General features: G+C 49.9%; 1 long non-coding RNA gene across 7 annotated transcripts; it reads left to right on the forward strand.

The window, feature by feature from the left end:
* Positions 1-12430: 12430 nt before the first annotated feature.
* LOC128101156 (uncharacterized) lies at positions 12431-69732 on the forward strand. 7 transcript variants are annotated; one of them, XR_008215006.1, is made up of 7 exons: positions 12431-12968; positions 18752-18933; positions 57683-57789; positions 59199-59253; positions 62405-62530; positions 63521-66213; positions 67938-69732. It is a non-coding gene; the product is annotated as an uncharacterized LOC128101156 (long non-coding RNA). The 7 variants fall into 7 exon arrangements; XR_008215005.1 differs by lacking the exon at positions 57683-57789 and having other exon boundaries at positions 12448-12968; XR_008215007.1 differs by lacking the exon at positions 57683-57789 and having other exon boundaries at positions 12513-12968; positions 63521-63706.
* The last annotated feature ends 74447 nt before the right edge of the window (positions 69733-144179 follow it).

Below are 144179 nucleotides of genomic sequence, written 5' to 3' on the forward strand. Positions count from 1 at the left end.
TCGCTCCCAGTGGGCTGCTGCTTTGGGAGGTTTTCGAACCTTTGGAACTGTGGCCCGGTGAGCAGAAATGGTTTGTTGACAGTGATAGCTGCCTCAACCTCTGGGATGGTAGGAACCCTCGCCATACACCCCTACCACCAGGAACTCCACCACACATTCATGAAAGTGATGGACATGCTCCTCGAAACCGTGAGCCAGAATAAATCCTTCCTCTCTGAAGTTCCTTGTCAGGCATTGGGTCACAGCCAGGAGAAAGTAATTAAAATAGAAGACTGGTACTCAGAAGTAGGGCCATTGTCCCGGACACCCCCTGTGATGTGGTTCTTAAGTCCTTTGACTGTTAGTGTTAGCCGTTAACTCACCTGGGAGATGGGCCTCTGTGCATGCCGGTGGAAGGTTGCTTTCATTGTATCCATGTGGGAGACGCATTTTAATTGTGGGTGGCACAATTCCCCTAGCAGGGGATCTTGATTGTCTCAAGGCACAGGGGCACTACCACGCTTTCCATCTTTCTCTGTTTCCTGACTGTGGATGCCACGTGACCAGAGCGTGAAGCTCCTGTCTTCTTGACTCCCCATCATGATGGACTGTATCTTGAACTGGGGGCTAAAACCAACTCTTTCTTCCTGAAGTTGCTTTTGTCAGGGGTTTTTATTAATCACAGAAGCAGAAAAGAAAATGAAGACAGGGCCTTTAGAAGTGGTTTGTGTGAGCGATGTGGAAGAATTAAAATGTTGATACTAACACAGCAGGTGGAGATGGTGCTCATGACCTTTCAGAAGGAAAGAAGGACCTTGAGAATTGAAGGAAGTGGGTCACTAGGGGGCAGGCCTGCGAGAGTAATCGTGTGGCCCCCCACTTCCAGTTCCAATCTTTGTCTCCCGTCCTCCAAGAACATGGTGGCCTTCCCCGCCATGGTGGGCTATTCTCTCTAAGTCACAATAAGCTCTTCCAACCGTCCTTCAGTTGCTTCCGGTGGGGGTTTTGCCACAATGAGGAGAAAGTAACAAAGACAGTCTGGGCTGTGTGTGGGTGAAGCTGCTTGGAGCTTGGTGCTTTGGTACAACTCAGGGCATCAGACACCTGCCCACAGGGTTTCTCTGCCTTTTGGAGAGTCAGCTTCATCAGGAGTGAGGGTGGGAAGGCCAATGGCCTTCTGGGACTCAGATCTTGTGCTGGCCAGTTTTACGTCAACTTGACACAAACTAGAGTCACTGGAAAGGAGGGAACGTCAATTGAGAAAATATCTCCATAAGATCAGGCTGTAAGGCGTTTTCTAAGCTAGTAATTGATGGGGAGGGCCCAGCCCATGGTGGGTGGGGTCATCCTTGGGCTAAGGGTCACAGGTTCTGTGAGAAAGCTGGCTGAGCAAGCCAAGGGAAGCAAGCCAGTAAGCAGTACTTCCCCATCAGCTCCTGCCTCCAAGTTCCTGCCTTGTTTTGAGTTCCTGTCCTGACTTCCTTCAATGATGGACTACGATGTGGAAGTCTAAGCCAAATAAACCTTTTTCTCCTCAGTTTGCTTTTTGGTCATGGTGTATCATCACAGCAGTAGAAACCCTGACTAAGACAGATGTGATGGTCCGTTTTCATTGCCAACTTTGGGGGATTTAGAATTCCCTAGGAGACACACCTCTGGGGGAGTCCATGAGGAGTTTCCAGAGAGGCTTAACAGTGGAGAAGATCCTGATTGTGACAGCCACCTACTCACAGAATGGCTGCTGGGTGCCCACTGTGCCCTTCCTCAATAGGGTTCTGGGACTTCAGAGGGGCTCACTATTCTAGCACGGAGACCTTCCATCTCCAGCCAGCTGGCAGCTCTGCTCTCCTGTGTCCTGGGGACTCAGGTACTGAGTGACAATGTTGGCCCTCCTGAGGACTCTGTAGAGAATGTGAGGAGATGCTGACCTTGTCTGGAAGTCCCCAAGCAGTCCTAGAAATGCCCCCATAGCCTTCTCAGTGAGGGTGTGGCCACACAGAATTTAAGATGAGTCCAGGTGAGGTCCAAGGTGCCTCAGGAGAAGTGGAAAGCGCTCCTCACGTCATTGTAGCCAGAGTACAGACATGTGTGGGGTGGCTGGAGGAGCATGGGTTTCTAGCCCCCTTACAGACTCCTGGCTCCAAGTCTGCCTGTTCAGAATTTGGAAGCTGCAGTTCAGGAAGGACAACGGAGTTGTCAAAAGACACACAACACGTCAGCTGCAAACCTGGGACTGAATCAGGCCTTTGAAAACACTGCAGGCCGTGTCTTCTGTCAGTCCAGCGAAGAGAAGCATGAAGGGCAGAGTCCTGGAGCTGGGGGGTGGGGGGTGGGAGCACCTTCTGAGGTCTCTGGATTTACACCCCTGGCCTCTATTATTTAGGGCTACAAATATGGAAAGCCAGACTCCAATCCCTTCAGCCAGCCATAACCAGGAACCACACCATGGCGCTTCAAAACCAATTCACAACTAAAAGGTTCTCCCTGCTCCCTGTCCCCTGCAGTTCATGCCTGTGTGACTCACTTAGAGATGTCCCAGGTGGAGCTATCTGCGAAAGCACAAAGCCCTGGTGCAGGGCAGGAGAGAGGGCTACCGTGCTGGGTACAATGGGCAGGGGCTACGGGGCAGGCCTGTGTTGAAGGCTGGGTGAGTGTTCTCATTTACATATTACATAAACATGTGAGGCTGGCATTGTTTAATCCCCAAAGGACAAGGGAGCCAGCTGAAGCCCAGAGAGATGGATCCACTTGCTCCAAGACATATAGTAGGCACCTAAGCTGGACTCACACACAAGGCTGTCTTACTCGGGACCATGAGAATTCCATCACATCAAGGTGTCCCTGTGGGGAAAAGAGAGCTGGGGGATTGTCTTCTTGGGTGCAAAGACTTGAAAGAGGGGAGCAGAGGGAATGGAGAAAAGCAGCTACTCCTTGGTACCTTCGTGCTTTGGATTTCACCCCAAGTCCCCCACTGAGCTGAACCCCATTTGGAGGTTGGAATGGTGCTCATTTAGGTGAGTCCATGGGGCTAAAGGTCTAAATGGGAAACTGAGGCTCAGATAGGCGTCAGCAACCCCTTAGGCTGCTGTGGTGAGGCTGTAGCCTAGAGCTGTGTTCTGTCCCCGCTATCTCAGAAACTACTGTGGTTTGGATAAAATGCCTGTGAGTCCCTTCCTTCCAGAACTCTGAGACTGGAGTGTGGTCCCCCCCACTGCAAGCTGTTAACTCAGGACTGAATCTGATTGAGGTGTTTAGTGGTAGGGACTTTGAATAGTGATTAGGTAAGGCAGGCTTACCAGGGCAAAGCCCACACACGATTGGATGCTGGTGGTTTTTTTAAGGGGAGAACAATCTCTGTCCCTTTGTGGTCCCCTGCGCCATCTCAGGACTCTACCAACAAGAAGGCCACCAGACACGGTGCCTTGACCTTGGGCCAGAACCCTGAGCCAAAATAAGCCTCTTTCTAATGTTCCCAGTCTGTAGCATTGTTATTTGAAGCAGAAAATGCTGTAATTTAGCGATTTTAGCATGTAGATGGAGTCTTGGTTTGGGGCCCAGCTGCTCCCACAGATAGGCAGTTCTTCTCCATTAGTGAGTGACAAGGGTCAGTGGAAATTTCCAGCAGAGTTGCTGTGCTATGAGGGTGCACACACGCATGGGCACACTTCAGCTCATCTCTCTCCTCCCTCTAGCTTTCCTTTCCTCTCGCCTCTGCGTCCTCACTGCTCCCTCCCCCCCCCATCCCAACCCTTCATCCAGCCTCCCCAGGATGGGGTGGGGAGGGAGCTGGCAGGGGCATTCCAGGTTCCCTTCTCCAATCAGGTGGAGAAGCAAAAAGCTGCCTTGTCTCCTAGCCCTGCACCCTACCTTCCATCTCAAATAAGCTCCTTTCCCACGGCTTGCCATGGAAGAGGAGAAGGGGGGGGGGTGATTATTTCTGTTTTGCTCCTAGAAAACTTTAAAATGCTATCACCATGGAAACTGCTCTGAGCAGCCATCCAGCCTGCTTGGGGGAAGGAGAGAGGCAAGGGGAGGGGGAAGGAGGAAGAGATGCTCATAGCTCTCCCAGCTGCCGAGGCTCCACTCCATCCTTCAGTTTAGGATCCCCAGCAGGACCAGGCTTCCCTCCTTTGAGGTGACCTGGCAGATCTGAGGTCACTGGGCTCTCCTGCTTCCTGATGGGCCCCCTCCAGCGGCCTCACTGACTATGTGAGCAGCAGGCTCAGTGTGAGTGTGAGAAGAGCACAAAGCTGAAACACAACCGGCCTTTTCCTTCCTTCTTTCCTTTCTGGCCAGAGGAGGAGGAACGCACAGTCCTTCAGAACCCACTAGTAACACGTGCCTTTAGTTACACTGCCTTTCTACAGCCTTCCATCTATCCTGTCAAAAAAGACAGCCATCTTTCCATTTTATAGAGGAGGAAAGTGAGGTTGGGAATGCCAGTGAATACCCTTCCCCAGGCCCTGGACGACAGGGAGCAGATCTTACCTGGGCCTAGAGGTAGAGAGGATGCCTAGAAGGAAAGGGTTAAACACAAGAGGAAAAGCTTCTTGCCACTTAACTGCCCTGTGCTTCCTCTCAGAGAGAAAGGGAAAGGAAATAGTGTATTACTCAACATGGGCTAGGATATGCCGCAATAACATACAAAAAAGCCAGTGACTTGCTCAAAGATGCTCTACAAGTTGATGGAGGAACTGTACCTGCAGAATTCAGTCTACGGCATGCCAGGCACTTCAAGAGACATTTTGTAAATGCAGAATTCTCACGGCCTTGTTTTAACTCTGAGTTCACATAGGAGGAAGCTGAGGTCAGTGGGGTTACAGAATTTCCCCAAGGTCCCACAATCAGGAGCTGACAAAATGTTCTGGAACAGCATGGTCCTACTGTGTGAGAACTAGCATCCAGGTGCCATGAGATTAGGTGTAGTTTATAGGGGAATTTGGGACCTGGAGTGTGGGCCCTGATGGCAGCAAGACCAGTGCAGTGGATGCCAGAGACAAGGATCAGAAAGGAGTACAAGACAGGACAAAAGTGACTTTATCCAAGCCAGGATGCAGTTGGTTTGTCTGGAGCCAGCATCTAAGGCTTGTGGCACATGCCTGGAGCCAGTGAAGTTCCCTAGCACTGGGATGGTTTGTTCTATTACTAGTTTGCAGGGAAAGTGTTGGGTAAACAGACCAGAGATACCGACAGCCAGCTATGGTGAACACAACACAAGATGGCCACCGTCAGGCTAAACCAGAGTAAGAGGTGAAGGGTAAGGCTGGGATTTCAACCCATGAGGGTCTGGTGTTGAAGCTGGTGCCTTGTTTCCACTAGTGTAGACTGAGGCTGCTCCCCTCATCTTGAGGATCCAGTGTGAAGACCCAAGTCACATCCTGGCTGCCTTTTCATGCTGTCTCAAAGTCCTAGACAACATGGAAGATCTTGGCCAGGAGAGGAAATGGCTCATAACCAGCCCAGTGAATACCCTTCCCAAGGAAGTGACAGTGAGAGGGTCCTCCCTGGACCCAGAGGTAGGAGAGAGGCTACCTGGAAGGAAAGGGTTAAACAAGAGGGAAAAGCTTCTTGAGTCTTAGCTGCTGTGTGCTTCCTTTCTCAGGGAGAAAGAGAAAGAAAAGAGGGTATTATTCAACATGGGCTAGGTTATGCTGTAGTAACAAACACCACTAGATATCTGGGGCTCAGTATTCTGACGTCTATTTCTCATTCATGCTACATTGTATCAGCTAGTTACCTCTGTGAAGTACAACCGCTTGAAACTTAGTGACTCAAAAACAACCATTTAATATGAAGTAATACAAGGGTATCTGACCTTTCTACATTGTCATCTAAAAATGTATTGGGTGCATTTTCAGCTAAACTGGGACACATATGGTCCAAAAGATGGCTGGTTAATAGCTCTTACTCTCTGTGTTAGTTGAGGGGTGACTCTTGACTGCTCCAGTGCAGAGGGGGTCTTGGTGGTTTAGAGTGGCTCTGTTCACATGTCTGGTACTGCTAATGGGACAGCTGAGACCCCTCCCTCTGTGGGCTCCCTTTTTTCCAAGAAGCTATTGGAGGCTTGCTCAGAGTGGCATTAGCATTCCCAGCTGGGAGGAAAGACCAGATCCAATGAGCATGCTTCTGCTTCCTCCTTTTCTGTTATCGTATTGGCCGTATTGACCAAAGGGGCAGAGCAGAGAATGATCAAGGGTCATGGGAAGGAACTCCCTAGCCTCACAGAGGAGAGTAGTAGGGGGCCAAGCATCGCGATAGCCATCTTCCAACCTTCCAATGCATCCCCATTTCTGCTCCTCTAAAAAGTCTAGCCTACCTCTGCCTCATTCTGGAAGGGGAGGGGGTGAGTGTGGTGTAGTGGTATTGTGTTCCCCAAAATATTGTGCACCCTAAGAAACTTTTCTGGGGTCAGAGACAGAACAGCCACAATATTAAACATAAAGGATAGGCAGTGGTAGCACACGCCTTTAATCCTAGCATTCCAGAGGCAGAAATCCATCTGCTCAAGGATACAGCCAAGCATGGTGACTCACGCCTTTAATCCCAGAAAGCGAACCTTTAATCCCAGGGAGTGATGGCAAAAACAGAAAGATATATAAGGCGTGGAGACCAGAAACTAGAAGCATTAGGCTGGTTAAGCATTTGGCTGGTTAAGCATTTGGCTGGTTAAGCTTTCAGGCTTTCGAGCAGCAGTTCAGCTGAGACCCATTCTGGATGAGGACTCAGAGGCTTCCAGTCTGAGGAAACAGGACCAGCTGAGGAACTGGCGAGGTGAGGAAGCTGTGGCTTGTTCTGCTTCTCTGATCTTCCAGCGGTCACCCCAATAACTGGCCTCAGGTTTGATTTTATTGATAACTACCTTTAAGATTCATGCTACAGTGCGGCTCCATTTTATCACTGTATTTGGTGAAGGCCAAAGAGGAGATGCTGAATGTCACATGGGCTCTTAGAGCCCCATCAAAGAGTGACACGTGACCCTGGGCATTGGCTGGAGCAGATCATGAGGCCACATTCAGTTTCATCGGGATGAAGAAGTAAGACGACAGACATCTGGAGAACAGTGGTAAGGACTAGGCAGGTGTCATTCATGGAATACTTTCTATATGCTGGACCGAAGTGTGAGCCTCACGGTGTGTTTGCAGAGGAGGGATAATCTCTTAGCTACTAGAGAAGAGTGACCAAGAAGCCCACCCAAGGCCATCCACTTGACAGGAGGCACAGCTAGCCCTGGGACCTAGGAAGTTTGACCTCAGGGTGGCATGCTGTCTATTGCCTCCCACCTCTTCAGAGAACATAGAGCAGTGCTGTGGGGTGACTTGTTCACTTAGCCATTCACCCCTTTGATCCTAGTTGTTTAAATACCACCATGGACAAGAGGTGTGAAGATAGGCTGAATGAACTCTCTGCCCTCGTGGGGCTGTGATTTGGGGCATCCTCTCTGATCTCAAAGGTCAAGGGACCTTTAAAGCTTTGCTCCTGACAAGTGGGGAGTTTGGAAACTGAAGAGGCTCACAGGGCTCCCCAAGGATCAAAGGATCTGGGAGAGACGATCCCAGCTCCTGGGTTTCTCAGAAGGTCTCATGGGCCTGCAAGCCTCTCAGGCGTCCCTGAAGGAGCCACACAAGTGCTCAGTGGGGAGCAGTGAAAGAGAGGTGCCATAGCTCTAGAGGAGGAGCACCTCTTGGCTGTTCCTGCTCCACAGGGCTGGGGGCCCAGCCATGAGGTCAAGGACTCCGGGAATCACACAGTGGAGCTTCTACATATAGGAGAGCTGGAGGGGAGGCCACAGTTGTTCTAAGTCACCCATGACCCTTATAGTGCCCAGTTTGTGTCACTGCAGATGGACACTGGGATCCAAACAACTAGGTGATACGGCCCAGGCTTCTTTCTCCGCTCTCATCACTTTGCAGAGACCCTACTGCATGTCTGTCCCATGGTCCCAGCTCTCCCAGGCTACCTCCAAAGGACAAGGATCTCACTACCTTCAGCAAGTGTCTGTCCCCAAGTCCTTTCTTATTATTGAGCTCACAAAACTCATATATCACCAACCACATGGGGTTAGCATATGCTGGGCTGCTGCATCCTGGGTGTGATGACATCCTGGTGGCCTTGGGCTGCTGGGCAGGAAGGCAGGACTATATGAGCAGATGGATAAGGCTCAGCTTGTCAGTCAGAGATGCTGGGCCTGCCCTTGCACTGGCTCCCAGAAAGTACAACTATTTATAAAAGATGAAGTGTGCCAGCCTGGGACATCTGCTCCTTCTGCTGGAGTGGTCTGTGTTCACCATAGGGCCCCAGCTTGAACTCCCATCAGCCCCCATCTCTGCCCCACCCTAATCTCCCAATGGGCCATCTTTGGGGATGGTGGAGAATGTTCTGTTTTCTCTATCTTTGTCTTTCAGATGCAGCTTCTAGGGAAGGAGGATGTTTCCTTGGGGAAGGCGACATGAAGCCTTGCTGCCCCTTCGGAACTGTACTGGCTTCATCTTCTCTCTCCGAGCTGCTCTCTGGCCACGGACATCTACATCCCCTCTGACTGGCACTGTCCTGGTGGCAGTGATTAGGATCCATCAGCACAGGGCCATGCAGTCTAGGTATAGCACACAGGCCTGGAGCTGGCTGTGGAACATTCTGGAACAGATGCAGAGAGAGGGCTTAGCATCCTGTCCCAGGGGTTTTTCTGAACTAGTCTGTTCTCACTCTGCAAATGGGTGGGGAGGAAATTTGTTCTTCAAGGTGGTGAAACATTCCATGTCATCCAGGGTGATGTGAGTCACTGTGATGTGAGTGATGGAGCTCTGAGCCTATGAGGAAACGGGTAAAACAGAACCGTGTGTCTGAAGACCTGGGCTCTCCCATTGCGTGGCCAAGTGGCAGGAGCTTGGAGTGGCACTGGAGTCCTCTGTAAGGTCCACTTTGTCACGTGTGCCCCTCTTCGTTGTGACAGTGCTATCTGTTGGCCTCCTTCGGGGCTGCTGAGGGGTCTGGGTGGATTGGTGAAGAGGGAACTGTCCTGTTCCTTTGAATTTTATGCAAGTACAGCCATGCCTGGACCAGGTAAGTGACACTCCTGTGTAAAAGGAACAAGGACAGAGAGGACCAAGTGAACAGATGTCAAAATATGAGCTAGAGGCCGGTGGGTGACTCAGTGGGCAGAGGCACCTGCCTCCAAGCCCAACAACCGACGTCAGATCCCTAGGACCCACATGGTGGATGGAGAGAACTGACTCCCGGAGGTTGACCGCTCACCTCCCTCTGTGGGCCATGGCATTCACACCTCCCCCAACATCAATAAATGCAATAAGGGATTTTTAAGCTGAAACGGCTTTGTGCCTAGGAGCTTAATTCTGCTCCCTGCTTTCAGGGGGCTCCCCACCATGGAGCGTACTGCTCTCCAATGTGCGTGTTTCCTTCTCTGTAAAATGGGAACAACAGCATTGCATTTAGGAGGTGTGATGAGGAAGCCAGGTTTTCTAGGGATGCCTTGTGAGGTCACCGAGGTCATAAGGTACACTCACAGCCACGTGTTTGGGAGGACCTAGGACAGCCCTGCCAAGCACTTGTGCTTTCCATCTCCTGTGTGTGCTGACCAGAGGTCAACATCTGGCGTCTTCCTTGATCACTTTCTACCTTACTGTTTTTGAAGCTGAGTCTCCCGGTGACCCTGGAGTTCATCAACTGGCTCTACAACCTGTAAATGTGGCCTTATTTGAAAAAGGAGTCTTGACATAATGTCCAGGGTGTCACAATGTGTGTAGGCTGGGCCTCAGATCCAACCACTGGCGCCTCTATAAGAGAAAAGAAATGGAAGTCTGAAAAACACAGTCTCTTAGGAAAACATTCCTCAAAGGCAGTGTGATGCCTCGGTAGCCACAAGTCAAGGATGCCTGGAGTCACCGGCAGTTGAACTGGCAAGGGAGATCTTCCCCTACAGCCCTCAGGGACAGTGTAGCCTGTTTGCACTTCTGGCCTCTAGAATAGGGAGAGAATGTTGTTCTGACCCCCCCTTGCCCCCCAGACTTATAGAGCATTGGAAACTGCCAGAACAAGGTGGGGCTGGTGCCAACCTACCAGATCTCCACAGGGCCCTGAGGACAAATGAGGAGGCCTAGGAGAGGTAGAGCCAGAGACAACCTCTGGGAGACGAAGGGGTTGTGGGGCTAGTGTAGCTATAGTTGGGAAGAAGGGAGGCAGACACCTGACCGTACCCCTAAATGCCATCGCAGGTTCTTACTTATTTCCTTCAGAAACACATCTGTGTCTCGGGTCCCCTGAGGAGGTGAATTACCTGTGTCTGCTTCCAGGGCCACCAGCTCACCTGTGACCTCAGATGGATCTTGGGCAGGCAGGTTTCTCCCTCTGGGACCCACATTCACTGCTGAGCACAAGTCTGGAAGCAGGAGCTGAGCCCGAGGAGGCTTCCCTCCTGAGTGTCTCCTCTCAGCCTGCTGTGGTTCTGGATTAGATGGAGCAGAATGTTCTTGGCAAGAAAAACGGGTTTCTGGGCTCTCAGAAGAACTGTGCCTGTAGACACACAGGGGAAGGCTCTGCTGAAGACAGACTCGGTCTCACAGGGAGGGTGGAAAGGACAGAGGCTTCCCCAATGTGGTGGGTAGTGGCATTGGCAGGGGCCACCGAAGGTCGGCTGCTGGAGCTGTGACCTGGTCACCCTGTTTTCTTCCTTATCATTAGGCAAGAAAAGTGGCTCTACCTCTTAGGGCAGGATTATTCCAGAACAGGAGATTCTGTGTTGTTATCGCAAATGGACGCAAGCCCGGGAGGGAACAGTTGGAGATGGTCCTGGAAGGGGACAGGGTGACAAGGTGCTAGGCAGGACACAGTGTAACACATGTTTCTAGAGAAGGAAGACTCCTAGCTGGAGGACAGTGGAGCAAAGTTCCAATCCTGCAAGACATCCGGCTAAGTGGGGAGGGGGTGGGGAGCCACAGTGCGGGTGGGACCAGACACTGGCACCTCCTAAGTCCTTGGCAGAGTCTTGAGAAGATGGGATTGCTGTGTCCACTTTAAAACTGAGTCCATGTGCCAAGGGCAGTGTGTGGGTTGGACAAGATGCCTGACCCCCAGGGGTCAAGTTGGGAAGATCTTGGGAATTAGAAAGTGGAGTCTGGACTTGAGACTCCAGGTAATAGAGAGCCATGGTGGGTGCCTGAACATAGCACAGCACAATGAAGGAGGTGCCCACACTGGGTGGTGGGAGAAAGACCAGCAATAATGCAGTAAGGACAACCTGCTTCCCGCTTGCCTTGTATGAGGTGTGCGTATGGGTGTGTGTGGTGTGGTCTGGTCAGGCTGGCTTGGAATTCACAAAGCTCTGCTTGCTGAAATCAAAGATGAGCCATTATGCCTGACCCCTGCCTTTATTTTTATTATTATTTTAAGATTTAGTGTGTGTGTGTGTGTGTGTGTGTGTGTGTGTGTGTGTGTGTGTGTGTGAATGAGTACAGGTGCTTGCAGAATCCAGAAGAGGGCATTGAGGGCATTCAATCTTCCTGGTTTTGGAATTATAGGTGGCTGTGAGCTGCCCCACATGGGTACTGGGAACCAAACTCTGGTCCTCTGTGAGAGCAATACAGGGAAGTACATTCTCTTAGCCACAGGGCCATCTCTCCAGGCCAGAGCAGCGATTCGACAGTAACACAAAGTAACATCACGTTAGAGGTACGGGCAGCAGGGTATCTTTCCTACCTTAGCATCCCGCTTTTTTTTGTTTTTTTTTTTTGTTTTTCGAGACAGAGTTTCTCTGTGTAGCTTTGCGCCTTTCCTGGAACTCGCTTTGGAGACCAGGCTGGCCTCGAACTCACAGAGATCCGCCTGGCTCTGCCTCCCGAGTGCTGGGATTAAAGGCGTGCGCCACCACCGCCCGGCAGCATCCCGCTTTTTAAAGATGATATGAATCTGAAGATCAGGCTGGAGCAGGGGCATGCCCAGGATGGAGAGAAGTGAGGAGTCCAGGGTGAGGTCAAATGAAGGAGAGTGTGTGAACTAAGCAGGCTGGAGGGTAACCCCTAGGACTGCTTGACTGGGACAGTGAGGAAGCTGGAGGCGGGGCCTTACTTGGGTTGTGGGGCATCATGTTATTTCCTTGCTATGATGGAACACCCAACAAAAGCAACTTCAGGGTTTATTTGAGCTCCTAGACTGGAGGTGCAGTCCATCACGGTTGTGAAGTCATGGCAACAGGAGCTGGAGATGGCTAATCACATGGTTTCCATAGTCAGGAGTAATACGAGGTGCATGTCTGTGCTCAGTTCACTTTCTCATTTCTTTGGGACATTGTCTCACATAGCCCAGGCTAGCCTTGATTGTTGAGGATGACCTTCATTTCTGAACCTCCAGTCTCAACCTCTCTACATGTTGGAATTGCAGGTAAGTGCCACCATACCTGGCTTGTTGGCAGTGTTGGGAATCGAACCCAGGGCCTGTGAATGTTAAGCAAGTACTCTACCAGCTGAGCTGCATCCCCAGCCCCAACTTTCTCCTTTTTATTCAGTTTAAGGCCCCAGACTGTGGGCTACTGCTGCCTACAGTCAGGGTGGTTTTTCCCTCTTTAGTTAAGCCTTTCTGGGAAGGCCCTTGTAGACATGCTCAGAGGCGTGTTTCCATGGTGATTCTAAATCTGTCATGTTGATAATGAAGATTAACCACTATGAGCACCAGCACCCAGCTAAGGACAGGAAGGCACCGGTGCACAGCTTGACTGCTACCCAGCTGTGCTGTCTTGGGCAAAGCGCTGCACCTCTCTGGTCTCTGTTTCCTTTTCTTTAATTATACATAACACACATCTCAAAAAGCCCAGTTGGTTACAATACAGTCCTCACCTCTGGCTTAGGGTGATGACATCCATGGACAGTATCTCGGTTCCTTCAGGCCTCTTCTAGAGACGGGCACGGCTCCCTGCCAAAAGCCTAGCAGCCAGCTGCACATGGAACCTCTCCTGGGCCTGATGCTGGTCTTTCTGCAAATGCCAGGTGTGCTTCGGGGACTAAGGGACACTTGCTGGTGGTGCCATGCGGAGGCAGAGACCACGTCACGGGTGGGAGGGTGGGGCTTCAAGGCCCTGGCGGTGGTGGTGGTGGTGGTGGTGGTGGCGGCGGTGGTGGTGGTGGGCAGCCACTGGGAACAGGCTGTGAGGAGCAGCTGGCTTTTCTATTCTCATGCTGAAGGGGAAGGCCATTTCTGCTCCAGATGCAGGAGACGCCAGGCTTCATTACTTCCAGGGATTCTGTCCATGTTCTTGCTCTCGATTCAATTAAAGCAATCTGAGGTAATTAATTGAATTTGTTATTTGATTAATAAAGATAGAAATTTGGCTAAGTTGCCGTGAAGAAAAGAGCCATGTTGAGATCTGAGGACAGAGGATCCTGGAAGCCTCATTCTGTTCGCACCTCCCTTTTGGCCTGATCCCCCTCATTCCTCTTGTATACCCACTGTGTCATCTCTGAATCCCCCATCATTCCAGCTGGGACCAGGAGACAGGACCTCAAAGTCAGGGATATGGACTAGAAGGAGTGAGGAGGTGGCTAGGGAGCAATGTGATCTGTGGGGGTGGGGGAGTGGAAGCTGGGGAGGAGCCTTCATGCATCTACAAGGGCTTCATGCTGAGAGGACAGAGGCTGAGGCAGGCCAGAAGAGTCTGACTGTGTGCAGGAAGACTTAGGCCAAATGCAGAGCATTGAGGAGTAGGAGGGGTAAGCCCAGGGTGGGTGCCACTGTCTGTCCAGAGAAGGCTGTGCACAGTGGGAGCTGCCAGCATCGGCTATGGGTCAAACCAGAGAGGAAGGGCCAGGCCAGACCCCAGTGTGGGGAGTCACTGGGGATCAAGGGTTAAGACTGAGGGTTTCCTAATATGGCCCAAACCTAGCAACTCCACAAAATTCAGATCTGCAAATTTGATGAAAGTGCATAGATTCAAATGGCAAATGAAAAGCTAGGGGAGATATTTGAAGCTCACATCACATATGAAGGTTGAATTCCTTCAATATGTAAAGAGCCCTTCTGAGTCAATGAAAGAAAAATTCCCACTTATAAAAGGTAGAGAAAGGTTGGAAGGGACAACTTGTAGGAATGGAACCACAAATGATATTTGCTTATTTATTCATTTATTTGTTTGGTTGGTATTATGGGAGAGAGGATCTCATGTAGCCCAGGATGACCCTGAATACTTGGTTTGACTGCCTCTACCTCTGAGTTCTGGGATTATAGACATGTACCATCTCACCCAGGCTACAAACGGCTTTTAAACATATGCAAAGTTGCTCATTCTCTTTCTGTAATGAGGGAAATGCAAATTAAAAGTGGGCAGAGATTCCATTTTTATACTTAAGATTGAGCTTGGCGTTGTGTGACACTATTCCTGGGGAGATGTGAACAAACGTCTACTCACCCCAGATAGAGAACCAGGGACAGACAGGTACAGATAACACCAAAGTCCGCTGTGGTGAACCAGTGAGTCTGCTGGGGTTACTTCAACTCCAGGAGTATAGATTATGGGTTACTTGCAGAGTGAGCTGCATCACAGAATGTCCGTCCCAAAACAGACAAGGACTTAGAAAAGCTGGAACCCTGGATCTTTCTGCACACCTTGCAGGCAGCTCCACAGGTCAGAGAGTTTCCTCTCCTCAACGGTCTTTACAGCTCATAGAACCCAGGGAGAAGGAGGGGCCTGTGAGTCCAGTAAGCTTCAGAGACATGCTGGGACTTGAGGTATTTGCTTCCTGGGTTTTAATGAACTTTGCTTTAGAACTTCCTGAGTCTTAAGGAGCCTTCCTTAGGGATACAATGTTTCAGTTCAGAAGAAATTGCTACACAGCACTCCACCCCTTCCTCCAGCCATTCCATTCTTTTCGCCTCCTGTCTGTGGTGTTCTCCAAGCCTTGGAGGAGGTGATGTAGACGTCTAAGCCTTGGGCTACTTGCCACAGCAACAGCTGCTTATTCTCAGGAGTGTCTCTGTAGGCCGCCATTGTCTGTAAAGGAAACATCATGACCAATTGCTGTTGACAGTGGAGCTCTAGGACTGATCTTCCGCACAGATGTAGTTTGACAGACACACCACATCCATTTAACAAAGCAATGGCTGTTGCTTCCCTTCCACCAATTTTTTGTCCTGGTTCACAGAATCTGGAGTGATTTCCCTACTGTGGAATAGGCTTTAAATCCAAACGGAAAGTTGTTGGTTGTACCCTAAACAGTCTGTGCCACTAGTGGACCTGTAGATACATCTTTCTTGACATTAGATGGTGTTGCACGCAGCATCTTCAACCAAGTAGGACTATTGGTGAAACCCTCCCCCAGCAACCTTCGATACATCTTTCAACATTATGAAAGCCAGCCAGCAGGGAGAGAGCTTCCAGTTTAGTCCCAGCCTAACTTCTCTATGTCGTGTGACCAGCTCATGTATTGTCTTCAGCCACAGACTCTTACCTAGATCTGGTATGCAGCCAACAGCAGTGGCAGTTATCATCTGGGGAGCTTTGGGGACCTTCCATCCAACAGCTCATGGGGAGGTTACCCACTCCTGGCACTGCAACTTTTGCTTAACCACTTTATGGTTTGGGACACTTGTCTTTCTCCAGACATGTAGGATGTCCTCTGAAAAATTTTTACTGTTATTTTTACCCTTTTTCCCCCTAGATGTTTGTGTAAATCTGTAAGACACTCTGGGGCTGAAGTGCTGGCTCAGTGGTTAAGAGCACTTGTTCTTGCAAAGGACCTGGGTTTGATTCTCAGCACCCATATGGGGCTCACCACCTCCTTGGACACTAGGCATACATGTGATGCATAGACATACGTGAAGGCAAAACACACACACATGAAACAAAAGAAATCTAAAAACTCTGTAAGACACTCAAGCATTAGCATTACGTGACAAGACCTTTTTTGCAGAGAGTGTGCAGGATCTGTGAAGCCCTGTCATTGTCTATTTCAAATACGTGTAGTCAACTTTGAGGGTTAAGTGGATACTAAAAAAGACATGTTATCAAGGCCCAGTGTGGTGTGAAAGGGTCTCTTCACTTTTATCAATTCTTGAGTCAGAAGAGCAGTGTTGGGTATAGTCACAGACAGGAGACACCCCCCATTTAGCCTTCCATGATCCATACACATTGCCCCGCTGCTGATGGTCTCAGCAGGGCTGGCTTGTGTTGCTTCTGTCTTAGGTCTAAGAGCTTCACTATAACCTGCTGTGCCTGCTGCTGGAGCTGGCTCCCTCGTTCTGACAGGCTCCAGGCCAGCGCTGTGGCCCTTAACTTTCCACCAGCCACACCTGATTGCTGAAAGGGCCCCAATGTAGCTGGAGTTTTCTTGGTCCTACCTGGCCCACGGTCAGGACAAATCTCTCTCACCCACCAGTCCCGCAGCCGCTCAGACCCAACCAAGTGAACACACAGAGACATATTACTTATAAACTGTATGGCCGTGGCAGGCTTCTTGCTATCTGCTCTTATATCTTAAATTAACCCATTTCTATTAATCTACCCAGTTTCCACAATGAACTGCTAAAGGGAAATTTGGAACCTGTAAGGAGGAGCTCTGACTGGATGTCCTGAGGTTGTGGACAGTGAGAAAGCTGAAGGCCCGGAGCCATTCCTCCTGAGGAGTTGGCTCCCAGCAGAGCTCTGGGTACATGTGTACCTCCTTTGGGTGTCTAGTTTCCATCTCCAGGGTCGTAGGAGCATGATCACAGACATTTGGAATACCTGGGAGATGCTGCTGTATGAAACTTTTCCCATATTAGTCAGGCCCTTCTCACTGCCTAGGATCCCTGATCTTGGGCCTGAACCTGGGCCTTTCTTCTCCATGGCTACCTTTTCCCAGGAGCCTTTCCTGACTGTCCTAGGCTTGTTTCCAAACTCCTGGGGCACTATCTAAAAGAGACTGAAGGCAAGCAGAACCACTGGGCATGGTGGTGCGCATCTGTAACTCAACAGTTTCCAGGTGAAGACAGGAAAATCAGGAGTTCAAGGTCATCCTTGGCTACACAGCTGAGTTCAAGGTCAACCTGGGTAAACAAATAAGTATTTAATAACACCAGCCCTCAAGAGACTGCATTTCCAGTCAGCTTATACAAGTCTTTTCTTCATTTGTTTGTTATTGAGATGGAGTCTCACTATGTAGCCAGACTGACCTTGAACTCCTGATACTTCTGCCTCTGCCTCCCAAGTCCTGGGATCCCAGGGAAGCCCCTGCGAACCCTTTAGAGTTGCTGATGGAAATGAGTTCATTTACATTTAGGGACCCATGCCTGGCTCTTTGAAATGCTATCATCATTCTAGAAGCTCTATGTGCTTGGGCGATTGACTTACCTTCCCTGGAACCCAGTTCTCTTAGCTACAAAATACTAAACAAAAGATGGCAATGGATGCTATTTGATGTGTGTACCTCTTGGGATTGTGATAATTAGATGAGATAGTGTTGATAGAAGCATGGCGGTTTGTGAGCTTCGGATGTGACTACCACTATGTTACGAGGTGACTAGTCCGCACGTGAGGGGAAGAGAGCAAGCAGCCTTCCCTGGGCGGCGAGGGAAGTCTGAGGCCCACAGGGGTTAGCTGGCCATGGTTACTCCAGACAGAGCTCTCAATCTGAAGCACAGGAGACCAGACGTGTTTCCCATTTTAGATTTTGGAATGTTTGCATATACATAATAAATATCACAAGTGAGACTCAAGTCTAAACCTGAAATTCATGGTAGCTTCTTTCTATATGCCTCACACACAGTCTGCATATAATTATAGACAATTTTTAAATGACTTGGGCACAAAATGGAGTTTCGTGGTTCCTTTTTTGTCTCTGTGACGAAGTCCCTGACGAAAGCAGCTTAAGGAAGAGTTCACCGTGGCTCACAGCTGGAGGCTACTGTCCATCATTGTGGGGAAGACAGGGCGGCAGGGTGCCAGGAGGCAGCCGGTCATGTCTCCACAGGCGGGAAGCAGAGAGAGATGAGCTCAGCTTGCTCTCTCCTTCTTATTGAGTCCTGGACCACAGCCCACTAGACGGTGCTGCCCACATCCAGGGCGGGCTTCCCACCTTGACTAACCACTCTAGATAATCCCTCACAGACATGTCCAGGGGCTATCTCCTCGGGGATTCTTGATCCTGTCAAGTTGGCTATTGATAGTAAGCATCGCACGTGGTGTGGGATTTTCCATGTATGGTTTCATGTTAGTGCTCAGAATACTTTTGGATTTGAGGATGAGAGATGCTGAGCCTATGTTTACTGGGTACTTACCATGTGCTAAGTGCTTAGCCCAGGACATGATACGGCATTGTGCTTGAGATACCCTTCCCATCAGTCAGGCAGAGTGACTGTCATACCACCTCTGAATCAAATCCTTGGTACAGGTGACAGAACTGAGGCTCAGAGAGCCTGGATGGCATTCCAAGGTCACAAGGCTCCAATGGGACATTCTGGATGGCTCTTCTTTTCATTACCTCATCTTTGCCTCAGCTATAGGTCAGGACAGGACCCTCTGAACTGTCTGTGTTTCCTCCTCTTCCTCCCCACCACTACCCAATCCAATACTGCGGGGTTGGACCCAGAACGGAACCCTCTCTGCTTAGGCAGACATCACGTCCATGTTCCCCTCCCCTCCTGTGGCTGCAGCGTGTGGTGTTAACTGACAAGGAGAGATGGTTTGAGAAAGAAGCGAGCTCATTATCGGGCAGAAGACTTAGCACTTCCCGAGACTCCACAGCACCCTTGGATGTAGCTGGCTTGCCTCTAATTGCTGTCCCTGACACGTTTCTTCCAGAACTGGAAAACTGAGCCCGCACACAGGGCAGGAAAAATTGAAAGGTCCCAGGACCCGGTGGCCTGAGAGAGCCCTGCCTCCTCCATCTTGTGTCACCCTGCCACCCACCTGACATCATCCATCAGCCCTGCTTAACCAGGATGGTCCTAACCACGAAGGTCTCCTCATCCTTGCAACTCCAGGTAACAGGGGTACCTGGGGAGGGGGGAAGCCACCTTGATCCTGAGATGCCACCCTGGCCTCCATAGATGCCCAGAATCCAATTAAAGCCTCCATTAGAGCTGAGGAAAGAGATGTGACTGGAGGTGATGGAGAGGGACGCACTTCTAATTAGACACGCAGCCACACGCCCCTGTCCTTTCTAGATAAATGTGAAGGATCAAGAGGAGTAGTAATTAAAACTTACCAGTCCTACACAAGCTCTATCACCACGAGCTCTGCTTCCTCCCAGCTCCTGGGTCCTGACTGCTTCTCTCCACCAGCCAGTCTCTGGGCAGGAAGAATGCTGGAGGAAAGTCAGCAGAACTGGGTGCCCTGGTTCAAAGGCCTAGAGAGGGTGGACCCCAGCTGAGTTTGCCCAGGGAACACAGACTGGGGGAGGAGACAAGCTGGGGGCCCTGGATCTAGGTCAGATCCCCCTAGAAGTTTAAAAACACCTACATGAAGCCAGGGATCATGCCACAATCCAACAGTCTCAGCACTGGAGAGGCAGAGGCAAGATGAGAAGTTGAAAGTCATCCTTGGCTCCATAGCTAGTTTTGAGACCAATCTTGGCTACAAGAGACCTTAACTCAAAAAACTAACAAACAGCTGCAGTGTGTAGATAGTTCATTCAAACACCGGGACATTTGGTTTTCTTTAAAAACTCAAAGATCTGACAGCTCCTGGCTTGTTGTCTCACCCAGCAACAATCCTCACTGGTGGAAGTCAGGCAAGAGGCAGGTCCTCAGTGCACCGCCCTCCAACCGGGCTGTGTCATCTGTCAGTCACATGAGTTTCGGGAGTATCATCTGGGTCTTCAACCTGTAGGTGAAGGGCAGTGCCCAATGTTCATTCTGACCCCCTCCTTTCCTCCACACATGTGTTCCTTCTGGGCCCTCTGCCTGAGGAGACTTTCCTCATCTCCATTCAATGCCCTCTCTAACATGAAGCATCTCCATGGCAGGAACTGTCCTGTTCTCTGGCTGCTGGGATACTGACCATCACTCACAGTGCTTTTCCAATATGTGATGGTCAACCTACCCCCACCACAACCCCTGCTCCAAGGGGGTAGGGGGCTCCTTAGGAGCATGGCCCAGGTAGGTTGGCCTTGTCCTCCTCCTCGGGTGTTTAATAAAGGCAACTGGGAGCTTGTGGCCCCTTCTAGGCAGCCTGCTTGGGTCAACATAGAGCAAGTGGCTAGGGCCACATCAGCCGTTCTCTGGATCTGCCTTTGTAGCTTTATCTTTTTATCTGGGCCTTTCCCAGGCTTCAGGCTGGAAACCAGGTACGGAAGGGCATTTTGGGATTAATACATCACATTAAATAGACAGGAAGGGCCCCTGCAGTGGACAGAAACAGCCACAGGAGTAGAAAGATGTGTGGAGTTCAGGCACCTAACAGCAGGCAAAGTCTCCAGGAAGTTTTGGTTGTTGTTGTTTTATATTATTTTATTTATTTATTTATTTATTTATTTATTTATTTATTTATTTATTTATTTATTTTAGGCAGTCTCATGAAGTCTAGGCTGGCCTCAAACTCTATGTAATCAAGGATGACCAAAAAAAAAAGATATTTACTGATTTGTTTTACTTTATGTGTGCCTACATGAATTTTATGTACATCATATGGATGCAGAAAGCTACAGAGGCCAGAAGAAGGAACCAGAGCCCTTGCAACTGGAGTATAGGCAGCTATGAGCCACCATGTGGGAGCTTAGAATTGAACCTAGGTCCTCAGGAAGAGCAGTTGGTGCATTTAACCACTGAGCCGTCTCTCCAGCTCAGACATTGATCCCCTACTTCCACTTCTTGAGTGCTGGTTTTGCAAGCATGTACCACCACTCCTGGTTTGTACTGGGGATTGAACCCAGGGCTTGGTGCATGCTAAGCAAGCCCTCTAACAACTAAGCCACATCCCAGCCCTGAAAGTTTTTTTTTTTTCGAGACAGGGTTTCTCTGTGTAGCTTTGTGCCTTTTTCTGGAACTCACTTGGTAGCCCAGGCTGGCCTCGAACTCACAGAGATCCGCCTGGCTCTGCCTCCCGAGTGCTGGGATTAAAGGTGTGCGCCACCACCGCCCGGCTGTTTTTTTGAAAGATGTTTTAAAAGCAATGTCAGTGAAGGAATGGGTGGGCTCTGTGGTGACACGCACGGCTGAAATGATGTGTGTGACCATCAGTCAACTTCTCCGGCTTGGCTACATCTCAGCCTCATGGAGCCGCTCCCCAACCTGTATGCACACCAGTGTCCTCATATGACAAATGTGACAATAACATCTGCAATTTCTTTTCATTCCTTTCTTCTTCTTCTTCTTCTTCTTCTTCTTCTTCTTCTTCTTCTTCTTCTTCTTCTTCTTCTTCTTCTTCTTCTTCTTCTTCTTCTTCTTTTCTCTCTCTCTCTCTGTCTCTCTCTCTGTCTCTCTCTCTGTCTCTGTCTCTGTCTCTGTCTCTCTCTCTCTCTCTCTCTCTCTCTCTCTCTCTCTCTCTTCAGGTAGTCTCTGCACTGGTAGTCAACTCAGTCTCACTATGTAGATGAGGCTGGCCTGGAACTCACAGTGATTCACCTGCCTCTGTCTCCTGAGTGCTGGGATTAAAGATGTGCACCACTGTTTCTTAAATAGTTTGAGTGTGCTTCACATCATCCAGCAGCCTTGCCCCAGATACATACCTTCCAAGGGCAGAAAGCGCTCATGTTCACACTAAAACTCATTTCTGATTAGAGAAGCATTGATCACAATGGCCTCCAAGTTAAAAATCTGCAAAAACGTAAATTCCACTTTTGAGCATGTGAACAGACTTCCAATCAACTGCAAGACATGTATTCACGCATGCATGAATAAACAAGTGAGTAAATGAAGGAATGAATGTGGCAAATGTTTCTTTTCTAATGCTTGGTACCTAATTGGTAAAGAACCACCCCTTCATTTCTCCCTCCTGCTTTTTGCCTTCCTTTAGCTCACATTTCCTGGGGTCCTACTTTGTGTCACACAATGTCCCAGTGCTGGGGACACAAGAGAGTGCAGGACAAACTCTTCCTTCAGGCTGTTTTCTTTTGTGGGCAGAAAGATAAGCATCAGTCGTAACTAACTGGGGAAACAGCAAGCTGTGTGCACTGGTAGTCAACTCAAGAGGGAAGGAAGCTGGTGAGGGGTGGGCCTAACTGAGGAGGAAGAGGAGGGGCAGGTCTAGCTGCAGAAATGCCACTGGAGTGGGTGCCCAGAGGAGGACAGATGCTAACAGCTAAGGAAAGTGTCTTGGGTAGCAGAAGCCTAGCTGGGGTTTCTGAGTGGGAATGGCAGTGGTGGGGGGAGGCAGGGAGGTGACAGGGAATGTCAGAGGCCATAGTGAGGACTTGAGTGGGTGTTCTGTGTGATGAAGAGGCTTCGGGGTGGTGGTGGTATCTGAGCACCACCCCGAGCTCTCCCCACACTTAACTCATTACATCTTTAGCACAACAGTGCCAATCACCCTCTATTCTTGTTTCAGAGGGAGGATGAGCCGAGACTGAGTGGGGGGATTATCCACCCTCATAAAGAGAGATGGAGAAGCCAGACCAGGAGCTGACACAGGCCAGTCGTGGGTAGGGAAGAGGAGGCTGTGAACTCAGACAGACCTGGGTGCAAAGCTGTGTGACTTCCAGCAGGTTACTTAACCTGTAAACTGGGGATAATGGTGGCCTTGGAAGACATAAGGTCCTCTGGGCAAAGGCACTTTGGTGGCCGATGATTTTTCCTTTTGAACTGATGGCAGCTGTCCCGTCTGTCCTCTTCTCCTTGCAGGAATGGCCGTTGTGGCCTTAAAGAGAGAATCTTACTGCTGGTTCCTTTCTTCTTCTTGGGCCCAGTTAACCTTAGGAGAGCTGCAGGGGCCCACGTGGTGCAGGCCTGCTTCCCTCTAGCCCCACAGGTTCATGGCTGCCGTCAGTGGTGACTTCTCACTGCTCTGACCTACCTTCCCCTCCCATAGAGCTCCACTTCTTGGGGGGCCTTAGGCAGGCAGGGCCATGCTATGATGGTGGAGACCTGTGACACCAGCCTCATCCAGGGCCAACTGCAGAAGGCAGAGGAGATCTTGGCAGGTAGTCCGGTGCGGTGAGAGCTGCCAGCCAGGCTGAGGCTGGAGTCTTGCAGGAGACCCCAGGGGCTGCAGCAGATGGCTTCTTTCAGAGTCTAATTATCCACCCGCCTGGAACCGGCGGGGGCTAAGCACAACAGTGTCTGTGTCTCCTTTCCCCTGGAAAGGGAGGAGAGGGCTACAGGTATGCCAGCCTCACTTGTGTGCCCTGTTGTCTTCCTCCAGCCTGGGTGCTTGGGAGCCCTGCTTGTGTTTGGTTCGAGCTGAGTCTCGGGTGCCCTGCACATAATGTGGTACACAGTTGGTGCTCAATAGTTGGTTGCTAAAAAAAAAATGGATGAGGAATACGTTTGCCACTGTTTTGCTCTTCTGCCAGGCCTGCTTCTGGGCAAAATTGAGATGGCTAGTTAATCTCAGAGCCCTCCCCCTTGACTTCACACAGCCGTCTCTGTCCTTATTTGGCAGCCTATGACCTCTTTCATCATTGGCTAACTGAGAAAATGCCTAACGTATTCAATTTATACCAGACTGAAAATGACTGACCGCACTCATTCTTCACATATACATTGTGGATAAGGATGAGGCTTCACGGCCGAAGCCCGCCCCTTTACTGGGCCTCATCTCCTGGTGCTCCTGTTTTTGCTTACTGGTCCCGTGTGCCTTTCAGGTTTCACCACCACATAGATCCGTAGCTCATTGGAACTGCAGAGGTAATATCGGCACCCCACACAGCGAGGTCCTCCAGTCTCAACCTGAGGACCCAGGTGATGGGGGCTCCCTACCTCACATACAGACAGCCGTTGCTGGATTGAGACTTCCTGCCAAGTAGCCATCTTGCCCATGCCCGCCCTTTGGAGTCAGGTTCACAGGGTAGCATGCCCTCTAAATAAAGATGTCTGGACATGCATATGTCTGTCTGTCCTCATCCAGTCCCCTAAACAAGATGGGCAGCATGGTCAGCCCATCCTCTCAACAAGGCCTCTGAGGACTGGGTTGGTCATTGGCTGGAAAACACCACCAGCGTCTAGCGAGTGCTCACCGCTGGCCAGGCTCTGTCGGCAGGGGCTTTCTGGGACTGACTTGTACAGTCTTCACCCAGGGCCACACTCTGGACCCTGCCACCAGATCCACTCAGGAGAACACAAGGCAGAAGGGTGTGCAGTAATATTTCCGAGGTGAGAGAGTCCAAAGCAACAAAGGCAGGATTTGAAACCAGATTGTCTGATTTCGTAAATGTGACTGAGTTCTGCACCGTGATCATGTGGGGGGTGGGGTGCGGGGGGGATGGTGGTGGTCTTGGCTTTAAAATTATTCCTCTTCTTCCTCTTCTTTTCTTCCTTTTTCTGAAACAAATTCTCAAGCGGCCCAGGCTAGCCATGAATTTACCATGTTGCTGAGGATAACCTTGAACTCCTAATTTTCCAAGTGCTGGCATCATAGGCATGAGCCACCACACCCACCTTGTCCTTTCTAATCTTGACAGCTGCAGGCCATAGCTTTCCCACAGAGTGATTCTTGATGTCCGGATGGCCTCTCCTGTTGTGAACTTCCAGGGTCTGTCACCTCTCACCAGCAGCTCTTTCATCTCACCTGTAATTAAAAGTTCACTGTGCAGTTCTCATTTTAAAAATGGTTTCGTTGGCCCACACATGTTGAAGGTGTAGAAGGTGACAAACTTGGACACACACTTTCACTCAGGGAATCATCGCCACCTGGAGTGGGGAGGGACGAAGGGAGGGCAGCTGTTAACACCTGTTAGCACCTGACCCGCTTCCCCTTTGCAGCTGCACCACAGCTGTTCACCCCTTCCTTACAGAGAGGCTGCTGGGAAGGGGTGGCGGTGGAACATTCAAGAAGGTCTCCTGTCCCATGAGTCTTTGCTCTCTCCCCTAGGACATCTCTCCTGCAGGCAGTGGAAGCTGCTCTGGCTGGCTTCCAACTCACTGTGTAGCCAAAGATGCCTTTGAACTCCTGATCCTCCTGCCTATTCCTCCCGAGTGCTAGGAGCTCAGGTGTGCACTATGCATCCTTTCAGGCATTGCTGCAGATGGAATCCGGGGATTCCTGCATGCTAGCAAAGAACTCTGCTAACTGTGCTACACCACAGCCCAGAAGTTGTTGTTGTTGTTTTTTTTCATTTGCTTTAATTTTTGACTTTTTAAAAATTGAACATTCAAGTCAGTAAACCTTGGTCCCTCTGGCTGGGCATTATCTAATTAACCAAAAGTCTTAGCAGGAAAAGGCTCATCTCCCCAGGAAGGCTGAGTCTAGCTGGCAGAAGGACATTTAGACCTGAGATGACTTGTCAACTCCTTAATCACCAACCTGCTGGTGTGGTTGACAGATTCTGGAGTTGTGTGATTCTTTAAAAAAAAAAATGGCCCCGTTTGCCTCCTTCTACACACACACACCACACACACACACACACACACACACACACACACACACACACACACACACTGCATGGTTTGTGTCTCTGAGAAGTAGCAGGAAGTCTAAATGAATGCATCTCTACAGATACTATGTGAGAAAGAGTGCACATCAGCCTCCACTCATGATGCTCAAAAATTTTTGGACTCCACCTACCTTGTCCACCCAACCATTGTCATCATGTGTCATGGCTGACAGGGAGCTGCTGTACCCCGTTGCTGCCCAGCATGCAAGAGATTACTGTATAGATGTCACCAACCTAGACAAAGACCCCAGCACAAGCGCCCGAGTGTGCTTCCTGCTGACTGTGTTTCACTTCACATGTACTAAAGCTAAAAAAAGTAAGTTGAAGCATCCTGTGTTGGGAACCCCTGTACTTAGTGTGTGATTCTATTTATGGGGAACCCCAGAGAAGACAAACATAATCTACTGTCATGGCACTGTGGAGTCCAGGGTTGGAGTTGGGAGGATGGAGGCAAATGAGCTCCAGTGTTTTTGGGGGAATGACAGAATGAAGTGTGTGTGTTTATGACTTTAACATCTATTAAGACTTATCCAATTTCACCCTTAGAAATGGATGTAATTGGTGCTCAGACTGAGCACAACTAACAGTGGGAAAGTCTCAGGAACAAAGACACAGATGAATTGTGGCCCAGGGACTTTGGATCCTGGGAACTCAGTGGTCACCAAAAGTCCACCGGAGTCAGTGGTTTTTCTGTAGCCAGATGTTTCTCTGGTGCTGCCCAGACCTGAGGTCCAGACGAACCTCTCCCACCCACGGTCCCGCAGCTGTTTATAAAATAATCACTCAGAGGCTTATATTAATTACAAACTGTATAGCCTATGGCTTCAGCTTCTTGCTAGCTAGCTCTTTCATCTTAAATTAACCCATTCCTACTAATCTATATGTTGCCATGTGGCCGTGGCGTTACCAGTCTGCTGACATCTTATTGCTCCTTTGGGGGCTGCTGGCATCTCTCTTGACCCCGCCCTTTTTCTCTCGGTCTCTCTGCTTAGATTTTCCGCCTGACTGTAAGCTTTCTTGCCATAGGCCAAAGTAGCTTTATTTATTTATTTATTTTATTTTATTTTTTTTTTTTTTGGTTTTTCGAGACAGGGTTTCTCTGTGTAGCTTTGCGCCTTTCCTGGAACTCACTTGGTAGCCCAGGCTGGCCTCGAACTCACAGAGATCCGCCTGGCTCTGCCTCCCAAGTGCTGGGATTAAAGGCGTGCGCCACCACCGCCCGGCTGGCTTTATTTATTATCCAGTGGGAGCTACACATACTCTCAGCATACAGAAAGACATCCCACAGCACTTTTCAAGTTCATTGTCTCACGCTGATGAAGATTAAAGATTTGGACTTATGTGGGAGTATGAAGGTGAGCGCACGCCTCAGTCAGAGAAATTATAGAAAGTGGTAAGTTATGAGAAGGAGAGACACTGCCTGAGAGAGGGAGGGGTTCCCAAGAGAGGCAAATCAGTTGAGCAGGTGGCTTAGGGTTTTGATACAAAGGCTGAGGTGATTTCTATTGAGATTGGTTAATTCTCTGGGCATATTGCAAGCTCAACTAATGGGGGGCTCACGTGATCTGTAGATGTCCCCACAGCCCAGCCGGGGAGATGACCACGTGCTGACCTTGCTTTCCACCCCTGTCTTACACTTAGTTAGTTGTTCACCTTCTCTGTCTGCTCCCTGTTAACCTCTAATCGCTGACCTTTCCGGCGACTCTTTGGATGTTAATTAGACTCAGGGCTCTCTGTTCTCCCGGTTACATGATCAGCTTGCCGTGTCACATTGGTGAGGGGCTAGCTCCGTCGCACTCACCAGAATGCGCCAGTTTGCTGTGGTTTCCTCATTGATATTCCTCATTGATTGTCTTTGGAGCAGTCTGGGGTGGTCTCTTTTCTGGACTAGGTGGAATCTTCTTGTTAGAAGCTATCCTCACCCATAATGCAGTCTGTTAGATTTGATGCATTAGCAGCAAGGGGGAATGAAAGAGCAGCAGTATCTGGCTTGTGCCCCCAGGGCATCATGGGAACCAGTCTGCTGACAAGGAGCCTCTGCCTTTCTTCTTACCTCATCGGTTTGGCGACCTCAAAGCTGCAAGCCCTCTTCTTCCTCTCCCTTGGTGTTCTGATTATAGTCACTTCAACACCAACCTTCCTTCTAATCCCAACAACTGTGATCAATGTGTAGTTTTCACCGTGGGCATCTTTCTTTCATTATCTACAGTGAGCAAACTCTGCTCATACCAGAGAGAAGTGAAAATGTATGTTCACATAAACATGAATTATTGTGCATAATAGTCAAACATGGATACAACTCAAAGAATTAACAGCTAAATGAGACATGATATATGCAGACAATGGAATATTATCTGTCAGTCAAAAAGAAGTGAAGTATTGATGCATGCTAGAATGCAGATGAACCTCAAAGACATTATGATGCTAATAAGAAAGAAGCCAGACACACAAGGGCATGTTGTCTTGGTTACTTTTCCATTGCTGTGCTAGAACACCATGACCAAGGCAACTTACACAAGTATTATTTGGGGCTTATGGTTCCCGAGTCCATCACTATCATGACAAGGAAGTGTGACAGTGGGTGGGCATGATGATTGGAGCTGGAAGCTGAGAGCTGAGGGCTCACATCTTGAGTTACAAACAGGAAGCAGAGAGAGAGAGAGAGAGAGAGAGAGAGAGAGAGAGAGAGAGAGAGAGAACTCAAAATGGTGTAAGTCTTTGAGCTCTCAAAGCTCACCCCCAGTTACACACTTGCTCTAACAAGGCCACATCTCCTAAGCCTCCCCAAATAGAGCCATGAACTGGGGACCGAGCCTTCAAATGTTCAAGACAGTGGGGGACCTCTGTCATTCTAACCACCACACATGTGTGCCCTGTGGTTCTGCAAATATGACATATTCGTAAGAGGTAAACCTATAGAGGCACAATATAGGTTAGCGGCTCTCCAGGCTTTGAGTGGGGAAAGAAAGGGAAGAAAGATGTGGGTAAGCGATTTGACATGAGATGAGGTGGGGGTTGTGGGGAGGGTTGTGAATTATGTGGATACCTGTGCACTAGGTCCCACTGGAATTGTACAGTTTACATGGGGAATCATGACATAATATGTCAATTGTGTCTCAAGAGAGCTGGGGGAACAGTGCATCTTGCTGTGTATAACATGTACATCAATTGCTTCTCTGTCTTTTGGCAAAGATTATGTGTAGCTGCACTTCAATAAAGTTAAATGAAGATTCTAATATATATATAGAGCTTAACATATGTGTATAAAATACAGTGGAAGTGCTGGAGAGATGGCTCAGCAGTTGAGAGTATGCACTGCTTCTGTACAGGACCTGAACTCGATTCCCAGAACACACACTAGGTGAGTAACAACCATCTGCACCTCCAGCTCCAGGGAGATCTAATGCCCTCTTCTGGCCTCTGCACACATCTGCACTCAAATACGCACACATCACACACACACACACACACACACACACACACACACACACACACACACACACACGGTGTGGTGACATACACCTTTAATCCCAGGAGTTGGGAGGTAGAGGAGGGCAGATCTCTGTGAATTCAAAGTCAACCTGGTCTATGTAGCAAGTTCTAGGGCTATGTACTAAAACCCATCTCAAAAAAAATAGTCTTAAGAGGAAACCTACAAAAACAAGGGAATTTTCATGTCTGTATATGTGCACATCCATCTACATACATAAGTAGATTAATGGGTATATGTACACATTGCTAGAAGCCTTGTATTTGCACACATACGTTAGAATCTTCATATACACATGGGCATATATGTCAATACTCATAGATGAATACCCATATAACTATCAGGGAGCTGTTTCCTCTGCATTGAAATGTCCTTTCCTGGAGGAAGGAAGGAGTCTCACAAGAGTCGAGAAGCTCACAGAACTTACAAAGGCCAGGAAGCCCAGAAAGGTACAGGATTGACAACATCCCTCCCCAGGCTACAGAAGCAATAAAGGATTCTAGGGCGAGGGAGCTCTTCCGGGGACTGCACATTGTTCAGGGGGCTCCAGGGATGCAGCTTTCATGGCATGCTGGGGTGGGCTCTTCAGTGACATATCTGTCTTTGAGTCACCCACACCCCTGTCAGTAACACCAAAGAAACTCATTGGCTCACCAAACTGGACGTGGGTGAAATCATTTCTGTTGTCTATAATCTCTGCCCTCTCTTGAGTGAATTGACTCTTGTTCACATTTCCCTAGGAAAAATTACACAACAGATATGCACACACATGTGTATAGTAGCTACACTGTGCATACATACATAATAGACATATATGCACACATAGAGTAGACACACATATAGGGAAGACATAGATTTTGATATACACACATGTATAATGGGTACTATTGTCATTCTCACGTTCGGATAAAATAGCTAAGGCGCAGAGAGGCACAGGGACTTGCTGAGGGCAGGTAGAACTCATATCCCACTTGACTACAGGATAGAGGGTCGGCTTTGGCAGCAGTGACCCAAAGCTGTTGGCAGGTGAGCAACTTGGGAGCAGAGCGAGGCTTCCATCCTCGGCTGCCTTGAGGATCCTCGGGACTCCATGGGCCAGGGTGTGTGCTGCTGCGTTCCAAGAGCACCTAGTGGCGTGGTCCCAGCAGGCAGGCTTGAGGTGGAGGCTATGTCTTTATGCAGCCCTCCCCTGTGCCCTATCTGTCATTTCTCACCGGTTCTGTCCCCGAGTGCAGCCATTCCAAGAGCACCTCTGCCTCACGTGGCAGAAGTGAGAGTGGGTAACTTGTCTCCGATCTGCAGCTCCTCTGCCAGCCTAGCAGTATACTGTAGCTGGAGCTGTTGGGGATTTCCAGGATCTGGTGCCAGAGGCAAACATACCCTCTGTCCTCAGTCTGCCCCAGCCATTCTTCAGGCCTTGGTGCATGCAGGCTGGCCTTCTGCTCCCCAGCCTTGCTGGAGGAAGACCTTCTCACCTCCCCCCCCCACACCAAGTCTTCAGGACACTTAGGATCCCTGGGCCTGAAGTACTGCTCTCAACAAGCCACCCGGAGTAGTAGCCTGGGACAGTAGTTGCCACAGCCCAAGCAGGAGTGGGGTCCTGGGAGATGGGTCTATTTCATGGGCCTCATGCTGTGTCCTCTCCCAGCCTTGGGTTCTTGTTTACAAAGTAGGGTTGGGCACCATGATGGAAGAGCCCTGTGGTCCTCGATGGCCTATGGTCCCAGCATCAGTGGGAGATGAGCAGGGCAGAGGAGGTGGAGGCATGTTGGGGATGGGGCAGGCTGGAGGGGAATTTACCCCCAAGTAGTTTACTAGGCGACTTAGGCGCAGCTGGTGTTGCTTGAAGCACCGTCTGGGTGCCAGGGTAGGGCTTGGCTTTATCACCTTGGTCCCTTCAGTCCCCTCCAGGAACCAGCTCTGAAGGGGAGGGCCACCTGAAGGAGGAGCCTCTGACAACAGTTTCTTCTTTCAGCCCAGGGAAAGGCTGGGCCTGGCAGCCCCCCCAACCCCCCTGCCCCCGCCAGCCTGCCATGAAAGCTCTCCCTCAGGACCTCCCCCCACCCCCCCAGGTTTCTGATGTTGGCTGCTGCTTCATCCTGTCTGGACAGAGCAGGTGGGATTGTAGAGAATGAAGCGGGGATGAGGCCATGTGTCCCTTCATTAATGACAGGTCCACACAGCATGGGGCGCAGAGGCCATGCTGAGATTTGTCTCTGTGTTTAATTCATCTTCCAGGGGCTTGGGTTTAATGATATATTTATCTGCAGAAAAGAGGGGGAGAGGCTGGAGGCAGAGAGGTACCGGGCCAGAGAGACGGGGTGAGAGACAGGGAGAAGGGGAACATGGGAGAGGCATGGTAGTGTGTGTGTGTGTGTGTGTGTGTGTGTGTGTGTGTGTGACACAAGAGAGGCTTTCTAAGAAAGTTGTCTAAACTTCTATATGATAAGACAGAAGAGACTTCCAGAAGAGAGACGAAGAGGCGGGGTACTAGGGCGTGTACACAGGTAGAGGCGGAAGCAGACACATGCTTGAGTTTTACCTTTTTCAGAGTGTTTCACCTGGCTTTACCTTTTTCAGAGTGTCTGACTTTGGATAAACTACAGTTATAACTCCAAGGGGCAAAGAATGAACATAACTAAATCATGTAATTTTTTAAAAAATGAGATTTAAAAGCCAAGGTATGTGGCCTGGAGATTGTGCTTTCCTAGCATGCATCGATTTGGGGGTATTAACAAATCTGGGTGTGATGATGCATGCCTGTGATATCAGCTCTCAGGAGCTGGAGGTGGGAGGGTCAGAAGTTCAGGTTTATCCTCAGCTACAGAGCAAATTCAAGGCCAGCCTGAGCTACATGAGACCTGGTCTCAATAAGTAAGTAAGTAAATAAATAAACAAACAAACAAATAAATAAATAAGGAAAGAGAGACAGAGAGATTTTAAAAATGAAAATGATGTGATCCTTGCTAGTTTTATGTCAACTTGACACAAGCTAGAGTCCTCTGAAAGGATAGAGCCTCAACTGAGAGAATACCTCCATAAGATCTTAATCAGTGATTGACAGGGGAGGGCCCAGCCTATCGTGGGTGGTACCATCCCTGGGACTGGTGGTCCTGGGGTCTATACGAAAGCAGGCTGAGCAAGCCTTGGGGAGTAAGTCAGTAAGCCACACCCTTAAACAGCCTCTGCATCGGCTCCTGCCTCCAGGTTCCTGTCCTGTTTGAGTTCCTGTCCTGACTTCCTTCAGTGATGGACTACAACATGGAACTGTAAGCTGAATAAGCCCTTTCCTCCCCAACTTGCTCTTTAGTCATGGTGTTTCATCACAGCAATAGTAACCCTAACTAAGACAGATATGTAATCCTTGAAACATCCTCTTCCTATTATTTCACTCTCTAGCTAGATTTCTTGCTATCTTGGGGAGCAGGTGCTGGCATGGAAATGGGCCAACAGCCCAGGCACTCTGTAAACGTTGACCATGGGTGGACTGCGGGCAAGCCTTCCCAGGAGCGGCAGTCCAAGGAAGCACTGGACAGCAGCTGGGGTGTGAGGCTAGGTGGGTTGACTGTGGTATCTGAATGGCCTCCCAGATTATACCTGACTGTGGCCCCAGCCTCTGCCCCTCCCCAGATGTGCTCTGAAAACCTCTGTCCCTCCTTGTGACTCCTTGATCAGCCAGGCTGGTTGCCATGGAAACTGGTGGTTTTCCACAGGACAAAGCAGGGAGGCTCCGCAATGGACAGCGACTGAAAAACACATTATGTGGCTTTAGAATGAGCATGGGAGGCTGTGGGGGCAATAAAGGCTTCGCTGATATGTGTTTAGGGGAAAAAATAATAACAAAACCTCCACAAGCCCCAGGTGGAAAAGGGACTTGAGTATATCCACGCTTTTCTTTACTTGTTAATGGCTTTTTTTTGCCCCCGTGGATACAGATCCTAGCAAACCTGTGACAAGGGGCAGGTGGAGGGCTAGGCTGTCAGATCAGGCCTGCAGCCGGGAGCTTCCTCATCTGTCCTGTCACCCCGGTGTGCTCCTGTCAGGGTCCTGAGACCTACTCTTCCCACGGTTACACATCTGTATCAGCTTTGGAATGGCAGGCCGGGGGAAGCCAGAGAGAAGCAGGTGACAGGATCCTTTCTAGGAAACTCTGAAACATCCTGGGCTGATGACAGCGTCTGAAGTTAATTTCATCTGTTGGTTTAAAATTTTAGGATAAGGGTGTGCTAGCAAGATGGCTCAGCTGTCGTAGGTGCCCGAGAACAGGGCCGGTGACCTGAGTTTGATCCTGGGGGTTCATATAGAAGCAGAGAGTTAATTCCAGTAGGTTGTCCTCTGACTTCCACATAGGCACTATGGCGCTTGTACACACACACACACACACACACACACACACACACACACACATTAATGAATAATGCAATGAAGATTTTTTTTAAATTTAGGGTGGTAAGAAGACTCAGGAATTCTCTCAGGCTAAAAACATAAAAATATAGACGAGAGAACCATCTTTCAAACTTTGGACAGCGGCAGTGTCAACTATGAAACCCAGGACAGAGGAGGGGAGCCCAGGGAGGGAACTCCAGCAGAGAACATGGGGAGGCAAGCCAGCAGGGCCCCGCAGTGTGCTGCCCTGAGCAGAGGGTGGAGTGGGTGGAAATTGAGGTAGCTGGGGCAGCAGGACATAACACGGGAACAGAGATAGTGTAACGCTTAGTCTTCATTGTGGTTTCTGAATCACTTCGTAGACCCCCCCCCCCCCCAGGAGTGTCTGCCAGTGTGTTTGCAGGACTTACCTGAGGAGGGGAGATGCGTCATGAGTGTGAGTCCAACCACCCTGTGGGCAGAGTCAGGCTGAATAAAAAGAAGGAATTGAGCTGAGTACCAGCATTCATCTCTCTGCTTCCTGCCTGTGTTTCCTGCCTCCCTCACACTCCTGCTGCCTTTACTTCCCCACCATGATGGTCTGTGATCTCAAAACATGAGCCAAAGTAAGCCCATCCCCCTTCTCCTCCCTTCCCTTCTCCCTTCCTCTCTTCTCCTTCCTTCCCTTCCCCTTCCTCTTTTTCCCTTTCTTTCTTCCTTCTTCCTTTCCCCTCCCTCCCTCGTTCCTCCCTCCCTTCCTCTCTTTCTTCCTTAAGTTGCTTTTGTCAGGTGTTGCCACATCGGTGAGGACGTCACCACCACAGACAGATGGCAGACAGACAGACAGCTTTGAGTAGAGCTGTGTTCTCGATATTTGAACATTGGTATAACAATGCATGAGGTAGAGACTTTCCTAGCATGTGTGAACCCTTGGTTTGCTCCTTAGCAAAGGAGCATGGGGTGAAAATGGGGCTAGAATAAGTACTGAGTAACCACCAAAACCCAGTAGGCTGAGGGATTCCCTGAGCTCACGAGCTCATTGAGGACTGGGACTAATGTTCTCCCACCAGAGCAGACAGATCTCAAAAGATGTGGGTGTCAGATGGAGCCTTAGTGCTGGAGCAAATCAGACGTACAATAATGGCTGTTTTGAATCCACTACACATAGCTTAAAAATCAAAAGTCAGAAGATCAAACTGACCTCAGGGACTTAACTGCAGGCCAAAACATTGATGATAAAGCCTACCATGCTCAACATCCAGCATGACCCAGACCCTCAAATGATAGATGCGATAAAACTTACAAATGGTGGTATTAAAACAGCTCTTCTAACTGCCCAGTAAGGCAGAAGGAAGCACAAACTGACAGAGAGAAAGAAGTGAAAAATACAGAAAAGACACAAAGGAAACTTCCAAAGTTGAAACACACAGTGAGTGAGTTGAAAACTGTACTGGTTAGGGTTGAGAGCAAAGTAGAAACTGCTAAGGAAGAGGCCAGAGAGCTTGAAGATGAAGCCACGCAAGCCTCTGAGATAGAGCATAGATTCCATCAAGACGAGAGAGAGAGAGAGAGAGAGAGAGAGAGAGAGAGAGAGAGAGAGAGAGAGAGAGGACATGTGGAAACAGAACAAGATGGTGGATTAAAATCTAAACATATTATATTAAACATAAATGAGCTAAATACTAGAATGAAATAGAAAGATGGTCATTTGGGCTAAAAATAAACCAAGGTTCAATGATATGCCATCCATAAGAAACCCATTTTGATTTAAAAGGCTCAGATTAACAGTAAAAAAAAAATGGAGACACATATGCTACACAAACACCAGAAGAAAGCTGGCATGGGCCTATGGGTGTTAAGTGGACTTCAGAATAGAGATATTGTCGGTCAGTTTACACAGTGGTGCAGCAGTCCTGTCCCTGTAGGAAGTGAGTGGGTCTGGAGAGACAAGAAGCAGACACCAAGAGAAGCGAAAAGGGGAAAAATAAGATCTATACAAGCTGCTGAAGAGTTCAATGCTCCTTTCCCAGGAACTGAGAGACCATGTCAATAGCAAGCAATCAGTAAGTAAGTGGTAAGAACTTGACTTAGATGACCTCTGGAACACTCTACATGACATCAGCAGAGCACATACTTTTTCCAAGACTGCTATGTACTTGGCTGCAAGCAAGTTTCATTCCAGAGAAGAGGATTTAGGTCATGTGAGTGCTCTTCCTGATCACAACTAAAGCCAATTTAAATCAGAAACCAATAACAGAAAGACACAGTTCCTCAAGGACTGGGGAGCTGCTGGCTTGGGCTATACAGTGCTTGCTTTGTAAGCAGGACAACCTGAGTTTGGATCTCCCTCACCCAAGGTAAAAGCCAGGCATGGCAGTGTGCCTGTAACACCAGTGCTGGGGAGGTGGAGGCAAGCTTCCTGGGGCCAGCCACGGTAACAGCATTGGTGAGCTCCAGGCTCAGTGAGGTACTCTGTCCAAAAATTAAGGAAGAAGACTGTAGCGGCTTGAACACACACACACACACACACACACACACACAAATTCCTCAAATGCTTAGGAATTTGAAAAGCACACTTTTGAATACTTCATGGATCAAAGAAGAAACCACAGTTTAAACACATTTAAAGGTGAATTAAAACTACATCATCATTTATAGAATTCAGCTAAGGCAGTGATTGGAGTAAAATCTGTATCAATAAATGATTCTGTCATAAAACAAGAAGATCCTTAAATCATGGGTCTGAGCTCCTAGGGGCTGAGGTGTAGTTCAGTGGTAGAATACATCTTTACTGTACCGGAGGCCCTGGGGCAGAGAGGATCTGAGAGTCCCAGTGAGGAAATTAGACAAAGAAGAAAAACAATCCATGTAAGCAGACAGTGTAAAGACTGGACCTGGGAAGTGGGTCATTTGGTAGATAGTTTGCCTGTTTGTCTAGTACACATGAAGCTCTGAGCTGGACCCCAGCACCACATAACCTGGGTGAGGTGGAGCACATCTGTTATCCCAGCACTTGGGTGGTATGATCAGAAATTCAAGGTCATCTTCACCTACAGAGAGTTTGTGATCAGCCTGGGTTATGTGAGACCCTGTCTCAAAGAAAACAAATGTATATAAAGATAGGAATAGCAACCAGTAAAATTGAAGGAAGGAACAGAGAAAAATCATTGAAATAGGGAGATGAATAAAACAGACAGATGTCTAGCACAGAAAAAAAGATTATATTTATCTATATCAGAAATGAAATCAGGAGCACTACTACAGTCCATATAGACACAGGATAGTAAAAGTATCTGAACAGTATTTGACCTCTGATGAAGTGGACAGATGTCTTAAAAGGCATAAACAAAACAGATATGAATAAATCTGCAGCTTAGAATGTTCTCCCAAGGACATCCAGGCTTATATGACTCACTTGCAAGTTTTAGCACACACTTAAAAGAGAAAGAATGTTAACACCACACGAATTGTTAGGAAATAAAAGAGTGGGGGACTCCTCATTCATTTTGTAAAGCCAATTTTACCTTGGTACCCAAACTAGATGAAGACATTACAAAAAGTGAAATCAGCACACTGACATATACCGTGAACTTAGATGCAGAAACAGTACTATCAAATGAAGCCAGTGACATTTTGAAAAGCTAATAACACAGCATGATCAAATGTGGTCTATCCCAGGAAACAACCCAAGAAGCCTTCAGCAGATGAAGGGGTAGACAAGTCCTGCTGTGTCTGTACTCTGGATATGGATGATTCAGCACTAAACAGGCTGGAGCTGCAGATCTATGCAGCAATTTAGATGAATCTCCAGGGCATCTTGCCAAACACACACACACATACACACACACACACACACACACACACACACACACACACACACACACTCACACAGAGCTGGGGTATGGCTCAGTGGTTGAGTATTTGCCTAGCATGCACGAGGTCCTGGGTTCAATCTTTAGCACCACAATTAAAAATAAAGCACACACACACACACACACACACACACACACACACACACACACACATGCACGCATATACATACACATCTGCAATCACACACACACACACATGCACACATGCACACACGCACACACGCACATCCTGACCTTCCCAAAAGTTCCACATTGCAAGATTCTATTTGCATAACATTACTGAATTAACAAATTACAGCATTGTATGGCATCCTGGCTCCTGGGGATTAGGAAGCTGGTGGCAGTGGGATGGAGAAGAAGGCTCTAAAGTGAGTGTGAGGGATCCCCAGGGGGACAGAGAAATCCTGTATTTTGAATGTGTCCAGGTTGATATCTTGCATCAGAAATTGTCTCCTAGGTTTTGCAAGGTTTACCACTGAAAGAAAGTAGGTAAACGGTATGAGGAGTCTCCCTGTTTCTTGTAACTGTATGAAAAACCACAGTTATTAGAGAATAAAAATTTTAATTTAAAAGAACTCACAGAGGAAGATAATGACTATATCCAATGCCGCTAAAAGACTGGGCACAAGAATATCCATTTGCTACTGGAGGGAATAAAAATGGGCATGGCTGCTTTACCCTGGTGGGGTAAAGGTGCTTTCCACTGAGCCTGATGACCTGAGTTTACTTCCTGAGACCCATATGGTGGAAGGAAGGAGAGAACCGACTCCTGGAAAGGTCCTCTAACCTCCACACTCTGGTACACACACATGCACATACAGACACAGACACATACAGACACACACACACACAGACACACACACAGACACACACACACACACACAGACACACACACAGACACACACACACACACACACACACACACACACATAAATGAGTAAATGTAATTTTTTTCAATATTTTATCCAAGTTTTATTATAAGTGATGATAATTACAGCATTTGAAGGGAGGAGCTAATTCCACACAAAATGGAAGACTATACGATACCCATTAAACTGCTAAAAAATAGAGTGGTGAGGCTATAACAGAGGTCACTTAAGATCCCTAGTGTTGTCATGGTGTGACCAGAATCAACTTCCCAGCTTAAAGCTGGAGATCCCAGAAGCTGTTTCATACCCTGATGCAGTGGCAAAAAAAGAAAAAAAAAACAAAGAAAAGAAAAAAAAAGCAAAGAAAAGAAAAGAAAAGAGAAAAGAAAAAAAAAGAAAAGAAAAGACAAAAGAAAAATATAATTTTAAAGTTATTTTTCTTTTTTTTTTTTTAAATAGGGAACTTTTGTCTTTGCTCACTACCTCTCAACAAACCTGATTGCTAAGAGCCGAGGGCAGTGGATTGGAGGAAAGAGTGTCTAGGCATAGGTGTGGAGAGGGCATCAAGGATATTCCAGAGGTCAACAAGGAAGGAGGGTGACAATGGGCTCCATTTGTCTAGAGCATAGGAGAGCGAGATGGGGTAGAGAGGCGCTGAGAGATAAAGTGGGTGCTGGGGTCATGGAGGAGGGGTCTGGACACTGCTCCACTGGTCCCACTGAGGCCCGTTTGTGTAGACTAGAAGCTGTGCACACAACCAGGATGCCTAGTTAGGACAGAGGTTCTTTCTAGGAAAGCATTCGGGTATACAGCCTTGGAGAAGGGGACTCACAATCCCATGCCAAACGTCCCCATTCATGTCACCACTTAGAGGCATGCCTTCCCCAGGTGCTGTCACCTAGGATGTAGTGGCAGTGGTTGCTTCAATGATCTCTTGTTACCTATCCATACAGACCTAGCTGCTGTCTGTGCCCTGGCAGGTGGCTTGGCTGAGCCCTTGCATTGGCATTTTAGCTGTTCCCAACCCAAACATCTTCGTCGGTGCATACAGGGTAGGTTCACATGTTTCTGCAAATACACAGTGCTCTGTGAACTCCACAGGCTCCTCTGTCTGTGTGTGCTCCCTGTGTGTCTTTTCTACAGGGTGCTCCCTTGCATGTGCTCCTCACAGTGTGCTCCTGCATCTGTGCAGCTTCCATCCATCCATCCATTCATCCCTCTGCACACACAGTAACCTCCCTAACACAGGACCCTGCTCTCCTTCCCCAGGCCCAACAGAGTGCTCCTCTTACTGTATTCATGTTCACTCCCTCCAGCTACATAGTCCCCATGGACACACACACATAACCTGTCATTTCCCACAACACCTTCCATGACAGATATTGTCTTTTGAAAAGCCAGTGTGTAAAATCAATTAGTTCCCATTGCAATCTGGAACTCTTTATTCTTTTGAAAAAGCAACCAGTGCCTGGGCTTGCTTGTCATCATTAACAAATGTCCCTGGAGTCCCTTTTGCCCCACTTTTCCAGACCTATCCACAGATGTTTAGTCCCTTTGGTAGTCAATATTTTATATATGCATACCAAAAAAATAAATGTAAAAAAAGTATTAAAAAGAACCATGGAAAAAGAGACTGGAGTGGGTGGGGCGTGATTGTGGTTGACAAAGTGAGCAGATGGTCTCACTCATGGATCACACTGATTGGAGAAGCAACTGAATGAACTGAGGAAGTGGGCCAAATCAGTGTCCAAGGGAACAGTGTTCTGGACAGAAGGAACAGCAGTTAGAAGGACCCTGGGATCACAGTCCAGGACATTTGAGGCAGAGCAGGAATGTCACTGTAGTTAGAAGGAGGTCAGTCACTCCCTGACATCACCAGTGGCTCTAGAGTATACCTCCAATATACCCCAAACTTGTTTGTTTCACTGTGCCTCTATGGCTGTCACCTGAATTCAGGTCACCATCCTCTCCATCTGGTGCAGTCTCTTCCATTTTCACCCTGACACCTACATACACATTTTTCCATCCATCCTCCACACGGCAGCCAGAGTCTTTTGACCATGGAAAGTTGGATTATGATTCTTAATCTATCACTCTTCCCCACAGTAATTGCCTGCTCCTTGCAATAGGAATAGTCAATAACTCTTGTTTAGACTGGACCCATGCACACCATTGTTCTGTTGATAAGGCACTTGACCATGTGCCTTCCCTTGGTAAAGAAAACACTCATGGACATGATACATTAGATATGGCATTAGATGAACTCATGTAGTCATCTTTATGTATCTGCCATCTTCCATAAGGCAGGCATCCCTTGGAAACCACTGGACACAGATGAGAAATAAATACAGAAGACCCAAGATCAACTAGTAAGGTGACCCACAACCATCCCTAGCTGATGACATTCAGTGGATAAGGGAATAAATAAGCGATGTTGAGGCCCCTAAGCTCAAAGAGTTGCTGCAGGGCATTATTGTAGCAATAGCTAACAAATGTGGTATTACTTGGAAACTAAGATATAAACTCTACACTGTAGCCTGTAAAATCCTACCTGCCTGTCCACTGTTGTGGAATATTGTTTTAAGATGTGCCACATTTGTTTATGCTGTGTAATATTTGTTTAATGATGCAAAGATGCATTGCATTCTTTTATGTTGCATTTGTTTAACTCAGTGAAGCTGTGTTACATTGCCTGTCGAAAACATCTGATTGGTCTAATAAAGTGCTGAATGGCCAATAGCAAGGCAGGAGAAAGGATAGGTGGGGCTGGCAGGCAGAGAGACTAAATAGGAGAAATCTGGGAGAAGAAGTGTAGCTAGAGTTTTCCTGCCTGGCCCACAGTGAGGACAAATCTCTCTCACCTGCCAGTCCCACAGCCGCTCAGACCCGACCAAGTAAACACAGAGATGTATATTGGTTACAAACTGTATGGCCATGGCAGGCTTCTTGCTAACTGTTCTTATAGCTTAAATTAATCCGTTTCTATTAATCTATACCTTGCCACATGGCTCGTGGCTTACCGGCATCTTCACATGCTGTTTGTCATCATGGCGGCTGGCAGTGTCTCTCTCTCAACCTTCCACTTCCCAGCTTTATTCTCCTCCTTGTCCTGCCTATACTTCCTGCCTAGCCAATGGCTAATCAGTGTTTTATTTATTGACCAATCAGCAACACATTTGACATACAGACCATCCCACAGCAAAGAAGATCAAGGAACAAGAAAAGAAGGAGAGAGAACATCAGGGGCCAGCCACCTAGCTACACAGCCAGCCATGGAGTAAGAAGTAAAGAAAGGTTTATAGAAATAGAGAAAGGTGAAAGCCCAGAGGCAAAAGATAGATGGGATAATTTAAGTTAAGAAAAGCTGGCTAGGAACAAGCCAAGCTAAGGCTGTGCATTCATAAGTAAGAATAAGACTCTGTGTGCATTTATTTGAGAGCTGGGTGGCAGGCCTCCAAAAGAGCAAAAGAGCCAAAGAGTATAAAAACAACAGTCTACTTTGATCTTATGTGGGCCATTCTGCATTCTTCACACAACATTTCAGCATCTGCTTCACTCTCAAATATACCATCAAACACTAACTATTTCCAGAAGCCTCTGGACATGAACACAAATTCTCTCTACCTAGAAATCTCTCTCTCTCTCTCTCTCTCTCTCTCTCTCTCTCTCTCTCTCTCTCTCTCTTTCTCTCTCTCTTTCTGATTCCTTCAAAGGCAACTCTGATTTTAAAAGTCTCTGTTCAAATATCACCACCTTGGAGAAAGCAGTCAAATTAGTGTAGTGCTCACTATCTTTCATAAAACTTACTACTTTCTGAAATTATTTTTTTAATGACATTGACTGCTTTAACTTATGATGCCTGGAAATGTGCAACCAAAGTTACCTTACTGAAAAGGCTACTGAGACTGATGAACCTCAGCAACATGGGCTGGGGGTGTAAGAGGAGCACAGACTAGGAGACTGGGAAAGAGGCATCACTACAGGTCTTACAGACTTACAAGTGAGCAATGAGAGGGTGACATGGATAAGCCTACGCCAATACATGTAAAACTTAAAAGAAGTGGATAACTCCCTGAGCAACACAACTTTATACAGCTGATTCAAGACACAGCCAATCTGAGTAATATTTTATGATTAAAGCTGGAACCTATAAGTTAAACTCTTTTCACCGAAAGAGAAGCTGTAGTAGGCTGTAGTAGGCTCAGATAGTTTTACTGGTAAATTCTTCTCATTTAAGGAAATTGTATCATTAATCCTATACTGTTTCAGGGAGTAGAAGAAACACACACACACACACACACACACACACACACACACACACACACACACACAGAGAGAGAGAGAGAGAGAGAGAGAGAGAGAGAGAGAATCACTTCTCAACTTTTTTTTATGATGCCAGCATAACTTTGATACCAAAATTTGTTAAGAACATTGTAGATCAAAACCAGTGATACATGAAGTAGATAACATGTTACAATCAAGTGAGTTTGTCTCAGGAATGCATTTTAAAGATGATCATGCAGGGTTAGAGAGATGGCTCAGCATTTAAGAGCACTTGCTACTCTTCCAGAAAACATGAGTTATGTTCCCAGACTCCATGTCAGGTGTCTCACTTGTTACTCCAGCTCCAGGGGAACTGACACCCTCTTCTGGCCTCCGCAGGCACACACACACACACACACACACACACACACACACACACACGCACGCGCACACACACACACACATATGCACGCACACACACACGCACACACAGATGATCACGTCGTTTTCTTCTTTTCCTATAAATGTTCTACATGGTAATGATTACATGACAAACCAATCTTGCACTACTGAAATCAGCCCAGACTCAGAGAAGGGGCCATTCCGAGTGGCCCATGCATTCCTTATCATCAATCTGGTACTAGCCCCTGTCACTTGGTTACTCTGCTCTGCCCATATGATCTGATGCTCTCCAAACACCCTTGAAAGGGCCTGCCTTGGTTCTACAGCACTTGCTGCTCCTTGATAGATTGACCTTCTCCCATGTACCTGCATACTGGCTCTCTCACTTCCATTCCTCTGAAGCCATGTGCTCAGTTTACCCACCTGCCCTAAGATTCTCTAAACCAACCCCTGACCATGTCTAGTGCCCTCCCCTGCTTCTATTTGGAACCTTAGCCACAACCCGACACATGAGACGGTCTATTGTTTGGACTATTTTAAGTGTCTGTCTTCAGAGCAGAAGTGTCGCAGGACAGGGCTTTGGGCTGTTGTTACACCATGGTGTCTCCAGTGTCTAGAATAGCACCTGTCTCTTAGCAGGCACACTTCACACATACTGGCAGAAAGAGTGAACGCTTCATGCCATTTACAGCAAAATCCCACTCAGCAAACACAAGCTGAGAACCAGTAGTGCTGGGACTACACAGTGACTCAGACCCCCATCTTCCCCTTAGAGCATGGGGGAACTTCAGAGGCAGAAGCAAGTTGACCCCATGGGCCACATGTGGTTGATTTTGCTGCCTGAGGCAATTGAGTCTATCAACTCACAGCAAATGGTGAATTAGAAATGCTAAACCATTGCTTCTAGTGAGAATTCAAGGCGATATTTACCGGGCTCTGCTTACAATATTGTTTTCATTGGTTAACACATAACTTTGCATACAGCTTTAAGAATCTTTTATGTGTGTTTATGTGCTATGTGTGTGTGCATGCCTGTGGAGTCCAGAAGACTGTGTTGTCAGATCCCCCTGGAGCTGAAGGTATTGGTGGCTGTGAATTCCCAGACATAGGTGCTAGGAGCCAAGTCCTTCTGCTGGCAGTATGTACCCTTAACCGATGACAGACATGTACTGTGTGTGTATATGCTATACACATGTTTATATGTGCACTATTGATCCACCTGCTCTGACAAACACACTTTCCACCCCCTAACCTGACACACGGCCAGCAGCCATAGCACATTCTCTCCATGGGGGACTTCAAAGCCTTCTGGTACTCAAAGACATCAGACACCCTTCATCACTGCACTCAGGGACCATTTTAAACAGAAAAATCACCAAGGAAATGCACCAACATATTCAGATTGTGGCACTAAGACCTCAGAAGGTGATAATTTGGGCAACCAAGATGGGGACCGAAAGACAGAGGGTACTGGGCCTCAGCTGAGGACACTCCTGTGGTGTGACTCAACTCCAGTGTACATGGATGCCCTGAGACTGACTCAGAGCCTGGTGAGTGTGCAGACACTGAATCTGCTCCCTTTGAGGTTTGCCTGACTGGATCCTAGGCAGTTTACCAGGCACAAGGGGCTCAACCAGCAGAGAGGATGGAAGATGGAGGGGATGGACACAGAGGTTGCTCTTCGTTACAGAAGAAGCCAAGGTCAAGATATCAGGCCTCAGACACCAAGGAAGACCTGGCTGAGCAGACCTGGCTCCCCAGGTTGCCAGGGAGATAACTTCCCCTCCTCCGCCCATTGCCCCTTCTGCCAAATGTATTTGCAATCTGCTAACCGCGGCTGGTTTGAGTGACTCTGGTTGTCAGGTCTGATTTTGTTCTCTGAAAGTCTATTCTGATTTTTAATTCCCCCTCCACTCGCTCCGTGCCGCTGACAGCTCTGCAGCACTCACTGTAGCTAGGGGAAATCTCGGGAAGGAGAGGCCGCCTTCACGAGTGAAGACACTGATGTGAGCTTCCCTGACAGCTCGGACTAATTGTCTTGTCTCTGCTCACGACACTAACAGTATTTACATGGGAACAGCCAGGGTTTTACAGCTCCGAGCCACCTGAAATCCTCACCCTCCAATAATGATGCTCAGTGGGTTGCCAAGGTGACAGCAGGGGATGGCAGGGATGGGGGAATGGGGTGGGAGAATCTCAGCAGGACCCCTCTGCAGTGGGAGCTCTTTCCCCACTCTCCTGCACCAGCAACCAGGTAAAAAGGCCACAAGAAAGGCAGGGGCTTTGCAGATATTATTATTATTATTATTATTATTATTATTATTATTATTGAGACAAGCCTCACTGTATAGCTCCCTATAGCTAGCTTGCAAGTCTCTATGTATATCAGGCTGGCCTTGAGCTTCCAGAGATCTTCCTGTCTCTGCCTACCAAGTCCTGGTCAATTCGTTTTCTGAGAGCTAATCTAGCTAGACTGGCCAGCCAGTGAGACCCCGGGATCTAGCTGTCTCCACCTTCCCAGCACTGGGATTACAAATCCATGCCACTACACCCAGCTTTTTAGAGGAGTGTGGGAACTGAACTCTGGTCCTCACAACTGTGAGGCAGTCACTTTACCCACGGAGCCGTCTCCCTAGCCCTGAGCTCCCCTTTTCTCAGTAGGGACCTAGTTTAGGAAGTAGTCTGTAGAGTGGCCAGGGTCTTGAGGTGCTCAGAGGTGTATGTGGCTTCTGGTTTTTTGACTTTTTCGTTTTTGATGTCCACTGCAGCCCGTCGGCCAACACTCGTTTACTGAGCGTCTCCTACACCTCCAGCCCAGTGCTGGCCCTGGGGACAGGACACACAGGTGAACTGGAGAGCTGGGGCTCCTGACCCCACTGATACACGATGTGGATACCAACACTCTGCATGTGTTGGTCCAACTCATTTAAGACAAGAGGCAGGTAGGAGAAATTGAGAGCAGGGCCTTGCAGGGTGACCTAACCCAGCTCAGGTGACCTGGGAAAGCTCCCAGGCAGAGGCGGAAGAGGAAACAGGAACTAGCTCTGTGGAATGGTGCAATCAGAGGAAGAATCTCAGCAAAGGCCCCGTGGCAAGAGGGCATGCCTGCGGAAACCTTAGAGGTTGTCTTGTGATACCCTGCTACTGTTTTCTAGATAAGAAGCTGAACTGTGGCTTGCTCAAGGTCACACGGTAAGGACCACGGGGGCATTGGCTCCTGGAACCCCTGTCCCGTCTTGGTCTTGGTCTCTAGCTACCATCAGGCTCACTCGTTCCAAGCTCCTTGGCTTTGTTCTTGATCACAGGCGACTTACTGGATGTCATCCAGATGTTGACTCAGTGGGGGGTCCCCTGAAGGATATTCCTGAAGGTCTAGGTAAGAGAGAGAAACTCCAGTGCAAGGAAGCAGGCTGCCTTGGCCACTCACATTTCCCAGGTTGGGATCGACATGCCAGCAGGACCAGGTATGTGTCCTGCCTTCTCCTCCCGAGACTGAGCCCATGCCTTCTTGTTATAGGTGCCACTAGTGGCGAGATGGTGTGTGTGTGTGTGTGTGTGTGTGTGTGTGTGTGTGTGTGTGTGTGTGCGCGTGAGCAAACTTCTGATGCCCTCCTTCAGTGGTGAAGTAGCATTTCCTGGTGGGAGGCCTTGCCAGAGGCCCCGATGGACTTGGGAATCCTAGGGCTGAAGGGACCGAAAGTCTACTGAAAAGCAGCTTCCTTGCTCAGTTTAGAGGCAGCCCCACTAAAGAGCATCTTTTCCCCAAGGATCACCGTGACTTTGTAAAGGGGCGGGGGTTGGGCATCTTTGCACATTCTTGAGCCTTGTGAGTTTCCCTAGCTTCCTGAGTGCCCTCTTCCCCGCAGAAGGAAATGCCTCCGCTTAGAGGAAATGGTCACTGAGTACACCGTGTCCTAAGTCTCCGTTGCTCTGGAGAACGTCAGTGCACCTGCAGGACTGGGCCTCCAGGTCTGGAGGCACTCTGTCCCCAGCAGTCTGTCCCAGAGCCCCGAGGCCACATAGCCCCTTTCCTGCCTCCAGCCAACTCGGGCAAACACCCTCATACCCAGTTTACCCCTGGAAGAGAAAGATTTTTGTGAAGCAGAGCCCCCAGAGTCCTGGGTTCAAATGCTGACTCTGGCCTAGAGGTTTGGCTTCTCCATGTGCATTTGTTATGGGGGTCAGCAGGCCCTGTGGCTCACCCCCCAGTACTGCCTAAGAAGATGAAATGGAATCCCAAGCCCCTTCCCCTTCTAGGCCACACATACACACACACACACACACACACACACACTGGTGTTGGGGGCTTGTCCCACGGCTCCTGACTCAGGCTGACAGCCCCATAGCTCTCTCATGCAGCTTTTTTGCTGGTTGACTGAAAGAGCATACAAGGAACCTGGGAACGATTACAGGAGCTGCTGTCAGAAGCCGGCCCAAAGATGTCCTCTTCAATGAGACAGAAATGAAAAGACAAGGCAGGCTGTGAGTGCAGGGGCAGAGGAGGGGAACATTCCAGAACCCAGGGTCACCCACAGGGGCTCCATCCCAAATGTGAGCCACTGCGAAGCCCAGCAAGCTCTGGACACAGTGCTCTCTCTAAATGAGTCTTTAATAATTCAGTTACACAAATTGAGCGTAATTAAATTGTCCCTGTTGAAAATGCGCTGCTGTACATATGAATGATGAAATCAGGATCCAAAGGCACCGCAGAGGAGACGATAAGGTAATTTTCCACTTGTGCTAAGCAAGCTGGGATCTTCAAAATGCAATTGTGCAGAGCGCCCACCTGGGATTATTAAAGGGCCAGTTCTCTGTGTGCAGCTTCTCCTGGCTGCTGCCCTCTCTCTCTCTTTGGCTGGAGCCCATGGTCTCCTCTGATGCAGAGAACTGGGAAAGGGCTCCCAGACTCTACCATCCTGGCGCCTCCTGGCGCTCAGAATGCATTGTGCTTTCTTCTTTGGAGGCCTTCTCTCCAGCTGTCCCCTGCCTGGGGTCGGCCCAGTGTTTAAACATGGCTGACTCACCTCATTGCCTCGCACATTTTTTAATAAGGTCCCACGTCCCCTTACTCTGTCATATGCCCTTCCCATCATACCATCACTTCTGGCTCTGGTTGGAGACATCACCTGCCTTTGCTCATGTCTTTGACTCTCCTCCAGAACCCACAACCTAAAGTCCCAGAGTTCAGGACCCCTTCTGCCTGGCTCATTTCCCACTGGCCTCAACTCTGCATCAGGGATGTAAACAAAGGCAGAGCTGGTGAGTCCGGTGAGGGGCAGGGGCTGTCCCAGATCACCTGCAGGTCCGAAGGCCAAGGGGCAGCTTTGATTTCCCCATACCAAGTCCCCTCTCTCATCTGCTCAGCTGTGCTTCAGACAGACCTAGTGTGACCTCTCTCCCATTCAGCCTGGAGCCCAGCTGTGAGGAGCACAACACCCCACCCACCTGCGGCTGGTGCAGCCAGGCCTGAGGGGGTTTAGTCTGCAGTGAAGAAGCAGAACCTCAAGAAAATCTCACTGCGGTGCAGGCAGAGTGACCACAGTGTTTCAGGTCTCTGCCCTTGACCCATGTGACCCTGTCAGAGGGCTATCACCTGGAGCTCTGTCCTCTGCCACCTCCTCCAGGCCTTGTCTAGTTGGTAAAGGCCAAGCTGAGGGGTCCTCCCAGGCCTCTCCCTGCTAGGCTGCCTGCCACTTTGAAAAATAAGTTTGCAGGGTCTGTTGAAGGCCTTGGCAGGGGGACACCTCACAAGCCTATCTTGACTGACTCAGCTCAGCTTCTAATAGAGATGTCCCAGTAGCTCTGAGGCTCCAAGCAGAATGGACCTTGGCCCAGGGGCCCCAGACTGTTCCATCCATACCTCCCTGCCTTTCCCCATGCCCACCTCCTTCCTTCTCCCTCATTGTACCCTTTTTAGAACACGGAGTCTCAATCAAGTGAGCTGGGACAGGCTGTTGCGATGGCCCAAATGTTGAGTTAAAAAAAAAAAAGAAAAAGGAATGTGTATGCCATTTTGTTTCTGTTTGTTTGGGACAGGGTTGCACATATGCTTGGACTGGCCTAGAACTCACTATGTAGCCCAAGTGGAACACCTGATCCTCCTGCCCCCCGTCCTGAGTGCTGATGTAGTTCAGTGGACAGTGTTCGCCTAGCATGCACAGGGCCCTGGGGTCCATCCCCAGCTCCAGACAAACCAGACACCCATGGCGCTGTGTACCCTTAATCTGGGCATGCAGAAGGTGGGGCAGGAGAATCAAAAATCATTTCAAACTTATTTTTAAAGTCTGGAGCTGGTGTAGTGATGCAAGCCTATAATCCTGACTTTCCAGAAACAGAGTCAGGAGGATTGTCAGGAGTTCTGTGCCAGTCTGGACTACGTAGTAAGACCCTGTCTTTAGAAAGGAGGATGGGGAGAGATTGAAGAATTATCAGAAACCCCAACTTCAACACAAGGCTCCTTTGCACCAGGAGAGAAGGCTGGGGTTTGTGACCTATATAACCCTGCCTCTCAGGTGGCCCTTTCCTTGTCTGCATTTGTTGTTGGTTCCCTGGGGCCTCTAAGCACAGAGCACTGTTCTGCTACTCACTAATTCTACAGGCAGGGACACCCGGGCCCAGAGAGGGAAAGTGATCTGCCCAAGGTCACCCAGCAAGTTCATTCCCCAGTCAAGACTAGAGCAGAAATGGCTACTCCTGCATCATCTCCTTCTCCCCCACCCCCACCCAGGCCTCCACAGGCTGAGTGGGTTGTGCTGGTGTTCTGGGACTCCCTTCTGGGCTGTTCAAGGCAGCCATGGCCTCCCTCCTGGGTTCTCTGGCTCCCGCCCCCAGCCAGCAGGCATTGCGGTAGGAAGTGGGATCTGGTCTTATTCTGTCACTCACGCCCTAGCGCTGAGAAGAATTTTCTGGGCTGGCTCCAGGCACTTGTGCCCCTTCCCTGGGTCACACCATCGCTCCCCTGCTGACCCGCTGGCTCTTCTCCAAACACAGCCCTCTGCTCTTTTGCTTAGCTTGCAAGGTCACCCCCTTGACTCCTCCAGGCAGCCTTCCTTGAGTTCTGGCCTCTGTCCTGAGTCCCAGCCAAGGTTAAGGATGTCTGTCCCTCCATCGACACTCTATAGCCCCGGTTTACTCTTGCCTCACTCACTCCCCTGCTGGCTACTGATAGGAGCCTTCACTGGGTTCTCTGTGGAGACAACTCATTGAGGTAACAGACCTTCAGGTAGCCAGAGGGAGAACCCACGGTAAACCAGTCCCTGGGTCTGTCTGTAAGTGGTTATGGCAGAACTCCACTGGGGTCAGGAGCTCCTGGGGCCACCCCCACCGCTTATGGATGAGGGGAGTCTAGCAGAGGCCATCCAGGGTTCTAGCTCTTGGTCATTCAGGTCCCAAGAACATTCTTTGGGGGGAATTTTTCTCCTGGCTTGTTGCTCAACCCCCATCTCCCCAGCCCCTCCCCCTCTGTCACCTCTCTCTATGCTCCCCACCTCCCACTGTCACCCTCTAACTGGAAAGCCCCCAAAGCAGTCTTGTTTGGTGTCTCCTCCCCCACCATTTCTTGAGGGGAATGAGTTTCCAAGCCTCTGGAATTTCCCTGCATACCTGCCTCCACCCCATGGGCCTCCAGACCTTCTCACATGTAGGTTCACAGAGCCTCCCATTCCTCTGGAAGAACTCAGTCCTTCCTTGCAGAGGAAGCAGCAACCCTGCCCCTACACACAGACAGACAGACAGACACACACACACACACAGAGACACACAGACACACTTCTTAGGGAGAAGTTTCCCTGAGCCCCTAGGCTAAATGACAAGCCCATTCTGGAGTTTCCAGGTGTTTGCAGGTAGTCTTTATTCTGTCTTTCCTGGCCTGGGGTTTTGGCCAGCTGCTCCTGACCTCTGAGCTCCTGATTCCTGCTGGCCCCTGTCTTTGGGTGTCCCTGGCAGAAACAAGGACTCAAGGTGTGTGTGTGTGTGGTGGGGATGGGAGCATGGGGGGGAGGGGTACTGACTCAGTGCTTTCTTCTCTCCTGCTGGCTGTGCCTTTGACCCTGACCCTGGCACACCAGTCTCCCTCAATTCTGAATAGTAGCTAAGTCCTTTCCTGCCCCAGGGCCCTCGTGCCATCTCTTCCCTCTACCAGAGCTCTTCGCTCACTCATTTGGATCCCAGGTCACACATCGCTCTTCTGATTGGCTGATATTCCGTTGGTAGCCCGTGGCTGTTCCTTTGGTATCCCGTGGCTGTGAGGCCTGGAGACCACTTGCCGTGTCTCCTCTGTGTCTCGGCTTGGGGACCTCGCAGTCTGATTTGCAGTGGTCCCGCTGTGGGATGTCTTTTTGTATGCTGTGAATATGTGTTGCTCCCATTGGTTAATAAATAAAGCTGCACTGGCCTATGGCAGGGCAGAATGGAGTCAGGTGGGAAATCCCAGAGAGATAGAGAAGAAAGGTGGGGTTTGGGCAGAAGCTGCGAGCCGATGCCAGGAGAAGCAAAATGTGAGAGAACAGGTAATGCCATGAAGCCACGTGGCAAAACATAGATAAATAGGAATGGGTTGAGTTAAGTTATAAGAGCTAGTTAGTAATGAATCTAAGCCATAGGCCATACAGTTTATAATTAATATATAAGCCTCCGAATAGTCATTTTATAAGTGGCTGCGAGACTGTGGGTGGGAGAGATTTGCCTGGACCGTGTGCCCAGGTGGGACCGAGAAACTTCCCCCTACAGGTCCTAGCACCAGGCACAAGGCCCAACATCTAGTAGGCACTCAGTAAATCTCGGAGTAAATGCAGGCATGAGGAGGGAAAGGAGAGGAGAGCATCAGGAAGGTGGGAAGGCAGAGCCTGTCCAGTGTAGTACAGTTTCATCACTGCCAGGCAGCCCCTCAGAACAGGCAGAGCATCTTTACCAGCCCAGGATATGTGTACGGAGGGGAAATCCTGGTCGGGATTGGGTGTCTCTTTACCTTCTGCAGGTATCATCTGGGCAGACCCCTCATGAGCCAGCATTATCTAGCCTAGACAGAGCCTTGGCCCCCGAGAGCTCAGTGACTGGTGGGGACAGGTGCCCCCATGGTGTCAGGTAACACAGGAGATGGGATGGACATCTGACCAGCGGCCACCTGGAGGACCAGGAAGAAGAAAGGGATACTAGAGTGCAGGAAACTGCAACCTTCAGGAGGATGAGTAAGCTGCCAGAGTGGAGCCTGGCTGCCCACAGCCAGCAAGTCCACACAGGAATAGCTCCTGGCTCCCAGAGACAAACGTGTCCCCGACCTGGATCATAAATTGGCCAGGGTCAGAGTTCAGCAAATCCTGTGATAATTCAGAAGGGAAAATGCATGGGAAATTCAATATACGGGTTAATCATCCTCACCTCTGGCCAAGCCATTCTTCTGCCTTGGAGCAAAATAGCTCGCCTACAGGCCCTCCAGCTGGCTGTGAGGGAACAGAGGGTGGCCATGCTGTGCTGCTGGATTTTAGGCCCTTTTCCAGGGCCAGGGACAGAAGAGGAGGCTATGCCTGCTGCCTTCGCCTGTTCTGCTGGACAGCCCTCCTGTTGGCTCCTGCTATTAACCGTGGAGACTGGAAGTAGAATGTGGGGTAGCGGCACTCCTACTCCACTGGGGACAGCTGTGCCTTTGCTGGCTCCAGGCTTTTACAGTCACCACGGTGCCACCCAGGCAGCACCTGGAACAGGTGGGCTGTGGAGTGTGTTGGAAAGTGAGACTCAGAAGGTCAGGGGAAGTGACCCAAGGCCAGTCAGCCGTGTCAAGACTAAAACTGTACTCATTGCCCTCAGTGACCCCAGAAATCAGCCAATTAGGGAGTGGAAGCTGATTTCTACCTGCCCCAGGACTTCGGCTGGAGCTGTCAGGATCAGGCCCTTTTTGTGCCCCCTCCCACCACCACCATCACCACACACACACACACACACACACACACACATACACACGCACACGCACACGCACACACAAGGGTTCAACCATGGTCAGGTAGCTTGGGTGGGGTGAGGGAGCAGACTTCAGGGTGATACCATTTGAGCACCTGGATCCTAAATGCCTGAATGCAGTGAACACTGATGGGCTCAGTTATACAAGTCAAAACTTTTTGAGACATTGAACTTTCTGTTGCTTGTAGCTGTCCACAGTGAGGACTAACAGAACTGTCCTTACCCGGAAGTCACAGTCAGAAGTTCTTCAAATGACTCAAAGGCCTGAAGGACCCATCATGGCTCCTCGGTCAGATTACAGTCCTCAATGCTGATATAAAACACCCGACAGGAGCAGCCTAGGGAAGAAAGGGCTCACGGTTTGAGCGTGCAATCTGTCTTGACAGGGAAGGCATGGTAGTGAGATTGGCTGTAACTACCGGGACCAGAACCTGAGGCAGCTGTTCACACTGCATCCTTCCACAGTCAGGAAGAAGGGAGGTAAATACTGGTGCTCAGCTGGCTTCCTGCTTTGACCCTTTTTATTCATTCTGGGAACCCAGCCCAAGGGATTGGTCCCACCCATTTCCAGGTGGGTTTTCCTTCCTCAGTTAGCTCTCTAGAAACACTCACCCAAACAGTCTGGAAGTCTGTCTCCTCTGTGATTCTTAATCAAGATGAGGATAAAGTTTAACTATCAAAGTGACTATAGGAGGGGCCATCAACCTCCCAGTCCCCAGCTTCCATGTTGAGGGTGGGTTGGACTTAAAGACAGGTGTCAGTAAAGGACTTGGCACGGGGACCTGACACATGGTAAACACACCCAGAATGCAGGGCATTATTCACCATAGAGAAATGAGGTGAAAATTAAGGGCTTGGACGACCTTTCTGTGTTGGGCTTTTATGTTAACCAGTATTTTATGTGAGTTCCTGGGCCACTCTGTTTAATTGATTTAGAAGTCCTTCCAGGAATTGGCCACTGCCCAGAATCTAGGCATGCCATTTTGGGGCGATTAACAGAGATATCTGTGGTCTTTTTAAAGAAACAGAGAGCACGGCTCTTCAGAGATGAGCATCCTTTTGCTGCTTCTCTGGGAGAAATGGATTAGATTGAGGTTGTTTTGACTAGCAAGTGCAGTTTACAAGCCCAGGCAAGGTGACCAACTAGTCCAGTGCTGAAAGAGATCTGCACAAAGCTGCATTTGCACAGCCACCCGCTTCCTGGCATCCGCTCCCTTGCTGAACGTTGGAACTCCATCGCCCTCCTCCCCAAAGCCAGATCACACCCAAAGCTCCCAGGAGAATAGCCTGTTTCTACCAGATGCCAAAGGGTTTTCAAAGGTGTCCAAACAGGGGGTGGGGAGATGATTCAGCTGGTAAAGTGCTTGTTATGCAAATGTGGACCTGAATTTGGATCCTCAGCACCATGCATGTCAAAGCCAAATATGTCGGCATGCACCTGCAACCTCAGGCTAGAGGAATAGAGGCAAGTGGATCCTGAGGCTCACCCACCAGTCAACCTAGCAGACATGGCAAGCTCCAGGTTCAGTGAGAGACCCTGTCTCAAAAAAGAACATAGAGGAAGACACCCTGTCTTAACCTCTGACCTTTATGCATGTAGGCATGGGCCAGCACAGCTGCACGTACATGTGCATACATATACATATACACATACACATCACACACATTCAAATAAACAAATAAATAGGACAAAGAGCAGTAGACAAAGACAGCTGACTTTGATCTCTGGCCACACATGCTCACACAAACATGGACAAGAGATGGATTCTTCCCGTATTCGAGGCCTGAGATCTGGGCTCATTTGTTACAGTGGCCATCCTTACCCTGACTGGTCCACCCTCACTCAATGACTCAGTCCTCAGCCTCTCTGTCTAGCTGCTCATCTCCCTGAGTCTCGGGTCTTACACCCTGCTTTTGGGTTTCCACCCTCACCTCCTCCAGGGGTGATTCTACTACTCTGTTGCCCAAGTTAGTGGCCAATGCTCCCCCAGTGGTTCTTCAGGGCTCCTTGGGAAGTGACCTCTCATCTCCAAGGAACAAAGAAAGGGGTAGAGGGGAGCACACTGAGCCAGACTAGTGGTACAGACTTGCAGTCTTAGTATTTGGGAGGCTGAGGTAGGAAGATGGAGTGTTCAAGGCTAGGTTGGGCTGTAGAGTGAGGTTGAGGCTAACCTGGGCTACATAGCTAGACCCCCCCCACTTTATGAAACAAACAAAAAAACAAACAGTAAGAGAAGTGTACTAAAACTCCAGGCTTTAGTCTAGTGTAGCCTTTAACTACGTGCTGTGTGACTTGGGTAAAGCTCTCTTCCTCTCTGCTTACTTCGTCTATAAAATACACAAGGCCTGTTTTTAACTCTAACAGTAGCAGATTGTAGGACTATAGACGGCAAGGCTCATGAAGCCAGTTCCTTCAAGTAAGCCTGAGGCACTGGGGCAGTCCTGGTCATCTGGCTGGTCACCTCGGCAAAGGTGGCCACAGCAGAGGGGCCTGGAGGGTCGAGGCATGTGTGTCCTGGGGTCCCCACGAGACTCGCAGGGGTAGACCTGCGACTTGGGGTGCTTGTGTTTCCTACCTGAGAATCGCCTAGCCAGCTTCAATAGTAGTACCCTTCAGGGGTCTCCCTGGGACCAGGTCCCTGCCATCCCTCCCACGGTTATACGGCAGCCATGTTGGCAAGCTGGGTGAAGCTACCAGGAAACTGCCCTGCCCCGGTGACAGACACATACCCTTATCTAGTGTGTTTGTTTTCTGTCTCACCGGGCGTCAAAGTCATCCAGGGACTTTACCAAAAGATCTCCCAGTTCTGGGCACCCTTGCCCCCGGACAAGGGCTACACATGGAAGGACCACACTTGCGTATGACAGGAACAGTGACTTTCACTTGGATGCCCCTATTTCTAGCTGCCAGAGAGGGACCATCCCAGATTGAGACAGATAGCAGTCACCCAGTAAGAGCCACTGTAAAATTCTCACGTTCGGTGGCTAACAATGGTGCTGTGGCCTCCTTGGCTCTAGTTATCTGCCCTCCGTGGCAGACAGTTTCTGAGTGAGTAAGACCCGTAACCCACCTGCAGTTAATCCAATCTGAGTCTCCTTCAGGCTAGTTCCCTCCGTAGGGGCGTCCCTGGAAGGCACTTTAATTCTCTCTCCCAGTGTGTGTGGTCATAAGCGTCCATATTCTGGTAAATTCTATTAGAGTCTAGAATATTAAATTCACCTGTGAATCCTGTATTATACTGTCTAGAAGTGTCAGGGGTGACTCTGAGTACGGTGATGGTATACAAGGACACAATAAGCACCTAATTATTTTGTTGCTTTTTACAAAAAAAAAAAAAAAAAAAAAAAAAAAAACCACAAAACTACCTTTCCCCCCAAGGGTGAATATTTTTTACAGGGGTCTAACTTAGAGCCTGTGACAGTTATTTCAGGATTCAGAGCCTCCGAGGACCTGGCTAGCCAGATTTCATTACGCGACAGACTCTGATTCTCAAATAGAAGGAAGCCCTTGGTGACTCCTAGCCGAGTGAGGTGCGGCACGAAGGGCCCTCAACCTCTTTCTGGGCTGCCTGAGTCTGGAACGAAAAGGATCCCCAAGCTAACTCAGTAGAACAGGTTCTGGGATGTAGTTATTCCCTCCTCTTTTTGTACAAGAGGCCTCGGATCATAAACACATTGATTTCCTATCAGGCCGACATGCAGGGCCGTGGCAGGAACAAGCTGCTGGCCACGAAGGGGAGGCCCAGCCTGGCCCTGGGTTTTGCTGACTCACAGTGGAGGATGCTAATGCCGGGACCTGGCAAGCCTTGACGCTCACAGGCAGAAGCCAGGGCCTCTGTATCTGCCCAGCAGGTCTAATGGGCACTTGAAACTGTTTGGGCTTCACCAGGCAGAACCAACACAGTGAAAGCCTGACCCTGCCTTCGCTGTGGATCGAGCTGGCTTTGGGCACCTCCCTGTCCGTTCTTAGTGTCCTGTTCCTCGACCACAGAAGGGCCTCCAGCTGTTATCCTTGACCCACCATTACCTTGGGTTCAGGGGCATCAGGACCGCTGGAGACAACATCAGGACCTCCCAAACAGACCCCTTAGATGAGGGCAATTATCCAACTTGGCCATGCTGCCCCTGCTGTCGGAGTCACCACACTCGGGGGATCCTCGGGCAATGGTGGTGATAACTTCTTGGGACCACATGCCAAATGGAGGCTGAGACAGTGACCCAGCAGCCCACACCCTGACCAGGACAGCCTAAACACCTGACCCCAGTTAGCCCTGAAGCTCATGTCCTCAATCTCGTGTCCTTGTGTCAGTACCTGAGGAGGGATGTAGGGGTCCCTGAGCCCCGTTATTTGCTCCTCTTCCCGGTGTTACCACATTGAAGAAATCCCTCTGATTTCACCAGTGCTAGCTCTGATTGGCTTGCTAAGGATGGATGGCCCAGCCTAGCTTATGGCCCCCAGAGCCAGGTTTGTGCCCTGGAAACTCCAGTAGCTCCCTGGGACTCCAGCTCACCCCTGTGTGTAACATTGGCATCCTGGACTCTTGCTTCCAGGGACTCAACAGGCTTACACCATGCCCTGTGTTGAGCTCTGTGAAACGCCTGCCTGTGGCCTGTCCTTCCCCTGACCTCCTGCCTAAATCTTCAACTTCATCCTAGGTGACAAAGGGCTGTTGGGAACGCTACAGGGCAAGTGGCTTACCTAAGGTCACTGACCTTGTCTGTGCCGAACTTGAACTTGGGACTGGCTCCAGTGTAAAACCTTCTGGGACTGAGATACCTATTAAGTTCAGGCCTGTAGGCACCTGCCAACCTTGAGCCCAGCTAAATGCCCATGCGGGGCTTTGGGGGCCGGCTGTAGAGTGACCTGCTTCTGAGGAGGTATCTGCCACCTTTGATGCTGGGTGGTCCTTTCTGACACCTGGCTGTTAGTGGCAAAGCCCTGAGCAGCCACACTCCAAGATAGGTGAGGCACTACCTCCTTCCATTATACAGATGGACAAGTAAAAGCAGCCAGAGACGATGTCGCCCAGGGATCTCTACAGCAACCCTTCCAGTGCCAGGCTCAGCATCCTCCACCTCAGCTGACCGGTAGACCCTTGGTACTTTTGTCAAGTGAATGCAATCCTGGCCTTTTCACTTTTCGCTTCTTTTGGGTCTTCTGAAGCAGGTGGACCATTGACCTTCACAGCAGGGAAAGCCCATTGAGATCAAACAAAGGAAGAACTGGAGGGCTGGTGGCTCCTAGGGATGGGTAGCTTGCCTGTGATCACAGTGTGTGGAGGGGGATCAGTGGAGGGGGATCAGGCCTAGCAGACTCTGTGCCCAGGGTTTGGGATGACCTGACAGAGCTACACAGGGGCAAAGATGCTGGGAAGACACACCCAGATCAAGCAGCGGCTTTGGGCAGGTGGAGTGGGGTCCTGACCAATCAGAGGTGTGCTTAGAGAAGGAGGATGGGGTCTGGGGTCCAGCAAGCTTCAGATGGTTCATGAAGAGAGAGCCAGAGGAGGGGAGGGACAAGGAGAGAGAAGAGAGAAGAGAGGAGAGAGAGAGAGAGAGAGAGAGAGAGAGAGAGAGAGAGAGAGAGAGGGAATTTTTTTCCGGGGCTTCACCTTGGGGCTGACCCAGTTCACTCCTGTGGACTCACAGCAGCTGGCCCTTCTGTCACACAGCAGGCATTGGAAAGGGGGAGACAGACATGGTTCACAATCCCCTTCCCAAGAGGCACACTTTCAGCGGTGCATTCCTCAAGCTGGTGCGATCCCCCCTTCTTCTGCCTGCCGGCTGCCTTCTCTTCTCTCTTCCATCTCTCTTCTCCTCTCTGCCCCTCCCCTTCCTTTCCTTCCTCTCTCCCTCTAGTCTTCTGAGGTTCTGCTCACCCCCTCCCCTCTTGCTGCTTGTGTGTCTGATTTCAGGCTCCCTCCCTCTGTCCCCTCCCTTCATCAGGGGTTTCTCCAACCACCTCTCCCTGGCACCGTCCTGCTCATTATCCTTTTTCTCAGACCATCTTTGTCCCTTGTTATCTTTCTCACTCTGTCCTGCCTCCTTTCCGTCTGTCAGGACCCACATCCCTGTGCCCCATGTCCCCAGCTCTGGCTCTGAAGTAACACTCCTCCATGGCCAGCCAGCGGGTTGTGAAAACACCAGGGCCTCATAATCTGAAAGGCAGGATTGATGAGAAAATAAATTCCTGATTAGTGTTTTAATTTTGAGGATCTTTAGAGGGGACTGAGCAGCAAGGGAGGCTGCTGGAGAAAAACCTGCATTATTAAAGCTACAAATCCTTCCTTGCCGAGAGGCAGGAGGGGACAAGCAGGGCTCCCTGTGGAATGGGGGTGTTGAGGCATAGGAAGGGCAGGCAGGGGAATGGATGATTCCCACTGTCCCCAAAGAAGGCTCCTGGGAGGGACAGGCTCCCTTAGGCACTGAGAGCACTGGCTCCTGGGGAGGGGGGGGATCGGGGTGCAGGAGGATGGGAGAAGCTAGCGTAGTTCCATTCTCTCCACAGTGGCAGCGGAGTGCAAGCCTTTTCATCGGCCACGACAATGGGAGAAATGGAAGAGGTCAGTTGTTGAACTCCTGGGATCTGGTTCAGTCTTGGTTCTGTTTGGCACCCCAACTTCCCCATCTGCTGGGTGGAGAGGAGAGTCTTCTGCTCCAGAAACGTGCGAGGCTGAAGTGAGCTAGCACACCACACACACATGCTCCCATGGGTCAGCCATAGAAGGCATGTGTTAAGTACAGCTGTTACTCTTGCTGTGGGCACATAGCTCATCTCACACATACCAACTTCCTCCATACTCTCCAGGGCTGGGTTACAGCGTCCATTTGGCCTAGATTTTTACATGGACACTTGGGCAGGATCTGAACTCAGGTCCTCATACACAGCAAGTATCTTACACAGCAAGTGCTCTTATCCACTGGCCACCATCCAGCCTCAGTTTTAAGCATTTTAAGGCACCTCCACGTAGCTCCCACCCTCATAACAGCTTTGCCCTTTTTAATAGATGGCCTGAGGCCTAAGCCCCTGGCCAGAGATCACACTGCCCCAAAGGAGTAAGGGAAGACTGAGCCTTGCTCTGGTCTAGGTTCTCAGCAGGCCCCCCCACAGGGAGTGTACACACTACTTCCTCTACTCAAGGCCTTTCCGGGAAAGGGAGGCTGCTGGTGCTCAGCTGGAAGATGTGGGGCCAGCTCCAGAACCGACATGGAGGCCCCTTGGGGTGAAGGCTAGTGAACAGAGTCACCAGGCAGAGCGATTGGCCATTGCATCCAGAGTCTCGGATAGGCCTGGCCTCCTGAGGCCTGTCACTGGGCCACGGGGCTTACTTATTTGGTTCCTGTCCAAACCCTGAGAAGTGTTGTCCTGAGATCTATTTTCAGAAAGAGAGCTGGAGTTGGCCCCAACTCTGCAAGTTCACAGGTTCACGGCCCTCTCATTCCCTCATGGAGTATTTTTCCCCTTAGTTAATTTTAATTGTTTAAAACAATGTGTTTAAACCTGGCTTTTTGTCTAGTAGCTCCAGGGCAGGAGCCCAGGGAGAGGAACACAAGTCCTGGGATTGGTTGAGGGGCCTGCTTAGTTCAGCCTGACACTCCTGCTTCCCTTGGGAACTTGACCACAGCCTGGCTCTGTCCTAGGGGTCAGGGGACAGCTGGCTGTAGTAGTCTCCCAGCTAAAGCCCTGGTTGCCAGTGTAGACTGCTGGGTGAACTGCTGGGTGGATTAGAAGCCCATTGTTTGGGTCCTAAGGTGTGCTTGGCTGCTTTGGGCCACTAGACGGTGGGAAGTGACTTTTCCTTCTGTGCCTTGCTTCCTGCTCTGCAAAGTAGAGATAGAAATACACCCCCAACTGGTAGAAGTTCAAGGTCAGCCTGGGCTACATAATAAAATTCTGGCTCAAAATTCAATGTAAAATGCAGTAAAACATTGCTCTTGGGGAACTATTCTGAGTTTTTTCTCCAATACCAGCCTGAGGCCAGGCTTCGAATGGAATCTACTACTTATCTGCCAGGTATCCAGGCTGGCCTCCACAACCCAGGAGGATGCCTAGTCACACCTGCTGTTCCCACTGGCGGCATGTCCTGTTGTTTAGGGCCTTCTAGACATGACCGTGGTCATCCCTTGGTACCTCTCCAGCCTCAGTCTGCCTAAGTCTCATCAGTAACCCTTGGCCCTCACACCACCAAAGCCACCGCCACTCAGCAGTCGTCATGCCCTGATTGAATTATGCCCACAAGCTCTGGCAATCCTCCAGCTTCTCCCCACACCCACATCAGCACCATCACCCCATTTGTAGAAGAGGAAACTGAGGTTCGGTTCCTATAGTGAGGATTCCTTCCCTGGGAAAGCTGTAAACACCGTTTGCTGCCTCTGCCCAAGGTCCCAATGGCAAACCATAGCTCACCCGGGGGAAACCAATGAGTTTCCTGGACTTACAGAGCATGGATGAAGGGCTACTGATAGGAACAGGGTGACCCCAAAACAGCCAACTGAGCAGATGATGGCTCCCCCACCCCTAGCCACATGGATGGAGTCCCCCTCCCGGGTCATATATTCTAACCCTTTCTGAGGACCCCTGCCATGTGTAGTTAGAGCAGGATTGTATGCAAATGGTTGGATACTCAGGCAAGGGTCCAAGGACCTTTCCCACCCCTTATTCTGGGAGGAAATACCAACAGTCCATCAGTCCATGGCCCCAAAGGATGGAAGCTTGGAAGTAGGCATACCTGATCTTATTAAGACGGCCGAATTCTGGCTGTGAGAGCAGCACCTTACAGTAGTTCTCATGCATGAGTGAGTGGACTGAAGTTATTCACTGTGCGGAGAGTGTGCAGGGATTTGAACCCATGTGTGACTGCTAAGGGACATCATTCAGACAGCTGGGCAGTTGTGGTGATATTTTACTTGTGCTGAAATGTGGTGATATTTTATTTGTGCATTAATAAATAAAGCTCGCCTGGAGATGGGGGTGGGGGGCAAGGCCAGCCATTTTAAATAAACAAAGAAGCCAGGCAGCACACACCCTTAATCCCTTAGCAGGCAGGATCTCTGTGTGTTCAAGGCCACACTAGGGAACAGAGCTAAGCGTGGTGACATATGCCTTTAATCCCAGTACCAACCATAGAGACCTGGAGGTCTGTATAGACAGACAGTGACAGAGCTGTGTAAAAAGAGGAAGTGAGGTAGCTGGGCTAAGAGACATTGAGAGGGCAGAAAAGCAAGGCATATAAGCCTGGGTAGACAGGAAGTCGTGCTCCTTGGAAGCTGCGGAGTTGGTGAGGTGAGGTTAGCTGGTAGCTTTCAATATTTCCCTGATCTCTCTAAGGCTTTAACCCAAATTTCTGACTCTGTGTTTTTTATTTAATTAACCATTTAGAAATTTGGCTACAGGCAGTAGGTGACAGGGACTCAGTAAGCAGAGCAGAGAGAAGGAGGAGGAGGAAATGGCAGGTGGATGGAGCCTCCAGTGGAAGCCCAGATGGCAGAAAACCATATCTGCTATTCTATGTGGTGTCTGTGGCGAGAGGATCCTAGCCATTTCGGCAAGAGGCCCTGAGCCCGCAAGTTAATTATCTAGTTCAGTATCTAGATGTGGTGATTGAGAAGGAAAATTGACTTAGCAGTTCCTGGACTAGCTCTCTGTGTGTCCTGGGGCGGGGGGGCAGCTCCACCTCTCTGTGCCTTCGCCTATAACGTGGAAGAACCTTACAGGGCCAGACTGAGTATCAGATGGAGGTCTCTGCATGCAGCTGGAGTGACCTGATTTGAGCTCCTATGTGCCGCCTGGAGCCCAGCTCCTGTCCACACAGCCATTTCCTGGACTGAAGGAAGAAGGAGGTGAGACAGATTCCAGCATCACTTCCTGCTTCAGTGGGTGGCCTCAGGCGGAGCCAGCCCTTCTAGGAAAGAGCCACGGGAAAGTGGACAGGGGCTCAGAGTGCTTCTGCGGGGGGTGTGGTCCCCTGCCGGTGGAGGAAAACAGCTGGAAAGACAGGAAGTTGTTCCCGGGAAGAGCCCGCACCTCCGAGCTGGGAAGGAAGTCGAGGCAGGGAGCAGGAAGGCTTGGCTGTGGTTGTGCCTGCCATTGCTGCAGCCAGTGTCCTGGGATGACCGTGGCTGGGGACTGGACGCAGCCTCTCTGGCTCTCTGTGACCTCCTTGGGAACAGTTTATAGACTGCCAGGGACATCTCAGCTCTGAGCATGAGCCAGTACACATCCGCATTTCCCTGTGTTTGGGACTCCAGGGGGTAGTTTTACAATGCTGAAGGGATAGGCTCCGAAGCCTTCTTGGACTGACATCACACCTCTACCCTCAGAAGCCGGTGACCTCCCGCATCTTCTTAGACTTAGCTTGGCCTCAGTTTCTGTCTCTTTAAAATGGGTCCAGGCAGCATCCATTCCCTGGTGCTGCTAAGATGAGTAGAGAAATGAGGGAGGAGAGATGGCCCAAGGACATGGGACTTGTCAGGAGAAGCCCTGGGGTTGGCTGATCCCAGGTCTGAGACCACTCTCTCCTTCCTCCCTCCATCCTTACCTGACAAGTCCCAGGTGCTCTCGAAGAGGAAGGGGAGAGGTGATTCTAGAACTTTCCTGGTAGAGGATATTTGCACAGTCCCCTTTCCTACTTGGTAAATTCTTTGGTAATTTCATACATGAATCAATGCGCTTAGATCATCTCCATTCCTCACTCTTCACTCCAACTCCTCCAGGACTCCTCCTCCACTTCTCCCAACTTAATGTTCCTTCTTCCTCCTCCCCTCCCTTCCCCTCTTCTCTGCCCTCCTCCCGTCCATCCTTCCCTTTCTCCTCCTTTTTCTAAACCACAGAGTGCAATTAGTGCTGCCTGTATGCCCAAGGATGAAGGGCCATCTGCTGGAGCATGGACAACCTACCAGTGGCCAACACCACTCCCTCCTCCAGAAGCCATCAACCTACAATAGCTCTCAGCTAGAGGCGGGACTTCCGGAGCCCCTTCCTCATCCACGCTGGAGTGCCGACTGGCTTGATCTTGTGTGGGTCTTGTGCAGGTCACCACAGTTACTGTGCGTTCATGATGATGACTCCCCTGTCATGTCTGGAAGACAATACTTCACATCAGTCCTCCACAACCCTCTGGCTCTTGCAATCTTTCTGTCCACTCTTCCTCTGTGTTCCCTGGACCTTGGGACCTGGTGGGAAGGGTTCATTTTCTACTTTTCAAATGTGTTGCTTTTCCCACTTCTGAGGCTCATGTCAGCCTCTCTCTCTCTCTCTCTCTCTCTCTCTCTCTCTCTCTCTCTCTCTTTCTCCTCTCTCTCTCTCTCATACACACTCACACACCCACACTCACCCACCTACACAATCGCATATGCCTTGGAATGGTGTCTGACTTCTCCGCTGGTGAGTTCTCCAAGTCCAAATGGACTGATTTTAGACCTCCTGAAGTACTGGGAGCCCTTCATCTTTCCTTAGGACTCAACTGTGTCTTAGAGCCACTCAGTGTGGGATGAGGGTGAATAGCATTTGAGATTGACCTAGGCCTTCACAACCAGTGGCTCATTGGAGAGACTCTGGGGTAGGCAGAGACTAGATTAGACCAGACTAATCACTCCCAATTCACAACAAGCGGACGAGGTGGTGTGCACAGAGAGGTTAAGAAATCTACGTGAGGACCGGAGCATAAGCTGAGGCTGCCTGGCTTCCCAGTGTGTGGTCTCCACCATGCTGCTCTCCACCCACCTGTGAGAACTGAGAGAAGGAAAGGCTGAGACTCCAAACTGACAATCAACCCCAATTATTTCCCATAGGATTAGCAATTATTAACCAACCTCTAGGGAGTCAGCTAAATACAAGGCAATGAAACCAGCTCCCAGCAGTGGAACCCAGGTGTGCGCTCCAGCTAACGGGAAGCGTTATGGGACAAAGGGGATATTTGCTGGTGTCTCAAGCTATTTTCCTCATTTACTTTAATTAATTAGTTAATTGTGTGTGTGTGGGGGGGGTATATATATATGTGTTCACACATGCATGCAGGTGTACACGTCTGTGTGCATACACTTGAAGACTAGAGTGTTCAGGACACCTGATGTTTGGGATATCCGGTGTCCTCCACTGTTCTCCACCTTGTTCCCTTGAGACAGGATCTGTCGTTGTGATTTTTTTTAAAGCTGGGCCAGTCGCCATCAAGTCCCAATGATCCTTCTGTTGCCTCCACTGCCCGTTCCAGCCTTACACCAACTCTGTGTGTGTGTGTGTGTGTGTGTGTGTGTGTGTGTGTGTGAGAGAGAGAGAGAGGGGGGGGGGGGGAGAGAGAGAGACAGACAGACAGACAGAAAGACACAGAGAGAGGCATGGAGAGGCGGGGCTTTGTGTGGCACCTCATACAACCTCTCACAAGGTTCAAGTGCTCTGATCCCCACCGTGCAGGTTGTATAATGGAGGCCAAAGACATTTAGCCAAGAAGTGGAAGAGCTGGGAAAAGTAATCCTGTCAGGCTCCGGAGTCCACGTCTGGACCCCTGCCCTGGTGGCTGGGACACAGTCACACACTGCTACTTTGCTTACCACTTTGACACAGCACTCCCTAACACTGACCTTCCAGACTTTGTCCTAAGACCCAGGATGACCCAGCCAGGCCCCGCTTAGTCGCAGGTCCAATTCTTACGGGCCTCATTGCTCACCGGCTGAGGGTTGGGGGCCTGGCCGAGTACAGTCAGGAACCAGGAGAGTCTGGCCGTAGCTGTGCCTCTGTCTAGCTGTGCGGTGAGAATTCCCTCCCTGAGACGCAGTGAGTGCCAAGGATGTGCCGGGCCCTCCCATGTTTACACAAGCTTTTAGAATCCAAGGCATGTTCCCCAACAGTCCTTCTCCCTCGGCCTTCAGGGAGGGACACCGGCCGGCCGGCTACATCTCCAAAACAAGTTCTAGACGCCTTCCCTGACTCCAGCTTTGACCTGTGTGTCTGTCAGCTACTGCCAGCAGCAGTGGTTTGTTTTTTTTTTAAATTTTCCAGAACTGAGGACCGAACCCAGGGCCTTGTGCTTGCTAGGCAAGCGCTCTACCACTGAGCTAAATCCCCAACCCCAGCAGCAGTGTTTCAGAACAAGTCATCCCCCACACTAGCCACTCACAGCCGCACTGGCCTCACACTGCTCTTCCTTCAGGTGACTGACCATGGTGCCTCAGGTCCTGAGCGCACAGACAGGTCAGCAGGGTGCCTCTGTTGCAGGGTGCCTCTGTTGCAGGCTGCCTCTGTTGCAGGGTGCCTCTGTTGCAGGCTGCCTCTGTTGCAGGCTGCAGGTCACACTCAGACTCACCATAGGAAGGACAGCAGCTACTGCTCAGGGAAACCCTGTGTTCTCGTCACTGTCAGGGGCCAGCTCTATCCCCTTCCCATGCCCTGTCCTGTCTGCTCAAAGCCATGCCCATCTTCAGCCGTGCGAGGGCCTGACTTCTCTTCCTGTCCGTGGAAGGAAGGCGAGCACCAGTGAGTCACAGAGCAGCGAAACACAGAGGGAACACCCCAGCTTCCAGTGGCCCATGTGAGTCACTCACGACTCAGGTCTCCTTTGCTCTCCTGGCTTCAAATGCTGAGGGAAAAGCAATCTCGGGCAGTGAGGCATGGAGGCAAAGGTGGCATGGATGTGGCTGTGGGCAGTGTGAGGGCTGTGGGCAGTGTGAGGGCTGTGGGCAGTGTGAGGGCTGTGGGCAGTGGGAGGGCTGTGGGCAGTGGGAGGGCTGTGGGCAGTGGGAGGGCTGTGAGCAGTGGGAGGGCTGGGGGAGGGGCAGATGGCAAAGCTGGGTGTGCCTGGGCTGTGCCAGCATGGTCTGTGAGGTCTAAGTAACGCCCCTTCTCTGGTCTCAGTTTCTCCACCTGTGGCATGAGTGAGGGGCTTGGGAAGGCCTTTCTTCTAAGCAGAGCTGCTTTGGTCCAAAGATTGAATCCTCAGTTAGTGGAGTCTGTGTACATAGAATCCTGGGTCAGATCCCAGTGCTTCATAAATAGTGCTATCCATCTGTAGTAGAAGCATTTAGGAGGATCAGGAGTTCAAGGTCATCTTAGGCTATCTAGTGAATTCAAGGCTAGTCTGGGATACATTAAACTCTGTCTCAAAGAGATGAGTGGAAATTAAAAGTTCTCAGCCCTTTCCTTTCTGTCCCCTTCTCTGACCCTGAAGGTGACAGCTTGTACCATGACCCTCTCCTCTCTATTAATGTATGCTCTCTCTTAGCTCATGGGCTGCTGGCTGGAGATGGGCCACAGGCAAGGTAGGTGGGGTCCTCAGGACAGGTGTTACTATTCAGGAGCCCACTCTGCTCCCAGACACTTGGCTCCAGAGGCCTGTAGCTGAGGCCCTGGAGAAGGGAGGGGCCTTTCAAAAAGAAGGTCACCCAGTTCCCAGACAGAGGCCGGCCTCCTGCGCCACATTCAGCCCCATGTGGCCTCTTGTGCTCTCTGCCCAGGCTGCCCAAGTGTCTGCAGGGTGCTGGTGGAGTTCATCTCCGGACAGAGGAGCCTTCTTTTTGACAAAAGGTCGACACTAGATAAGTGTTTCTAGGCAGAGATATGAGGAAGGCGGACTCCAGCCACACACTGCCTCAATCCTCATTGGTTCCTCTTCCTGGTGCTCTTACCCTGTGGTGATATTTTGTGTACCCTAATAAACTTGTTTAAGGATCGGAGGACAGAGCCAGCCACTAGATTAGACATAGAGCCAGAAAGTGGTGGCATACACCTTTAATCCCAGAGCTTGAGATCTCATGCCTTTGCTTGGGAAGCACACACGCCTTTAATCCCAGGAAGTAATATGGCGGGGCAGAGAAAGGTAAATAAGGCATGAGGAAACAGGAACTCACTCTGGTTAGGCTGAGGATTTCGTAGAGGTAACAACTAGTGGCTGGCTGCTCTGCTTTTCTGATCTTTCCGCTTTCACCCTACTATCTGGCTCTAAGTTTTTTGTTAAAAAATCATCTAAAAGCTGGGCGGTGGTGGTGTACACCTTTAATCCCAGCACTCAGGAGGCAGAGGCAGGTGGATCTCCGTGAGTTCGAGGCCAGCCTGGTCTACAGAGTGAGTTCCAGGAAAGGCTCCAAAGCTACACAGAAAAACCCTGTCTCGAAAAACCGGGAAAAAAAAAAAAAGACCATCTACGATTCAAACAACACTACCCTTTGTCGGACATCCCTCCAGGTTGGTCCCATGTCCTCTGAGTTCAGAGAGCAGTGTTATATAACCTGATGCCTGCAACTATATTGTCTTTTCCAGCCCTGGACCTGCAGACAGGTGGCTAAACAATTGGAGACCCCCCCCTCCGAACTTGGAAAGACCAAGAGAAAGGATCAGTTGCAAGAAACTTCCAGAACCTTCAGAGAACTATAACATATAGGAAGAGATACCTGGAGGATGGAGGTAGAAACACTACACCATGTGATACCAAGAAAGACTTTTGCCTTCTGTTTGGCCTTGGGGGAAAGTCACTTGTGGACTCTACAAGTCTCTAACTCCCATAAGCAGCCCCAGCCTCTACCTTCAGGATCCCTGACAGCAGCCAGCCCTCCTAGTGGGAGTGTGGGAGCCCAAGGCCTGCAGGGAGCCCAGACAGCTGCTGACACCTGTCCTCAGGCTGGAGGTAGAACACCCCAAATGTCTCCCAAAGGACCAGGGAAGCTGTCTATCCCACTTCCCTGCCAAGATGGATGGCTTAATCACAGTCCCCTCTTCTCTAACTAGACAAGCACATTCCCACCCTCTTTCCCCCAGTGCCTCCATAAATGGCTCATTGTGACTTGGTTGGACAGTCAGCTCTCTCAGCAAAGCTTGGGGATGGGCAGAGAACCCTGAAGGGACCCACTGCTTCTGTCTCCCTGCAGCTGAGCCCCCAGCCTCATTGCCAAAGGAGCCTTACAGAAAGGAACAGGGCAGCCCAAAGGTCTGGCCCTTAGGGCTCCCTCAGCCTCCTTCCTGTGGCCTGCTTAGCCAGTGGCAAGGTAACTTCTCAGTCATTGAGCAAGGCTCATGCTTTGTCTGCTTGCATTTGAGAGGCGTCATTGTCTAGGGCCATAAATCAACCTCTTTAATTATCACCAGTGACACATTTGGCAAGAAGATGACTGGATCTGCTGAGAACAGGGTGAAGAGTCACCTGCAAAGATGCTTGAAACTGTGTCCTGCCCTGTGATTCAGAAATGCCTGCTCAACGGGCAGAGGTCACTCCCAGCAATGCTCTTGTGAGTGGCAGGAAACCGGGTGGAGTTATTGTCGCACACAAGACTCTGGCATGAATTACCAGAGCCTCAGATGCACCACCTACAAGAAGTGGGATACCAGCCTGAAGGACAAGTGAACGCTTTCTCTCTGTTCCCTCTTTCCTTCTTTCCTTCCCTTCCTTCCTTCCCTCCCAACTTTCTAACTTCTTCCTCCCTCCTTCTCCCTCTCTTCCCCTCCCTCTCCCTTCCTCTCTCCTCCTCCTCCTCCCTTCCCTCTTCCTTCCTTTAACAGAGAACTCTGCCCTAAACTTTTTGCATGGCTGACTCCTTCTCAATATTGAAAAGGCCCCAAGTGCGAGGCTGGTGAGACCGCTCAACCATGGCCCAGCTGTGGCCTCAGGAGCTTCCAGTCTGGCTGACAAGTCTGGCATTCTGGTGAGGGCCAGTACAGATCACAGATTCCTGATGCTTAGGTGTGGTCCTGGCTGAGACTAGGGAGTGAGTGGCATGGCCATGTCAAGGATGTCAATGTCTCAGCCCCACGGGAGTGGCAAAGCCTTCCCTGAGTGAGGCTCAAAGGATGGAAAAGCCTTCCTTGGGTCCAAGTGCAAATGTTGACAGTGTGCAGAAAATGTCCATCATATATCTCCCCCGTACGTTTATGGCCTGAAGACTGCTCCTACTGAGATTTAGTGAACCCGGCCTCCTTGTTCAACTGTATGCAATAACCCCGCCTCCCTGTTCAACTGTATGCAATAACCCTGCCTCCCTGCTCAAAGGTATAGAATAAACACCCTGAGGGTACTGTGACTTCTCTAATAGAGAGCCCAGTTCACCCAATCCCAGCTTTTCTATGCATGTGTCTGTGTGTCTGTCCTTTCCTTATTCCCTCTCTACCTGTCAGGTCAGTCCGTGAAGCCCCACTGAGTACAGCAGTTGAGCCTGAGAGAATGGCCCCTCTGGCCTTGCCCATCCTTGGAGACACTAAGCAACTTGCCCCAAGCCACCGCCCATGTTAGCCTTCTGGAAGTTTACATGGCACTTGCCTTTCTCACACCAGACCAGGAGCTGCATAGTAAGGATCAGCCACCTGCCCAAGTCGGCTGACACTGTCCAACACAACTAACCTGAATCTACCTGTATGGCCCTTCCAAGCCTCCCCACAGAAGCCACGGCAGAGGCTCCAGTCCCCGTGTCTTTCCACTCTGCCTCCTGATCCACCTGGCATTTCCCCAGTTGGCTCTGTGGCCTTGAGCATTATCGGCCTGGGTGGTGTGGCCTGCACCCTCCTCTTGGGCAATGAGAGTATCAGGCCTTCCAAATGGAAACTGTCTCAAGAGCTCTCCACCTCCTCAGATCTGACTCCTCATAGAGCCAGGCTTTTAAAGCAGGCTGTAAGGCGAAGCAGGCCCTGTATGCTGCAGGGATGGTGATGCTGAGGCTGAGGCTGATCGGGCAGGGAAGAGCATGGGACTCATACCCACGTGTTTGCAAGGGCTGGCATGAGCTCTGACAGCTGCTCAGGGGTCAGGGGTCTTATAAGCAAGGACATCGTCCCCACAGGGACTAGGAGCCAAAGTGGGGACAAGCTTCTGGTGACACCTGGATCCATGTGGCTGGAGAAGGCTAGGGACCAGGGTCCAACAGACCTTGCAGGATGGAGGCTTCCAAGTTGAAAACAGGTACCCAGAGAGATGGGGATGAGGCTTGTTGGATGCATGGCTCCTGGGTGTTTTTCCTTTAAGCCACAGTTCATTTAGCGGCTGTCCTGTGAGGGAGACACATGTGTCACCGGTCCCCAGTTTCCGCTCAGCTCCAGCCTGGTCCATTCCAGCCCTCAGTAGCTCTTGCCCTTTGCTGAGTCACTCAAACAGTTCCTTTTCTCCTGGGACCCTAACACTGAGTCACTCCTGCCCATCTTCCCCCCTCTCTTCTCTCCCAAGCCCCAGCACTTGGGGGTGCTGGACAGTGAATGGAATTGTGTAACAGATGGAACCACTGGTGTGGTTCAGGTCCCTTGGGAATCTGACCCAGTATGCATTTCCTGAAAGAAACTTTGACGGGGTGGGGAAGAGAAACAGGGCCATGTGGAAAGGGCAACGGGGTCCCCAGAGGCCTGAGAGAGTCTTCCATTGCCATTTTCTGATGGGCTAAGCTGGACCTCAAGGACCTGGAAGGAAGGCTGGGCGTGGAGAGGCTCAGCATCCAGAGAGGAACCTACATGGCTGAGCAACTGCCTTTGAAAGGCAGTTCAGGGAGGAAGTGACCTCACTGGACTTCCTGTGGCCTGGGTTGGCATGAAGGACACAGGATATTAGGAGAGGTTCTTTGGGGTGAGACACATTAACTGAACATTTGCTCAGTTTATTACTTCACTCACTCACTTGTTCATTTACTCGTTCGTACATTCAGTCATTCACCCACTCGCTCATTTATTCACTCATTCATGTCTCCATTCATCCATTTACTCATCAGTCAGTCAGTCAGTCAGTCAATACGCTTTGTAGGTCTGTCACATTCTGCAGCATCTGGGCTCTCTGCAACTGAGGAGTTTTGAATCAGTCAGCAGAGATGTCCTGTAAGTGAACAAGGGAATAAATGCAATGTCATTGAGTGACAATGTCAGGAAGTGGGAGCCGGCAGATAAGGAAGTCAGTCAGGCAAACAAAGCGCTCTGTGCTAGGGGTAGGCATGAGAGGGCATCCAGGGGAGCCTTTTCTGTGTGGTGACATGGACACCTAAATGGGCTGTGTGGCAGCCGGAGGGCACTCTGGCGGTGAAAATTGCAAAGGCCCTTTGGTAGGGGCAGAGCCGCAGGGAGGCTGTGGCTATAGTGCTGGAAATGGAGGGAGGGGCTAGGGATGAAGATGGAGACGGCCATGTGGGGTCTCCCAGGGCAGAGCGAAGCTCAGGATCTATGAGGGTCTATGTGGAGAGATCTGGAGATGGGGAGCATGAAGAAACGGAGATGGTTGATGGGTCAAACTGATACTTTAGTAGGATCCATTGTGCCCATCATGTGGAAGCTATGCCGAGTGCCCTGTGGGGTAAAGATGGCTAACTTTGGGGCAGAGGCCCTTCAGCACAGGTATGTGGCTCAGCAGGAGAGCTGGTTCTTGTCCACTTGTAGTGGCTACCTTTCTTTCTCTCTCTCTCTCTCTCTCTCTCTCTCTCTCTCTCTCTCTCATTCTGCCTGTGTGTGCACTTGCATGCATGTACATATACATGTGGAGATCAAGCTTAAATGTCAACCTCAGGAGCCAGAGACTTTTAGTTTTTTAGGCAGAGTCTCTCCCTGGCCCAGTAGGCTAAGCTAGCTGGCCAGTGAGCCCCCAAGAATCTGCCTGCCTCTACCTCCCCAGCACTGGGATTCCAAGCATGTGACACTGTATGTTTTACGTATAGGTTTTGGTATGGAACTCAGGTTCTGGGCTTGCAAGGCAAGAGCTTTATAGACTGAGCCATTTTCCAACTCCACACCAGTTTCCTTGGGTGTTTCCCACAGCAATCACAGGACAGAATGGGATTTATCTGGATTATCTCTCCGTTTCACAGGTGAATAAATCAAGATCTGGAGTCATCCACTTATTTGTTTAAAGTCACATGGCAGGTGCAGAGCAAGGGATCAGTGTCCAGCAGACTGGTAACTGGGCCAGAGGGCTTACCTACCATCACAGCACAAGTCGTAGCAGTGACAAATGTTCTTAGAGTGGCCAAAATATGGAGTCCTAAGAGGAAGTGTTCACTGCAGCAAGGGGCGCTGGGAAGGGCTGTGGGACCAAGCTAGGCATTGCCACTGATTGGCGCTGGAGAGCAGGTGCTCCCAGGGGACTAGCCTGAGGCACAGACTTGGGGGCAAGACTCCATCTGTAGGAGCAGCAGGGGGCAGGTGTGGGGTGTAGGCAAGGGCTGTTCTGAGATGGCCTTGACTATAGAGTAAACCTCAAAGCTTCAGCTCGCTGGTGCTGGAGCCACTGAAGGGGTCTGGTTAGAGGGACTGGGGAGGGAGAATGGGCAGTGGCAGGCAGGAGGGGTGGTAGAGCATGTGACTTAGGTGGGGACATGGCACAGGTGTGTGTTCCCCAGGGGAGTTAAGCCCCCCTATTCCCACAGTGGCAACTTCGGGGGCACTGGGCTGTCACATCCTCTGTCACATCACTTTACTCTGCTACGGCCTTCCTCCCTCCCTCCTTCCTTCTTTTTCTTTTTTAAAATACATTTTTAAAAATTTTATTTATTGATTTTATGTGTGTGGGTGCTTTGCCTGCATGTACGGCTGTGTACCACATACAGAGCCCGTGGAGGCTGGAAGTGGGTGTCAGGTCCCCGGAACTGAAGTCACAGGGCGTTGTTGAGTTGTCGTGCAAGTGCTGGGAACCAAACCCAGGTCCTCTGGAGAAGCAGCCAGTACTCTAAACCACTGAGCCGTCTCTCCAGCTCTAAAAACGTTTGTTTATGTTCCTAGTGTGTGTGCCCTCACATCTGAGTGTCATAGCTCACATATAGAGATCTGTTGGAGTCCATCTCTTCCCACACCATGTGAGTTCTGGGAATTGAATTCAGGTCATCAGGCTTGGCTGCAAGAGCCATCTTGCTGGCCCCTTCTTTTTTGTTTGTTTGTTTGTTTTTTAGACAGGGTCTCACTATGTAGGCTGCTCAGGAGCGAACCATTCTCTTGCCTCAGCAGTAGGATTGCAGGGTGTACCACTGGTCCTAGTGTTTCTCAGAACCTCCTCCTAAGCCCACTTCTCTTGTTTACTTGAGGTTGAAATTTTGGGAAGACAGAAGAAAACAACCCAGTTTTGGTGAGTCATTAATCGTTTGTGCCTCAGTTTCCCCCTCTGAGAATGGAAAAATTAACACTTTCTCCCTTCGTCTCAGGGTTTGTTCTGAGCAGGACGCGTCTGTCACTTGGTACATTCTTAGCAAGTGTCTGCCAAGATCACTTCAAAACAGATGAGGTAGATGAGGGTAGGAGGCTGGTGGTGGTGAGGAGGGAGCAGAGGACAGATGCCAGAGCTGGCAGGGGAGCTGGGACAGGGATACAGTCAGGCTCGGAGCCTGGAAAGAGCCTGGAGGGAGGGATGTCATTTACTGCAGTGTGCAAGAGCTGGGTTTGGCAAGAGAGAATCTAGTTTTAGAGTCAGGGTGTGTTTAGGTGCCAGACAGCCATGTGCAGAGCTGGGAAAAACAAACATGGCTGCTCCATGGCTTAGAAGCTACCTGGAGGGAGGTGGAGGTTGCTGGTGTTAGAAGTAGGGATGGAGGTGAAGGTGTGGGGGGGAGGGGCTGGTGAGGTGACTGCTCTAGGGAATCAGAGGAAAGAGAAAGAGAGGGCAACACAGTCTGTGAGATTGTACATCCGTGGAACTTTCTGAGTCTGGAGTCACGGCAGGCCTGTGTCTCCAGTCTGGGTCACCGGAAGCAGAGCCTGAGACAGGAATTCCGGTGCACATGATTGATTGAGAAGGGGGAGAGAAGTGAGGGAAGAGATGGGGCAGGACCAGTCCCAGTGGGAAGTGTGTGGTATGAAGTAAACTGCTCTTGTTCACTATTTACACTCCCTTGGCCGCCAGCTCCTGCTGGACAGAGGCTGAATCTCTAGACGAGACTCCTATGAGCCATCAGCAGTCAGGATTCACTGTATCAGAGGTGGGCTATGGCCCAATAACATCCACGGGGCCTGGTGTGAGCTGGGCAGAGCTGGTGTGAGCTGGGCAGAGCTAGTGTGAACTGGGCAGAGCTGGTGTGAACTGGGCAGAGCTAGTGTGAGCTGGGCAGAGCTGGTGTGAGCTGGGCAGAGCTAGTGTGAGCGGGGCAGAGCTAGTGTGAACTGGGCAGAGCTGGGGTGAGCTGGGCAGAGCCGATGTGAGCTGGGCAGAGCTAGTGTGGGCTGGGCAGAGCTAATGTGAACTGGGCAGAGCTGGGATGAGCTGGGCAGAGCCGATGTGAGCTGGGCAGAGCCGATGTGAGCTGGGCAAAGCTGGGTCCCTTGGACTTGACCAAAAGACTTCTTCTGGACTAAGGCAAGCAGTCCTCACCCAAAACACACAGGAGAATTGCCCTGGTAGAAGAGGCACAGGAGACCTGGAAAGAGTTTCCAGATTGTGTCAAGGGAATACAGCGACCTTTGACCTTTACCAGATAGTTTAGCTGAGCTGGGGCCCAGTGAACTAAAAAGATGGTATTTTGGTTACTATTCTGTAGGTGTGGTAAATCACAGAGTAACCTGCAGAAGGAAGTGTTTATTTAGGTTTGTAGTTCCAGGAGAGTCCACAGTGGCAGGGGAGACATGGCTTCAGGCCCATCAACAGGAAGCTCAGAGATCTCTTCTCAACCACACATAAGAAGCAGAGAACTTGAACTGAAAGTGGGGTGAGGCTGTAAGTTCTCAGAGCCCATCCCCAGTGACATACTTCCCCCAACAAGGCTCCACAACCTCCCCAAAAGAGCACCACCCACCGGGGACCAAGTGTCCCTGAACCTGAACCTCTGGGGACATTCTCAAGCCACCAGACATGAAGCAGGCAAGCAAAGGCTAGAGGAAGGACAGACAGCATCACTCAGAGCTATTCTTGCTGAGGATGCTCTCACTTCACCAGTGTCCACCCACCTCAGGTGCTGAGCCCCCAGAGAGAACCCTGAGTTGTCTTGGTTTAAGAACTACTGAGCCTGAGCTGGGCAGTGGTGGCACAGGCCTTTAATCCTAGCACTTGGAAGGCAGAGGCAGGCAGATGTTTGAGTTCAAGGCCAGCCTGGTCTACAAAGTAAGTAGAACAGTCAGAGCACAGAGAAACCCTGTCTTGGGAAAAAATAAAAAGAATGAAAGAAAGAAAGAAAAAGAAAAGAAAGAGAAAAACAAAACAAAAACAAACAACAAACTACTGGGGCTATAATCAGTAGAAGAGGCTACTGGGATCTGCCAAGGACCCCTGGAGGGGACTCTGGGACTCTGGAGCCTGGGCCTCCCTCTGCCTCAGTCACTGTTCTCATAACTAGCTGCTTTACCCCTCACCTCAAGGAGGAGGTCAGCCTGTGACTTTCCTTCTGGGAGGCTGTGACACTCTAGGGAGACCAGATGAGGCTGGTCTCTTTGGCAGGCTTCTGCCTTCGAGCATCTGTGCTTGCTTGTCCCTCAGGCTACAATGCTTTTCCTCTAGTCATCTGCAGATCAACTCCTTTCCACCTCAGGTCCATGCTCAGCTGCCCCTTTCTCAGTCAGGCCACACCCACCAAAAGGCAGTGGATAAAGAACTTGCTGGCAAACATAAGGACCTGAGTTCAGATCCCAGCACCCGCACTGTAAACGCTGGGCATGACGGTGAGCATCTGTAACCCCGATCCTGGGGAGGTGGAGACAGTGTGTCCTGTGGGCTCACAGCCAGTCTAGCCAAATGGTGAGCTCCAGGTTCAGAGAGACCTCGCGTCTCAAAATGCAAGTTGGAGAATGACTGAAGAGGATGCTTGTTGTTGACCTCTGACCTCCACCTGATCAGACATACACTTGCACACGTGTACACATGCATACTCACATATGTGCACACTTACGCAGGCACGTGCACACACAATGCAGTACACACATGCATGCATGTACACACCCATGTACACACACATAAAACAAGACAGTACCTTCAGCTCTGCTCCAGTTCCTGCCTCATTTCCCCCTTTGTTCTACTGCCGTGTGTGTGTGTGTGTGTGTGTGTGTGTGTGTGTGTGTGTGTGTGTGTGTTGTTTGTATCTGTCCTCTGTCATTTGCTGTCCCAACTGGCAGGCTCACAGCACCGTCCAACATCATCAGTGGCTGTGTTCCTCGAGCCCTGTGCCCTGAGCCTTTGCTTCTGCTGTTCCCACAGGACAGACTAACTTTCTACCAGACCTTCTGTTGTACATGTGCATGTGACAGAGGTCACAATAGGTCTGCAATGGGGGTCATGGCCAAAATATTTTTGGGACCATGAGGGAGTTGAGTGACTACATGTGACCCACAGAAGCAAGAATAGTAAGATGAGAAATCACGCATCTGGGACCTGGAGACCTTGTACCCCACATCCTGGCATGATTCACAGTGTCTCCTTACACTCTCCCGTGCTGATTTAAAAATATGTCTGCATATATTTTGGACATCCTTTCCTTCTAGAGTAGGGCCTAGTCCCCTCTCCTTGAGTATGGGTAGGAGGTGGTGACTTGCTTCTGATGGATAGAATGTGGTGGAAGTGTTCCCGTGTCCCTCTCAGGACTGTCCAAGACCATTAACCTCCTCACTCTCCTCCTTGGTCACTCTCCCTGGTGAGGGACTGATGCCACATGCTGTGGGAATCTAAGCATCCCTAAAAGAGGCCAGTGTGAGAGAAGATGAGGCCTCCTGTCAATAGCCTCCTAGATCCCGTGGGCTTTACCAAGAAATGTGGAGAATAAGAGGAGCAAAGTTGTCTTTCTTAGCCAAAAAGAAGGAAATGGGGAAGAGCGACCGTGATAGAACAGTCTAGAATAGCTGACTGGACAGAACATGCCAGAGTCCAGTGTGCACCTCGGCTCACCCAAATCATCCTCAGGTTCCCCCACCCCTACTTCCTCATAGGTTGGCTGGATCGGGAGATGGGTGGAGGAGACAAAGCCGGTTCACAGTCATTTGATCATCCCCCACCCACGGAGTTTGTGGGTGAGGAATGGACCATCATCCTTGCTCCAGCCAGTTCTGGGATTTTACCAGAGACTTGAATGAAGACACAAAAGATGTGTCCAGCCAAACCTCAAAAGCACAAGATGTTTTGACATGGCTGATTTATGATCCAAAACTCTCTTCCCAGGTGGAACTGTAAGCCCAAAATCAACACTCAGAAATTTAATGGTAATCAATGTAAAGTCAGATCAGAAAAATCAATCACTCTGGGAACAAGCCCAGGGCAGTGCAGTCAGTACCTTGGCAGGACTCCATCGGAGATGATCTGGCCATTTGCACTTGACCTCTGAGGGCAATGTAAACATAACGTAAGGAGGCCTGGGGAGGGTCAGGGATATCTGTACCCCATACTTATGGGCACGGGACAGCAAGGCCTGATGACCTCCTGTAGGCAAGGGTGGGTGGATGCTTGAGGAAGGAGTAAGGGTGGGGCTGAGGTGGAAGGAGAGACCCAGAAGCGTGGCCATGGCTGGGCTGAGTCAGCAGAATCAGTCCCAGGCAGGAGACGGGTTCGTAGCACCCAAGTCTTTTTCTGCCTCTGTGCAGACAAGGCTGCTGACTTTCCTGGGAACTTTACCATGGTGACAGACAGTCCTTGGTCAGGCCAGGAGGAAGGTGAGCAGAAGAGAGGGACCCGCTTTATGTTGTTGGTGTGTACACCCGCACATCCCTAGTCCAGCTCACACAGGCTCAACATCAGCCTTCACACACTCAGGTTACGCCCCACCTCATAAAATCCCCAGCATCCACTTGTCTGCCTGCAGAGCTCCTTCGCCTGTGCCCCGGTCCCCTCACTGAGACACCCACAGGCAGATAGCCTTGTCCTAGCTCTGGAAGCAGATTTAAGATTACATCTGGTACGTGGAGGCTTGAGTGTGAGCAGTATCTTGGGAACAAGAGTCAGAGAACTAGAGGAGACAGCCTAGCAGCCATGTGATACGGATGAGACCCCTGCTGAACGCCCAGGGAAACCCGTAGGCCTCTCAGAAAGGTCCAGAAGTTGGTCAAAGTTGTCACAGGAGAAGGAGGAGACAATTGGGGAAGGTGGCTTTCTCTGGAGAGTGAGAGGCCCCAAAAGGCTCAGCTGAGAGCCAACAGCAGACATTGCTCCTACCTCTGGGGGATGAGTGTCTTGTTCCTGGAGGGAGCATTAGAGTGACCCCCTGCACCTACCCACAGAGACAGGCTCATGCACATGCAAGCTGGCTGCAGCTGTCCTTCCCTGCCATGCCTAGCTGTCCCTGGGAGGAGCACATCCTAGGTGAAGGATAGTGGAAGGGCCTGAGGGAAGGCCGCTTCCCAACCCAGGATGGCTAGATGCAGTCTGCAGGCCCAAGTGAGGGCTCAGAGCTGAAATCAAGAATGGCCAGAGTGGCCAGGAAGAACATCAGGCACCTTCCTGGACAGCCTGTGCCGGATCCTGCTTAGTCAGGTCCTCTCCATACCCTGCATAGATGTCTGGGGAGGCTAGGCCTCCAGCATGTTTTCCCAGCCTGACTCTTCTCCATGGAAATCCTTGACTCCTGCAGTTAGGTGAACACAGGGAAGATCCACAGCTCTCTGCCCTTGCCCTACAGGAGCTAGCACTTCAAGTCCCAGACAGCCTGGTGGGACAGTGTTGTCCCCAGCACGAGCCCAACCTCATCTCTGTTCATTGGTTCTCTTCTCCCACTTGTGGGCCACAGCCACAGGGGCCATGAAGTTGGTGGCCAGAGACTCTGGGCCCCTCCCACCTGCAGTCACCTGGACACAGGAGATCACAGGAGATCTAGGCTGCTGCTCTCCCTCATCCTGTGGTACCTAGGCATCAGCAGCAACCTGAATCTTGCTACAGCCTCCTGCTGACTATCCCCGGCAGCATGGTGACCATCTATCTCACGGGGTACCATCAGGAGCATACACTCACCCCCCACCCCGTACTTCTTCAGCCTGATGCCCAGGCCACCGTGGACATCACAGCGTGTGCAGCCCTGGGGACCACAACTCAAGTGCTGTCATGGAAAGTCCCTCACACCTCTCTGGGACTGGATACCATAGGCCAGCACTGCCTCCACATGGAAAGCCCCCACACCCTTCTCTCTCCTCACCTCTTACATGCCCTTTACCTAGCCCAGGAGCCTGTTCCCTAGGTGATGCTTGGTCGGTTTCTGTGATGATATCCTGTTACCCCAGGAAGCATGGTTGATAGCACATTGTCTGAATGATGACCTACTAAGGCTCTGCCCTTCCTGAGGTCAGGTCAGGTGATTCCCTGTGCATCTCTGTCCTCTGAAACCACAAGTCCCAGGACCTGTTCAGATAATGGGTACCAAGTCACCTGGTCTGGGGGCACCCCTTCATCAGTTCTTCCTGTAGCACCCCATGGCAGTCAGCCAGCTTATCACACATCCCCTTCTCGCATCCCTCCCTTCTCTCTCCTCCCTCCCTCCTAACTCTTCTCAACTCCTGGAATAAATCTGCTCAGCTGATCTTGGCACCTGTGGCCTTAGTTGTGTGCATTTGACAAACGGTTCCGTTGGATTAGCTCAGGACAGCAACGGCAGTCTGAATTGGGGCAGGGACAGGCCTGGAGAAGGCTAGACATTGGGCCTGCCCCTCAGTGGTCACAATAGCACAGCAGTCCTCTCTTGTCCCCAGCAACCAGTCTAGTGGGAACTGGATTGCAGGACCTCCAATGGAGCCCTAGATATTGTCCACGCCCAACCAAGTCCATAGATGAGGGATTTAGGGACTCAGAGCTCAGCATCATCAAGTGACTTGCTAAGGGCACACATCTGGTCTGAGATGCCTGAGAGTACCACAGCTACCTCAAGATCCACGCCAGTGCTCTGCCCACCACCCTGCCTCACCTCTGGGTGCTTTAGTCAGCCACGCCTCCTCTTTCCTGCTCATCTGCTCTGCTGACCACAGTCATTGCCTCTCATTTCCTTCTTCTGAAATACCCAGAGGGAAGGGCCTTACGTATAGCACAGAATGGCACGATCTCAAACCCTGAACCTTTCTCTGACTTGATGGGTGCCTCAGCTGCCCCATCTGTAAGATGGAGTGAAATCTGTTATATGCACTTCCTACTATTAGCGTGAGGTTAAAGGAGTATGCAGGCAACACATTCGGTATGATGCTGGCACAAAGGGCTGCGACTATACTCAGTGGCTGAGCATGTGTCTAGGGTGTGCAAGGCTCTGAGTTCTACCTCTTACCCTGAAAAAAAAAAAGATAAAAACAAACATCAGACAGTGCTGGCACGGATAAACTCAATCTTGTCCGTTGTTATTATTAGTGGGGTCCTTCGGGCCGCTGTGTGTGGCTGGGCGGCTGTGTGCTGTACAAAGCACCTGATCCGCCCTTCTGTGTACCCTGGGAGCTGCACCTGCCCTGGGGAAGGTATGCTTTCCAATCGGAGGCCAGAGGGGGCATCTTTTCCTAATTTGCACGAAAGTGCTGCAGAATGCAGCCCTGTGTGCCCAGCTGTCATGTGAGGGGCACAGGGCAGGATTCCAAGCCATAGCTCTCATCTGGGGGACCACAGTGGCTGGATTCTGCCATCTAAGTTCCCCCTTGGGTACCATGGTCATTTACAGTGTTCCAGAAATCCCATTTAAAATGAAGTGTCCTCAGGAACAATAATGTCCTAAAAATAATCAGCTCTTATCATCATTTCCCTGATCATTGCTACCATTATTTTAGACCTCAAGTGGATTAGCAGCCATCAGGCAGAAGGCAGGGTAAGCCCCAAGGACAGCGGGAAAAGGAGCCGGGAGTAGGGATAGGCAAGCAAGGAATGGGAAGGCACTTCTGCCCCAGGGCTGGGGACAATCTTCCTCTGGTTGGGGCAGCTGAATGAGTGAGTGTGAGAGAGAGAGAGAGAGAGAGAGAGAGAGAGAGAGAGAGCCTGTGTGCATTGGGCAGATTTAAATAACACTATAGAAGTAGTGCGTCTTAGCGCCCCCTCCAGGTGAACCCCAACACTGCACATTTGTACAAATGATTTATTAAGTAACTACTTCCAGGTCATGAGGTGGAGCTGGGAAATCAGGGAAGGAAGCTGAAGAAACCAAGCAAGGACTGGACCTTAGGCGTGGCCCCTATGTAGCAAACCTGAGTGTAAACTTCACCTCAGGGGCTGTCTCCCCCGAGGCAGGGTACTAGACTCTCCACTTTGAGACATTAGTTACCGGGCACCGAGGTCCAGAGGGAGGATGGAAGATAATAAGTCCCAGGCATTTCCAGCTTTTTTGCTATGGCTGCAAGCAGGTCAGGTCTGGAAGTCCCACTGCAGTCCCCAAAAGTTTTCTTGGGAACTGGCCACTGAAACACATAGAAGCCTCCTGCTGCTGCACATGGAACCAAAGTACTCTAGGGCAAGGGTACCTGCGGTGTCTTCTCCATGGGACAGGGTGATGATCCGGCCTCATCCTTGCACTTAGAATTTCCATTTGTTCAGTCAATCAGTGTCAAAGCCAGGACCTGTGGGCACCTGGACAGGCAGGCTTACTTGAGACCATGACCCTGGTACCCAGCTATGTTAGCCATTGAGACTATGACCCTGGTACCCAGCTGTGTTGGCCATTGAGACCATGACCCTGGTACCCAGCTGTGCTGGCCATTGAGACCGTGACCCTGGTACCTGTGTTGGCCATTGAAAGTTTTCCTCTTTTAAATTCTTCTGTTAGGTGTTTTGCCACAGTGATGTGAAGGCAACTAAAACAGCAGTGGCAGCCATCTGATGCCGCAGGGACACTCAGGGTCAGGCATCAGCCCCAGGCACACACTGGACCCATGCTCCTTCTTTTGCAGCCCTACCAGACCCAGAAGAGCCAGAGGAGGGGTGTTTCTGAGCCCTACCCTTCCAGGACAACCTTTTGCCTAAAGATGAAGAGAATTTTACACCCCCACCCCAGATGGCTCCAACCTTGAGACACAGAGCCAGAACTCCAGTTCAACATCTGAGTCTGCCCATCAGTGCGTGGAGGTCCTTAGCACTTCCTGGACTTCCCAGGACTCCAGGGGCAGGGTAGGTGCATTGGTAAGAACTGTCCAAGAAACAGATGCGAGAGATGTATTGTTGGTTCAGAGCCAGGTCTGTTTTAAGGACTTGGCTCAGCAGTTGCTAAGGCTGGTAAGTCGGCAGTTACAGAGTCAGCTGGTGCATTGGAGAGCCAAGACGGTTTGACACTGGAGGCCAAGTGCAAAGGCCTCTGCTGGAGGATTCCCTCTTCTTCAGAAAAGGTCAGTCTTTGTCTCTATTAGACTGTCAATGGACTGGATGAGCCTTGCCAACATTACGCTAGGCATTCTGCTTAGTTGTTGCTCATAAAACCTCTCTCACAGGGACGTCCAGAATGAGGCTTGGCCAGGTATTTCTGTGCTACACCTGGGCCAAGTGGACACATGGAATTAACCATCATGCTAGGCAAGCATGCTCAGCTGAAAACCGAGGAAGATGAGAAAGAACTAAGGCCAAATGCAGATACATGTTGTTTTAGAAAGAGAGTGAGACCATTCCCTCTCTCTTAAGCTGGGTCATTACCCTTCAGTTCTGCAGAGGCTCATCTGAGAGTTAATTTTTTTGTTTGCATATAAGAGCATTTCAATTAAAAAGCACTGGAAACTTGCCTCCATTTCTTTGGCAAATAGTCTTGTTACCTCCCACCCCCTAAAAAATAAATAAAGAGACAAAAAAATTAAAAGCCAATATTGCAGTTTTAAAGACAAGACAGTTCTTAAGCAGAGATGGGTGGGCTCTGGGCAAAGGGATATTTGTATATACAGGGACTTTTCACATCTGTCACCTTCTGCTAGAAGTCCTTGAACGGTGGCACTAATTGAAACCACACAGCACAGCAGGACCAGCCTTCCTCTCTCATGGTGTGAATGGAACCTCTGCCAGACTCACTTGATGCCAGAATTTCCTCCACGATAGAAGAAGAGTGACTTGGGAGGGCACAGAGCTCCCTAATAGTTAGGTCATCAAAATTGCTCAGGGCAGCTGCTAAAATGTGGATTTCCCACACTCTCCCCCCCCCCCCCAAAAAAAAGAAATCTCTAAGGAAAAGGGCCAAATATCAACTTTTTCACCATCTGCCATGGCAATGATGGCATCTTGGGGCTGGATGTAAGTGATAGGAGGAGCCAGGGTGTTGATTTCTGTTTCAGCAGAGAGCCAAAGGTATAGAAAAGACTCCAGAGATGAGCAAACCTTGAGACAGAAATGAGGACGGGTGTGCACATCAGCATAAAAGGAGAAAGGAGTCAACCAGGAAGAGTAGCAGTGGCTGAGGAACCGGGTGGTAGGAATGGAGGGGCCTTACAGGAAAGGTGCTAGATGCTAGGCAAATGCAAAAACAGAAACCAAGAAACAGGCATGCAGGGAGCATGATGTGGTTGGTCCACAAAGTAAAATGAAAGATGAAATGAGAAAAAGAGGATCACCTAATGGATGCTGGAGGACTTATGTTCCAGAGAAGATAAAGTTCTAAACATGTATGCACCAAACAACATAGCAACTAAACACAAAGGGCAGTAAGTGTTACAGATGAAGGAGTGTTGTAAAAAACAAAAAGAAATAAAGTTAAGACCAGAGAGATGTGTCGGCGGGTAAAGGCACTTGCTGCCAAACCTGACACCTGAATTTAATCCCCAGGTCCCACGGGATGGAAGAAGAGAACCAATTCCCATTAATTGTCCTCTGACTTCCACATGTCTGCATGTACACACACACATACAAACAAATCGTGTAATTTAATTTTTAAAAATTTAACCTAAGGGCTTCAATGCAGACTTTTCAGACACGGCTAGGGGACTGCAAAGAAGCAAAGACCGTGCTGTCCGTTGTGATGGTCGCCGCTGGCCACCTGTGGCTATCAAGCACTTGTCAGTAATCAAGTTGAACTGAGATATGCTTTAAAAGTAAGCTATTGTGATGGGTAACCCTGGTTGTCAACTTGACAGTATCTAGCATCAAGACAGAGACAAGTGTCTGGGCAAACCTGTAGAGGATTTTCTTGACTAGATTAATGGAAGTGCGACGACCCACCTTAAATGTGGGTGGCACCTTCTGGAGGTGGCCCAGGTACAAGGAGGTTCCAGGGAAACGCTGTGGCTCTGCACCTGCTTGTCTTGGGGTCTTGCTGGCAAGTTCATCCTCTCTGCTGTTGCAGCTGCCATCTTTTAGTAACACCAGAACCCAACTTCCTCAGCCTTCCAGTCTGGGGTAAAGACTGGTACTCTCCAGGAACCCTCCAGACCTCCAGCACCAGTTGGATCGGCTGAGGTCCACAGCCCGGTAGGATGAAAAGTCATCCATTTTCAGCCTCTTCGGTGTGGAGACAGCCATCGTTGGACTCTCTGAACTGTGTGTGTGAACCTATCTAACGAATGACCTGTTAATACATACCCATTCTGTCAGTTCTGCTCCTTGAGGGAACCCTGACTAGTCAAGATACAAACACCATATTCCAGAGACTGCAAGACTAAAAAGTAAAGGGTGCTGCTAATTTTTAGATTAATTACTTCCTAAAATGTTAATATTTTGGATGCAGCAGGTCAGATAATGTTATCAAATGTATTTTCCCTTTTGTCATAGTTGTTTTATACTGGGAGTTACACTCTGGGCCCCGCACATGCTAAGCACACATGCTACCACCAAGCTACTCTCTCAGCCTCTGCTTTTATTTTTTCAAAATGACCCAAAGGAAATGTCAAGTACCTGTGGCCCATACGTTGCTATTGGACAGTACTGACTTGGAGGAAGGAAATACTGTGAGTAGCTCACCATCTGCAAGGCCTTTCCAGAAATCCTGCTTTTGAACCAGGAATCCTCTCCAGATGGTTAATATGGACGGCCAACTTGACAGGGTTTAGAATTGTTATGCATTCCTATGTCTAGGCATCCATGAGTGTGTTTTTTGAAAGTCTTAACTGAGGAGGGCATCATTTAACTGTGGGCGGTACCACAGGCCCAGTTTCCATTCCTGGCCCTGCATCCACACACTAGCCTGAGAAATGCAAGACTGCAGTCCCTCTGGAGACAGAATGGAAGGCATCTCTATGGGGATGGCACGTTGGAACTGAAGATCTAAGACCCTAATGGTTTCCTTTTGTGGCATTGGGCTAGGACACAGGCCATGAGACCTCAAACCACCATGATTCAGGACAGCTTCGACTCTCATGTCAGACTCCTTAGAAACCAGGTGGCCTACAGCCCCAGCTCCGGTAAGAATGAGGGGCTCAGATTATATGATTATTGCTACAGATTCGTAATTCCAGGCAGGAGGCCCTTGTGGCAGACAACTTTCTGACACTGTAGCAAACCACCTGAGGTCATTAACTCCTAAAGTCGGAAGGTTTGCTTTGACCCACAACTGTAGAAGCTTCTGTGCATGATCTGTGGCTCCGCAGCTTTGAGCCTCTGGCGAGACAGCGTATTGTGATATGAGAATGTGTCAGCGCAAAAATCACTCAGGAGGACAGCCAGGAAGCAAGAGAGGCAAGGTTTCCCATCCCCTTCCAGGCCACACCCACAAAGACCTAAGTACCTCCCACTAGGTCCCAACCACTGCCCTGGGAATTAAGCCTTTAGGGGACATTCAGGATCTAAGCCTAGCCTTGAGTGGACATCTACATAGTTGACTCACCTTGGTTTGCCCAGAAAAGTCTAGATTTTGCTCCTGGGGAAATCTTTTATCCTAAGCAGACCGGGATACTTGGTACCTCTGCCTACGGTGGTCAGGGCAGCTACTTGAGGCCCGACCTGCTGGGAACAACACCAGGCCTTTGCATAGGTCAGGGCTCCACCTTTCACCCAGAACCACCAGGGATGAGGTCCCCAAATCAGAATGCCTGCCCCCCAGGAGATGCTACTGCCTGTTGGGGGCCACGACGAGAAGGACTCTTTTGTGGGCACAGAAACCTGTCTAGGGAGCGCATCCAGAGGAGCCAGACTGATGTCTTCATGGTCCTTCAACCAAGGTGACAGTGGCATCCCTCCCTCCCCCTCAGTAATCCAGTGGTGGCTGTCAGAAGGGGTTGGTGAAGGCAGATAGGAAAACCAAACTGAGTTCCGCCATCATATCTGGAATTATAATGAGTGCTTTACTGGTGTGAGCTCCTTCATCATTCCTGCTGCTTCCCAGAGGGGTCCGTCTGTTGAGTGACTCCAGCTGGACATGCCCAGGCCCCAGAGCCTGGCAATGGTAGTTTGGAAGAGTCTAAGTGGCCCCTTCCCAGACCTGGGAAGAGATGCCTCTGCTTGGGCTCACTGGGTGTGGGATCCCCATCCAGAACACTCTCCTGGGTTCTTTCTGTTGTTGACGATGGCAGTGACATGCAGCCCAGGAAAGGACAGGCTTGTGTTAGAGGAACTGGTTCTGTGAAGGGCTGAGAAGGTCAGGAGGCAGTTCTCTGCCAGAGCAGGGCAGCCTTAGAGGAAAAGAGAGCTTGTCAGTGGCTGCTCTGTCCTGGTCATTGGCTCTTGGGTGATGGGTACCTTTCTGCACTCCTGGTCGTAACATTGTCCTTTTCTTGCCTAAGAGCCATCATGTAGCTCTGGGCCTGGATGACTGTGGTAGCTTGAATAAAGATGGCCCCCACAGGCCCATAGGGAGTGGCACTATTAGGAGGTGTGGCCTTGTTGAGGAAGTGTGTCTCATTCTCTTCTGCCTGCCAACCAGATGTAGAACTCACAGCTCCTTCTCCGGCACCATGTCTGCCTGTGCCCCACCACGCTTCCCGCCACGTGTCTAATGCTAAACCTTTGAAACTGTAAGCCAGCCCCAATTAAATGTTTTCTTTTGTAAGAGTAGCTGTAGTCATGGTGTCTCTTCACAGTAACAGAAACCCTAACTAAGACAGTGGCTATAACCAGAGCTCAGCTTGCCTACCTGCTAACATGTCATGGAACCCCTCAGGGATCCTCTGCTGTGGTGTGATCCCGTTCTCAATCCTGCCTCTGTGGGAAGCATGCAGACACAGCCAGCACACAGCAGGGATGCACAGAGCATAATAACAGGTCTTTATCCTAACACATAGCAAGCAACTAGCGTGTCTCTGGGGCTTGGGATTGGGGGTGGGGCATGTGTCTTAGAGCAGACTACCCTCACCAGCATCCCTGGGTCACGAGTGGGAAGATTCTTCTGGATAGAAGTAAGCATGGGCCACAGAGAAAGCAAAGAGAAACAGGTCACTTGGCATTTGGCATTCTCTGGCTGTGAGGCTCCAGTATGTCTTGGCCGATGCTTCCACCGTCAGGGATGGAGGGAGGAATGACAGAGACACAGCAGAGAAGCAAAGGCAGCAGCGGAGGAAGGGAGGCCATAGATCCCAGCTTCCGGAGGAGACCCCAGCTGCCCTTGAGATGGAGACACAATGGAACACTGAATGTGAGTCTAGCATGTGGATGCTCCTGACATGGAAGGTGTTTCTGGAGTCACGGGCCAGGGAGGCACCTTTTAGGTCACTGAACTAAATGCCACCTACAAACTTGCTCCCTGTGGTGGCAGTTGTCCCTGGGGGGTGACTTCTGTGTGACAAGCCTTCCTAAAGCTTGGTGACTTACAACAGCTAGCTGATCATTGGTTAGACTCTGCAGTGAATGTGGGTGCCGAGGTGGGGGCGTTTTTCCTATGGAGCTATCCAGCTAGCCCTTTGACCAGAGCCAGGTCTGAAAAGGGTTCATGCCTATGTCCAGGGCTTCTGGGAGCTTCAGTGACGTGGGAAACAACTCTGCTCCTTGAAGGAGGAGCTGGTCACCCACAACACCAAGGGCATTGGTAGAGGGACAGGTGAGCTGTGAGAACCCCAGGAGATAAACAACCCACCTCAGCCATGTGGAACTTTCTAGGGGTATTATTTTAATAGTGTTGATCTCCAGCCCTAACATCTGATCACCTGTAGAGTAGACTTCCACACTTCAGCTTTCTTCTTGGAACCCAAAGACCTTTTCTCTCCTCAGGGTCTTTGCTGGAGGGTAGGGCCCTTCCTGACAGGGTGCCATGTGAACAGGAACAGAAATTCTGTAGTGAGTCAGTCCTGGGTGGCACCTAGCTCCACAGATAAAGGGCCTGCCTGAACCTCCTGGCACAGGAAGGCCAGCACTGAGCCTTAGTCCTGGTCCCCTCCACCTTGGCTGTTCCCTCTTCTCTGTTTGGTGAGCACCTGATCATTTTCTGGTGCTCAGTCTGCTGTGGTTTCCCTAGGTCCCCTCAGGCCACACTCAGGAGAGAACATCTTTTCACCTCCCACTGCCCTCTGTAATACCCTAGTAGGGCCGGTACCCTGACCTTGACTCACTCACTGCACATCTGTCGTCTATGAACGTGGATGTTCTCGCACACGGAAGAGGGAGCTTTATTCACTCATTTATCTCAGTGCCAAGCACACAGAGGGGCCCTGCATGTGCTTGGTGAATGACTGTGTGAATGTATATACACTGGCTGGGCTTTCCCAGAACTCAGGCATCCTTCATCCTTTCAGTGCCTCTCCTTTACCCCTGGAGGGGACCAGGCTTCTGCCCCTGTGCTGTGGCCACACGATGACACACACTGGCTGCTGTGGCATCAAATATCCCAACATTGACATGGTCCCACTGCAGCCTGATGGGGAGGAAAAGTGCACCTCCACCTGAGCCATCTTTGCTTACCAATGTAAAATGAAACCGGCCGAAGTCTGACTCACTGCCCTGAGCCCAGAGGAACACTCCCCCCCCGAGACTTCTGCGTGTAAAGTAGGCTTGCATTCAAGTCGTCCTCTCTTCTCAGTGGCTCTGTGAGCCTGGATCAGTCACCTGGTCTCAGAACTCTGTAGCTGGAGTTATCTCCAGTTCCACCTGGGGCCGGCAGCCACTCAGACTCAAATAAACACACAGACGCTTATATTATTTAAACGGTTTGGCCTAATGGCTCAGGCTTCTTGCTATCTAGTTCTTATATCTTAAATTAACCCATTTCTATAAATCTGTACCTTGCCACGTGGCTCGTGACTTACCAGTATCTTACATGTTGCTTCTCATCGCGGCGGTGGCAGCATCACCCGACTCAGCCTTCCCATTCCCAGAATTCTCCTCTCTCTTCGTCCTGCCTATACTTCCTGCCTGGCTACTGGCCAATCAGCACTTTACTTATTAACCAATCAGAGCGACACATCCACAGCATCGAGAACATCCCACAGCAGAACCCCCTCTCATCTCTTCACCAGTAAAATGAAAGCACTGGCTTTGATCAGATACCGTAGGTGGCATGTAACAGGCACGCGACGCCTGGTCCTTCCCCAATCTCAGGCCCACGACCATCTCTGGCAGAGGAACGGCTCCATAACGTTGCAGCGCTACTGGTGAAACTATTCCCATGGGATGTTACAGGAGCTGGGTGAGTGATCAGGTGTGAGTGCTAAGTGGTCCTGGAGCACGGCTCTTGATGATGTGAAGCTGCCATGTGATACTGTGCCTACATGAGCAACAAACAAGCAGACAATAATCCACCCTCCTCACACTGGGCAGCTGATACAATGACATACAAATACATACATACATACATACATACATACATACATACATACATACACACATACATCATACATATGTATATGTGTGTATATATATGTAAATGAAAGAAGAAAGTGGGGTCCAGCAGCCAGCACGAATGATCAGGCTTGGCTGGTGGCAACGCTGGAGTTTAAATACAAACTCTGAGCCAAGGATGCTCTCCTGCTTAGAAAGACACAGAACAGAGCCCAGCAGATGCACCTTGCACACCTCTCCTCACAGTGCATCATAGCCTCAGGCATCAGGCCATTATTCCATTCTGAGGGAGGAAACCAAGACATGTGAGGGTGAGGGATTTCTAGGAGGTACAGTGCACTGGTTGTACTTGTAATAACCTAAAATAACCTTGGGAAAAAAATGAGTTTATTGAAAAAATTATCTAGATCAGTGTGTGATGACTCACCCCTAACAGGCTTGAGGGTCATCTGGCCCAAACAAGTAAAAAAGATACTTTCTGAGAGCCAACCTGGGTGTACCTAAGGGCCTTAGCAACAGCAGCTAAAACATGATCTGGAGATGACCTGGACCAATGAGAGGCAGCCATGTCACACCAGCAGATGCATATTCATCAGACTTTCCCCCAAGGTGGGGTGGAGGGTATGTAAGAATTGCTGAATAAACTGAGCTTGTTGTTTTGACATTCTCCCAGAGTCTGTGTCGTTGACTCTGAGCCTACTTGGCCCCCTCCCCCAAAGGGAACAACAGCACAGGACCCTGCCACAGATCAGGTTGGCCTGTGGGCATGTCCTTAGGGATTGTTTTGATGGTTAGTTGATACAGGAAGACCCAGCCCATAGTGGGCAGTACCATTCCCTAGGCAGGAGGTCTAGTACAGTATTAGACAATAAGCAAGGATGTCTTTATCTTTGCCCTTGACCATGGATGGGTTGTGACTAGTTGCTTGAGTTTCTGCTTTGACTTCCCTAAAGCTATGGACTGGAACCTGGACTGTGTGCCAAATAAAGACTCTCTCCATTATGTTGCTTTTGTCAGGGTAGTTGTCATAGCAACAGAAACAAAACTAGAATATACAGAAAGCAGATGGTAGAACTGGGGTTGGACTATAAGAAGAGCCCACTCTTGACTACCACAGTAGTCATTTCAAGCCAAGCATGGGTACAGGTAAGTGACATGTGAAAGTGGCATACTTAGTTCTGGGCATCAATTGTTTTTCAAGCCCATGACATGATCCCATGCCAAACTGGCAGGGGCATTGCTCAGTTCTCAAGCCTCTCCCTGAGGCTGCTTTGATGACTGGGATCATACTTGACCCCAACAGTCCCTCCTGCTTGGTCCTTGCTCTTCTGTCTCCAAGGGCAGACAGGCAGGAGTTATCCAGCAGTTTCTCTTGACCAGATTCAAGAAGAGAAGGGTGGAGTTTCATTTATGTGTTCACTGTATGATCATAACTGAAATGGAGCTGTGTATCACCAATACAAACAACAGATAAATCTACTGAGCCTCAAAATACCATTTATGCTTAACACTACTTCAATATTATGTTTTTTAGCCCACTGACTGCTCAATCCTATTATTTAATGCCTTAATAAGGAAACACGTATTTGCTACATTATAAATTTGTGTTTTTAATACTTTGATATCATTTTAATATAATTAGTACACTTTGTAATCCTCTGCATTTTTATTGCATGCATCGAGAAACATCATTCCCAGAAGGGATCTGGAAACTTCTTCAGACTGACAAAGGGTCCTTGACTGAAGAAATACTTAGAGGCAATCCTTTGAGGCAAGGATCTATAATTACATATTGTAATTTCTAGTTGACATAAGATCAGTTTAGGAACAGAGAAGTCAGGCAAACTGCCCAAGGTCACAGTAAGGGAAGAGTGAAGATTTAAGAAGCTAGATGAGAGCCCGTCTTCTTGACCAGCATGCTGGGCTGGGCCTCCCAGGCTCCTGTAGGCCGCCAGCCCTTTCTTCTGCTACTTTTCTTATAGATTCTACAAGATAGAACATGATTGTTGCTTTAACACTCTGCCTCCCAAATGCCGTGAGGGGTAAGGCTGGCTTCATTCATCTCTGAATTCATACAAGCCCTGAAAGGGTTCAAATAAAAGTTTTGAGTGCACATGTCTGTAACCCATAAATGCCTCATACATGACACCATTTCACCACTTTAAAGAGGGCAGAAAAGCCCCAAGCCAGAGAGTCTGTCACACTTTATAATGCCATCAGCATGGGGCCTTGTGTCTTTATAGCACTTTGGATGTGCCCCAGAATCTTTATGTCCCTTTGACTGAAGTCATAAGCATAAATTTGTCAGGATGTGAACAGGGCTCATCTTCTGTGTCCTAGAGAGAGAAATGGAAGCACCATGGCTCTGAGCCCAACACCCTCATCCACCAAACAGGGACCATGAGAGTGCCTTTGTGACCAATGCAAGGCCTGAGACAATGGTAACAGTTCAAATGTGCTCCTGGTGCTAAGCAAGGCCACGGCCACTGTGGGTGCCACCTGGGACCAGTGCAAGGATGACACGGTGGTGGCATCCCAAGGATGATGTGATTGAGACCAGGTGGGTTCTGACTCCATCTTGGCTACATGCCTGAGTCAAGATCCTGCCTTCTCGGACCTTCAGTTCTCGAGCGACCAAATGAGAGGACCTTGCAGGATCTGTAGGCGTGGCTTGGGACACCTTCACTGAAAGTCTGTGTGGGAGACACCCCACAAACCTCACAGCCAGTGGGGAGACCATCATCAAGAGGTAAAGAACCAGCTTTGCAAGGTACGTGTCAAAACGTCCAGAGTCTGATCTCAGGGTTTATTTCTCTTACACATTTAAACACAGTAAAATTTTGGGGAAAAGGTCACTACGTGACAATTACCACAACAAAGCTTAAGCAGAGCTACAGAGAAACTCGCCAGCCAAGTAGCAAGGCGCCTGTGACCTTTACAGTAAGAAGGAGTTCTGGTGACTGATAAGGAGCTCACTCAAGGCAGGGCCCTGATGGGTTCTATTCACTGAGCGGGGAAGCTCAGGATTAGGGGCTCAGGATATTGGGGCATTCAGGAAGGATGGCTCTACAGAAGAGCAAAAAGATCACCAGGTTGTCAGCCAACAGTCACTCCAGCCTCCCGGGGGTCAGTCACTTCCTGCCCTTGAAGAAAACAGGCCCAAGTGTTTGACTGGCTCCTCCGGTCTTTGAGCTGAGCATCCTACATCGGTGTACCGTGGGTCTGGAAAGCAGGAGCAGGGCTGCTTCTGTCGGGCCTTTTGGTATAGTCTGGGCAGGGTCTTGCTCTCAAGCACGATTTGATGCACTTGTAAGATCCTTCCTTCCCCTCCTCACTTCCATCAGTGAGTCAGGATCTCCCTTGGCACACACACACCCAGGTCCTCTACCTCGCCTCCCCTGTGCCCTGCAGTTCTCTTCCTTTTACACTTCGGTTCTTACAGTGAGTTTCAAGGATCCTTGTATCTGCCCTCATGTACAAGACTGACTGCACAGAGCCTCTTCCATTGTAAGTGGGGTCACTGGTAGGGCCAGATAGCTGTTCCTATACACACATATCACACACACACACACACACACACACACACACACACACACACACACACACACCACATACACATACTCTCACACATGCACACATGCCAATACACAGGTACACACACATACATACTTTCACACATTCACACATACATATGCACATTCACAGGCATGCACACATATACGTACGCATATGCATACACATACACACACTCACTTGGGGGAGCCGTAGACCTGTGGTAGGGGTGGTGTGGGCAGGAGTGAACTGGCCCACCCATAACAATGGCTGTGAAAACCTATTGAGTAGCTTTTCTTCCCCAAATGACTTTGCAAATATAAAATTGTTTTATATTATGACCAGAAAAAAAGAATTTTAGAAGAGGTTAACATGGGATTTAATGACTGTGGAGCAATAACGTTCCTTGTATCAAATTAAAATTCTAAAGCTGCCACAGGAAACAAGTGTGTTAGGAGCTGCCAAGAGTACGTATGTTATTACTAGGGGATGGCTTCATTGTCCTGAGTGTTCTTCGTCCTGCATTCAAATTGGCGAGTGTCTCCACTGGAATGAGACTCTAGGCACACCAGGAGCGAACCCCAGCCAAGGAAGTCCTGAGAGACTAAGGATTTCCTTAAGCCCAAACTGGAAGACAGCCTTATGTTTCCTGCAAGCAGCAGAGTGGAATGGATGTGTGCAATGGGGTTTGAATGGCTTGGCCCACATGCTGTGTGGCTTCAGGCAAGTCACTTTGCTTCTCTGAGCTTTCATCCCCCCACACTTGTTAGTCTGTGTGGAGGACATATGTAGTGGGTAGCCATTCCAGCTTTGGTCTGGAAGTTCCAACCCCCATTGAGGCTTCGGTAACTATCACGCCTACAAGGCGGGGCCAAGAGAGGGCCCTGAAGACCCGAGATCCGGATGCCTTCTCTTGGTTCCCGGACCCTGGACACTAGAGGTAGACTGAACAGAGTTCTCCAGAGAACACCACCGGACTGTGCTACATCTTCCTCAGACCCTGTGGCCTATCTCTTCATTTGTGAGTTACCCCACAAAATAAACCTCCTTTTTAACTACGTGGAGTGGCCTTAATAATTTCACCAACAGACATATGTTGAAAGGACACAGGCCGAAGCTTTGGAAGCTCCTCATAGGCTGCTGAGTGCTGATGATTGATGAGTCCTTTGGTTAGTCTCCTCCCTGTTCCCGCCCCTCCCCGATACTGAAGTCTGCTACCCATCTATGCTATTTAATATCCGTCATTTGTTATGCTCTTCCTGAGGGCCAGGTATCCTCTCGTTCACTATCTAAGGCAGTATTAATCATTCCATTTTATAGAGTAGGAAAATGAGGCTTGAGTTTCCCAAAGCCACAGGACCAGGGCCAGGAGATGGCAGGGACTGAAACCCAGACCCTTCTGGCTTATAAGATTTTCCTCTGATGCTTCCGAATATCCCAGATCTGCAGCTTTAAACTGCATAACTCCCCACAAGGTGAAGGGCTCAGTTCCGGTCCTTCCTCACCCCAGCACAGTGCTCTCCCAGCATCCTATCACGGTGAGGTTAGTAGAAAACAGCACTTGGTGTGGGTGTTCTCTTAAGGTCAGTTCCAGAAACATCTCTCTAGAAGCCCGAGCATTCACAGTCAAGGGAGCCTGCCAACCGAAGAACACCTTCAAAATGGACAAAATGGATCACAGCTTGGTGTGTGTGTGTGTGTGTGTGTGTGTGTGTGTGTGTGTGTGTGTGTGTGTTGCTATTAATCCTAGCTTGCCAATACCAGATTTTAAAAAAATGTTAAACTGCAGACGAGGAGGTAGTTATTCCTGCAGCCCCATGGTGTGGTTTTGAAATATCTTCTCAGAAGGAAAGCTAGGCGGAGAACTAGAAATCTATTAAATGTGCAGAACCGAAGAATAAGGAGCATCCATGAGAGTCCTTCGAAACATTGTCAAAGGCTTGCCAGGTCAGGGAGGGCTGGCCCAACACTGCCAATTAGAGCAAATGGGAAACAGGCCTCAGTCTCGGAATTAAAGATGAAGAGCCGCAGTTAACCTGTCTCCTAACAGAAAACACGGCCCTTAATGCCTCATGTAATTTAATATTTTAAATTATGACTGTAAGCATCCAAGCCTCCTGTTGAACAATAGAAGACGGCAATAAAATTCTCAGTGGGGCTTTGGCTAGCATGGTCACAGGAATAATGGCTATGGAGCCAGAGCTGAGCTGGCCAGCAGAGCAGGGCTTCACCCTTATTCCCACGACTCAGTCCTACGTTCCAATAACCATCTTCTTGCAGCAAGATTTATGCTCAGTGGCCTTTGGAGGATGAGATATACTTTGGAGGATGATGTGAGTAGTAAGGTGCCCCCATCAGCGTTTAGAGGGTCCTGGCTATTCCAGGGGACCCATTTTAATTATGGTTCTCAAGGCTGAGGAGACGGCTCAGTCAGTAAGGTGCTTGCAACCATGACAACCTGAGTTCCACCCCTACAACCACATAAACGGACAAACATGGTGTGTTGATATGGGATTGCCGTGTCAGGGTTGGGGACGCTGGAGCTGATGAATCCCTGGTGCTTGCTAGCCAGCCTAGACTACATACATGCCAAGTTCCAGGCCAGCAAGAAACCCTGTCTCCAAACACAAGGAGGATGGGCACCTGAGGAACAACAACCAAAGTTGTCCTCTGACCTATACCCTTACACACACACACACACACACACACACACACACACACACACACACACCATACATTAAGCTGTATGTGATAGCTAATCTTGGTTGTCACTTGATTACACCTGGAATTAACTAAAAACCCACGTTTGCGGCTGGGCACACCTGTGACGGACTTTGCTTGATTGGATCATTTGAGGTTGGAAGACCCTTCGTAAATCTGGGCTGCACTTTCTGTGGCAGCCTATTTAATGACTGGGAAGAAGGATGCTTTTGCTCTTTGCCGCTTGCCTTCATTATCACAGGCAGGTTCATCTCTCCTGCTGCTGAGGCATTCCTTCACTGGTATTAGAGCCTACTTCTTCAGGATTCCAACATAGACTAAAGACCAGCGGAGACAACCAGCCTGTGGACAAACTTCTATCAAATTCTTGGCCTTTCTGTCAGAAGACAGCCGTTGTTGGACTAGCTGGACCACACACAGCCTGTAAGCCACTCTAATAAACCCCCCCTTGATAGATACAGATTCATTCTATCAGTTCTGTCCCTCTAGAGAACACTAATACACTGTGCCAGAAGACCCAGAGGCGGTCTTTGAAAAGCCCTCCCCTTGATTGTTCTTAGCACCCAGGGTTGAGAACAGTGCTTTAGAAGATCATGGCCCTTACAAGGCAGAGAAAGTGGGCCTTGGTTATACTGGAATGAAAGGCACAACCCCTGTCTTAGCTGATGGGAGGAGGAGGAGGAGCTATGCAAATGAGAAGGCAGATCCAGAGAGCCAAACAGAACCAGCAGGTAATGCAGCCCTAGAGAGACTCTGGGTATAAAACCAGGACCTGGGACCTGAGGCTGAGCTCCACACTATCTAAGAAACAATATCTTATTGTATGGGAAGGGGTGCAGTAAAGAAACCACTGAAATGGCCACTCCATTAACTGGGCAAGGTTTTTAACATGGATAAGAGAGAGAAAGTATTCAGAGGCATCTGGAAGAGTCCAGGGCAGAGAAAAAAGAATGCTGATGGACATGGGCAACAGACTGGACATGACCAGGGCTCTCTTGAGAGAAGAGAAAGAGTGAGAGAGAGCACAGCAGGGGAGAATAGTGGAGACTGTGAGCTGGCAACAGAGCCTAGGGAGATAGGGAACAGGGCTTGGGGACAGAGAACAGCAAGAGTAGTTGGATTATAGGAAGGAGGAGGAGCTGGGCGGGAGGAAGGCCCAGGAGGCTAGCACGACTTTGAAATGTGTAACAAGTACTTGTGAGTAGGGACTGAGGGAGCCTGGAGGCCAGCATGCACTTTGATATGCTGACAGGCGCCACAGGTAGCCATATGTCCCTTCTGCCAGAAGCAAGGGAAATGATTCGGTTTTGGCAGATGGGAACCAGTTTCACAAGTTCCTGAGGAATGCTGGCTTTTATCTAACCACCAGAAACCCTCCTATACGTGCAGCTTGAGCTCATTTCTGGACATATTGACTGCTTTTTGGAGTTTGGGAAACTGGAATTTCCTTTGGACCTGACATTAGGTCCAACTACAAATGAACAGAAATCTCTTGACCCTTGCCAATGCCTGTTAATTTAGATATTCCTCATCTCAAAATTCAACTAAGCTGCACCTGCAAAAGCCAGAAGGTTAGTATGTTAGTTAGGGTTTCTATTGCTGTGAAGAGACACCATGATCATGGCAACTCTTATAAGGGAAAACATTTAATTGGAGCTGGCTTACAGGTGAGAGGTTTAGTCCATCATCATCATGGTGGGAAGCATGGCAGGGCACAGGCAGACATGGTGCTGGAGAGGAAGCTGAGAGTTCTGCATCTGGATCGGCAGACAGCAGGAAGAGAGAGACACTGAGACTGACTTGAGCTTCTGAAACCCCCAAGCCCATGCCCAGTGACACACTTCCTCCAACAAGGCTGCACCACCAATAATGCCACTCCTTATGAGTCTGTTGGGACCTTTTCATGCAAACTACCACAGCTGGCACAGAAAATTACTGGCATCCAAGGCTGCCTGCAAGATCACCATTGGATAACTTTAAGAATGAACAGATTAAATTATAGAGCTGAACCCACACAATGCTTTGTTGAGAACAAGAAAAACATAAGAAGAGAGAAAGATAAGCTGTAAGTTGTAGTTGTTTGTTTTGTACTCTTTGCTGTTTGGGGGCCCGCCGCCCAGCTCCCAAATAAATCACATGGAGTCTTATTCTTTCCTATGAATGCCCAGCCTTAGCTTGGCTTGTTTCTAGCCAGTTTTTCTTAACTTAAATTATTCCATCTAACTTTTGCCTCTGGGATTTTACCTTTCTCTATTTCTATAAACCTTTCTTTACTTCTTACTCCATGGCTGGCTGTGTAGCTGGGTGGCTGGCCCCTGGTGTCCTCTCTCCTTCTTTTCTCATTCCTTGATCTTCCATCCAGACTTCTCCTCCTATTTATTCTGTCTGCCTACCAGCCCCACTTATCCTTTCTCCTGCCTGGTATTGGTCATTCAGCTTTTTATTAGACCAATCAGGTGTTCTAGACAGGCAAGGTAACACAGCTTCACAGAGTTAAACAAATGCAACATAAAAGAATGCAACACCTCTTTACATTGTTAAACAAATGTTCCACAGCAGAAACAAATGTAACACATCTTAAAATAATATTCCACAACAGGAAGTGGCATGTAAGACTGTGCCCTCCTGATTAGTCTGTACAGGGAAGAGGCCCTACATTAGAGTCATGGACTCCACTGCCCCAGTCAGCTCGCATGCATAGCACTTGACACCTGACTTTGCAGGGTTCTAGAATGAACTGCACCATTTGCTAGTCTGGATCTCCATGCTCATCTCATAAAATGAGGGTGCTCTTATTATGAAGGGAGGACCTTTGTTTCTCATGCACCAGCAGGTAAGACCTAGGTATGTCAGTCTATAAGGTGCAGCTTGTCACAGCATCATGTGGAGTCATGCAGACAAGTGAGTGGCCAGACACATGTTACCAGACACCTGCTGCACCATGTCCCTTCATACCCCCTCTCTCCACACCTGCCAGATGCGTGCATCTGCCAGGATTCTCTCCATGCTGTGTGCTGCCTCCAGGGCTTTGCCTGGCCACCTGTCCCTGGGTGCCTCCCAATTCCCTCCTCTGCTGGTTTGTGTTACCAGTCTCGTGTGGGTTGGGGCTCTAGAGCTGTGGCTGCTTTCTCTGTGTTTGTTTTCTTTCTAGAATTTAGGTTGTTTGTCTGTCTGTTTTACGGGGTCTCCTCTGTAGGAACTTGCTATATAGGTTAGGCTGGCTTCTTGAGCTCACACAGCTCTGCCTGCCTCTGTCTCCCAAGTGCTAGGATTAAAGGTGGAATTTAGATTTTTGCCCTCCAGGAGGACTGCTCTGTCCAACAACCACCTGCCTCACTTACAGTGCATTCTGGGTCTCTTTCTCAAGGGCCACCTCTGCCCGAGTCTTGCCATTCTCCCCTCCATGGACGGCCTGAGCATGACACCTAAGGCTTTTTGTCACCAGAACATCCCAGAGAAAAGATGTGCATTGGCACTTAATCTTATTAGAAAACCTGTGTAGTGGGTCCTGTTATCACCTCCACTTTACAGGAAACTGAGGCAAAGACAGGCCAAGCCACTTGCCTCAAGCCAAACAGTCAGTATGAAGGCTGGAGCCTGAACCCTGAAGTTGGCTCCAGAGTTCAGATTCTTATCCACGGTCTTACTCTGTCTTCTGTGGCTATGACAAAATACCCAAGACCGGGTAATTTATGATGAAGAGAAGATTATTTGGCTCACCGTTCTGGAGGCTGAGAACTCTGAGAACCTGACACTAACATCTGCTTGACATCTGTTGAGGACTTCTTGTTACAGCGTAACCCAGCAGAGGGCAACACAGGGGCCGGCAAGGCAAGCACAGCTCTTCTTATAAGGCCACTAATGCCACCATGGGGACCCCATCCTCAAGACCTTATCCATTCACCAATCCCTTCTGATCTTGTGAAGTGTGGTGAGCTAGGTTAACATGACTCTTCCTCCTTCACCATGTGTGTGTGTGTGTGTGTGTGTGTGTAGGTGCACATGTATGCACAGGTGTAATACATGTGTGTGTGTGCGTGGAGGTCGGAGGTCACCCTTGGGTATTGATATATGTTCGTCAGGAGCTGTCCATTTTGCTCTTTTCATGATGGGCTAGAGCTCACGCACTGCCTAAGCAGGCCCCGGGAAACGCCTGCCTTTGCCTCCAGAGCACTAGGATTACAGGCGTGTGCCACCACACCCTGCTTTTTTATGTGGGTTCTGGGGACCAAACTCGGGTCCTCATGCTTGCATGGCACGTACTTTACTGATGGAACTGTCTCCGCAGCCCACCTCTCCTCTTTAATAGACGACTAAATATAGGCTCGGGGAGGCCTCTGGCTAGTGCTGGGCTGGGATTTTCAAACCGTTACCATCAACTGGCAACTTCTAAATTGTGTTCTTTGGGGCTTTAGGGACACTGGGGGAGGGGTTTCAGAGAAGACGAGGAGGCCTCAGGAGCCCTTAGCTTCTGTTTCCCTCAGCCACGCTGTGTACAAAGCAGGACTCCATGCTTCCTAGAAGCCTGCCTAGACGGTTAGACGTGGGAGTGGGGGCAGCGGATAGTCACACATGGGGGTATTTTTGCTTTTATTACACATTAGGGATGCAATTTGTTCCTGTTAGGTATGCTTTGCGCTGCCTGATAAGATTTCACTTGAAGAAAGGGGCAAGCTGTCTAGAAACAGCTGAGGAGGGGGTCACCGAGCAAAGGCGCGTCCCAGCTTCATCAGGCCGGGCCCTGCGCACAGGTGGGTTGGTGCTGTCCTGGGCACAGCGAAAGCTGTAAGAAGCTGAAGAGCAAGGATGAAGACCAGGTTGGGTAGAGGACGATGCCTCTTTGTTGAATCTGAACGTACGCCCTTTGACGGTTAGAAAATAGGTGACGGGGTTGGAGGGCCGGGACTCAGTCGGTAAAGGGCTTGCAGTCCTCAGTTTGGTTCCCAGAACCCACGCCGCTGTTGTTTTATAACAAACAAAAACAGACGTGGGAGCACACACTTGTAATCCTAGCGCCGTGACACGGAGAAAGGTGGATCCCTGAGGCTCCCTGGCCAGCCAGTCTAGCCTACTTGGTGACTTCTAGGCCAGTGAGACCCTGTCTCAATAAACCAAGGTGGATGGCACCTGAGAAATGACAGCCAAGGTCGTTCCTAGCCTCCCAATGCATGCATGCATAGTTTACATGCACCCATAGTTTACATGTACCCCTCCCACACGTGAACAGGCACACACACACAAACAGGCAATGATCTCTTTGAACAAAGTCGCAGAGAGCTTTGTCTCTGTCAAGCTTGTGGTGCTCCTCCCACTTCCAACAGGTCAGTAGGGTCAGTAGGTCCAGCCTGCATCCAAGGGGGGAGAAGGAGGCACCAGTCACATCCAGCATCAGAGGCAGGGCCCACAGACATGGGTAGACAGGCACCAGTTACATCCAGCATCAGAGGCAGGGCCCACAGACACGGGTGGACAGGTGTTCCCTCATCCAATAGAACACAGCAGGCCCAAAGAGCAGACTGAGAAAGCCATGCCAACCATTCAGCTTCAGGGCAGGAGGCAGAAGCTTCGGGAAGGTTCTGAAGTCAGACATCTGCACACTAAAGCAGCAATTTCCTGTTGGCCCCCAGACGTGGTCTCAAGGGAACACATGGTCCTGTGTGTTCGTGGGCAGCCCTGCTGCCTCTGTCCCTGTCCTTCCCTGTTCGTGGGCAGCCCTGCTGCCCTGTCCCTGTCCTTCCCTGTTCGTGGGCAGCCCTGCTGCCTCTGTCCCTGTCCTTGCCGGGAGTCAGAGTGAACCCACCAACAAGCTGGGCAGTCACACCGTGGTGCACCAGGGCTCAAGGCCCAAGGCCATGGACATCAGTAAGGCAGTTTGTGCCCTTGAGGCACTGACATGCAACAGGTCACGTTCCTCAACTCACCAAGCACTTACTGTGTGCTAAGCACTCTGCCCATACTACTGAGTTGTCGGCACAGTCCGGTGAAAAGGGAGTGCCTCATAGTTCCATTTAACAGGTCAAAAGACTGATATCCAGGGAGTTTATCCAGACAGTGAGCAGCAGAGCAGAATCTTGAACCTGAGTCAGCTGCCTGAGGCATTCACTTTGACCAAGCTCCATTTTCATTCCCAGTGTGTGTGGGGTAATGGGACCCACCCACCAAGCCTGTTTGCTGACTCCTGCCTTCGTTACTGTATACCATATATTCTGGGGGCAGGGGGTTGGCAGAATATCACCCCCAGATAAGGAACACTGTTTTTTTGTTGGTAGTAAGACATCTTCCTTTTATGCACTGAAGCAGACATATAGTACACAACAGATCCATGTCCCATCTGTTGTAGTAAATACTCATGAGGACAGCCAAGTGTGCTGGTATATAACTGTAATCTCAGTACTCGAGAGGCTGAGGCAGGAGGATCACTGGGAGCTTGAGACCAGCCTGGACTGCAGACTAAGATCTTGTCTCAACAAAACAATCCCTCTCCCCCAAAAATGTTTATGGGGTGCACTTAGAAACAAGTGTCTGGAACACATGGCACTGTGGTACACAGGAGCCAGTGTGAACTGTCCCCTTGAGAGGGTGTGCTTGTCAGTCCCTCTGTGCCCGGCCCCAGCTCCACATCAGGCCTGTGGTCTTAGCAGACTCCACACTGACCCCTGACATTGGCACCCATAACCCTGGAGCCTCCTTGTTGTACCAGCTCCCGAGACTGGCCTGTTGGGACTTGTTATAGGTTAAACAGGTATGGACTTAGCTCAGCTCAAATGAGACTTGAACATTCAGGTCTCTGTTGTCGATTCTCCCAACACAGGGAGAAAGGTAATTGTCAATTAAAAGACCCATCAGCTGAGACGGGAGAAAAATCAATAGCATGGACCAATCCCGAATGTTCTGATGCAGGCTAGGATTCCAGAGGCCCAAGCCGTCCACACAGGTACGCGGAGTAATTGGCTTCTCCCTAGCGACCTGTCCTGTGGACTCCACAACTCTCCAATTAACATGTTCCGTCGACAGGCACACAATTATTTGGGTTCGCTGTACCCCTGCCAGTGTTTGTTCAATCAGAACTTGCAAGCACATGGAAAGTGCACGGAATAGCAAATACAAGCGTCTCTCAGGCCAAGCACTGAATGGTCTTAAAAGAACCTTAGAGTTGGACATTTCTGTCAGCTTAGATGCCTGCCCAGCATCCCTGATTATCTGGAACCGTCCCCAACTCCACTGGGAAACGGAGAAGGGGCCACCTGTGGCTTGGCTGGTATCTTCTTGTGGAGCTGATCTGGGAGGAGAGGACAGTTTCCTCCCTGTCCCACCTGAACTTGTCACTGAGCCTTTGCTGCTAACAATGTCACTTCTTCCTGGGTCTGCCAATCTCTCTCCCGATCCTCAGGGAACCTTCCTGGGCCAGGGCTGAGGCCTTTGCTTGCTTCACCTGTGGCCTTGTTTCCTCCTTCACGCAGACATTCACAGGTCCCCTCACTGAGAGCAAGTCTTCATAAATAAGCATCGCTGGTCTCAACGCATCATGAGGATACATGGGCTAAGACAATGGTGCTTAGACTAATGTCTAGCAGGCACCATAGATAAGGGTGGTGGGTAAATGGAAATGGGTTTAGGAGGGGTAGATGAGCAGGGCGGGGAGGATGTAGTTGGTCAGGTAGAGATGAGTAGGGAGGAGGTGGCAGGAGCTGGAGGGCAGCCTGTGCTAGCTAGCTGAGTGGCTACAGAGACTGCTAGAGTTGAGTGACCAAAGGGCAGTTAAGAACTTGAAAGGCCAGGTAGTGTGTGGTTGTGGTGTGGGCTCTGGGCCAGGTGTTGGGCTGAATCCCAGCAGTGATAGTTCCTGGCTCCGGACGATAAGGACAAGCAATGATTCTCTCTGCAACTCTCTGCAGAAAAGAAGTTCCTTTCCTCTCTAAATAATAACAGAACTTTCCCTACACATTGCTTGTGAAGACGAAGCTGCACCTGTGAGACACCTTAAGCAGTGACTGTGGTGGAGGGCTAAATAAGTACCAGTTGCCGAGTTCTGTGTTATCACCACCATTGCTAGTAATAGACAGAGAAACGGGGTGAGTGGGTATGCAGAAAGTGAGGTCCGTGACAGATAGATGAACAGCTTGATGGGAGGAGGGTAGGTGGGTGAGTGTGTGCACACATAGGTAACTGGATGGATGGGTGAGTGGGTGGAGAGATATACAGATGAACCGATGAGAACGTGGACTGTGAGTTAGATGGACAAATGGATGGATGACTTCATATGAGGTTGGGTAGGGTGGGTGGGATAATGCATACATAGGAGACCAGGTGGATTGATGGGTGGATGGCGGAGGAATGAACATAGTAAGGAGGGATGGGTAGAGGAGAAAATGCTTTGTGCCAAGGATATTGGGTGAAGCTGTCTTTGGCTCACCCTCCCTCACCCACCTCCAAGGCATCAGAGCTGCCCGGCCTGTTCCTCCATCTTGCCAGCACAAGTAGAAGCCTCATGGTTCCTAGTGTGAATCCCTTTTGGATCTGTGCCTTTGACAGAGGACTGTCAAGGGCCCTTTGAAGGTCCTTCTGGACCCAACAAGCTGTTTCCTCAGTTCTGTTATCCCACAGAGCCATGCCCCACAGCCAAGACTCAGCTGTTCCCTGTGCTCCAGAATTGGTTGAGAGTCTGAACTTGGGCTTTCTCTGTTCTGCCTGAGAGAGAACACTCAACTCTCTTCAGTGACTCCTGATCCTTCCTAGGCTGTGCCATTGCCCCTCCCCCCAGGCATGGAATCACTGGGGCAAGATTTGAACCTGGGTCTACATTACAGCATCCGATCTCCCTCTCTGTTCTCAGCTTCCTTAGAGTCTGTGAAAGACAGCCCTGTCTCATTTTCAGGGTAGATTGCAGGCTGCATTTGGAGATAAAGGTGGATCTCTGTAGTGATTCTGGACAAGGGAATGTTTTCTAGAGCTGAAGTGTATTTCTTATTGATTTTATGTTAGAGCATTCTACTTATCAGTTTAAAGAGGCCACAGACCAATCCCTAGCACCAGCAACTCTATTCCATCCACCTGTGAAGAAGGTTGCCAAAGATGCCATTACCTGAGCTGTCACATCCCTGGCAGAGTGGTCCTATCACTGGCCGAGGGGCCTTCTCGGCCCTGTCCCACAGGTTGGCTTTCAAATTAATGTCAGTTAAGACTCACTCTGAGGCTACTTGGCTCAAATGGGATTTCTGAGGATCAAAATCCTACAAGAATCGTGGATGTGTACCGAGTTGTGGCATTCTAGGCATGGTGCCAGCCAGGCATGGCTTAGTTTGACCTTGAGACCTACTCAGTACAAGTGAAGGTGATGGGGTCTTTAAGGAATCCACTCAAAACCTTCTGCCATCGACATCCCTTACATTAAATGGCACATTTGGGGGTTGGATCAGTAGGTAAGAGTGTTTGTTATACAACATGAGAACCTGAGTTCCAATCCCAAACATGCATGTAAAAAATGTGCAGCCACATGCATGCATTTACCCTAGCACTGTGGGAGGACGAGACAGGAGGATCCCTGGAGCTTGCTGGCCACCATCCTAGCTCCAGATTTATAGAGAGAACCTCTCTTAAGGAAATACAGCAGAGGTCTTAGAGTGAGGCCGCTGACCTCCTCCTCTGGACTCTGCATGCATTTGCTTACGCATGTGTGCGTGTGTGCTCTAAAGTACATGCGTAAACACACATAGGCATATTTGCATATGTCTGTAAACATCCTCTGCATACCTTAAATCCTGTCTAAAGTACTTAAAATATCTAATCCACTATAAACACTGTATTGTTTAGGAAGTCATGACAGGAAAAAAAATCTCCATGTATTCACTAGAGACAAAATTTGTTTTCAGAGATTTTCAATCTGTGGTTGGTGACACATCAGAAATGGAACCATGGACATGGCTGGCTGGCTGGCATGACTAATACCTGGAACCTTGGGAAGTGCCATCTCACATTTGGAGCAGTGGCTCACCAGGTCCTAAACACAGTCCCAACACCAGCGAGTGAAATTACACAGCCATCCCACCCATGAACTTGAATATAACTAAATATAACATCCATTCATGGGGTTTAGCAAGACATTCTTGTAAAATTCATCATGGTCGAGAAATGCTCAGACCAGGAATGCAGGGTTAGTTCAATGTCACAAAAGCACTCATATACTTCAGCTTACTAACAAGGTCAAAGGGGAAGAAATGTCTGTTTCCTCTAATTGCGTCTAATTCTGCATGACTGACATAACCAGGAACTCTTGGCAAAGTGGGAAAACAAGGACATTTTCATAGCGATAGTTCCACAAAAATTTAAGTCTTGTGTTCAGTGATGGAGCTCCTTCTGCCACTGATAGCTTAGCATGGAACCAGAGATCCCAACCAATGTGGTAGGGGGGAGAAAAAGTAAATGTGCAAAAATTAGGAAGAAACAAAATTGTCCTCGTCTACATCTCTATGTGGAATCTACAGTCTTCTAGAAGGAGGCAGAGTTCTCCACCATTGCCCAGAACAAGGTCAATATATAAACATCGATTGTGCTCTCATTCACCAGCAATAACCAATTTAGATCTGCAGTAAAAAGACTCCTTTCCAGGCAGCAAGACAAGCTGAATGACACCAGGAATAAACCTCGCAAGAAATGGGCTTGACTTTTATGGAGAAGCTGATACAGGTTTACAAGAGGAGATAAAAAGAAGAATTGGACAGACTGGGGCACTGTGGGAAATGATGAGGGCATGACGGCCAGTGAGAGGTTTCCCAGGGCTCCTGCCAAGTAGACGTTCCGCTGCATACAGTCCAAGCTGGTGGCTGAAGCCAGAACGGCTTTGGGCTCTGGGTTCTGAGCACTTCAGTAAGACTCCTCCACAGCGACAGGCTGTACTTTTGTACCCACTTGTCACAAGCCTCTCTAATCATGTGCTATTTTGCCGCCATACCTTCTCCCTCTTCATAATACAGTATGGATATTTTCCATGTCATTAAGTGGTGTTTGAGAAAAGAAATCATGAAGAATTGGTTCTCCAAGGCAGACGAGCCTGGACATTCCCCTGTTTTAGAGATGAGGGGGATGGAGAGGGATGGAGAGGAAGGCAATATCCAATCTGTGCCTATTACACACCATCTAATTCTTCTAGACACCCTGAGATTCAGAATTTTTTGTCTACCCGTCGCCTTATCCTCTCCCATCTTGAAAATGAGGAAAGCGCAGAGTGCTGGACCACTCAACCACTCAGGCTGAGGCTTGAACCAGGATCTCTAAGGCCTTGGCTCTGCCCAGGCTCCTGGAGCTAAGGATAGAGGTTTGCCAAGCCTGTCTTCCCCGACTGTCATCAGAGTGCCTGGCACAGTGCGGCATGAGCAGACATTGTATCAGCTGTGCAGTGTCTGGGAGCTGAGTGCCATTCTCCCTGGTATTGTATAGAACTTAGCATGCAGCAGTGACAATCACCAAGATGGCATGACAGTCACACTCCCTCAAAGGCTGGAAGGAGGGTCCTCCCTTATTGTTTCTAGCCCTGGTGGCTGTACATGCCATTGTACAGAATACCCATGTCCCCAAGCTTGTATGTCTTAGATCTTCCCCACCTTTTTCTATTAATTTTCTAGTCCTTGAATTTTGGAAGTCTTACTTCAGGATGGATTTGTCAAATTCCACAACGGAATCATATCTTTTAAGTCTCTATTTCCAAATAAGATCAAAGTAAACAGATGTGAATACCATAAACAGATAGAAAGTCAATAGTACAGCATAGTTCTGAGGAGAGTTCAGGCCCCGACACCAGTTAGACAGCATGGTGGGGGCCCAATGAGAGCTCAAGCCCACAAGGCAGAGTGGTAGGGCTGGAGGAGGTCCCTTCTTGTAGGTCTCAGAGGAAGAAAAAGGTTTCAGATAGCCAGACTGTCTCTGATTCCCCATCAGGCAGCAGAGATTGGGGGTGTATTGCACTGCCAGGAAGGACTGTGTGACTCCAAGGACACAGGGGAAGTAAGGAGGAGCTTATCTAGTTGACCTGTAGCAGGAATCTTAAAGAGTCTTATTAATAAAATCAAACCTGTGAGCCAGGTATTGGGGTAAACCTGGAAGACCAGAGATACAGAACAGGCCACAGCTAACCTCACCTGGCCAACTTCTCAGCTGATCTTGTTTCCTCAGACTGGAAGCCTCTGTGTCCTCATATCCAAATGACTCTCAGCTGAACTGTGCTGCTCAAAACCTAAAAGCTTAACCAGCCAAATGCTTCTAGTTTCTGGTCCTCATGCCTTATATACTTTTCTGCTTTCTATCATCACTCCCTGGGATTAAAGGCTCGCTTTCTGGGATTAAAGGCGTGAGTCACCATGCTTGGCTGTATCCTTGAACAGATGGATTTCTGCCTCTGGAATGCTAGGATTAAAGATGTGTGCTACCACTGCCTAACTTCTATGTTTAATATTGTGGCTGTTCTGTCTCTGACCCCAGATAAGTTTATTAGGGTGCACAATATTTTGGGGAACACAATACCACCACATTGACGTGTACCCATTATACAGGTCAGGAAATGTGTTGCCACCAGTAGCTCTTTGATGCCCTGAGTATGGCAATTTGAGATCTGTAAGCCTCCTTGAAGAAGTGAGAATGTCATTCTCCTGGAATCTGGGCTCCTGAGGAGTCCATTAGGGATTCAGAGATTGGAATATGAGCACTTTGCCATCGAGGTTCTAAGTGTGTTCAATGATAGACTCTCTTTAACGGTAATATTTGCTGAAAACAGAAGAGGAGGGCAGAAAAGGTCATGAAGGCATCTTTTAGAACCATGAGCATAAAAGCTTGGAGGAGGCGGCATGCCTGCAGAGAACCAAGCATAGGGAATAGAAGGGAGAAGCCCAAACAGTGCAGGACCCAGATCACTGACGGTCTCATGAGTCAGATCTGTGCCTTGGAGCAAGATGGAAGCCACTATGATGATTTCAAACAAACAGGTTGGAAGATGCAAAGAATGGCTCCCACTCAGAGCCCAGTGAGGAAGCAGCACCACAGTCCCTACAGAAGATCTAGCTTGGACCAGTGTCAGCAGTAGGTATGGGGATAGCTGGTGAGAGTCAAGATTCCCAGGTGCCTGTAGGTGTGAGAAAAAGGAAGGACTTCCAGGTAACTGTGAGTATATCGGCCTGCACAACCAGAAGGACAAAGCTGTTGTGAGCTGAGTTGAAGAAAGCTCTGAGTGGAGCTGAATGATGGGGAAAGGCCAAGAATTGAATTTGAGACCTGTTGAGGTTGAGATGCCAGTTAAGAAGAGATGATAGTTAGATGGTTCAATATTGAGTTTGGAGGTTGGAGCAAGGAAGGCCTGAGCTGCCCATATAAACTTAAGAATTGCTGTCAGCACAGAGACAATATTTCAAGCTGTAAGAATGGATAGAGTCACAGTGGGAATGAATGCAGATAAAGAACAGGTTCAAGGGTTAACCTTTGCAAAGAACACCCCAACTATTATGAAGAGGGCCCTAACAGAGGAGACTGAAGACTGTGACCAGCAAGGTGTGAAGAAAGCCAGGAAGTGCGGCACCTTGGGGACCCAATGGAGAGTAATTTCATAGAAAAGTGAGGTCAAGTATGCCAAACTTGCTGCTAGACCAAGTAAGGAGAGCATTAAGAAGTGACTCTTTGTGTTCTTGCAGTCATTGGTTGTTACGTAGCAATTTCCTCACTATTGAAACATTCTATCCTGAAAGGAAGCTTGTAAAGACTCAGGAAGTTCTAAAGGAAAGTTCATTAAGACTCAGGAAGTAAACAACTCACAAATCTCAGGTAGTCCCTGAACCCAACCAGATGCACAAGGCCCTTTGCTCTCCAAGGTTATTTAAGCAATAAGGACTGCTGGGGAGACTCAGACCAATTGAGCTGGCTTGAAAGAGACTCTCTGACATGTGGAGCTGCCTGTAAGTCATGCAGGGAGTCTTAGGATTCCAGCAAGAGTTGCTACTCATTTTGACGATGAAGCTGTCTTTGACTTGCCATGAGTCTGGAAGTAACCCCAGTAAACTCAGGTTCTAAGCAAGTACTAAGTTGTACTTTGGTGGTGTCTCACTTTGGTCTGTCTTCTGTTTCTTATCTGGTGTGAATGCACATTAGTGTTGTGTGTTCCCCAGGAAAGTGTCATATCACATTGGTGTCCTTAGCAAGAGCAGGTTCTGTGGAGTGGTGGATGCAAGCTAGTTGGATGGAACCAAAAGAAAGAGATACAAGAACTGGCAGACAGCCCCAGATAGAGCCCTGGGACTCCATGACAGAGAATGTCCTTGCAGATGTTTGGCTGGAAAAGAGCTGAAAAAGTGGGAAAGTTCTAGAACACACGGTAGGGTCCAGAAACGACAGCATGTGTATTGGTGGGAATGATGCAGTAGAAAAGGAAATTGCACACACAAGTCTCAACCATCCTCCTATCTCCACACCCCCATAGCACTGAGATTACAGATGCCAGGGACCATGCTTTTCACATGGGTTCTAGGGATTTGAACTCAGATCCTCATGCTTGGAACTCAGGTGCACTCTTATTGGCTGTGTTGTCTTCCCCGTCCCGAATTCCCTTTACTTTTCAAGAAAACCAAGATGAGGCCTTGAGCTGAGGGTGGAGGAGGAAGAGCTGGAATCTGAGGTGAAAAAAGGGAGATGTTGGAGGTGCCCAGGAAAATGCACTAGAAAAAGTAAACAGAGAACTGGCTGAAGAGTCATGAACTTGGACTGGATTTGAAGAGCTCAAGATGTTATCTCAGTAAGGACAAGGAGTCTCTTTCTTTCTCTTTGGGTTGTCCTTAGCTGTCCCTTACCCCCAGCAAAGACACCAGCAGTTACCACACTGGAGGACTGAGTGAATGCATTAAATGGGGCATGCAGCAGGAAGTGGTTGTCCCTAGTGCCTGAGGGTGCTTTCTCTTGGGCCATTGTCATCTCCACCAGGAGAACTGAATGAGCCCCCCAGCTGTGGTACCCTGGAGCTGGCCACATGGCTGAAAGTTAATTAATTAACTTAGAGGTGTTTTCCCTTTTCTTCTGGGCTGTAGAAAGCCAGACTTCATTCTTAAGGACCTCAATTAAGTGCTTCTCCGGAGCTCCCATCCCCCTTGAGAAGGCTTTAGTTTAGCAGGCCAGGTTCTGAGCCAGGAGCCTGGTTGGGCCTCCACCTCCTGCCTTCTAAGGCCTAATAGTTGCTTTATCCACTGAGTGTGCTCAGGAGTAGTAGCGAGGGACATAACTAGCCTTCCCCAACTACCCCTCCTGACCAGAGGTCCTGATAGTGGGGGCTGACCCAAAGCACCCTCCTGAGCCCAGGCGGGGTTCCTGCCCCTCTCCACTCCTGCTAAAGTCCCTCCCCTCGGCTCCTCTCCAAGCCAAGTGGTCCTGAGGGGTTTCTGCATCATTAGCCCTTGTACCTTACTTCCTGTTCTGTCCTGTCAGGGAGACTTGACTTCCAGGAGTGGAGCCCATCATTACAGTTTTTAAAGTCCCCTGACTGTAAAGCAGCCAAGGCTGACATCCACTTTGTTCTCCATAAAACCAAATGGATCTTTCCTTTCTCGATCTAGATTAAGAAACAGAGCTGAGTAGCAGCATTGCCAAGCAGCTATGCCCAGAACTCAGGTTCTTCTCCAATCTCTACAGCAACTCCATCACAGCTCCCTGTCATAGGTAGGGAAGCGAACTTGAGGAGACATTGCCCTGGGCACTTGGTGAAAAATGGACAGGGTGAGGGCTTGAAGTCAGCCACCTGGTACACCTCATGGACCTTTCCTCGTAGGGACAGTTTACAAACACAAACAATGCTTGCTGTTACTTGGCGGGAAGGGTGAAGAGATTTTTTTTGACTGGACTATGGCTGCAGCGGAGGAGGTCAGAGTCTTGTACTCTAGTCTCTTCTGCCTAGAGGGTGCTGGAGGATTTGTGACCCAGGGAGGGCAATTTGGGAGACACCCCTTGACCTTCCAGGGAGAACTAATGTCCTCAGAGCTTGGAGGAAGCAGACAGACCAGTCAGGAGTCAATCACATTAATCCAGTCAAAGCAGGAAGCAGGGAACACATGGGAGACCGGCTGTGAACAGGCCCGCACAGGCAGCCATGCACCATGCACGAGCTCCCCTTTGCTGGAAACCTCTGCTGCTACCAGAGGCTGCTGGAAGCACTGTGGGGCCGCCTCTCTCATGGCAGCACAGACATTTCATTATAATTTAAATCTTTCTTGGGTTTCATCAGAGGCTATGAAGCGTCTTGAAAGAGAGAAGTGCTCAGTCCTCAGGTGAGGGGAAAACATGCCAGAACTTTCTTTTCTAATATAAACGAGACGAAGAGATGCAGCGGAACCTGGCAGAGCCTGCCGGAGCACACTAATAGACTAGATGAGAAGAGAATTATAGAAGGAGACAGATCCAGAGGGTGGTGGGGCAAGGAGGGAGAAAGGCTTCCCCTGCCAGCCCCAGGTGGCTAACAGGGGCCTTGTCTCCTTCAGCAGAAGCATCCCCAGGGGCTGGGTGGGCTCGGATCACCACCTGGCTGGAAGCGTTTCAGCCTGGAGCGCAGAGAACTAAGACCCCTGCCTGGCTCCAGCACGTTTCCTTCCCAGGCATCCTCCTACAGCTTCCAGTGATCCCATTAATTATGGAGGCTCAGGACTGGGATGGAATCCACAGCATTTCCTGCACGGGAGCTCTTAGTGGGGGAGGGCACAGTGACCTAGAAAGAAGAGGGTGAGGTCGGGGGGGGGGGTGGAGGGGCAAAGGAACAGCCCCCACAGATCACACTCCTTCCAGGGTTGGCAAGGGTTAGGGGCTGTCCTGTGTATATGCAGGGTTTAAAATATTATCTTAGCAGTTAGAGGTCCTGAGGATCACTCACTTGGCTTCTAACTAACTGGGTGTTTTGCTTTCATAAAATCAGGTTATTTTTCTTTTGCCTTTAATAAAAACCAGCGCTGGTCTCTGACTCACAGGCTCAGCACAGCCTTCTCCGGGCTCAGAGGCCTGGATCTGTAGTGGCGCAGGCTGGAACTGCTCGCAAATAGGAAATCAATGGAAGACCGGGAGACAAAGCCGGAGAGGGAAGGGGGGAAGGGAGGGGAAGAGCAGAAAAAGCCAGGGCTTCATGGCTGTGCGGTCCCCAGAGGGAGGGAGGCAGGGGCTCTGGTTCCACAGCACCACTGGCCCTCCCAAACCCATGCAAGCCTTTTGGGGAAGGCTCCGCTGTGGCAGAAGCCCTGAAATCTTAGGCAGATGCCCTGTCACCCCGAGCAAGAAGCTGTCACCCCCCTCAGGAGGCTGAGATGGCTCAGAGCAGCCAAGGTGTAAGCTGCAGAGGCAGGGCTGGAGGTAGGCAGAGGTGACCCTGGAGAGAGGTCCCTGCTCTGGCTGCGCTGCTCCACCCCCCACCCCACCCCCATTTCCCACCTGTCTCTCGCTCATTTTATCTCATTGCTCTCTAGTCCTTTGTCTCCATCCCTCTTTCTCTTAAGAAAAATGGCTGAGCTTGTTAGGCTGGAAATCAAACGTCCCCACCAGCTGAACACATCAGAAGGGACCTTTCCTTTCACATCTGGCTCTTTTTATCCTATAACACAGGCTTCCTACAGAGAGGAAGGGCCAGGAGGGGGGCCGGTGGGTGTGGGTGATAAAAATCAATGCAAGCCCTGTCGTTATCTGGCCTGGTAACGGGGCTGGAGGGGTGACTAGGGCAACGACAGGAACACGAAGGTGCTCTGATGAGGGTCAGGCAGGGCCCTCCCAACAGGCACCACCGCGCAGGAGGCGAACCTTCTGTTAAAAGTCAGGTGTCCGGAGATGGGGGCGGGAGTGCAGCCTGCTGAGACGGGGGACGCTTTCCTGTGGTCAGGAAGGGGCGCCAAGCCTCTGGGGCACGAAGAATGGGCATAGACCCAAACTAGACTCGTGCCGGTTCACCTGGTTCTCCAGCAGCCCCCAGAGGGTGTCGTCCCTCTGATAACTGTAACTTAGGAGGTTCCCCACAGTCATGCAGGCCAGCACTGGCTACACCTTGCTGAAAAGAGCTAGGCTGCCCTGCTCTGCTCTCTCTGGTGTCTTACAGAGTCGGGGAAGTTGGCTTGTGAATCTGAGATAAGATGACCTTAGTCTGTGAAGGTGCAGCCTGGTCAGACCCAGAATGGGAACCCTATGGGGAGGGGAGTAGGGGGCGTGGGCCCATTGAAGGACCCCACCTCCCCAGCTGGCCTTTCCCGTGCTGTCTGCACAAGGAGGGAGACAAAGCAGAGTGCTGGTGAACCTGGGTCTCCCCTCCCCTGCCCTGTATCCAGACACTCCCTCTGCACTCCCGCCTCTGCATGCTGCCTGCGGGTGGGTGGCAAGGGAAGAGGAGAAGACATGGGCATCTTCTGAGCTATCCGAGTGCGCATGCCAGGTGAGCCCCATGAACTCCCTGCTACGTAACAGAACAACCCATCCCCACTCACAGGCTATCAGAGGCAACCGCCGCCGAGGATCATGTAGCTCAGAAGTATGGGAGCAGCCTGGTCCCTTTCACAGAGCTAACTCATTAGTTCTCTCCCTTTCTCGCCTCTCTTCCTCATGCCCCCCTTCCAGGGTGAGAGGGTTCATCACCCACCCACTCACCCACTCAGCTCTAAGAATGACTGGGAGCAGCTGAGTCAGAGCTCTGCTGGGCACTGCCGCGGAGGGAGGCAACAGATGGCGGTGCGGGGCCATATTGCTGCCCAAGCCACCCCCTCAGCACCCCACAGCCCCCAGAGGTGGCATTTGTGATGTTAGCAGCGGGTCCCTCTGCCAGTCTCAGGCTTGTGGACTGCAGTCAGGCTCAGGCAGCAAGCTGTGAGTAGGGAAGGTGGGGCAGTCTGAGCACGGGGTGAACCAGGAGTTCAGGTCTTAGGGACAAATGCTGTCCTCCCAGTCTTCCAGCAGGCAGCAGGCCAGTAGGGTGCCCCACCCCATGACCTCTGCCCCTGTCACTTCTCTAATTCCCACTGCCCACCTGAAAGCTCTGAAAACCTTGGGAATTGGAGACCCGGGTCTGGCATGGACCTGTGACCCCTGGCTGTTTCCATTCCATCTGTATGGAGAGTTTGGACCACCTTCAGCTCAGAGGTAGGCAGAGGCCTGCTCCAAGAGGGGAAGCCTCATCCAGGAGCACTGTCACTACTCATCTGAGGATGATAGATAATATGTCTCTAAGAGACTTTCAGAGTGGGCACAGAGCAGGCCAGGGTGACAAATGGAGTTCCCAGCTCCTGAACTCAAGGGAAACCTCTCTCTCCACTGTCCATCATGCTCAGGGAGTCAGGTCAGGTCCCTCTGGGGTTAGGGCTGGGGGAGGAGAGGTACTAGCTGACCTGCCACAGTGGTTGCCATGGGAACCACTTCCCAGTTCTTGCTCCATGTGACTGGCTATTGTGATGAGCCAGGCCTGAGTGAGAACTGAGAAAGGGACTGAGGCGGTCTTTTGCCCTAAGAAAGCTGATACCCAGGGAAGAGATGGGAAAAGACGTTTTCAGACTCTGCATCCTGGCTGCCTTGCAAATTCAAGGTCAGGGAGGGTCGATCCCGCCCTAGCACTGAGAACTCAGCACTCCACTTAGGATGAAATTGGGAGGGTCCTGTGGAGAATGTGACTTTAAACGTGTCAGTCAGAAGAGGGAGGTCAGGGAAGGGGTGCTGGCACTATGGGAGACAGAAGCTAAGGGCAAGGATGGGGTTGCCTGTGGCTACATGAAAGGAGCATTCAAAAGTGGCTTCTCTGAGGGTCTTCATTTGCTTGGCGGTGTCTTGTTCTCAGGTAAGCCCGGTGGATTGGGTGGGCTGAACAGATTTCCCTACAGGATTTCACAGTTCTCTCTGTGTGCATGTGTGCATGTATGTGTATAGTGTACAACCTCATGGGTCATTTCGAAGGTGCTCTTTTAATTTTAATTAATTATTTATTTATTAGTTTTTCAAGACAGGGTTTCTCTGTGTAGTTTTGGAACCTGTCCTGGATCTTGCTTTGTAGACCAGGCTGGCCTCAAACTCACAAAGATCCACCTGGCTCTGCCTCCTGAGTGCTGGGATTAAAGGCGTGTTCCACTGCCGCCCGGCTTAATTTATTCTTTAATTAATGAATGAATTATTTTTTTTCTGACAGGTCTGTTCACTGGCCTGAGACTCATCAAGGGAGCTAGGCTGGCTGGCCAAAGCAAAGCCCTGGGGATCTCTTTGCACCTTCCCCGACACTTGGATTATATATAGGTGTTCTACCATGGCCTGCGCTTTTTAACAAGAAAGTGTGTTTTATTTTTAGCTCTGTGTGTGTGTAGGTGCCATGGAACTCAGAAGAGGGCAGATCCCCTGGAGCTGGAGTTACAGGTGATGTGAGCTGCCTGATGTGAGTGCTGGGAGCAGGAAGCGTCTTAACCCCCTGAGTCACCTCTCCAGCCCCTAGCACTTTTTAAAATGTGGGTCCTGGGATTGGACACAAGTCCTTGCACTTACAGGGTGAACACTTAACTGACTGGGCCATCTTCCCAGTTCTTTGGAACCCTTTGCTAATAGCCATGTGGGTTTCCAAGGAGGTAGGGAGTGCGCAGACGCAGATGGTCTCCCCAGGCTAGCACCCCGGCTTTCTTGGTCACTGGAGGAGCACCTGTTGGGTTGAGGCTGAGGTGATGATCCAGAGCCGGAAACGGAGGCCACGCCAGGTCCTTCCGGCGGGCAGCGGCTTGGCTCTGCAGTCAATGGATCTCTAGGTAGAAGGGGACATTGCTGGTTTACTGGCACTTGGAAAGATCAGGGGACGACAGGAGCTGATGGCAGGAAGGGTCATCCCTGGCAAGTGAGAGGAGGTGTGGAGGGGGCAGAGAAAGAGATGTGAATGATCGCGAGGCCCTGCTGGCTTTTGTCACTGAGGACAGTGATAGGAGGTGCCTTTGCCAGCAGTGTGGAGGCTGCCCACCCGTGTGAGAGAGCTGTCCTTCCTGAGAGGCAATGGTCCCTGTTCTCCGTAGGCGCAAAAGACCAGCATGTGACACCCCCCCCCCCCCAAGTACAGTGCTCTTTGTCTACTGTTTCTCCCCTTCCAATGGGGAGAGATGTGAGCCTGGGATATGGAGACCACAACAGAAGAGGCACTCAGGTGCAGCCTACTCTGGTGGCTCTGTTAGGAAGGAAGGTTCCAGATGCAGGTAGAATGAGGCCAGATCCTGGCTGGGCTGTGGCCTCAGCCAAGTCAGACATAGTCTTGGAACCACAGCTTCCTCATCTGAGTGTGGGGCTGCTGGAGTATTGGGAAATCAGCTCCTGACCTCGACCACAGAAGTGCTGGATAAATATTAGCTGTCATTCCTTTTAATATGAATAAGATTTTATCCTCTTTGTAATAAAAGTCCAATTAAAGTTAACTTTAGATCACAGCTGTTTTTTTTTTTTTCTTTTAAACACACTTTTATTACTTTCAAGAACACACAGTGACACCTATTGGGTGACTCCAGTACTGACCAGAACTTTGGGATGCCTGTGACAGTCACAGGATGACAATGATTTATCCTTGAAGGCTTCTTTCTTCATCTTCAAAGGCGCTTCTCAAGTACTGGGCAGAGTTTGTCTGGCTACACAGTTCCAATGAGGCACTGAGACTTCACTGCTGGGGCTCTGAGCTGAGCTCCAGTGGTCATGTCTGGATCTGATTATCACTGACAGAACAAAGAATAGAGGTCTGAGAGGAGGCCCGGCTACACAGGCCTGGTCAGAGAAAAGGGAGACTGAGGTCCAGGGGCCCCAGCACTATCCTCCCTAGAACCTGGCAGCAGAGAATTAGCCCATGGCTCACGGCCTGGATGATGAAAGCCTGGGGGTTCTGGAGTCACCCCTCCCAAGCCCTGGGTTACCTGCCCCTCCACAAGGCCCCCTAGGGGACACAACAGAAGGTCCCTCCATGTCCACTGAATTCTGTGCTTACCTGCCCCACTGAGAAGTGCAGTTGCCAGTGGACGCCTGGCTGCCCAGACGGCCCACACTTCCCAGCCTCGTTTATAGCAGGTGAGATTCTCAGCAATGGAACTTGAGCGGAAGGGATGTGTGCCCCCTCTAAGCCAGCGCCTCTAAGGCAGCCAGCCTACTTCTGCTCTGATCTGTTTTCCCCTCCCCCTGCCTATAGCCAAAACGTGGCTGAGACCAGAGACTTAATCTGTGGAGACTCTGGCAACCTCCTAGGGGATGGTGAAGGATCCTGAGTCTCCAGATGACTACGGGAGGCAGGGCTCTCCATCCCAAGCTGCAACATGAAGGAAGAAAATTTTATCTTTAAGACGCTGAATCTGCTGAGTGGATCTCTGCCCCAGCACCTGAGCTCCATAAGCCTGAGCAGAGTGAGAAGTGCTGAGGCGGCTCCTGCATATAGGTGCCCCAGCTTCCCCTCTACAAAGCAAGGTAGCATCCCAGACTATGCGTTTATAGCTAGTGTTTCTGTGGAACGTCTCCCTCATGCCCAGGACCAAGAGAGAGGCAGGGGATTCAAAGAAATAGAGTCGACAGGAGTATGACCCACATTCACCTGTCAATATGCAATCTCTCGGGGAACTCAGCCCATCTCACATATGCCTGTGTCCCAGCTGCACTGAGATTCACTCTCCAAATGCAGAACAGACTTGCATGTCCCTCACAGGAGTGCCCAACTGAGACATAACATATCATCTACTGCACAATTGCGTTACCAAAAAAAAAAAGAAGTCCTGTACTGTTTTAAATAAGTTTTCAGATCTGCACTGGGCCACCTTCATAGCTATCGTTGCTGTTTGGGGCTGCACGTGGCTTGTGGGGTGCAGGTTGGACACACCTAGGCTTTAACACACTGGCACTCACCGTCGGTGCTCCTTCCTTCCCTGTCACTGTCTAAAGCCTTCTCCTCCTAGACTCTCTGGTAGAAACACTCTACTTCTTGCCCCATATTTCTAGAAAGGTACGTGTGTGTCCCCTGTTGCCCAGTTCCAGACACAAGACCTAGCTAGGAACAAGGACTCAGACACAACCATTCATACAACAAACACCAATCAGTCCCACAAAGGACAAGAGGCAAAACAGACAGTGAGATGCACAACTTGGCCCTTCAGCATCAACAGTCCAGTGGAGAGGGTGGCCACTACAGAGACACAGAAGCAGATATCTAACAGATATCTAACTAGCTAGTGTGGCGACTGAGTTAAGGAGATGGATAAGGCATAGTGACAGAGTCCCTCGGATAGATGACCTCTTTAAGAGAGCAGAATGCTTGGGGAAATGCCATTTTAATGTTGGGACTTCAAGGAAGTTGGAGTTAGGAAGGTAAAGCAGCGCATCTGAGTATGGATGGTGCCCTGGGCAGAAGGTATAGAAGGAGATGGCATGAAAGCCTGCTGGGAGGTCATAGAGTAACAAGTGGGCAGAGCATGATGGGAATGGGCCAGGGCAGGAATGGGGATTTGAGAGTTCTCTCCTGCGTGGACCTTGCTTGGTATTCCATTACAAGAAAGAAAGCTACTGCAGTGGTCCAAGTCATGGTGAACCCTTGGACCCAGGAAGTGGTGATGGAGAAGGAGGACCCCATAGGTGCACAGAGGGGTGTTGTAGAACTCAAACTGATGCACTGGGTTTGGGGATGCAGAGGACTGTGAAAGATGGCCCCTGGAGGTTCCTGTAACTGGAAGGAGAGATGAAAGAAACTTACTTGGAAATGAGCTGGAGCTGAAGCAGATGCTTCATCGGGGAGATGGATGGATGACAGATGCAGAGGCTGCCGGGTAACATCAATTGCCCCTTCAAACAAGCTCTGCTGGTCATGGGCTACGCAAGATGAGGACTTGTAGATGACTGCCTCTGCAAAACAGAATAACCTGGCCGGGCAGTGGTGGTGCACACCTTTAATCCCAGCACTCAGAAGGCAGAGGCAGGCGGAGCTCTGTGAGTTCGAGGTCAGCCTGATCTACAAAGTGAATTTCAGGACAGCCAAAGCTGTTACACAAAGAACTCCTATCTTGAAAAACAAAGGAAAATTTTTAAAAAGAATAATCTGTATGTCCATTGAGAGAGGACCAACTAAATAAAGTGAGAGTCCTTTGATGACAAGCACCAGGAAACCGTGATGCTCTGCAAGTTAGTGGGTCCCCACCTCCAAACCACAGCCCAAAGCAAAGAAGCATGGTGCAGGACAGCAGGCACTAGCTGCCACCATGGCATGCAAGTGGAGGAAATACACAGAGATAGAGCTTAAAGGTTTTTATATACACAAACACAAAGCATAAATATTTTTCCTCCAATGTAAACACACTATCTCTGGAAGAACACACAAGGAATGGTAGCCCTGGCTGCCTCCAGGAAGAAGAATTGGGAGAGAAGGTGACTTTTAACTCTGGATCCTTTTGGTGCCTTTTGGATTTTTCAGCTGCAAGGGTGCATTAGCTGTTCGGCAATGAATAATTGTCGTTAATAGCAACTCCAACTGAGAGATGAAGAAGCCACTGTCTGGAATGCAGAGCTGAGGGCAGCTGTCACGGGCAACCTGTACTGGTGGAGCCTCTTCACGCTCCCCTCTCGGCAGCCCCATCTCTCCCCAGCCCCGGTGCTCGTGACTCCAGCTCTTTGCCCTCCTGACCTGAAACCCTGAGGTAAAGCAAAGCTAGACCAGTTGAACGGCTTTCGTTGTTGCTATTAACATGGATTTTTTTCATCTGATCAGTTCCACAGAAGCTGATGGCCTCTGTCAACTCACAGGAAGGTCAGGATCCCAAGTTCGTGCATGTGTCCTGAACACGGCTGTACCTGTCATATGTCACCCCCTCCATGGTGCCTTTGGGTAAACACAGTTACGGCTAGCAGAGGCATAGGCAGAGCCAGAAGGGGAGTCCACATACACCATATGAGTGACCCCAGAGAATTGTCCTTGGGGCCCTGTGTGCAGACCTAGCCTCTGAGGAAGAGATTGGAGACAAGCCCGGGGCCTGGGACTCTGAGGGCTTCAGTCTCCTGGTGGGGGAGCACCCCAGGGAAGGAAATGAGGCACAGGTGTCCCACTGAGAACAGAGACACTGGGTGATGGCTGTGGACAAGCAGATGCTGAGCTTAGAGGAGGCCCAGAGAGGGGAAAGGAATGGGCATCATTGCCTCTTGCCCCTGGCCTCCATGGCTACTGAGTCTATGAGATTCAAGGAGATGGCCACAGTCACAGGCAGCCCTGATTTGAGCCAAGTTAAGCCTGTGCTTCTCACACACAGCATACCCTAGTAAGAGCGAGTAGCAATGTGTCTCCCTCCAAGCCAGGTGTGGATCTTAGGGGGACCCATGCAATCATTTCGAGTGCAGGCAGGCATGTCTGGCAGGTCATCACTGTTTTATAAGAAGGAGATAACACTGGGAAGATCGGTACCCTCCAGGTCGCACAGCTATGGAATGGTAGAAGTATGGCCCAAACCTAAGCATTGTGGCCTCTGAAGTCTGCTCCTCATTGTGTTCTCCCAAGTGGGTTGGGTTCCGTGTTGGATGGGCTGCCTGTGAGGTGTGTTCAGACAGTCAAAACCAACACAGCCAGAGTTGATGAATTAAGCTTGGGGACAGAGAAGGAATGGGTAGAAAGGTCTGTGTGTGTGTGTGTGTGTGTGTGTGTGTGTGTAAGAATACATGTGTGCAGGTATGTAAGTATACATGTGTGCAAGTGTGTTTGTGTGTGTGAGTATACATGTGTGCAGGTGTGTATGTACAGGTGTGTATTAGTATACATGTGTGCAGGTGTGTGTATAAGGTATACATGTGTGCAGGTGTGTATAAGTATACAGGTGTGTGTATGTAAGTACACATGTGTGCAGGTGTGTGTGTGTGTAAGTATGCACATATGCAGGGTGTGTGTGTAAGTATACATATGTGCAGGTGTGTATAAGTATACATGTGTACAGGTGTGTGTGTGTGTGTGTGTGTGTAAGTATACATGCGTGCAGGTGTGTATTAGTATATACATGTGCAGGCGTGTATAAGTATACATGTGTACAGATGTGTGTGTAAGTAGGCACATATGCAGGGGTGTGTGCGTGTGTAAGTATACATGTGTACAGGTGTGTGTGAAGGTCATAGAGTAACCTCAGATGTTCTTCCTCAGCTGCCTTCCACTTGTTTGAGACAGAGCACTGTAGAACACGATCCTCTAGGAGAAAACAAACACCTTTTCATCAGATCAGCTGTTTCTGCTTGCAAGAGTCCATTCCCACAGGGCTTGCTGACTGCTGACACCCCCTCCCAGAAGATGGGGGTCGGGAGGGCCGGTTGGACCCAAACTCGAGACTCCAGCCATTTGTATGTAATTCCACCCTGGTTAACAGAAGGGGCTCCACCTATGTGGCTATGGCAGAGCAATCGGTTATGCTGGGGAAAGGCTTTTCCATGTGGCTGCCCCATGCTCTTATAAGGAGCCCCTCGCCCATGTGCTGTGATCCAGCTAAATAAACTCCTGGTTCACAGGGTGACCTTGGATGGAACAGGACTTTGGTTTGTTGTTTGGACCTTATAAGGAGGGGACAGATGTTGTTTATGTCTCCCGGGGGAAGGAATTCTGGAAACACAGTGTCTCTCATTGGCTTGGCCAGCGAGCTCCAGGGATCTACCAGTCTGTTTCACATCTTGCTGTCTCTGGGATTGCAGATTACAAGTGTGAGCCCCTATACCAAGCTTTTTCACGGGGGTGATGGGGTTCGAACTCAGGCCCTCCTGTTTGTGAGGCGAGTGCTTTACTGGCTGAGCCATCTTCCCAGGGCCCAGAAAGTTCTTTATGTGATCAGTTTCTAGGCTGGTCGGGACAACCTGGAAGTCACTGCTGCAGGTCTCTGTGAGACATATTTCTGAGGGCCCCGAGTGTGGGTCCTACATATTCCAGCTATTTGTGCGAACAGGAGAATCTCCATCTTCCTTGTTGAACTCAGGCAGATGGGATAGGAAGAAAATACTGGAAAATGCTCAGAGGCACCTAGCATTTCTCACATGAGGACAAACAATGTCAGCAACAGAAAAAAACTCTCCAGCCTGGTGCTCCTCACATGAAATCATTGTGATGTGGACACCTGAGCCCTCCCAGACCCCCGCTGCCTGCATGTCCCTGCTTGGTGGGGGTGGAAGCTGGCAGGCTAGGCTATAGAACGGACTAACAGCAGCACACTTCAGTGGGTGACCAGTCCATCAGCCAGAGGCGTGAACATTAGGCTGGCTTTACCCCCGGCTCTCTCTGCTTCCCATGTGCTGATACCGTGTGCCTTGAGCACACAGCTACACCTTGTCTTCACATGAGTTTTAGACCTAAGCCTGTTATTATTTTCATTCTGTGGACAGGGGGATTGAAGCTCCATGCATAGTGAATACCTTGTCCAAGAACACCCAGGTAGCAAAGCCAGAGCTGGACTCCAAAGCCTCAGAGTCAACCACAGAGATATTCTACCATATGGCGTCACCTGAGTCAGTTTCCATTTCTAACTTGGACAAATAGAGACCCCATTGCTACGACGCCACACAGGCTTGAGTTGCTGCTGATACCTTGCCCTCGAGGAGTTCCTAGTACAGCAGCTGACTCATAATACATGCCCAAGAAACAAGCTTCATGAAGGAGGCAGCCCTTCCAGAAGGCAGTTCTGAGCCTCATGGAGCTTCAGTGCCTGTAAGGACCTCCATATCTGGTATAAACTAGCTAGAGCAGGTTGTATGATTTTATTTTATCTCTGAATTTGGCCCTTCAAGATTCAGCCTACAAATAGATGTAAATGAAATGCAAATCAAGTTGTCCCTGCATTAAACAGGAAACCAAATATGTCTGGTTGACCATTCTCTCCTCTCACCCCGGCAGATCAAGGAGACCCACACACTCTGAAGACCATCCAAGTCTCATGACTGTCTTCATATTGGTCACCACCGAGTCAGCCAGAGATAAAGCCGTGTCCTTCCTGGGACCCTTTTCTCTCTGTTCTCTTTAAAGAGTTAAGTCTCCCAGGCCTTGATCTTCAGGTCGGAAGCTAGAATGAAATCTGTCTACAGTGGCCCTGGCATGAGCATCTGCAGGCGCACACAATTGCGACTGGGATGTTGTAATCTGATGAGAAATATGGATTATGTCTTTGGCTCCTGAGACTGTTGCCATTTCCTGTGCAACTTCAGTGCTGGGGGCATCTTTTGTCCTGGTGGTAGCTTTCCACTTCCAGCTCTGGACATGGGGTTCTGGTTCCCCTGCCCCCACCACCCCGAGTTCCCTGGATAACAGAAGTGTCCCTTGCTCTAAGAAGTGACTTGTGGTGGGCTCCTGTATAGCTTCAGTAGAAGCTGGTTACCAGCAGGACCGAGCCATGTTTGGAAGCTTGGGACTTTTCCAGAAAAGGGAGTAGCTAGACATGAAGTTAGTGGTCTGTCTTGCCAGTGTAGTGCAGCTTCTATACAGATTCTTGGGCAGCAGGGTTTGAAAGCTTCTGGACTAATGAATACATAGAGGGGCCTAGAAAGGGGGTGCATGGGGGGGTTCATGCCCTTCTTCTTCGACATGCCCTGTGTATCCTTTCCATCAGCTTCTTCATCTATAGCTTTTCAAACGTGTGCACTATACCAGTGGGCACAGGGGCAATGATTCCCCTGGGAGCAATCTAACAAATTAATTCAACTTGAGGGGAGTCATTTGATGACCTCAAGTAAAGCCACTGGGCCAGAAGCACAGGGCAGGGCCAGGGTCTTACTACGGACGGGCACCTGAATCTGGGGGAGGCAGCCTTGGGAGGCTGAGCCCTTAGCTTTCAAAAGCCAGCCCTTGAGCCGGGTGGTGGTGGCGCACGCCTTTAATCCCAGCACTCGGGAGGCAGAGCCAGGCGGATCTCTGTGAGTTTGAGGCCAGCCTGGTCTCCAAAGCGAGTTCCAGGAAAGGCGCAAAGCTACACAGAGAAACCCTGTCTCGAAAAATACCAAAAAAAAAAAAAAAAAAAAAAAAAAGCCAGCCCTTTCTTTAGAGAGATGTGTCAGAAATGGGCTGGGTTAAAGACACACCCTTGGTGTTGTGGTCGGAATACAGCTGGCAGTCACCGGCTTGAGTGCTGAACGTTTGGTCTCATCTGGTAGTGCTGTTTGGAGAAGTTGTGGAAACTTTAGGAGGCAAGACCATACTGAGGGATGAGTTTTCCTCCCTCTCTTCTGTTTGTCCACTGTGAGGTGAGAACCCTCTCTCTACACGCTCCTACTACCACGACGACCTAGGCCAAGTGCACAGAGCCAAGCAACCACCAGGGACTGTGAGCCTGGAACTTTGAGCCAAGATGAGTCTCTTCATATGTTGTTTCTGTCCAGGATTTGCTCGCAAAGATGCAAAAGTGATAAAGTTGGCATCCCCTGGAGTCCTGGCTGTAACTGCGAAGAATGATCTACGGTTAGCTCTGCCAGTGAACAGCAAAAGCTATTGGTCTTTCTGTCTCTTACAACAGTCATTGCAGAGATGAAGACAGGCCGGGGTACGAGTGGCTGGGTACTCGAGGGTACTTTGTACAACTGAACCAGGGTGTGAAAGCAAATCCCCTAGAACAGCCCAAGGTGGCAGAGTGGCATTGGACCCTCAGTGTGATGTTTAGTGTTAATTGTCAACGTGACAGGACCTAAAATCACCTGGGACATGGGCCTCTGAGCATGCCTGTGGCAGGTTATCTCGACTGTGTTGACTGATGTGGGAGTCCCATCTTAACCATGGGCAGGTCCTGGCTGGGGACCTGGACTGTAGGATGGGAAAAGGCAGCTGAGCAGCAGCTTGTGTTTATCTCTCTCCTCCCTGGTTGCGGATGGGATGGGACTGGCTTTCAAGCTCCCACTGCCTCGATTTTCCTGTCTTGATGGACTGAACCCTGAACTACGATCTAAAATAAATGATTTCTCCCTTAATGCTTTTGTCGGGGTGTTTAATGACAGCAACAAGAAAAGACACAAAGACACTGGGTGTCTGGGGTCACAAAGCACCTAAGGGCTGCAGGCCCAGAAGTCTGAAATTTCAAGAGACGCTAAGCATCTTGACTTTGGATGTGACACTGGTTTTCTGAAACAGAGTCTGTTTCCAAGCCTGGCCCAAATTCACTATATATTCAGGATAGTCTTTAATGTCTGATCTTCCTGCTTCTCCCTCCTGAGACTTGGGACCACAGGCATGTGCCATCGTACCCACTTTATGCAGTGTTGGGGGTGGAACCCAGGGTTTACGCATGTTAAGCAAGCATTCTCCCAACTGAGTCACATGTGCAGTCTGTATGTGACACGCCCTTGATTTCTGCCTCTAATACTGCTGAGCTTAATGAAAGTCTGAGGTTTCTGGCCCACAGGCCTCCTGTTTACACAACCTATAATATAAATTAAATGAGCCTGTAATATAATGTAAATGAAAAGTTCTCAGACTGCCCTGGAGCCATGGATGCTTTGAAAATGCAATGAATGCATCCACGAAGTGTGAGAAGATATTCGCAATTCATAGAACTGTGGACAATTGATTTCTAGAACATACTTTTGAGAAACAACAACAACAAAAACAAAAACAATATGAATCAACAAACTTTAAAAACCACCCAACAACTTGGCAGAATAGCAAGCAGTTGACTTGTCCCCTTACAGAAAGGAGGTCCTCTAGGCCAAGAAGCATAGACAAAGGGCTCTGTCTCACTAGTCATAGAAAACAGGCAGAGTGACAATGCCATTGCTGATCCTCATCACACCACAGTGGCAAAAAGGAAGACCCCTAACCAGAGCGATGCAGCTGGGAGGATGTGGGCACTCCCCAGCTCTCAAGCTATACTGGGGTTCTGCACATAGGTAAGAACATTCTGGGAAAAAATGGTTGATTGTTAATAGTATTTTTACTATTTAAGCCTTAAGGGATAACAAGTTGGCATGGAGGCACTAAAACTTGGTTGTTTACGCTTATCTGGTAAAACTGGATGTGCATGTGCCCTGCGATCTCAGGTCCCAGGCTGGATGTGCATGTGCCCTATGATCTCAGGACCCACACTCAGTCATCTTCCTTAGAGAACTCTTGTTCGGACAGCCAAGCCTGAAAGCAATGTGAATGCACAGAGGCCAGGCGCTATGGCTGTATAAACTTTATACGTATAGTTACAGTTATATATAGCCTCGTGATGGAAGGCTTGCGAGCCAAGAGAAAGAAAAGCCACAGGCTCTGCTGCCTCCCCCAAGGGAGCTGTGTTTGCAGTGTAAAGCCACAGGGTGGGGAGAGGGCAGGGGTGGTTCAGAAGCAAGTGAGACTGAGCAGTGTGTTGTTTTGGAAGAGATCGATAGGTGGGAGAATCATCTAGAAAGCAGTAAAGGAACTAGAAGGGTTGGCTCGGCTGCTAAAGGCACTTGCTCTTCCAGGAGACCAGAGTCAAGTTCCCAGCACCATGTTGGGAGGCTCACTACAGCCTGTAACTCCAGCTCTAGGGACTCCTGTGTTCCCTTCTGGTCTCCATGGGCACCCACATGCTCGTGACCTTTAAGGCATATCCTTCAATCCTCAGCTGTTAGCCACCACCTTGTTTTTTGAGACACTGGCCTGTAAATTACCAACTCAGCTTGACTGTCTAGCCAGAAAGCCTTATGGATCTCCCACCTCCATCTGATAGCACTGGATCACAAGAGCATGCCACCATATCCAGCTTTTTAATGTATGCTCTGGGGATGGAACTCAGGTCTTCATGCATGCCAGGTGAATACTTCATGGATGAGCCAATCCTCCATTCCATTTCATTATTCTTTACACAACCCACAGAACTTAGGTATGCGGCTCTGTCTGCATTTACAACAAAGGAAACACAAAGCAATCTAATCCCAGGCTGGAGAGATGGCTCAGAGGTGAAGAGCACTGGCTGCTCTTCCAGACAACCTAGTACTTAAATAGTGGCTGACCTTTTTTAACTCCGTCTCCAGTTCCAGGGAATCTGAAGCCCTCTTCTGGCCTCTTTGGGTACTTCATGCATGTGCAGGCAAAACATCTACACACAAGATATTTTTTTTTAAAAAAAAAAAAAGGAAAAAACAAGCAAAAAGCAAACTATTTTCCCTTTGATCGTTAGAAAGAAAAATATGATTAAATCTATAGACTTCACTTCTAGAACAATTAAAAACTTCCTAGACATTGGAATGTAGAAGGTTCACAGACCCTTCAAAGATCCCCTCTGGGTCCATGGCATATATGTTGTCAATTGACTCATAGCCATAGAGACTCGGATAGCCCTAAGCTGCCAAGCAAGCTCCAGTGAAGAGTAACTCTCCAAAATGGTACAAACACCAATACCACCCTCAGCCTGCATCCCCTCCCTACTGCGGTATTCCCGGCTGGTAAAGTCCCCAGCATCCTCTCCTGCCCCAGCTGTGGCCATAAACTCCTGTGGTCCAGATCTCGCCTTTCTAACACAAAGCAGAGCCTGATGGGGAAAGGAAAGTCAGGGAATTTCAGAAAGTAGCTAACTACTTATGTTTCAGATAGTAATCTTGTCTTGAAACCTTGGGAAGATAATGATCTGGTTTTGGTATTTTAAATCTTAATTGTTTAAGTGGAGAATGAAACCAGCTCCCAGCAGGTGGAGCCTAGAAACACAGCGAGTGCCCCTAGGGAGCGACATGGAGAGGTAGCAGGCAGACAGATGGACGTGTGCCACTGGGGAACCACTTCTCTCCAAGCCTTGGTGGCACATCTGGTCAATAAGGTGTCCTTCCAGATGTCCAAATGTGCTTTAGTCTTGACTTCCATGGTGTGTGTGTGTGTGTGGGGGGTCATCTCATCTGGGATTCCTCACCACACAGATTCAGGGGACACTTGTCCCCTTGGACATTTGTTCACAGTCCTGGGTCACTGAGTGGAGCTACAGAGTCCCTTGTATTTCTCCAAGATCTTCAGGAATCTGGGTGCTTCTACTCACAAGTGGGGTGTCCCCATGAGCTCATGTTTAATGGAAGGTGTTGTAAATTGGGAATGTACTAAGCCACCTCGTATACAGAAATCCCCCTTGTGGTGGCTCCAGGATTCACTTGAAATAATTTATAATTATTTTTAATTTATAATTATTATAATTGCACATCAGTTCTGTTTCTGGATGATTCCATCTCCAGAAAAGGAAACTGTGGTACAGATGGTCAGAGGTGGGGAACAAATCACTCGGGGCTTCACATCTGGTGTGGGTGGAGGTGGGTCTAGAGCTCTCTTCTGCTGAGTCACTGCATCAATATGTTTAATCAATATGTTTAATACTGCATTAATAGAGATGCTTGGGTCAGCAATGGTGGAAAGTGCCATCCAGAAGGGCTTCTAGACCTATAAGGCCTAGATGTCCTCAAAGGAACCCTTCCTGCCACCTGCTTCCCCTCAAGCTGGAACACAGAGGCAGTCAGGACTTGCCTTCCTCTACCCGCTCAGCCATGATGCTTAGAAGCCATGTCAAACATAGAAGAATGCAAATAGATCCATATCTATCACCTTGCACAAAACTCAAGTCCAAATGGATCAAAGACCTTAGCATAAATCCAGTTATATTGAACCTGATAGAAGAGAGAGTAAGAAGTAGCCTTGAACACTTTGGCACAGGAGACCACTTCCTGATTATAACAGCAGTAACACAGACACTGAGATCGACAATTAATAAATGGGACCTCCTGAAACTGGAAAGCTTCTGTAAGGCAAAGGACATGGTCAATAAGACAAAACGGTAGCCTACAGAATGGGAAAAGATTTTCACCAACCCCACATCTGTCAGAGGACTGATATCCAGAACATATAAAGAACTCAAGAAACTAGAGATCAAAATAGCAAACAATCTAATTTAAAAATGGGGTATAGATCTAAACAGAGAATTCTCAACAGAATGGCTGAAAGACATTTAAGGAATTGCTCAGCATCCTTAGTCATCAGGGAAGTGCAAATCAAAACAACTCTGAGATTCCATCTTACACCTGTCAGAATGGAAAAGATCAAAAACACTGATGACAGCTTATGTTGGAGAGGATGTGGAGTAAGGGGAACACTCCTCCACTGCTGGTGGGAGTGCAAACTTGTACAGCCACAGTGAAAATCAGTTTGGCAGTTTCTCAAAAATTGGGAATCAATCTACCTCAAGACCCAGAAATACCACTCTTGGGCATATACCCAAAGGATGCTCAATCCAAGGACGCTTGCTCAACTATGTTCATAGCAGCATTATTCATAGTAGCAAGAACCTGGAAACAGACTAGATGCCCCTCAACCGAAGAATAGATAAAGAAAATGTGGTACACTTACATAATCAAGTATTACTCAGCGGTTAAAAAAAAAAAACAATGGCATCAGGAAATTTGAAGACAAATGGATGGAACTAGAAAAAATCATCCTGAGTGAGGTAACCCAAATCCAGAAAGACAAACACAGTATGTACTCACTCATAAGTGGATATTAGATATAAAGCTAAGGATAACCAGGCTACAATCCACAGCCCCAGAGAAGCTAGGTAACAAGGAGGACCCTAAGAATGATGCATGGGTCATTCTGGGAAGGGGAAATATGAGATCTCCTGGGTAAACTGGGGGTAGAGAGGGAGGGGGAGGGAATGGGGGATGGAGGGAAACATGAGAGATCCAGATGGCCAAGTTGGAGGAGGGATGGAGAGGGAGAGCAGTGAAAGAGATATCTTGATAGAGAGAGTCATTATGGGGTTAGGGAGAAACCTGATACCAGGGAAACTCCCAGGAATCCACAAGGATGACCCTAACTAAGACTCCTAACAATAGCTGAGAGGGTGCCTGAACAGGCCTTCTTCTGTAATCATATTGGCGACTTCCCTAATTGTCATCAAAGTAACTGATGGGAGCAGATGCAGAGATCCACAGCCAAGCACTGGGCTAAGCTCCTTGAGTCAAGCTGAAGACAGGGAGTAGGGATTGTATGAGCAAGGGAGGCAGGTTAAGATCATGACAGGAAACCCATAGAGACTACTGACCTGGGTTGTGAGAGTTCACGGATTCTAGATCGACAGCTAGGGAACCTGCATGGGACTGACCTAAGCCCTCTGCATGTGGGTGATAGTTGTGTAGCTTGGTCTGCTTGTGGCCCCTAGCAGTGGGACCAAGATCTGTCCCTGGTGCATGAGCAGGCATTTTAGAACCTACTCTCTATGAAGGGATGCCTCTCTCAGCCTTGATGCAGGGCAAGGAGCTTGGTCCTGCCTCAACTTAGTATGCCATGCTTTGTTGACTCCCTTGGGAGGTCTTACGCTTTCTGAGGAGTGGATGGGAGGTTGGGGTAGAAAGGAGGTGGGGGGAGGGAACAGGATGAGAGGAGGGAGGGGAAATGTGGTTCGTATGTAAAATAAAATTTAAAAAAAGCCCTGTCAAGCCTATCCCTAGAAATGTCCACATCAAACCTATCCTCTGCCCGCTGTCCCCTTGGCCAGGGTATTAGGTCAGATCCTGTGTCTTTTCCCTCATCATGGCTATGGCAAAGCCTCCTGTAGCCGAACCTATTGCACTGGAAAGGGTATTTCTAGAACATCCACCCTATTCTCATACTCCCCTTTCCTGTAATCTGTGTCTGCCTCCACATTATCTATGGGGAAAACAAAAACAAAAACGAAAACAAACAAAATCTCAGGCGTTGGACCTTCTCCAGCTGACCTCTGCTGACCTCCCGTGGCCTTGTCCTCGAATCTGCAGGTTGCTGTTAAGCACGGCAGCCGCCATGTTACTTCTCACCTCGGGGCCTTTGCATGGACTCTTCTGTCCCTGGACTGCCTTTCTGAGTCCCAACACCCTGAAATTGCCTACCTTTCTTCCAACATCAAGCCCAAGTATAGGACGGTCTCCATAGGCCCCTTCCAGCCATCTCCCTGCCCCAATACACAAGGTCAACCTCCTGTGGTTGTGCCCCCCCCCCCGCCCATAATCTTTGCTCTTGCCTTGGCATGACATTTTTTCCCCCATAGCATCTCAAATCCCACAGGGAATGAACCAGAACGAGTGGAGAAGTCTCCATGACTGCTCTTACCCAATGTCATAACGGCATATGTTCTCTCCGCTTGCCATCCTATGAGTATCTGAAAGGCTGAGGTATATCCTCATGGCTAGGCATGGTCCCCAGAAAGTCTCGTACTATCTTCCCCCAGAATGAATGTGCTCCCCCACCTCAAACACACACAGATGTAAGAAATCTGCTCAGGTCTGCCATGAAGCTGTGGTCAAGCCACTTAAGGAAGGAGAAGTGAGCACAGGCTTGAGATCTGCCCCTTGCTCATAAATATTTAGCCATCTCTTTTCCTTTTCCTCAGAACCTAGGCCTCTCTCCAGTTCTCCATCACTTGGTTTATGTTCACTCTGAGCCTGTCAGCCATACCCCTCCCCTTTAGATTTGCCCACGTCCTTCTGTAGCTGACTGACTGGTCCAGAGTGGGTTGGATCTCAGAGGCATGGCTGAGTCCCCAGTGCATGCTCTTGGGAACTCCCAGGCATGCATGATGGGCCGTGGGAACTCACTGTGAGGCAACCTGGCCGAGGGCTCTGGAGCCCAGCTGGGGTGTGGGCAGTAATCCACCCTGTCATAGAAACATCTGCTTTTCCTTGTGGCCCCCACCTATCTCCCTCAGCCCCCTAACACATGCTCCCTCCTCCCTGGGGTGGAAGCCATCAGAGCAGAGCTCTACAACATGCCGGGTGCATGGAGGACGCCCCCTTGGGAGAGACCTGGCCTCCCTGGTGGCCTTCTTACTTCCAGCTTTCCCACACTCCCCCTCCCAGTCACAGATTCCAGTGAGCCAGGACACCACCCACTCTCAATAAGGACACTCGGGATTTAGGATGATGATTACAAGTTTTTTTTTCCTTCACTTTTCCTTTTCTTTTCTGCAAAACATCTGATTTAACTAGAGAAACACATCCACGGGAACCGCGGACTGTAAAAATGCAATCCCAGGAAAAATGCTACCAATGGCCTCTTAGAGCCACTGCAAATGGGTCTCTGGGGTCACTTCCTGAGACCTGGACAGAGAGAGGCCCGGGCTCATCAACAGACCAAGAAAGTGACCCCCAAAGTCTGCCTCCACTTCCCAATAAAGGGTCCCCAAGGACAATGTTTACTCGTGCAGATCTCCAGTGCCTTCGGGACCTATTGGGCCCCTATACCAGTGCCAAGGCCAGCAGCCTTGTGCCAGGCTCATGGGGGCAGAGACCCCCCACAGAGACTGACAGAGCCCCAATGTCCTCTGGGCACTCACTACTTCTGTTTTCCACCACAGGGTCCACAGTCTGACACACAAGCGTCCCTACACACGTTGACTTCCTAGAGTCACCTCTGGCAATGGAGCCCCACCAGGAAGAGTGAGTACTGAGTGCGGCCACTTGCCGTGAGACCCTGGGCCAGTCCTTTCCCTCTGCAGCTTTTCTCTTCCCTAAACGAAGGGATCTGGGTGAGATGACTGTCTTAGTCAGCAGGCAAGCAGCGTGGTGCCTGTGTCTTCTCCACCTACCAAGTCAAAGCTCCAAAGGGCAGATTCTAGTTCCTACCATGCACCCCGCCCTTAGAGAGTCCCCGCCACCTGGAATTGCTCCAGAAATATCTAATGACTGAATTCAGCAAATCTGTCAACTGATGGTGGCCTGCAGAGACACAACTCTGAGGAGCCTGTCTGGGCTCCTGCTTCCCTGCAACCCCAAGCAGGCTCGTCCCTGCTCTTGTGACAGGAGGTATCTGCAGCTGTCTCTGTCCCGACCATAAGGACAGGAGTCCAGGATCCTGCCTCCCTCATGCTGCCGAGAGAAGCAAATTCAGCCCATAGGTCAGGATCTTGAGTCTTAGGAGCGGCCTTGCTTTCTCTGCCATGATAAGGTGGGCTCTAAAGCTCCTGGGAGCTGTGGCCTCCAGCCAGGGAGGCTCAGTCCTCAGGCTCAGGGCCTGGTTGTTCAAGCTCACATCTGGATGGACCTCTTTAAGCTCTGCCTGCCCCAGGAAGCAGAAAAGCAAACAGATCATTTCCAAACACTAAATATTTTGCCTTTGATGGGTGGGAGGGTGGGATGGGTAAACAGCGCACATCTCTGGCTGGGAGGCTGAGAGGTGAGGGTCTGGGACTTTTGCACTGGGTGGTGAGTTCAGCATCCAGCAGGAGCCACCTGAAGGGGACTCAGGCGGTACTCCAGCCCCACTGTCTTCCCCTCTTGAAACCAGGCCCGTCCCATCACTCCTATTGCCAAGGTTTGCAAGGATCAGAGCTGGCTCTCCAGTCTTCCCCTCCTGCCTGCCAGCCTGTGCCTTCGGTGCCTGCCTCCCTGCTGCATGAGGGAAATTCAAAGCACCATCTCCACTCAAATCCATTCTTCGTGGCCTCAGGACTTGAGCATGGGGGTCCTCACAAGCTCTTTCCCCACCCTCACTTTCTGCTCTGTGGATTCTGTCTCCTCAGCAGCCCAGGCTGTCCCCTCTCTCCCTCTCCAGCACACCTTTTCTCCTCTCCCAGACATATCATCTCCCTCCTGAGAACTGCCCAGGGCTCCTCAAGGGTCACCTCATCTAGCCTGGTTCTCCTGGAGAGGATGGCAGAGGGTTTGCACTCTGCAGACAGCCTGTTTGGACTGGGGACTGAAATGGGTGCAGAGGCCACAGAATTGGGAGGGTGGTACCCAGAAGGGCACACTGCAGGAAAATGGGCTTCTTCTTCCCTGTCAGAGCGGGACTAGGTTAAAGCCGGAGGAGAGGAGCTCGAGGATGCAGGTGGAACCCTTGGAGGTGTGTCCTGGCAGGAGTGCCCATCCAGTCCAAGTTGCCCTGGAGTGACTCAGCTGTACCCCACCCCCACCCCAGCAGCTTCTGCTTAGACGCATATTTACTCTTGCAGGGAGTAACCATCCTTGTCCACAGGCGCTGTGGGCCAACTCTGTGAAGTTAGGGGCCTCAGAGCAGCTGAACATCCAGCCAATGTCAGATACACAGTAGGAGGCAGAGGTGGGATGCAGAGCCTTGTCTCTCATTCATACCATTCTGTGCTTGTTTCTTCAGCTTCGAAGTCGGGGCCATGATGGTAATTCCACTGTCTCAAGGCAGTTATGAGGCTCCAATGAGATGACAGATGTGTAAGTCAGGGTCAAGGCCGAAAGCAAACAGGCAATGTGGGACCTGGGACTTTAACATGACACCAGGCTTCCCCTCTCACCTCCTCCCTGACACCACTGTCCCTACCTTTCATGCAAACACTGTGGGAGGAAAAGGGAGGGGTCTGGGAATAGGCTTGCTTCCCTCAAGGCCCTTATGGTCCAGTGAAGAGACATCTCAGAAATAAAAACAGGGACCTACGCAGACCCTGCACACAGCACAAGGAAAGATTCCTCACAGAGGCCTTCTCAGCAAGGGGGCAGGGCACACAAGGCCCTGGTCGAGCCTCTCTGCATCTGGGGCCCCTTTTGGAACATCTGCATTCTCAATCGCCCTCACACAGGGAGCCGGGAGGCCATTAGGGGCCAGCAAGCCAGTGTGCAGCTTCTCAGACCACAGAGCAAGAAAGACATCGTCTCACCAGGACGGTTCATTCCAAGAAACAATCTGGTCCTTGTAGTAATCGTGTTTTCCATGACTGCCTGAGAGGACCAAGACACACACCATCAATGAGTTTGCTGCAACAGGGCAGGGACCTATGAGAGGACAATGAGGGGACAGACAGGCAGGAAAATAACCCATTATTATAATATCTATTATTAGTCTGCCTGCTGTGGAAGGAACCAGCCAGATGAAAGCTGTTTACAGAGTAGCTCTTTCCCATAATGCTTTTTAATATTGTTGCACTATGGTTTGTGTGTGTGTGTGTGTGTGTGTGTGTGTGTGTGTGTGTGTGTGTGTGTGTGTGTATGTATGTGTGGAAGCCAGAAGTCAATGTGGAGTCTTCCTCAATTGAATTGGTAATCATTTTGCTTGTTTAGACAGGGTCTCTCACTGACCTGGAACTGGCCAAGTAGGCTAGGCTAGGCAGCTTCTGATCTTCCTGTCTTAACCAGCAGGCTCTGGGTTACAATCATGCACCACCTCACTTGGAGGTTCACGTGAGTGCTGGGGATCCGAACTCAGGTCCTCATGCGAGCACAGAAAGCACCAGGCACCCCCTAGCCCCAGCTTTGCTTTGTGAGTTGTGTTTTGGACCTTCGGAATGCCACAATATCCTTCCAGCCTTCTCTGCAAACTACCAGCGGCTTCCAGGAGGATAAAGTGAAGAGGTTCAGAGTTCACTGAGCTGGCCTGCAGTGCAGAAGCAGGGAGCGACGGAATGAATATGATCATAAAAGCAGAGACTCTCACCTGCTCGCATCTTACAGGCTGTGGAGGAGGTGAGGGTTCTGAAGGACAGGGTCAGCAGCCTGAGATCTGATGACCTCACTCTTGTAGGTCAGAGGCTCTCTCTGAGCTTCAGAGTCATCCTCTAAAATGGGGCTATGAGTGCCAACCCTACCCCTCCTCAAAATCCCTGTGAGCCTCTTAGATAGGAGCGTGGACAAGGGCATGCTGGGGGAGCTCAGCCAGGTATTTCCAGGAGGGCTTGTTGCTGTGCAGCTGGCGGGCTTGACTTGCTCCCCAAATCCCAGCGTACACAAAGTCTGCACCAGTCAAAATCAGCAGCTTTGTGTCCTTTGGCGGCCTGTGTCCCTGTTGTGGGCTAGGCCTGCTATTGTGTAAGCTGAGGGCCATCAACTGCCACAAATAAACAGTGGTAAAATGTGTCACAGGAGCCAATTCTCCCGTGCCCTTTATAGCTACTGTCGTTTCTAACCTCACTACAGCCCTGTGGTACAACAGCAACCTTTTGCAGATGGGAACACTGAGGCACAGAGTAGTGATTACTTAAAAGCCACACAGATGAAATGGGATTCTGGGACTGACTCTGGAGGTTACACTCGCTACCATGGGGCCAGTCGCTCTGCTTGGCCAGCAGCCCTGGTGGCCCACTAGGAAAAGATACTAGGGGCTACTTTTTCTCTTCATTGAGAACACACAATTGAGGCAGACTGTAAGGGGAACATACTACTGCATCAGTCGGCTATTGCTGTGTAACAAACCATCCTCCATGAGATTCCAACAAGGTTGATGGGCTGGTACTCTGATCTTGGCTGTAGACCAGTCTAAGATGCTTTTTACTTTTCTCCATGGGCTCTGGAGTTCTGGCAAGTTAGTCATGTTTCATGACCAACACAGAGGAACAAGGGCAGGAAAACCTTCAAGCACTTTCTCCAGCTCTGTTTGCATCTTGTTGGTTGCTGCCCCAGTGGCCGGATCCAGACCAGAGTCAGTGTGAGAAGGGCAGAGGCACTGTGAAAATCCAGGCCCATCACTACATCGAGAAGCCCCAGCCTTGTCCTGCAAAGCTGTCAGTAGCAGCTATAGGACACCCTCCAGAGGAATGCGCCTTGTGCAGGGTACCCCTGAGGACAGAGGGAGCCGGTGTCCTGACACGTCCTTTGCATGAGCCTGAGAGGCTGGTGTAGGAGAAGCTCATAGTCAGAGCTGGTCGAAGCTAGAGTGGAGAGTTCGCTCAACCAGGCTGTGGCTGCTCAAGGCTGGGACCCGTCTGCGGTAGTTTCTGGCCTCCCTGGGCCCTTGTCCCTGAGTGCTGTCCTCCCACACTACTTCCAGCCTGGACCTGCTCCAGCCAATGAGGAACAGGAAACAGGAAACATAAGATGAGTGCTCACGGGGAAGCAGGCAGTACCAGGTGCTGAGGCCATAGGAAGGACTGATTCTCGCTCTAGCTCATCTGTTCCTCTTTGGGGACCAGCACCCATTTGTGAAAACCTTCCATTTGGCCAGTGTTGAGCCCTTTCCAAAGCTCTTCCTGTCCCCTCTGATGTTGCCGTTCCCTGGGAGGTGGGCATGATGGGGGTTATCTCTAGCCTTGAATGAGGACCCAATACCAAGATGGGTCAATCAACACACTTGCTTGGGATCACACAGAAAATATATTAGTCTTGTCTAAAGTCCCCATCTTCTGAAACCCACAAGGGGCCCTTCCAGAACACCTACCACCTGACTCATCTCACGTAACAGGTGACAGGTTCTGTCTATCCCCAAGAGCTTCAAGAAGATACTGTCTCCCCAACCTCCTCACAGGCTTCTCAGACTCACCCCCTTTTCTGTGCCCTGCTGCCCTCTACCACCTCTCTATCCTCTCCCTGGCTGGCTCTTGCTCTGCTGGTGAGGGAAGCTTGCCACCAAACAGTTAAAGTTCCTAGAATCACTTATAAATATTTCATGAAAAATATCTGCTGTGATAATGCCAGCCTGTTGATGTCGACATTACCACACCTGTACATTTTAATTGGCCCAAGCGAGCCGGCCCATAATTGGTGCCTGGAAATTTGAACAAAGCTGGCTTGGCAATTAAACAGACAAATGGAGAGTGGGATATTATTTTAGCTCTGCCATGTCTCAGAGATCAGAGAGAGTGGGCACAGTACAGAAAGGGGAGAGGGACATGAGTTACCCACATGTGGGGCATCCTGAGCTTATAAGGCTGCCTGGATCAGGAGGCGTTATAGAGGCTCCCAGAGGCTCAGCTTCTGGGAGCAGGGGAGCCTTGTAGGCAGGATGTAGGCTTGAGAGGTGGGGCCCTTGATGTTTTCTGCCCTGTGAGCCCTGTGACCTCTTCGTAGGTGCCATGGATTCATTCCCATAACATTGTTTAAAATACATAAAGTGAGCGCAGTTAATTCAGAAACCCGTAACTGGTCAAAGTGCTGAGAATAAGTGGCAATGGGCGCTTAGCCCTAAGTAGGACAGTTGTGTCAACTCCCGCTCTCTAAGGCAAGGAGAACATTGCTAAAGAAGAGGCAGAGGAGTGTAAGAGCCCAATGCTGAGGAAGAACGCCATGGAGTGGCAGCCTCTGGATATGACATGTCTGTTGCACTCCTGAGCTCACAGCAGCTGTGTTTACCTGCACAGGACCTGCTCAAGATCAAGCCAACCCAATTTCCAGAATGGATCAGGGAGGGGCTTTAAGAGGTCCCATTGCTGTGGGATGTTCTGTATGGCAAATGTGTTGCTAATTAGTCAATAAATAAAACACTGATTGGCCATTGGCTAGGCAGGAAGTGTAGGCGGGACAAGGAGGAGAATAAAGCTGGGAAGTGGAAGGCTGAGTCAGAGAGACACTGCCCGCCGCCACGATGACAAACAGCATGTGAAGATGCCGGTAAGCCACGAGCCATGTGGCAAGGTATAAATTTATAGAAATGGATTAATTTAAGCTGTAAGAACAGTTAGCAAGAAGCCTGCCACGGCCATACAGTTTGTAAGCAATATAACTCTCTGTGTTTACTTGATTGGGTCTGAGCGGCTGTGGGACCGGCAGGTGAGAGAGATTTGCCCTGACCGTGGGCCAGGCAGGAAAACTCAAGCTGCATCCCACCCATGAGGAGCTATTGGCAGTTGATGGCTGCTGGGGGAGGTGTGGCCACCGGTAGATCGTCCATGCTCCAGTAGATGACCCTGCAGCCATGCCCACACCATCAGCTCTAATTGGTGGGATGTTCAAAAACATAAAAAGAGGGCTTGAAGCTGGAAGGTGGGTATGTCAGAGGCATGGGGGGGTTTGAAAGGTACAAGGGTTGGAGAGGGAAGTAGAAGGTGAATATGCTCGTAATACATTGTCACATGAACGAAATTCTCAAAGAATAAATTGTAAAATGTTTTAAAAATAAAATAAAACACCAAGTATGTGTGACCAAAGCTGGTCACAATGGTCCGTGCCTATAATTCCAACCCTCTAAGACTGAGGTGGGAGGATCATGAGTCTGGGACCAGACTGAGTTACCTATCAAGTAGGAGTCAAACCTGGGCTGCAGAATGAGACTCCATATCAAAAGAGTGGTGGGGGAAGAGGACGCTGGAGAGATGCTCAGTGCTATCTCTAAAGCACTTGTTATGTAAGCCCCAGGATTAAAGGTCCAGTTTCCCGAACCATGTAAAGGCAGCAGCGCAGCCCACAATCCCAGCACCACATGGTGAGATGGGCGATGATGGCAGGAGATCCTTGGGGAATCGTGGGTTAGCTCATCTGTAGTGCTCAGCAGCAAACAACAGAAGAGATCCTGTTCAAGCAAGGTGGAAGGTGAGGACAGATAGCCAAGGTCAGCCTCTGACTTCCACATGCACATAGTGGCATGTGCGCGCGCACACACACACACACACACACAAAGCCAAGCATGGGCTAGGTGGCACCTGGCACATCTCCACCACGAGCAGAAATGGCACCTTGAGGTTTATAAATAAGTTTCCAGCTCTCACTCAGGGTGTGCAGAGGTACCGCCTCCCCTCCCACCGTTTATGTCTGTTAAGGTCCTGGTGTGCAGGCTCCAGAGGGCTCAGAGGGTGAGCGGGGGGCGGGGATGGACCCAGGGCAATCCTCAAAAGCAACAGTATACTCAAGAAGCTAAGCTGGAACCTGCCTTGGTCCTGATGCTCAGGAAAGGTTGCCATGGCTACTTTCTTTTTGACTTCCCATCTTCCCAGATCAACCTGTCCTGGGTGGGTCTGAGCTACCTACAGGGCAGCAGAAGCCACTAACATCCTCTGTCCAGTGACCCCTGTGGAAGACAGAAGCTACCCAATCCTAATGGAGCCCCTCTACTTCCTAGGAGAAGACTCTTTGTCTAGGCCTTGGGGGTGGACATCATTTCACCCCTTCATCCCAGAGGTGTGCAAAGACCATTAGTGACAAAGTGAGCAGAGATAGGAGCCAGGCTGTGGGGGTGAGGGAAGGGCTGGTGTGAAAGGAGATGGGAACCTCAGGGAGCAAGTGCCAGAGGTTCCGGTTGGGTTACTACAGGAGGAGGGGCTGAGAGCAGGGGAAAAGGATGCCACCCTGCCCTAAGCCTCTAGACCTTCACAGACCCTGGCCCTGCTCCTCAGAGCCCCTCAGAAGGGAGAGGAGGAGCCAGCACCCCGATGCCTACTCCTGCAGTCACTGTTGCCTAATGGATAGCTTCTTATAGCTTGACTACAGAGTGAAATCCAGAGCTTTCCCTTTTATTTTATCTTAGTTGTTTGTTTTTATTTCTTGAGACAGGGTCTTAGGTATCCCAGGCTGGTCTTGAACTTGCTATGTAGCTGAGAATGACCTTTAATGACCTTTCATGGTGCTCCTGCCTCCACCTCCCAAATGCAGGGATTTCAGATATGCAGCACCACACCTGCTTTATACAGTGCTGAGGGTTGAACCCAGGGCTTCCTGCATGTTAGGCAAGCCTTCTAGCAACTGAGTTATATTCCTGGCCTCGGAGGCCTTGGTGCTAAGGTAGCAGGAGGTGAAGGAGTGAGCAGATGAGCAAGAAAGTGGCTATCTTAATTAAGGATACTACTGCCGTGATGAAACACCATGACCAAAGCAACTTGGAGAGGAAAGGGTTTATTCCGTTTAAGCTTCCACATCACAGCTCATCACTGAAGGAAGTCAGAACAGGTCCTCAAACAGGACAGGAACCTGGAGGCAGGAGCTGATGCAGAGGCCATGGAGGGGTACTGCTTACTGGCTTGCTCCTCATAGTTTGCTCAACCCGATTTCTTATCAAACCCAGGACCGCCAGCCCAGGAATGGCATCACCCATAATGGGCTGGGCTCTCCCCCATCAATCACTAATTACTAAAATGCCCTACAGGCTTGCCTACAGCCCGATTTTTCGGGGACATTTTCTCAATTGAGATTCCCTCCTCTCTAATGACTCTAGCTTGTGTCAAATTGACATAAAACTAGTCAGTACGGTGATACATCACACATATTGTAGGTGCTGAGCAAGTGCTTGTGAGAGAACGGGCCTGAACAGGACCTATCTGGTAGCCGTTAACAAAGGCCTCACTTAGCAGAACGTCCCACGTGCCAGGGGCCCTGTTGGCACATTAGGAACTTTCCTCTAGTTCTTTTCTTCCTTCACAGTAGGTGTGGATGAGACCTTCCATACTGTGGGCTGTGGACTTCCACGCTGGCTCCTCCCGGAGGACAGCTGCGTTCTGCTTCTCCTGAAATTGCTGACTCTTCTGCAAGAGAGGAAGCCAAGGGCGGGCGACTGGTGCAGGGTGGGCCAGACAGTCTGGGGGGGTTGTGGCTTTGATGTTGGGGGATAATCAAGGGATTGGGCCTCTAGCACTAAAAGGAAACTGTGTGGCCGAGGCCCTCCCCAGCCTGCTCATGACACTGCTGACCGCTGTTTGCTGAGCGAGGGCATCTTGGGGGTAAACGCCCAGAAAGAGCAAGGGTGGTCAGTTTACAAGAGTGTCTGCACAGCCTGCTTGCCCAGGAAATCCTGCTAGGGTTGCAAAAGTAAACTGGGTGTGTCTACACTTAGAAACAGATTTATTATAAAAGGTTGTAATTCCCTACTAATTTGCTGCTTGGTGAATACTGAGTTTATTATTATGATGATTTTTTCTAAACTGCAGCTCAAGAAAAACAAACCCAGGTCTGGGCATGAACAGGGGTGCAGAAGATGCTGAGAGACGGCTGTTTTCTTCCAAACCTCACCGAGAGGCCCTGAGGAGTCCTGGTCAGCTAAGCCCATCTGGTGAGTTCCATGGTCCCTGAGAGACTCTGTCTCAAAAAGTCAGGTTGGAAAGCTCCTAAAGAATGTCACCCAACGTTGACCTCTGGCCTCTACACACCATACACCTGAACTCCTACAACACACAGAACACACATGGGCTGGGGGTGGGGGGGGTCTCTAGAGAAACCATGTGATGACTGAGGGAAGCAGAGGATGGACTGAGGCAACTCAAGCTAGGGGCCAACAAGGAGGCCGAGGTGTCACCAGAGGAAGCTGGGAGTCGTCAAGTGGCTCTCCAGGAGCATCTCCTGCCACCCTCTCCACTGATCTCCCGGTCCAGACTGAGAGGGAGCAGGCTACTGTTGTGTTAGTCCCCAGGTCACAGTGCACTCTGACAGCAGCCCTGGGAGAGAACACTGGGACGCAGGCCCTTGGGTCTCTCTTCAGAGTGCTCGCTCCCTGCTTCGGCTGGGCCCAGCACAGATGCCTGACAAACATTTATTTGTGAGTGAATGTTGGCTTGATAGCTGGTCCTTGGAGAAGAGGAAGCACATCTGTCTGAGCTACCATATTGTCCCCAAGGACCTGGGCACTGTCCCCACTTGCCTCCTTTGGCTCCCATCCTAGACCTCCACAGCAGACTCCCAGTGGGTCTCCCTGCCTCCATCACCATCTCCCAGTCACATTCTCAAGCTCTGTTAACTCAGTCACTCAGAGTAGGCCAATGTCCAAGCTGCAGCCCTGGCCTATCACATCCCTCCCTGCTGGCCCCCCTGTCCCTTCTCTCTGCTCCCCCACATTGTCCTGCAGAGACCACACCAGTGCTCTGGATTATGATAATCTCTGGGCTTGTCTGACCACTCTCCCAGCTGTTGGTATCCTGAGGTGAGGCCCTTCATTTCCTTCCCTAGGTTGTGTGAGGCACCCCTGGGTGACTGAGGCACAAAGGAGGAGCCCAGGAGAGAAGGGATGTCCCAGTCTAATCTCAGGGAGCTTGGAAGATGGTTTCATACCTGCCTCAGTCCCTTCCAGGGCCCAGGGTCCCTAAGGTCTAAGAGGAGGTCCCTGTGAAGATGAGAGAAGCAGAGCTTATAGGAACATTGGGGTGATTTCTGACCTGTACTTCTCCCATCAGAGTTGAGGACCCACGGTCAGAGGAAAGAGGTCATGCAGCCTGTGGGGACATGCTCTCCCAGGGCTCTGAGATTTTTGCCAGAGCCTCAATTTATTGCTGGAGATAGCTCTTCAGCATTAGGGGCTGGGCTTGGGTGGTCTGATGGGAAAGAAGGCAGGAACAATGTTCCAATTTCCC

The sequence above is a fragment of the Peromyscus californicus genome, unplaced genomic scaffold, assembly GCF_007827085.1.
Source record: "Peromyscus californicus insignis strain IS unplaced genomic scaffold, ASM782708v3 Scaffold_7__1_contigs__length_154581171, whole genome shotgun sequence".
Lineage (NCBI taxonomy): Eukaryota > Metazoa > Chordata > Mammalia > Rodentia > Cricetidae > Peromyscus > Peromyscus californicus.